The sequence below is a fragment of the Ammospiza nelsoni genome, chromosome 3 (assembly GCF_027579445.1).
Source record: "Ammospiza nelsoni isolate bAmmNel1 chromosome 3, bAmmNel1.pri, whole genome shotgun sequence".
In the NCBI taxonomy this organism is placed as follows: Eukaryota; Metazoa; Chordata; class Aves; order Passeriformes; family Passerellidae; genus Ammospiza; species Ammospiza nelsoni.
In genome coordinates, this window is record NC_080635.1 from 60,276,100 (window position 1) to 60,420,278 (window position 144,179).

At 38.2% G+C, this 144,179-nt stretch overlaps 2 protein-coding genes across 14 annotated transcripts; one reads left to right on the forward strand and one right to left on the reverse strand.

Annotated features, from left to right (window-relative positions):
- The first annotated feature begins 1,140 nt into the window (after nt 1–1,140).
- Nucleotides 1,141–108,146, forward strand: EPB41L2 (erythrocyte membrane protein band 4.1 like 2). Of its 13 annotated transcripts, XM_059468741.1 has the most exons (25): nt 1,141–1,229; nt 4,851–4,932; nt 46,873–47,336; nt 48,348–48,560; nt 61,453–61,557; nt 66,018–66,060; nt 71,817–71,892; nt 73,352–73,570; nt 73,989–74,076; nt 75,320–75,472; nt 75,862–75,959; nt 80,393–80,565; nt 82,075–82,256; nt 83,784–84,431; nt 86,366–86,398; nt 89,435–89,581; nt 90,888–90,992; nt 93,627–93,770; nt 94,744–94,797; nt 95,006–95,563; nt 97,386–97,508; nt 97,995–98,093; nt 100,150–100,230; nt 102,802–102,940; nt 106,903–108,146. In XM_059468741.1, exons 3-24 carry the CDS (start codon nt 46,887–46,889, stop codon nt 102,907–102,909), a joined length of 3,900 nt encoding a protein of 1,299 aa, XP_059324724.1. In that variant the 5' UTR covers nt 1,141–1,229; nt 4,851–4,932; nt 46,873–46,886; the 3' UTR covers nt 102,910–102,940; nt 106,903–108,146. The 13 variants fall into 13 exon arrangements, 12 of the variants coding, with proteins under 12 accessions (XP_059324724.1, XP_059324712.1, XP_059324714.1 ...); XM_059468729.1 differs by lacking the exons at nt 83,784–84,431; nt 86,366–86,398 and adding an exon at nt 86,632–86,694; XM_059468731.1 differs by lacking the exons at nt 83,784–84,431; nt 86,366–86,398 and adding an exon at nt 86,632–86,694 and having other exon boundaries at nt 82,093–82,256.
- Nucleotides 108,147–111,956: 3,810 nt separating this feature from the next.
- Nucleotides 111,957–116,369, reverse strand: SMLR1 (small leucine rich protein 1). The gene is made up of 2 exons (XM_059469009.1): nt 116,161–116,369; nt 111,957–112,757 (listed from the first exon to the last, which is right to left on the reverse strand). Exons 1-2 carry the CDS (start codon nt 116,291–116,293, stop codon nt 112,603–112,605), a joined length of 288 nt encoding a protein of 95 aa, XP_059324992.1. The 5' UTR covers nt 116,294–116,369; the 3' UTR covers nt 111,957–112,602.
- Between the last annotated feature and the right edge of the window lie 27,810 nt (nt 116,370–144,179).

Sequence of the window (144,179 nt, forward strand, 5' to 3'; positions counted from 1 at the left end):
ACAGTCTGGTACACATGAAGGCTAGGCAAGAAATCTGTGCTTAACTTTAGGTTATAATGCACAAAAAGGATGAACTTGTACAGGCAACATATATTATGTGCTGGATGTTGCAAAATCAGTATGACTTCACACAATGTAAATAATTTTCTGTTTCCATAGCACTCCCAGGGCCTGCAGCCTGTGCAGCGGTTGCCATGAGTTTTTCATATCCAGGCCTTTTAGCACTCAGAATCCACACACACATCTAAGCACCTCAGGCAAGTGAAAGTCAACCCCCATTAGGAAATGCAGGTTGTAAGGAGGCCTCTCACTTAACCTCCAGCTCAACAGCAAGGCCAGCTGCGTGGTCAGTCCAGGTTGCTCAGGACTGCATCTGCTCGGGAGTGGAAATCCCTGAGGAAACCCACTCCCACGGCCCAGCTGTCCGCAGCATGAGTAACTTTTTCCTTACGCCCTGCCTGACGCTCTCCTTTCACCTCACTCCCGTTGACCCTCGGCAGGACACTGAAGCCCCTGGCTGCCTCTACTCGACCAGGTCCCCCCGAGTGCTGATCCCGTCCGCAGGCTGCGGCAGTCCCGACCCTCCAGCTCTCCGCACGGGAGGGTTGCGCCGGCTCCGGCCCCGCCAGCGCGGGGATCCCGCGGGCTCCCGGTGCCGGGTCCATTCCAGCCGCGCGCGGGGACCCGGGTGGAGGCGGCACCTGCCGAGGGCTGAGGGGAGCCGGGAGGGGTCACCGCCTCCCCTCCGCGCCCGCGGTGCCGCAGGAGCTCATTCCACTTGGAGACACCGCGGGACAGCGGCACCGCACCGCGCGCACGGCCGGCGCCCTGCCCGGACTCGCCCGGGGCTATGGCGCGCCAGCCATGCCGGACCGTATCTCTCCGGTGTGATGCCCACGCTGCGACAACGCTCGCGAAGCCCGTCCCGGCCCCGGGCTGGAACCGCACCCCCGACGGGCAGCGGCCGCTGAAAACGGGCCAGGAAGAGCGGGCGGGGGCGAAGCGCTGCCCGCGGAGATTGACAACTGCGCTAACCAATGGCGACGCGGAGAGTGCGGGGGCGCGGCCAGCGCCGCCGGGCCGGGAAGGGACGGGGGCGGGGCACGGGGGCGGGCGTGGCGCGGATTGGCCGGGAGGCGGGGCCGGCGGGGTTTTCTCCCGGGCTGGGCTGACGGCCGCGGCCGGGAACTTCGGGAGCGTGCCGGCGCCAGGGATCGTTCGAGCGGCAGGTACAGCGGGAGCGCTCCCGAGGGAGCGCCGCTTACGGCGGCAGGGGGGAGCGGGTGATGGCGGGGAGGAGGGGGTCGGGCAGCCGTAGCGCTGGGGGCCGCTTTGCCGCGTATCCGTCGCCGTTTCCACTGGTCCGCTCCGCTTGCCGCGGGATGCGGAGGCTGCGGGCGGGGCCGGCCGGGCTGATCGGGTAGAGCTGCCCCCTCCCTTCTTCCTTCCCTCCTTCTGTGCTGGCCCCGAGCGGCGGCGGGGCGGGCGGATGGGGGCTGTCAGCGCCGCGGCCGGCAGGGGGCGGCAGCGGCCCCGAGGACGCGCGTCCGGGGGCGGCGGGGGCGAGCGGCTCCGAGCCGCAGCCCCTCCGCCCCGGGCGGGCAGCGCAGCGGCCGGCGGGGCTGGCTCCTCCCTCCCTCCCTCCTTTTCCCGCAGCCTTGGGCGCTGCTCCCGGCGAGACGAGCCGTGCGGGGCCGCTCCTCGCCGCTCGGTTCCAAGCCTCGCTGGCGGGGCTGCCGGCGCGGGCAGTGCCGCTCCCGCCGCCTCCGGCCGCAGCTCGGGGCATCCCGGCCGGCGCTGCGCGGGCTCCCGCTGCCGTGCCCGCATCTACCGCGCTCTTGGTTCGCCCGCCTCTGCTCTGGGGCCAGAAGAAAAGGGGTGTTTGTCCCCGAAAAATCTGTCCCGCCGGCTCTTGGTGCTTTTCCCGCACCGGCGCGTGAATGCTGCGTGAAGCGAAGCGGTTGGTTTCCTAATTTCCTTCCTCCCGGAGCACCACTCCTCTCCTCATGATAACTTCATCTGTTTGCATCTCGGGCTGTTCCTTTCTTTCGTCTCTAAGTTAGCAACTGCAGAAAAATGAGCTAAATAGGCCCCCGCACTGAGGCTGCTTGCCAAGAATCAGATAGGGGGTGAAATCGAGGAACACTTCGCATCGCTTATTTCCCTTCTCTTCAGGATTAGGGCAAAAATAAGTGTAGGATCCTCTTATATGGTTTGTGTCTACTGTTTTAAAATAAGGCCCCCTTTCAAGATGTGGTGACCTAGCCTCTGAACATTATGCACTGAGATCTTAAAAAAAATTTGTTATTTATAAATTTAGGTCTAAAGTTCTTTTCCTATTATTGTTCTTTTGTAAGGCTTTGATTACAGTACTCTGAAGTCTGAGTACACTCAAAAGAGCTATTAACACTGTGGTAACATTTTTTTAGCGTGCAGCGTTCTTCCACAGGTAAAGATTCCACTGAGTTGAACTTAATCCCTTTTGATGTTAATAGTGTTGTCCACACATGTATGGGTAGAGGGATTGCTGATTGACATGAAGAGAGTTGTTTTGAGGGTTTGTCAGCTTAATGATTATGATTTCCACCTTCCAAAAAAAATCACTGCCAGAGAACAAGTAATAGCCAGCTAAAGTAAACTTAAGGTGCCTTGATACCAGTAATAACTGGCAAGCAGTTGATTTGGTGTGTGTTTTACTTCTTGTAAAGCTCTCCAAGGCCAGTTTTTAATTTAAATTATATACTCTATATTTGCTTTAAAGCACATGTATTCATTTTCTTAGCTTTATAGCCTTCTTTTCTGTCTGCTATCAGACAGAAAAGTGCTTTTGGAGTGTTAGTGAAATGCAACAAGCACAGTTCTACAGAACTTAGCCTTCAGCAAATTCTCATCAACTTGTGTGTATCCAGTCCTGCAGAGGGTGAAATGAGAAAAAGCTTCTTTGAGAGACTGTCTAAAAGAAAAGCTGTGTCCTTTAGCATCATGTTTTGAAGAGCAGAAAAAGGGAGTCCCTAAGCCAAGGAGCCAACCAGTTAGAGAACAGCAGCAGTTTGGTGGTGCCCTGGGTTATGCAGCAGAAGCACTCTGCTTCAGCTGCTGCTCTCCTCCCTTCCAAGTTTCCATTTCTGCTGGCCATGCTGCTTTCTGTCCGCTGTTGACCTCTTGGTGGGAAGTTGAGCTGCTTTCTTTTGCCTAAATTGCAACATTCTGCTGAGTTTCATTACCTTTGGGCTTAGAAAATGACCTTCCCTTCAGTGTTTTCCACAGTTATTGATCTCAAAAGTTTCTGTCAACAGTTTGTACCTGTGGCAGATGAGCTTGCATTGTAAAAATATAATTTAAATGGCCTAGACAAGACTTCCGAAAATATGTGTATTCTCTCTGCACACTTGTTGATAGTGGAGGGGGAGTTCAAACTTAACATCCAGGGCTGTGTGGAATAAACTTCAATCTTCATTCATGTGGAAATAGACCTGTTGTTCCACTTCTACTTGGATAATTTTCCAGTAACTGCAGTCAATTCACAATTTTTTTTTAGATTCAAGTAACATTCTGAAGTTAGTTTGGCTTTCTCATGTCTTACTGGGGATTCAGTGGCAGCACTGAAGAGCTCTCACTTAGAGAACGTAACCTGAAGAATAACTATATTACTTCTAGTAGCCAATATGATCTGAATCAGTTTGTGACTGTGGATATAGGCAGAACATTCATTTTTCATGGGATCCCATTTTTCAGCTCCAAAGTCATGCCTTTAAAGATGAAGGATATGGATCATAGGTAGAGAATGGAAAAGTGTTTTGGGAAGTACAGACATGTTAAGAAGGCATTGTGGGTTGTGATAAATAATTTGGATGCAAGTTTTCTTTAAGTTAATGTTCAAAAAATTCAAACTAGGTTTATAAGCAATGTTTAAAATATATGACAAAGTAAAAAAAAAATCTGTAGTTGGTGATTGTGGGGCTCCTTTTTGAACTGGCATTTCCTTTTGACATTAATCTGGGAAGCATGTTTTAGTACCAAAGATTGATCTATTTTAGAATTAAAAGGGGAGGGAACAAAATAACATGATGGTGGGCATACCTGTTACATGGAAGACAGCTATGAAAGTATTCAGTGGCAGAAAAAGAGTTTAAATGGTTTACATTTTTTAATAGTTGTGTCTGTAATGTGTAGCTCTATTCTAATTTTTGAAAGAGGAAGTTTTCTACGTTTTAGTTTACTGTGTGTAAGTTTCAGTGTGTTAAAAATCATTTTACTGAGGATTGTAGTGTGTAGCATATTTGCCACTAGATATTTCTAAAGCAAGGTTGAATGCTTTCCCGGGGAAGATGTACAAAGTCAAACTGTGGTTTCATTCTGGAATTGGTCTTAAGTAGGGGGGAGTGAGAAGAGGGAAGGTGGGCTGTGTTCCTCATTGCAAGCAAAATTAACCCAAGAAAAGCAGTGTTGGAAAACTGTTCATTGTGTACTCACACAGTGGGTGGACACAAGAAGGAGGATGGGAGCAAGAAAAGGGGATGTGGAAGTGTCTGATTGTTGTAGTCTGGACTATACAAGACGTCAAACTGCATTGTAAGGGGTTATTTCTGGCCTTCTGTTTTGAAAGCAGACTACTTAAGAGTGTTAGACTTTAAAGTAAACTGCCACACTTCTATGTTGTTAAGAGACAAAATCAAAATGCAAGTGAAATGATTGGGTGTGAGGTTTCTTTCTCTTCCTCTTTGTCAGGGTGTTCACGTTTTCAAAATGTTTATAATTTCAGCACTGTTCAATTTCACTTACCTGGGTCTCTAATTTATTTGTGGGGTTAATTTTTTGATGTAATGTGACTCTGAATTATTCCCTTACAGGCAAGCAAGATATTGTGCTGATATCCAGTTGTCATAGTTGATTTCACTCTACAAATCTTCAAGATTCCTACTGGAGTGAAAGGTAATTTGTGCTTTATTTTTTTAGCTCAGAAGATTCATTGTGTGAATTTACTAAATAGGCAATATTTTGTGTTCTGTTTCCACTTCTCATTTACTTTAGCTATTGATGTGATAAATTTACAAGGGTTGAGTTGTTGGTTTTGTGATATTATATAGAAAAGACCATCTAGATGATAGAGTAAATATTTTGACTTCTACTTAAGAGCTTTGTGGTGCACACTCTTCTGTGAAGGTAAATTTTACTGGTAACTTATTTCCTCCATAGACCTCACCTTGTCTTTGAGAACTTTGTAAAGATTTACACACTAGGTGAAGGCCATATCAGCAGAATATTGATTAATTGCTATTGGGTAATCCAAAAATATCTGTTGTTTAGCTAGTGAGATGAGGAAAGTATGTTCCATGTATAGTATGAGAGTATAGACTTGCGTGTACTGCAGGTGGGACAGCTCAGCAAGAATGCAGGTTTATTTATTTTAATAGACTTGGGGGGGAATAAAAGGTTTTTTTGCTGTAGTGTCTGATGTCTTAGAGGCACTACACAAACACTGCATTACAACTCTGTGAGTTGGTGTTGTAACATGTCAGATGCCAGCCCTTTGCTGTGCACATCACAGCTGCCTTTGATGGCATAATGTGTCATGACTGCACTAAGGTATGGGATGCTTTCAAGGCCTGACTTCAGTGAAGTTGGCCTCTTGTGTAAAAGCTGATTGTCTCTGTGAATTCTCAAAAGCAGGTAGTAGTATTTTGCTTATGTGTTTCTTTGGATTTTTTTCTGAAGGAGATAAGGTACTACTGCTGTTCATCTCTGTAGTGCTTTTATTAGTAACAGCATGGCTCATCAGAGAGCTCTTGTGAAGAATTGCAGGAAGAGCCTCTCTTTTAAAACTGGTGACTTGTCAGTGTCTAGGGGGTTAACTGGGTGTTTTAATTGATATTGTATCTACCATCAGGCTCATATTTGTCTGTATCTTGGTTTCTCCTCCCTGTATTCTTTCTGAAGGGTGTGATAAAGCCTGTCTTTTAGCTTACCTTGTTCTTACTGAGTCATGCAGCCTGTGTGCTCTGTAAGGTCATTGTTAGAAGATCTTGCCATTGAGTAGTAAAATAGGGTTAGCTAAGGACAGTTTAAAGAGAACTGTGGATTGCCATGGTCCTCTAGGCTTGACTCTTCCCTTTTACTTTTAACATTGTGTGTGGTTTTCTGTTTGCTGAGCAGTAGCTCTGGAAAACTGTTTCATTGGAAAAGATGCTCAGTAACCAGAAAATAAAAATAGACTCAAAAAACAGCCCCCACGGACTTTCTGAAAGATCAGTTTCATCTTAAATTGCTTGCACTGATGAGAAAGCAGAGTTTAACCAAATATTTATTGTTGAAATTACTCTCTAATTAGTAGTGTTGTACAGCTAAATGTAACACCAGATTTTACTGTAATTTGCTGCTATCCCCTTACTGTGGGTAGAGAAGTATAGACTATAACTGTGGTATTCTTTATAGTGGCCTGGATAAGAATTTGACTACAACATTTTAAGAACACAGAATGTTATTAAGAGTATGAAAAGCCTCAGTATGTATTTAAAATGCATGATGTGCTCTCTTACCGCAATGGAAAATTGCAACAGCTTTTTCTAATTTGAGATAGTCAGTTTTCCTGTATATGGGATTTGAAATATATATTCTTAATTCAAGTTTTTGAATTCATACTAGGCAGACCTTTGAATTCTACCTGATTCAGCGTGTATCCTCCTACTTTGGAAAATCTAAACAAAATTAAAATCTGGTGATAAAAATGTCCATGGGTTTCACATTTGTTGAAACACTTTTATTGCTTCCAGTTACTCACAAAAGCAGGGATTCATCAATTAAAATATATCAGAATATACCAAGTATATCCTGCAAACTTCTTTGAAGGTTTCAGTTTTGGATCTGAAACTTTCAATTTCCAAACACAGTGTTTTGTACTTTGTAGACATTATTTGTAAACAATCGATTTGCTGTTTGCTCAGTTGAAAGAAGCTGTTTTATCCCATTTGGTTTCTCCCTTTGAAGTTGCACTTAAAAGCTGTGTTTAAATAATACTGTAACTGCTGCTATTTCATCATCAAGCAATTAAAGAAATATGCCTATATATCATTGGTCTTCTCTTAGAGGACTGAATCCTTTTTTCTCGTATGGCTTTTTTGGTACTTTTCCTGGTAGGGCATTGCACTATTTGACCTCAAGTCTGAAATAAACCCAGTGTCTGGGGAGGATGGAGGTGGAGGGAGGGTGAACAGAGTGAGGAACACATAACCAGAACCAAAGAATGCTGTAGCATTAAATTAACTTTTAAGTCTGTTTTGTCTTATACCTGCCTTGTCTCCTCTGTAGACAACATTTGTCAAAGATTATCTTATACAATGGTTAGAGGCAGCTGTTTGAAACAAGGCTGGGATTGCTACATATCAGTGTTACTGCTCCTTCTTTACAAACCCCAATTGTAAGTGATTTTAGTATTAAACCTGTTTTGGACCTCTAATTATCTCATTAGTTAACTTAAGCTGTCGTATTCAGCCTCACTTTCCCAGTGTGCTTTCTTGACTCTGTGTGTGTGCTTAAGAATATATTACAGAGAGCAATTAATGCTTAATGAAATTTGTGCACTTAGTTTTTTTTTTTTGTTCCCCACTGCTCCCTGCTACCCTTGCATTTGCTTATACTGAGACCATTGTATTTCCAAGCATGTGGAATTATTTTTTCGTTCTGAAGGGTAAGACATGTTTCTGAAGGCTGAAATTTCATGTTCTCCAGATATTTTTACTATGTTGAATTGGCAAGGTGAAACATGTAGCAGATTAGAACTTCATAGGTTTTTGTCACTTCTGGATTCAGTCCCAGTGACATTTCAGAAAGTAAGGATGCTGTTGAAGTGCCATGGCATAGCTGCAGAATAATGACTTAGTGTTGAAGCTGAATAGTTGAGGGTTTTTTGGGGAAAAGTTTACACTGTCACCAGCACATTATTCTTGTACTGTAGAAGAATTAAACTATGTAAAAGTGAAGTTAGGAATACTACAGCCCTGTGTTGTAGGTGAGAAGATTCTTGGAGGAAGATGCCTTTTCCATAGAAATGCTATGTAAAATGAGCTCTGTTGTGAGATTTCTATGTTTAAAAACTTAATCCAAAGCAAAAATGAAATTATGCTACAGAACACAGTAAAAAATGACAGTGTTCTGACTTGGGGAGAGTGGCAGGGTCATGTGGTCAATCTAGTTTCAGAAAAACACAGATATAACATTGCTGCCCCTTTCATATTCCCTCATATGCCCACTGGTTTTAGCAAATTTAGTAAAAGGCAAATGACCCTACATTCTACTTTCGTCTCTAGACCATTACAAGGTCAGGAATCCAAACAGAATAGTCTTACCTAGAGACCAGGTATTACATGTTACCACTGAAGGAGGAATTTGTACCATTTTAGCCCTGATATGGAATTAAAGCAGCTTCTAGTCATCCTTCTTGTTTCTCATATATTCTGGATTTCTGTTCCTTTTGTTTCAAAAAGCATGATGAAGCTCTATAAAAACACCCACACATTAGCTGCAGTGTATTTTGCCTGAGCTGATTTGTTTGAAAAATCTCAGAAATCCGACTCTGTGTCTTGAGATATCATGAGATTTGATACACTGGACTAAGAATTAAGAGTTTTATTTACTGCTTGCAATTGGATTTTTAAAGGCTAGTGTGAGAGATGCAAAATATGTCCCCACAATGCTGGGAGCAAGTTTACTTCAACCTTTTTCTTTGCCTAGATAAAAGTGCAGCTTCTTTGCCTTTTTCAGACCTTCTGCTCAGTTTCCCTGATTTTTTATTTAGGGCAAAAAAAAAAAAAAAGAAAAACCACAACATTTTCTTCAGTTGTATTCCAGGGGAACAACTAGTATGAAACTGGTTGGCTTAGCATAAAATTACTCAGTGGTGGTACATCATGCCTTGGATAAAGGGCAAGACGTGTGCTGTACATAGCACATTAACACTTTGGAAGGGGACCAGATGAAAACAGTTTTTATTGGGTGAACTGTTTAGTCACTGTCATGAGCCCTGATTTTCTGTCTTGAAACATCTTGTCTCTATAAACTGTTGAATTATGTGGGAAGATTAATTTGCCTGGTGGAGTCACTTGCAAAAGAAGAGAGGCAAAAAGGCTGGTGTGTTGTGGTCCACATGTTAAGCCTATTGAAGTCAAAATCAACCTACTTCATTCTTTTACTCTGAATGACTTTTGCTTGCTCGTAAAGGATACTCATTTAGAAAAAAGTCTATGGATCTTTCCTGTTCAGAAGCTCACAGGGTCTTCTTGTTTTACTCATATTTAAAACAACTCAGATTTTCTTTAATGATTTTGGTTAAATTGAAGTAGTTATGCTACAGAGATTTTTCCGCAAGTGTTATTTTTACAATCCTCTGTGGGTTTTCATGTTGTGTTATTCCCAAGGTTAACAACAGTACATGACTCTTGCTAGAAGGCTCAGTATGTAAGCAGTTAAACTAACAGCTCAAGACACAAGAAGTGATTTTATGTTCTGTGACTATTTTTAGATCTTTGGTTATATCAAGAAGGTGAAAGCATAAGCGCTAATTTCAGGAAAAATGTGTTTTTTCTCTGCTAGTTCATTTGGGTGTTTGGTGATTTTTTGGTTTGTTTTTTTTTTTTTTACCTGCCTATGTAATGCTTTGTTTCAGGTAACTCAGGCAGTATGTTTGTATGTGAGCACTGGTAAACTGCTCATGAAGGTAGCAACTCAAATTCGAGGAAAATAAAGCTAATATTATCAGCAACCTTATTTAATATAACTTTATTAATTGGTTAATTAAAATGAAAGTTGTTTCTGTAGCTTGTCAAATTATGCTTGTTCTTTCATCATACTTCTGTTTCTCAGTATAAAATGGAATAAAGATGATCCCTCTGTTTTTGAGAAACAGTTGGTTTGTGTTTTTTTCTGGATGTGGAATTTTTGATTTCTTTCAGAGAAGAGCAGCTTCTGCTGACTGGCTTCAGGTTATGCCTCCCACCAGTTTGTTGTAACCAATCACTTATCTCCTGTTATCTCTATTTGCACTCCATGTGATTGTGGGCAGACTCTGGTATAGCAGTGAGGCATCCTAAAGAAAGTCTAGGAAGGCAATTCCCCAGTTTGGTGTTCCCATTACATGTTCCAAACTGCGTGCTGCTCACTTACTTCCCCCCCGACCCAGACCCTTTCCCCTTCAGTTGGATAAATAGGAGAATTGGAAGCACAAAAGGTAGAGATAGTGGGTTAAGAGCAATTTACTGGAAATAGCAATGAAATAAGAAAAGGAGCAGTAAGAGCAAGAATATTAATAACAGAGCATAGGAAGGAGGTGGAAGAGTCACATGAGTGCTCCCCACACAGGGCCTGGTGAATACCTGACTCCACTACCACACTGCATGATGTAGAAGGGACTCCTTCCCCTGTCCCCAGAAAATGATGTGAGGTGATGTAGAATAATCTTTGACTTCTGGCCAGGCCCCCTCTTGGCTACTGTAAAAGTTAACCCTGTCCTTGCTTAAGCCAGAACATTATCCTCCCCTTAGTCTATACCATCCATGTCATGCACAAATCCTACACCTACTAGCTATATATGTACATATATATATACACATAAGCATAAGTGTAATTTTAATAGTTAATGGCTGTCCCTCCAAGATGGCCATTGAGTTAATTTGGTCCATGACTTTGGGCTCTGTACATCCTAGATGTCTTCCAGGGCAGGAGTGCTGCCAGGTGGTTGTGATACATGAGGAGCCTCATGTATCTGGAGCAAACCGTATTCATTGCCCATGGTAGTTATGACATACAGTGGCAGTGCCATTCAGCAGCCAGTGTTATAAAAGCTAACATTACAGACTGTTCTCACCCAAAAATCAAATCCCTTTGAGGTATGCATTGTGTTTCCACATCCTGCTGCATTACTCAGCAACTACTTGAGCAAAAACAGTCACACAGGCAGGTTTGCCTTTGCTTTAGGCAGGACCAATCTAAAGTGATATTCCTCAAATGCACCACGGAGACTTAATCCCCTTCTATGGTAGGTGAAAATTTTGATTGGGCAGGACCAGCTTGATTTCTGGAGCCTCTGGAGTTAATTAAACCAGGCAGCCTTTGCTAAGTGTAGATTCTAGTGTTCGAAGACCCCATTATCTGCTGCTTTCAATGTGGTTTCTAACAGTCCATTGTCCTGCTCAGTTTCCCCAGAGGCTGGCATGTGATTGGGAGTAGGGTACACCACTCAGTCCTGTGCTCTCTGGCCAGGTGTCTGTGAGACTAATTCTGAAATGAGTCCTGTTGTCCAACTCTGTTCTCTCAGGGGTGCCATGTTGCCACAGGACAAGGCCCAAGATGGTGTTCTGGGCAGTAGGATCAGGCGCAGGGTCTGTATCCAGCCATCCAGGCTGGATGTTTCCACCATTGTAAGCATGTAGCACTTGCCTGGTGGGTTTTCTGCAGTGTCATCCAGTCGATATGCAGGGCCTCCCCATGTTTGTGTTTCAGCCACAGTCCAGCACACCAGAGAGGCCTGGTCTGCTTGATTGCAGCCCATGTTTCACAGTTATGGATAACTTGGGCCATAGTTTTGTTCTGGTTAAGTCCACCTCTCGGTCACAAGCCCATCTGTGTGTTGCATTGCTTCCCTGATGATGTGAGGCACGATGGGCCCACTGAGCCAGAAATTATTCACCTTCATGCTGCCCATCCATATCTGCCTGAGACACTTTAATCTTGGCAGCTTCATCTACCTGTCCATTGTTGCAGTGTTCTTTGGTAGCCCAGCTCTTGGGTACATGTGCATTTTTGTGATATACTTTTATGGCCAACTTCTTCACCTAGGCAGTGATGTCTTGCCACATTTCAGCAGCCCAGATGGGTTTCCCTCTGTGCTGGCAGTTTACCTTTTTCCATTATTTGCTGCCATCCGTGAGTCAGTGTAGAGGTTGAGCACTGGTTGTTTCTCTTTCAGCAATATCTAAAGCCTGCTGGATGGCTTTCAGCTCTGCTCTCTGGCTTGATCCACCTTGTCCCTCAATAGCTCGTACAGCTTGCTGTGTAGGATTTCATATGGCACCTTTCCATCTTCAGTGTGTGGCAGGAACTGTCAGTAAAGATTGTATTGCTTTTCATTTTCTGGTGGTTGATTACATAATAGGGCCTCTTCAACATGTGGTACCTTCTCCTTTGATTATAGTAGTCTGAAATTTTTACTTTCATGCCAGTTCTTGCTGACTTCCAAGATCCCTGGGTGATTGGGGTTTTTTATTTGAGCTTGCTGTGTGATCAACACAAGCTGCCTACTCCATGTGGTGTCAGTGATGTGATGTGATGTGATGTGATGTGATGTGTGGCTGGGACTTTCCCTTTGAACATCCAGCCCAGTATTGGCAGTTGGGGTTCCAGGATAAGCTGTGATTCAGTGCCAGTCACTTCTGAGACAGCTCAAGCTCCTTCATAGGCTGCTGGTATCTCAGTTGGGTGTAACAGGCCTGGGATCCCTTGCATCCCTGACTGCAGAAATCACAGGCTTATCTTTGAGTCTCCCTGGGTGCTTTTTGCCAAAGACTTCACGAAGGACCTTTCTTCCTGGCTGCAGTGTTAAGCACATTTTTCACATCTTGTCCTTTCCTGACTGACCCAAGGGCTACTGCATGAACAATCTCTTGTTTAATTTGTTCAAAAGTTTGTTGTTGTTCAGGACCCCACTTGAAATCATTCTTTTTCTGGGTCACTTAATTGAGAGGATTTACGATCTGACTGTAATCTGGAATATGCATCCTCCAAAAACCCACAGCTTGGGAAAGCTCATGTTTCCTTCTTACTGCTTGGTGGGGACATTGCTACTGTTTTGTTGACCACATCCACTGGAATCTGACAATGTCCATCTTGCTGTTTTACTCTTAAAAACTGCTTTCTCAGATGCTTCAAGTATAATATTATTTTAGGTAAAGTATTAGTTCAAGTACCTAACTGGTACTTGAAAAGCTGTGTGGAAATTTTCTTACTGAGGTTTTTCATATTGCAAAGGCTCTTTTTCATGACAGAGCAGTTAGCTTGGTTTTAATCCAGAAACAAAGCTGGAAAGTTTTGCAGTGTATATGTCTTTAATAAAACTACAGAGAAGCAAAATCATAGAATAGCAAATTTGTCATCTGTCAAAGCAAAGCTTCGTGAATTTTAAATATTCTTATTAGAATAGCAAGATTCTGCTATAATGGTAATTCCACCTGTACCATTTTCCTAGATGTTTGCTATTACTAGGGTATTAGCAATTTTTTATAAAAGACAATTCTGCCGTTAGATTTTTTGCAAGCCTAAAGTTACAGTTATTTCCATTTTTCAGTAACATAAAGTAAAATTACAGAATTTTTTCTTTAACATATGTTTGCAGAGCATTATTAACCTGAAATCATATGTAAATTATGATAGCATAGAGGGAAAATGTACCACTGTGTAGGAGTGAATTGGAATTGGGGATACTTGGGATGTTTCTGACTATGATTCATTATTTCTTTGTCTGGTTTGGAGAGCTTTGAGTGTGGCTTTTGTACCTTTGATCATGTCTATTTTATATGTGCAAACATTTGAACGGCAAATTCAGTCACTAACTAGATTGTAATTCTTTTTTCTTCAATACTAATTTTGAGCTTATTGAAGTAGTGATGTCAGTGGGCAGCTTTGTGTCCATGGATCATACTTTTGAACTATTTGCTCCTATTGTGGAAATTTTAAAAAGAAGAATGCACTTAGTAGGCTGAGTATCTCTAGTCTGTATGGAGGTTGTGTTACGCAGTAGAAGTTGGGTTTTCATTTTCAGCAGTAGATGTACTGTTGCATGGTTTTTCCCTCTCCTCCAGTTTATGCTCTAAATGTCTGGTTCACTTTTTTCTCCCCTTCATCCTTTCAGCTCCAAACAAGCCCTTTGCAACCTCTTCTCCCCACTTGATTTTCTTCTGTTCTTTTTTGTTTTCCCCTTGAATTAAAGTAAACACTGCTGTTGTTTACAAAGTTCTGTGCTGCTGAAGAATTGAAGATGGCTTTCGCTCTGCTAGTCATCACTAAAGAAACATTTGTAGTGAGTTGAGAGTGGTCTCATGCTTACATGCTGTGAAGTTATGCAAAACTTCTTGTCTCTGATGTGAGCAGTAAAATGTTACTTGATCCACAGCTGTTGTATTTTTAAAATGCAACACTATTTTAGTATGGAAGGCTTCTTGTTGCTTTATGTGAAACTGATCACATTCAGGGATTTAACTGGAATTGAAGCAGTTACCTCAGAATACTTTAATTAAAATAGGCAACATAACTGTTGCTACAATGAGATAATCTAATACAGGCCTTACATCAACACGATTGTAACATAAAGACTCTTATGTAGAATCAAGCTAAGTTTATTATGTTCCCATGTTCAGCTAGTGCTTCTGACCTTTTCTTCTGAAAACAGCTGTTGCTTCTTTCACCCTCCTAGACTAGAGGAGATGCCTGGTAGGCTATTAAGGTGTATCTTCCTTTGCATGAAAAACATTCAGTTTTCTGACCTGTCTTTTTACTTGAAAAGCACTGCCATAGGCTACACATACTTATCAATAGTATGAATCAATTCACATGACAGAACTGTCTTTGCTGATACCCTGAAGGCTGGTAATTCTGCAGAGGGCTTGAATAGTCTGCAAGAGTTTTACCAGTAATTCAGTGCTTTTCAGCCAAGAGAGTGTATTACTACTATATTTAGTTTTGAAGTTTTTTCCACTGATTTGTTTGTAGTTACTGTTTGGAATTATTTTTACGCTTTGTTGTATTGCTGCTCTTCTTCAAAACACACTTGCAAATTTTAGCATCAAAGTTTTGAAGAACTGAACAGAAAGATCAAATTCCTCAAACTCTTAGCTTGCTGTTATGCAGGGAGAAGTGGTAACAAGGGAAAAGTCACTGCATGTAGAGTAAATAGTTACAGGGATCCTGGGCTTTGACTTCTACTGACTTTCCATTTCTGATTGTTAAAGAGGGCTTAACTTTTGTGGTGAGGTCTACAAAAAAAGGAGGAATCTAAAGTAGCCTTTTTTTTCCTTTGGGTCACCTATGTTTTTTGTTCTGCAGCCTTTTGTACCCTGGTAGGATAAGCTGTACTATTTCGCCTAATGGGTTAATGCCTGTAGTCTTTTTCTCTCAGAGCTGGTGGGGCTTTGTGGCTGTTTTTCCCGCTTCCTAGAGCAGGTGGTGATACTTAAAGGTCTGACTCAGAGCTAGTTACCGAATAGCATAAAGTGGAGAAAGTGAGAAGTAATCAGACTTGCAGTCTGAAGTAAAGCATTGCTTCAGGTTTGTGCTTGCAAGACATTGAGGCAGCCTAGCAATGCGTGATCAGTAAAATACTGATTTGTTTCCTGTAAATGGTTTTTATTTCCTCTTAATATTGGGACATTTTGACTTAAGCATTTAACTTGGTCTATGAAGCTAAAGTATTTCTAAAACATCTTCACTGATTGTTGATGTTGACTTAATACTCCTGTTTTTCTTATATGGTATTTAATTAGAGGAATTAATCTCTTCTGATTATGATACTGTCATTGCCTCATACAGTAATACCATATTTTTTAACTGACCTCTCAGTTAAATAAGTTCTTGCATCAAAATGGTTAGTTACAGTGATTTTCTAGAATCATCACTAGCAGTTCACACAAGGGAGGGTGCTGAAATAAAGCAGTAGATAGACATCTGGAAAAAATCATAATTTTCCTCTCAAATGGGGGAATGTAATGTGATGAAAATTATGATTCCTTTATCCTCAAAATGTAGAGATGGATGCACTAAGAGTTTTCTGAATGTTTATAATTATTTTCTTTTCGGTGGTCTTGTGACTGTATTGTCTATGTTTGCTCTGTAGCTTACATAAGCTCAGGAGACCAAAGTGTTGTTAAGTGAGGTATCTCCTGACCTTTCAGAAGAGTTTGAGATGCCATTGAGTTCTAAATCAGATCTGGCTAATTCTTGTAATAAGATGTCACAGACCCTTGACTTTTTTCTCTTCCCCATAGAGTCTGAAAAATATTGTACCTTGATTTTTATTTTTATTTTCTACCAAGTTAAGAAAATTAAGTGGTTTAAGTGCTACAAAGCCAGCAAGTGAACTTGTCTGATGTATTTTGTGTTAGATACTTCTAACATAGCCTACTGAACTTGGTATGTTCTTCAAAAGAGTATATGGAATTTGGCATAGTCAGTTCTCTGGGTGACACCATAGTGTTTTATATACTGTTTACATCTGAAGGTATTTCTGTCTAAGCCATCATTGCATTTTGAAACTGTCCTTTAGTGTGCAGATTTGAAGTAGATGGACTACCCAGCTGTGAGTAAAGGTTATCTTTTGATTTAGGACATGATACTTCTGTTCCCATGCACAACTGATGTGTTCTTTGCTTCCAGGCTTAAGAGGTGACTATGCCCAGTAAACTGCCACAAATTCTCTGTCTTTGTGATGGGACTGCAGAAATGATGTCAGGAGTTATTTGTAATCTGAGGAATTGTTGCAGCCCAAAATTCAGGGTGACTCTCAAGTTTTGTGTTAGAGTACATTTCATAACCAGTGTAAGCAGAATCAGTTTGAATACTTGCAGAACCAGCATGAATATTTGACCAAAATTGTCAAACTAGCAATTCAGGAGAGAGATGTGGGTTTTTTCAATCTACATCATCCTCTTTGCATTATTAGTTCATACACCTGCAGCAGGCACAGCTTTGCAGCTCTGTCTGCTTTTATGGTCAGCTAACTATTGACATGTTTGAGTTGCAGATTCTTTGGGTTAAAAGCACAAATTAGTTTACTTTCTGAACATGTAATGGTGGTGGATGGGGAGGAGATGGAAGAAACCCAGAATGCAAACTCATAAGTCCTGCAAGATGAATAAACTGGATTTGGAGATCCCATCTATCTAATATCCACTGAAATTGTCTTACATTGCTGGATTTTCTTCTCCTAGCTTATTTCAAAAGATTTTTAATAATGATAATAATGTTGTAAAAGCAAGAGACGAGCAGTAGAATTTTGAGATAATAATTTTTTTTCGTGTATTTGAGATATTGTTCCACTCATGTACTTTCTCATTTTTCCTCTTTGCATGTTCCTCTGCTTCACTATACAATATTCAGTAGTAGTTAGAAGTAGTAATATGGGAATAATGGCTTTAAAGAGGATAGCCATAGCTTAGATGTTAGGAGGAAGTTTTTACTGTGAGAGTATGATGAGGCGCTGGAACTGGTGGCTGTTGCCCAAGGACGTTATGCATGTCCCATCCCTAAAAGTGTTCAGGGCCAGGTTGGATGGGGCCCTGAGTGACCTGGTCTAGTGGGAGGTGTCCCTGCCCATGGAAGGGGTTTGAAGCTACCTTTTAGGTCCCTTCCAACCCAAGTAATTCTGTGAATACTGGAATATTAGCCTCTCAAAGCTAGTGAGCAACAAATATGTTGCTGACCTTCTTGTAATCCTCCTCAGCATTCATTTCAGGTTTTCCTTGAAAGCATCAGATCTTTCAGTATTTGAAACTGAGTCGCAGTGGAAGAACTTATGAGGCACAATCTTCCATGACTTTTTCATGCTCTCCTTTAAAACAAAATATCAGCTTATTCCCCCTGCCACTTATAAATGTTTGTTCTGTCAGTATCTCTTTGTTTTGTTGTATTATTCCCTGAGTACACTTGATGCTGAACCATCCAAATGAACATTAGATATGTATTTGTTTTGCGTGGCTGGTATGTTCTGACAGTAAAACTAGTCAGGCAAATAAAGTAGGTTTACTTATGGGTTTATACTAGACTCTCTTCACTAACTGGGATTTCTTTCCTACCAAACTGGCTTTACATGTCCTGTATAAATTATTATTGAGACCTCTGGACCATTGCTAAATTTAGTTCAAATTGACCATTGAACTTAAACATACCAAGAAGAATAACAAACAGATGAACAGGCAGTATGATTGCATAGATCTTATTCCTGTAGGAAACCAGGCCAACAACTGTAATGTTTCAAACAGCATTCTTGTTGGAGGTCAATATAATCTTTTCCAACCTCCTCCTAACATGTGGTGATGGTTGATATTTCTTGTTCTCGGGTTGATTAGGTTAATAGCTGGTTTTCTGAAATCTTTAGCCATTTTGCCTGCTTTCTTACTTTTAAGAATGCTTAATACTTCTGGTAAAAATGAGTGTTTGTAGACTGCCCTTTGCTGTCAGGCAAAGTTTTGCTGCTATATAAGCTCTGTTGTTCATTGGATCATATAATTATTCGGGTTGGAAAAGACCTTTCAGATTATTAAATCCAACTGTTAGGTTAACACTGCCAAATCCACCACCAAACCATGTCCCAAGCACCACATCTCCAAGTCTTTTAAATATTTCCAGAGATGGTGACAACCACGTCCCTGGGCAGCCTGTTTCAGTGCCTGGCCATCCTTTCAGCAAAGAGATTATCCTTTCTATCCAATCTAAACCTCCCCTGGTGCAACCTATTTTATTTGTTGTTACTCAGGAGGCAGACACTCATCTTGCTTGCAACCTCTGTTCCGAAACCCACGTCAACTGCTTTCCTATCCTCGCTAAGTTATGTTCAGGCTGCTGAATGTAATTTAGGAACTGAAGTATCTGACAGCTTGTTATGAGTGAAAGGTCTTATTTCCTCCTTTTTTTGCAAATAGGAAAAGATGTTAACTAGCAGAGGGATGTTACAAGTTAGGGAAAATACAGTTGTTATTGTTACCTTAGTAACACTTAAGTTATTTGCTGGGTATCTTTCAGTACTTGGAAACTCAACTCTGTTAGACCTAAATGACCACTGTTTCTTCTTTGAAATGCTTATTATGAAAGCAAGAGTTTTCTTAAGGGCATTATGATTATTTTTGAAATAGTGTTTTAATGCTGTATCAGTATTATCTGTATCTCCTTCACATTGTTTTTGCAACAGATCTATTGAATGTATTGTTAGCTACCTCTAATTTTTCCTTAATGAGGAGTCTTTTGAAATTCTAGCCTTGGTTTGTGTAGTAGTTTACAAGTATCATTCATAGTAGTATACTAAATAAATTACTGAACATTTACCAATTACCATGCTGCAGTAATGATGTAAGCTTGAGAGTCTCAGCTCTGTACTGTTGTCTTTTATTTGATTCCCTGACACACAAATTTGCTTTTCTATTACTTTTGCCTTTTTAAGCAACAGAAGCTATCCCTCAATTTATATATATCTGGGTTTCTAATTAAACTTTCTGACTGAAAAGTTTGTAGCAAATTTCCCTACTCCTCATGTTAACCAAAGGTATGCCATGATTCAAGGGTAAAACCCCTAATCCTTCTCAGGTGTTCCCTTGTTGTTTCCACCCAGGAGAGAATGGGACCATGTCCACCAACAAATCCAGCCCTCCCACATGCTTTGAAGTGTTTCATGGGTAACAGGAGGCAGAGACTCTCTTAGATTCTAAAACTTGTCCGGTGATTGTTATCTGAGTTACTAAGAAAATACAGAATATGCTCAATCAAATGAACCTGAGTATTCCAGTCAGAGAATTAACTGAGCTTCTTTTAAATGTGAAAGGTGTGCTGTTTCTTTTTCTCTGGCCTTAAGCATGTGGGAAAGAAGATCATTTCTAAGCAAAGGGAAAAGGAAATTGTCTCATATTTATTAAATCCTTTTCCTATCAGGAAGCATGCATCAGGATTATATGCTTGGCAAGCAAGAGTACATATTTTGGCACGTTTTTCTCTTTGTAACTTGAATGGCCTGCCAGCATTGCAGGCAGCACTAGCAGCAGTCTGTGTCCCAGACAGTTTTGATTATAAATCCCAGTCTCTGCAGTGCGGCAGAAAGCTCTATGAGGATGGGCACTGTTTGGTCTCCTTGGCTCCTTTTCCTTCCCAAGTGCACTGGGGAAAGAGAGGGTGGGGGATAGATGGAGAAGGCAGGATGATGGTCATGCTTCTGGTAACTCCCTCTGCATCCTAGTTAAGTATCCTGTGAATAAATATCCTGTGTAAATTTGAAGAGAGTCCAGGCTTGTTGTGATGGAACTGATGGTCTGCAATCTAATTGTATCTGAAAGATCTCCAATAAACCATTGTTTGAATCCACCAACCCCCAGAATTACAAATGGCATTGCCCACACAGGCATTCCAGAAATTGTGGACACAGTCTTTTCTTGGTTATTAAATTAAAAGTTAAAGGGTAAATATCTTTTAAAGTTCTATTGGGACCAAACATAATGTTGTGAACTTTAATCCTCCGTCAGTGCTCAGACCTGTATTGCTAATTTTGCCATTTGAGGTGGCAGTGGCTTCCCCATTTACACAAGAATAAGGAAAAAATAGCTGAGCATCGTTGTGTTTGCTGTGAAGATTTTCTGGGAGAGTGATGGCCGTGCTGCTGAAATAACTTGCATTTTTTTAAATAAATAAAACTGAATTGTGAAGGGAGGCAAATGAGGTAGAGTAGATGTCCTTGTATGGGAAAGATTGAGGAAAAGGCTGGATATCCAGCTATCCTTTGGTTTTTCAAGAGGAATTCCACACCTTTAGTGCTTGTTTATTTCAGATACTCAAAGTGATTACATAAGCATGCTTAATAAGGTAGCTAAAGTGTTACGTTAATACAGTTTGAGTGTTATGTTAACTTCTTGTTCTCCCAAGTCATTTGACTAGAATACAGTTCTGAAATTTTATGGGAACCTTCCATCTACAAATCCATTTTATCATCATTCTGTGGAATGAATACAGAGACTAGCAAATCATGGAATTTTATATGTCTTTCTAACTTATGCCTTCAAGCAACTTTTATTGCATTTAAAACTTGTTTTAAAGTGAGTAAAGCTTACATATTAAAATCTAGGATATTCCTTTCAATATTGAAGTTAATGTTTTTAGTGGATGGGAGAGAAATATATAAGGAATATTTTGAGTCATTTTTGGATTGTAAACTGGTTTTATGAAGCAATTAAGTTACACATTTGGATTTTGGTTAAGATGGGATTTTTTTTGGAGATATTTTTTTAAAGCCAGCCAGTTTCTTCTAACACTAAGGAGATTTAAAGTTAATATCTTAACAGAAAATGGAAGCTAATCTACTGACATTCTTTTTAACCTCATGTAAGCTATATATTGGGGTCAGTTTTTATGGCACGTAGATTTCCTGTCTACCTGTTTGGTTGTGTGAAATGCCTGACACAAATTGTTGGTGCTCTTAGCTTAGTTTTATTATATCTGTTGGTCTGTGGTTTGATCCCAGATGTATCTTTTTAAGTCTGGAACAAGGAAAGCTGAAGTTACAAAGAGTGAAAACTTTGGTTTCCATGCATATAGAAGCTACTATTTGTAATGCAAAGGAATTGGTTTAACAAAACAAGTTATTTCTTTTTCCTCAAGGGCAAACTCAAGTGCTGCCAATAAAAGGACTCTTGAAATAACTGCAGTCTTCCACAGTTTCCTTCTATCTGCCCCATGTGAAGTATTTTGTACCTTTTTAGAATCAAAGTATTGAAGGAGACTTTGTCATGAAGATAAAGGAGGGTTGTTTTTTTTTTTAATCTAGCATGGAATCTGTAATTGAGTTCATAACCTTGCAAACATGTCAAAGTTGTTTCCTGAAGATATTTTACAAGACTAGATTTCTCTGTACAGAGATTCAAGAAGTGGATTCCCAAAGGCAGTACCACAACTTGTTGAGATTGGTCTTTAGGTATCTATCTTGAATCATGGATCCTGAATCTCGTTTCTGAGGACTTCGTATTTCACAAGGGAGTATAACCATAGGCAAGGAAAGAAAATTACTTAAATTGTTACTATTTGTCTTACTTGTATCATATAGATCATTCAATGAGTTGGTGTTAATTAGCAGAAAAGTGTTATTGTGATTTCCCAGACTAAGTCTCTACTGTGTGTACAGCATGAAAACAAACAGAAAGATTTGACTGATTGCTTTTTATAATTCCTTTGGCAGCAGTTCTTTGTTTAGGAAGCTTCTGCCACTGTACCCAGTTCTGTATTCTGTCTTTTCCTTACCACATTTACAGACTGCTGCTTCAACTTTCTTCACACATCCTACAGAAATATTGTCTCTTGTTTATTTCCATTTGCTGTTTAGGTGGCTTCTCCTTAAAAAACATACCTGAAATAGTTCATTCTAGATATCAGCTGGGGAGTCACATATTAAACCAAAATTGTGATCAGCAGTTGTAGCCTTACTAGGTGGTACCTAGTAGGAGAAGAGGGAACATCCTTCTTCCAGGAATTGCTGTTCATTCAGTCAGTTAAAAATTAGCTTGGTTAGGAATGGGCACACTTGATGTGCATTGCAATGAAAAATTTAATGAAAGAGCATGGTAGATGATTTTTTTTGGGGGGGGGCCACCAAATGGGGCTAGATTTAACTGGATGGATACCATAATTTAAAAAATGGTTCTGTCCTTTCTACCTATTCAATCATTAACTTGTTAAGTGTTCCTGAATGAAAGCAACAAGACTTACTGCTATAATAATGCACAGAAATAACTCTTTGAAATTATTACTGAAAATACTTATGCCTATGACATAATTCTGGCTAAGCTGCAAAGCTCTTAATGACTGACAGATTGTGGAGAGTAGTGGAGTACAATTTTTAAACACTTAAAGAATGAGCCTATGGCTGAGAAGTGCTGGCAAGTTGTAGATACTGCAGATATCAAGAAGAGTGTTGAAGGGAAATGCAGATGTTATGGCAATAGTTTTTATAATATTTATGTATGCCCTGAGTCTCTGTAAAATGCAGGTAGCTGATGGCAGCAGTTCAGTTAAGTATAGCTGTAAGCAAAGGGACAGCTGTAAAGAGATGAAAAATTTATAGTATAGCTTTGTAGAGTAATTGCAAGCTTAATGCAGAAGAATGTCTCCTGAGGCGCTTCAGGAGGCTCAAGTGAAATAATTCGCAGTGAATTTAGCAGTAGCTGGAAACAAACTAACTTCTTGTTTTGTTTCAGTAGTAGTAGCAGCCTGCTTTCCTTCTATACCCACCCTCATCCCCCCCAAATAATGAAGTTTAACTGAAATACTTTAAACCCCTGTAAGGGCTCATAGGAATGATTATACAAAAGTTTGCCAAACAGCTGGGGTTTTATAACCAAAAGTTAATGTGGAGGGCAAAGTCATAGTTTTAATGTTTTTGGAAGGAGGAGGTATAAACAAAATTTGCCTTTGTTATATGCTTTGCTTAACAGCTCTTGTCACTGAATTATCTGTTGGTGGGGCTGATAAGGGCAGCAAAACCTCAGCCTAAAACTAAAGGATAAGATTCTCTGGGTGGAGGCTCTGTTTTGTCTGCTTTGGCACAAAGGCTGCACGGATGGCTGAGGGTGCTAATGCTGAGTGTGGTCTGCAGCTCTCTGTGCCTCTGCATCCTGCCCTGTCCTGCCCCTGCATTCGTCATTTGTGATGGTGAGGGAGGGTGAGACAACTACGTGTTGTTGCAATAGCTCTCTGTTGCGAAAAGCAGAGGCAAGCTAGAGCAAAGCTTAATTCCTGCTGTATCCTTAGCTCTGTTTCTTTTCTGGTTGAAGGTGGTCAGGTTCCTGGGAAGCTGTCAAAGGTTGGTAATTTGGATAGAGAGAAGTCAGGAGCACAACAACAGTAGTGTGGGTGGGGTTGTCACTAAACTGTGGAAGAAAGGATGGAAGTTGGAGCTGGTACTGGTGCTGCAGCAAAAATGAATTTAACTGGAAAAACCTAGTTTTCTTATTACTCTTGGGAAGCTTTTAATTTGGGCTGCCTTGTCCCCAAACTTTGAAAGGAATGGTGTTACTCAGTCATGTGACTGGTGCCTCTTAACAGAATAGACAAAAACTAAATATCAGCTATGCTTAAAGGTATCTTTGTGATTTGCTTTTGAAAATGCATTCATAATAAGTGGTATCATGCATCTTTCTGATAGCTTTTCTTAAAATAAGCTTCCTTTTTATTCTTTGGCTTATCAGGATGTTAGGATAAAGGGTTGAAGGAACCTTGAAAAGCTTTAGTGTTTCAATAATGTGTACAAAACTTAAAGCTAAGGTAATTTGAGAAATGTGGTGCTTGACCTATGATACTGCTCTAGTTTGCTGTTAGAATTGGAGGAACTAGCCAAACCAGTAAATCCACTGTGTAGAAAACAGTATTCTGGAAAAAACCTTCAACAAATCCTTTATAAATGAAATAAATATGTTACCAACCGTGAAAGTCTTCTGTTTCTCAAAAAAAGGATCAGTGCAGAGTAATGAGTCTTACACTGGAGTAAAATGGTTGTGTCATGGCAATAGAAAACTTTTTACTACTAAAGATGTCACTTCTCAAATTTGCTTCTTTCTAATATTTCTGGAGGTATGAAATGTTCACCTTTAAGACTGTTTTCTACTTACAGTACAACCGTTTAAAAGTCATTAATATTTATTGTACCTGCCAGTCCTGGAATTGCCCTGACAATGAGTTCTGAGATGATCAAATGTATCTCCTATAACTTCTAATGCATGTAGTGCCATAGAAGGATATTTCTCAGTTTCTGCAATACAATATGCTTCAAACTGGAACTGATTCTATATTTATATTGTATTCCAAAGACAGCCGTGAGTTAGAGATATTGACAAGCCAGTCATTGCAAAGTAATGTGCTGTGTGTCCCCAGATGAAATAAGTTTTTCTTGAAAATTTTATTTCTGTGGAACAACTCTCATTGTTGTGTTGCATAGTCAGATGCAAACCATTGTATTATGTCAGTCTATGCAAATTTAGGAAAGGAAATTGGAAGAATCTCTCTTGGGTATGGATTTAGTCACTTCATTTTTTCCTTATAGCAAGTATTCTTTCTATTATATTGAAATTTTCAGAAATAGCCATCATGTTAAGTGGACCTTGAAAGTTTGTGGTTTAACAGTCAGTAGAAAACAAAATTGTTCATAGTTGTTTAGTGCCATCCTAAAGCAGCACTGCTGTTGAAGTGTCAGTAAACTTCATTGCTCCATGATTTCACACCAAGATTTTTGTTTGCTGAGAATTCAGGAGTTGCAGACTTCCTAGAGAGGGAAGCATCAGCAGTAATCCATGAGTGGGACTGCTGAGTGCAGTGTGTCCACACGGATTCACTGTTCCCTCAGGATGGTCCTGTAATGTCCCTATGGCTAGTGGTGATTTAGGTGACCCTGTCTGCCATTGTGATAGCCTAATATTGATAATTTGGAAGGAGACTCTCTTCTAGGCTGTCAGAAGATACCTTTACTGTAGTTGTGGACTGTCTGGGACCACGCTCTTGCTCAAGGGTAAAAGGTAGTTAGCTTCTGTAAGTCTAATTTATATAAATACATTTTTCTTATGCTTAAGTCCATAGAGAATATTTGAAAAACACATTACTGTTCAGACTTAATTCTGAGACAGAAGATTTCTATGAAAGTGACAACTGGCAGTTTCTGGAAGTTTATAGATAGCCTGTATTAAATATCTGTATAAGGGTATACATAGTGAGGGACATTGCAGTCAGTGCTTTCTGATAGGAACCAGCTTGTAGCTGGGGAGGTAGCAGGGGCACAAAGTTAAACAGTTAACAAAACACCTTTTTTTTGAGAAACCTGATAGCCTAATTTTGTGTATGAGATTGCTGGAGTGGACTTTTGTCTTGCTTTGTTTTGTTTAGAATTTACATCTATTAATTGAAAAGTGGCAGAATTACATTTTCAGTGTGTGAGTCCCAAATGTGAACATTGCTGAGTTAGAGGTTTTAACTGTGGCAGGCTTGGTGTATTTGCTTATTGAGGCACTGGTGTGTCTGACCTAATTGGGTCATAAATTCCAGCTTTTGTTCTCAGCCTTTTTTTGAGGGCTCATCAGACTTTAATACTAATCACTGCATGAAAAATTGCTTCTCACCGAATACTCTGGAAAAGTCAACAATGGTAACCTTTGGAGCTTGAAAAGATCTTGGAAGGTATTGGCTTGAGTTAGTTACTTCATTTTTTTTTTGGTAGTTGCAGTGCTGTTTTATTTCTTTACTGTTTTGACACCTACAAGTTGAATCGTATAGTGATTTGTAGCTTAGTGGGAAAGTAACCAGAAGTTTTGCAATACTAATATTTTTGTGCTTATAAAGAAATAGCTCAAAATTTGTAATTTTCATTTAACTGGAAAAAGTCATATTTAATTATACAAAATATATCTAGAGGCTGAGTTAAATTTCTGTAAATGGGAGAATAGGCATGATGCTCTTCACACCAGTTTTAATGTGTATACATACTTTCTTAGACAACTCTGATGTACTGTGGGTTTCTTATGGTAGTCACTTATTAATTTCAGTTGTAAAAGCAGTTGCATTCAAAGCACATTTGCTTCTGGAAGCCAAAAATTCACTTAAAGACAAGGAATACTTTAGTAACCGCCTAATACATTGGCTCTGTTAATTAGCCGGAGTGCCTTGTATTACATGATTGAGTGTCCGTGTGGAGAATTAAATATACTCTGACAAATCTTGCTGTAATGAAAAATAAATTATCTATGATTTGTCTGGAAATCTTTTCCATCAGAGTTAAAGAAATACCTAATCTCTGTATGTTGTGAGAATTGCAATGCTGGCTTGGTCAGGTGAATTGCAAAACACAACGTAATGCAAATCAGAGCATTCCAAATTGTCAGCATATGCAGTACTTCCACAATTTTTCTACAGATAAATGTGTGAGGCTTTGGCAGACTGTACAGTGATGTCTGCCATGTCTCCCACATAGGTTGCCCTGTAGCATCCTACTGCTGCCAAAAGGATGGGTGGGTGAGGCTGCTGTGCCTTGCCAAGAAACTTAATGGCTGATTGCTTGAAGCAAAGCTTCTTTAGTTGGGTCTCTTTTTAAACTTAGTTGTAGATCTTTGCTAGGTTTATCTGCATGTCCTGACTGAAAATGTTAACACTGGAAATCTGGGCTTTTTTAACCACAATATTTTAAATTATATCCTGCTTTTAAAGTTAAAGAGATGAGAGAACTGTAAGAATGGTTATTGTGCAAGTGTTCTGCACATGGCACAGAAAAAGGTAGGATTCAATGAGTTTCTCTGCTTAAAAAAAATTACATATTTGGTTTCAGCAATTACCAATCAATATTTCTTAGAAGGCTTTAACATTTATGATAATCTGAATGATTTTCTGACCAATATTTATTATAACAGAAATTACATGATGTCACATGTAGGAGGGTATTTCCTGAGGAATCCTTAGCTGGATGGCATATTAGACTATAGTATACAGAATTAAAAAATGGCTGGGGTTGAAAGGGACCCCTGGTGATCACACAGTCCTACCCCCCTGCTAAAGCAGGTTCACCTACAGCAGGTTGTACAGGATCATGGACAGACAGGTTTTGAATATCTCCAGATCAGGAGACTTCACAGCCTTTCTGGGTAGCCTGTTCAGTGCTCTGTCAGCCCCACAGTAAGGAAGTTTTTCCTCACACTTGGATGGAACTTCCTGTGTTTGAGTTTGTGTCCCTGGTTATATCACTGGGAACCACTGAAGAGTCTGGTGTCACTTCAGTTGTCTGTAGGCCAAACAGCCACAGCTCTGAGAGAGATGCTTCTGTCCCCTGATCACCTTCATAGTCCTCACTTTAACTCTCTCCAGTAGTTCCTTGTCTCTTTTGGACTGGGAAGCTCAGAACTGGATGCAGAACTCCAGGTGCAGCCTCATTAAGGATGAGTAGAGGGGCTGGATCACGTCCCTCCACCTGCTGGGAATGTTCTTTCCAATGCATCCCAGGGTAGCATTGGCCTTGTTGGCCACAAGGGCACACTGCTGGTTCATGGACAGCTTGCTGTCCACCAGGATCCCCAGGTCCTTTTCTGCAGACCTGCTGCAGGTCAACTCCTAACTTTTACTGGTGCACAGGGTTATTCCTTGCTGGCCGTTGTTGAGCTTCATTGGGCTCTCCCCTGCCCAACTCTCAAGCCTGTCCAGGTCTTGCTGAGTGGCACATAAACATTTGTGTGCAAGCATTAAAAAAAGTGTGTACTCATGCCCAACTCCTCCACCTTGTTGTAACTGCTAATGCATAGTGACAATTCTTGGATTAGCAATGTCTGGATCTCCTAGAGCTCATAGATGTGTGATGCCTGCATGACTTTATTAACCTGGCACTGTGAGCAGGGCTTGTTAAATGCGTGCAGGTGTATTGGTCTGACTCCTATTTGGCAACTCCTGATTGTCCTACAGACTGGTAGCTCCCAAGCCCTTCCTTCTACAGCTCTTGCACATTCCATGGCAGTTGCGCTTTTGGTCTCTCAGCGCAAAGAGCTGCTTCTTTCAGATATCCTGTGAGGTGCTATGATGGGATCAAAATGATATTTTCTTCCATAAGCACCTGATTTGGATGATATACTATCAGTGTAATTTAATATTAAAATTTAAATTTTTAATTAGCCTGCATGTTTTGAGGTAAATACCAGTACTACTGCTTGAAGACTTTCTGTTGTTTCTCCTGTGAGACTAGGATGATGAAAGACTGTGAGACTTCTAGACTTAGCCTATCGATAATCAGAGGAAAGCAATTTGTTTGTTCACAAACTTTCCAGCAGCTCTGTCATGGATCTCTCGTGGCTGATGCATGTGACTATGTTGCTCATAAATTGACCATGCTTGAGTGCACTGATGATAAAATAAATGAGTGGATTATTTTTCTCAATAGGCTGTTATGACTGACAGTGATTAAATTATGAGAGAGTGCAGAACACATTCCTTGAGTGGCAAAAAAGAGAATTGTCTCTTCAAAACAGCAGAGAAAGGACATTGGATTTCTGTGTTCCTATTCTGAAAAACTAAAGTGGTGCATAAAGGAGATGCTGAGTGCTATGATAGCAATGTAAATTGACAGAGTCGTACTTTCAGTTTTGGTAGGTGTTAGGAGGTTTGAATTGTTAGATACTAAAGGCTCAGAATAGGTCTCCTGCATCATCAAGAATTGAAAATAAATAACACCTATTTCAAGACTTTGCAAGTGCCACTTGGCTTGTTAATCCTGTTGACTTTTAGGGAAACTGGTCCCAAAATCTCATTTGTTTGTTTTATGAAAAAATCCCAAACCACTTAACTTGTATTTAATATAATTAGTCCAGAAATTTATAACCACTCATTTTTAGATCAGATTTTCTCAATTAAATTGTTTACAATTTCTTTCCACTGTACCGTTACTATATAGTTCAGATTTCCTCATGCAGTGGTAAGGAAACTCTGAAAGCTGTTGTAGCTTTTGCATTACAGCAAACAAATGAGCATAATATGTGTGTGCTCACAACATGCTTTCCTTACTCTTATATAATATCAGTTTTATTCATAAGCAATGTGATACAGCATATTCGGTAAGTCAAGCATATTTAGAGACATCATTAAGAATTGCTACTAACCACCTTAAAATTTTTCAGCTCTTTTGATCTGTGCTGCCCAGCATCTTGCCTTTCTTATGTTCCTGAGAAGTGGGGCTTGTGTGGCACTCCAGCCAAGTGCTTGTAGCAGAGAGGCTGCCAGTCTTGTGTAGGGCTGTGTTGGTATCAGTATTGTGCAGTACTGAGGTATCATGAGTGGAGGAAGGCATTACAGTAGGGAGAGGAACACTCACCTAGCTCTTTTTGTCTAAAATGTTTAATGTTATTGATAGATCTGATGGTTTAAAAATCTAGTTTAGATATTAATGTTGGGGAAAATTCAAATTGTATTGCACATTGCCAGTTAGGGTGGATTAATCTGGGTGGTCCCTCTGCACTGTGCAGAGCACTAAGCCAGCTAGATTGTTGATTCATTTAGCTGTAGCTATTTCATCTGCAAAAAAACACCAAAAAATCTTAACGGGTAGTGAGAAGTCAAGAAAATACAAGCTTAAAATAAAGGGTTGCTAGTGTTTGGTCTTAAATTTGAGTAGTTATACAGCTCCAATTTAAAGGGAGTAAATTGTTTGAAGCGTTTTGGCAAGGTGGACCTACCGCACATGGTTGTGGACCAAGTTGTTCAGTTTGGTTTTATGCCATTCAGCAGCAGAGTTTGTATGAAAAGTTTCCTTGGAGAGCTCCTGATCCTGAAGTAGCAAAATACATTGGATATTCATGTGGCACTTGCATGAGGGGCCCTAACTGAGAAATCAGTTTATGGTTCTTTTGAAACTCAACCCTGCTTATTGAGATACTTTAAGAATAGAAAATTTGGTTCTATAATAGTTTAGTAATTATTTTTTCCTTAATGTTTCATTCACCAAGAGTGCATACATGATTTCAAGCATGAGAAGAAATCCATGTGTTTAGGGAAAAAATTATGGCGCTGTTCAATTCATTAAACTTACGTAAGATATGAATAAAATAATGAATATTAGAGCCTTGTTCTGTTAAATTTTGGGTTAGAACAATATGGAGATTTGGTAATATGTCCTCTGGGGATCAGAACTTGCTGTATCTTTTTTGGCACTGGTGATATCTAGGTTAAAGCTAGGGAGGGTGTGTTATTTATGTAGTAGACATGCTTCTTAGTCATACTGGAAATAAATCTTAGTTGACTCACTAAGACCACCTTTGAGTCAAGATTTCAGTCAAAATACTCTTACTTCTGCCCAGAATTAGTTTCTTTGCTTGCTTGCTGATTACATTTTTTTAGTTTCACAAAGGTAAGGAATGAAGTTCAATAAGGGAAATGAAATTTGACAGACTTTGTTTCCAATGGCTTTGTTTGCACTGTTTTTTTATGTGTTTTCAGAGTGTGTTTATCCTATGGTCAGAAATGGGACTGCAGCTACTCTTAATGTAGTTAAGGATGAGGTACCAAAAATGCTGCAGCTTGGGGTGCCAGCCCCAAAATATAACGGGTATGTGCCAAACCAATACACTGAGTATTGCAGTTACTCCTTTTGAGCTGCTCTGAGTTGCTGAAGTAGTTTGGGTGGATACAGACGCATACTTACTGCTTTGAGACACTGGAGAAAAGCAGCTATAAGAACACGTATTTTCTAGAGATTTGTGATTTTGAAAAGGGAAATGTTGGATAAGAAGTCCGTGCTTTTCAGCAGTACCATATTTTGTGATACGGTTAGATGAGCAGAAGTATGTCAAGAACTGATGTTCTTTAGTAGTTACCAATCTAACAACAAGTTTATGTGCTGATGGATGTGACAGGAATTGCACTGTGAATTGAGAGAGATCATCTTCTGCCTTAGCCTGTATGTAGTTTTGTTTGGGAATTAAATTCTGCCTGTTAAGAATTGATGTAAATATAGATATTTGGACACCACAATTAAATTCAAAAGAGGGATGGCTCACATTTGTATTATTAAAGTAATCCATTGCAAGCTTCTACCACGCCTGGAAAAAATTATGATACGTCTTCTTACGCTTCAAAATATAGTGACAGACTAAGTGCCATGGCAGAGCTGTAAAGGATCACTGGAATTTTCTGATAGATGTACAAGAGATTAGGAGGTAGGATTGGGGAAAAGACCTTGCTGCTTTGTGTACTGTAAGTGACATTATGGGTTGACCATGTGTGTAATTGAGTATCATAACAGCAATGCCAAATGTATGATTACATTACTGCTGAAAAAAAAATACATTTTAACAACTATTGAACAAAAAGAAATAGTTTTTTTGAGAAAAATCCTGAAAATACCTATGTGCAGGCATATGCTCATAGTTTGACAGAACAGTAAGTACTGCCAACCAATTGAAATCAGAGGATGATTCTTCAAGATAGTTTTGTCATCCAATCAGTACAATCTCTGTGTTTGGAAATCCTCAGAAATAATACCTTTCTGCAGACTGTGCTGACCTTTTGACATAAAAGGTTTTTCACCCCCTTATTGATGGACTTGATCAATGAATACAGGCAACTGATATAAGAGTAGGATATGTAGCACAGTGGGTTACCTGTTCTAGTTGTTTAAGGAATGCAACTTCTTTATTTCAGTATGTGGTCAGTTCTAGCTCGATTTAGAATGTACCTAAAAGTTAGCATCTAACCTTGGGGGCTTTTGTTGCTTTGCCATATACAGAACTTAGGATTCCTTGTTATTCTTTTTAGAAAAAAAACTCTATGAAAGATTAAACTGAATACTTTAGAAGGGCTTCACTGATGTTTCAAATAAAAACTTGAAACTCTTTAGAGTGGCTTTATGGAGTATTGCAGTCACTTCATTAATGGACTTGAAGATTTTAACATTTTCAAACTAGTTGTCAGATCTGTTTGACCATCTGTAATTAAAGCAGCCTAAAAGAATTTTTAAAACATAGGAATACAAATTTCTATACAAAACAGCCTATTTTTTTTCCTCTAAAAGTCTGTTATAAATGTTAGCTTTTTTTAATGAACTTAGTTTCTAAATGTTAACTTCTCTTGGATCATTCTCAAAGTGCTCAGAGCTAGAAGGAGAAAAACTTGCTGTAACAGAGCTTGTTAAAATTTGTTTGCATTCCTTTTATTCTTGCTGTGTTTCCTGAAGGGATTAAACACTAAGTAGAAGAAATATTGCACAGCTTCCAAGAAACTTCAGTATTCTCTCTTTTTCGGCAGGACCGTAATGCTAGGAATTAATGAAAAGACAAATGGCATCTCTCCCTCTTACAGTTTTTCTTTTGATAATTGATTGTTGTTCCTGCTGGGTTTATTTTCATTTACTCAAGGATGTATTTATTTTCATATACCAAAGGATTACTACGGATTAGTTAGAGCCAATTCTCAAAGTAGTGTCATGGTCAAAATTGAGAGAGGAAAAAGACTGTGATGTTTCTACCACCTCTGCAGGAGGTCTGCAAGCAGTAAAACCCGCTCCAAGTTGAGTAATGAAGAATACGTCTTTTTGCTAAAACTTTATATTTATTCTTTGAACTGGAGAATCTACTCTTCAAATAAACCCAGTCCTCCTTTAGAGCGAAGATGAGGGCTATTCTTTGTCTGCTGGGCAGATTGCAGCTCTCCGTGTATCTTAACGTGTACTGAGATTAACATAGGCTGTGCAGCACAGCATGCGCTTAAACCCTGGCTCAGATTGAGCAGTCACAAAATGGATTGGTGACTTAGGCTATTCATCCCAGCCAGGACAGTTTAAAGGAGGTCGCTGACAACGTCAACAGAGCGTGCAATCCTTTTCTTCTACACAGGCTTTGCCTTGTGGTTTTTGTCAGGCAGAATCAGAGCTATTTAGGTCTGCCACTTTCATCTCCGTTACTCAGGGGCTGTTCTGGAAGAGATTCCATATGAAAGGAAGTTTGGTGCTCATTTTTGATACCTGTAATCCCTTCAGTTAGGGAACACGAAGGTCTTCATAGGTTTGGATCAAGAACATAATCAATCCATGCTTTTCAAAACAAGATACTTTGGGAGCTGAAAAATCTGGTGATTTATAACATTCTCAGATGCTAGTATCACTTTGTTTAAAGAGTATTTCTGTCACTTCCCCAATTATTTGGGATGGTAAAAACGCTCACTGGAATGTATGTTGTGTTGCTCAGAAGAAGAAAAACCGAATCTCTTCAGCTTCCCAGAGTATCTCTGTGATATGTTGGCTGAACTGGTTTTCAGTTGCTTCAGGAAGAAAGAAAATCCCAATATTAGATTGTAGTATAGTTCTCATTAAAAAATTAGCTGCAGAAAGCATTCTTTATTTCTAAAGCTGCTTCATTCATATTATGTATTTGCCTGTGGCTTAATTTGTCATTACTTGAGTGGCTTTTAAGTACTATATTTGAATTTTTTTTTTGTTTTGATCAGTTGGCAAATAAGGAGATTGACATAACTTTTGAACAGATTATTTTGCTTGTCCTTCTGTGGATAACATTTGAAAGAAAAATTCAGCTTGCATATTAAATTGTTTGTATTATTTTTGTTCAGGTGAGGTCCTAAACTGTCTGGATGTAAGCCAGGCTCTTGACACAGTTTGGCACTCTGGCTTTCTAGCAATGGTGATGGAATTAAAAGTGGAAGACATAGTACTTAATTGATAATCAGGAATATTCTAAAAAAAGCGAGTAGGATTAAGTGAAGGTACTAGAGGGGAGGGAGAAGAAAAGAGGATGAAAGAGATGCTTATACACGAAACTAATGTGAAGTAAGAAGGGTTTCAGCATGTTACTAATGGTGAAACCCACACATATCTGAAAACAGCCTTGTTTCTATGTCTTGGGAATTTTAAGGAATCAGTTTCCCATTACAGGATTATGGAAATGTGTGCTCCAACATGGTTCTTACTTTGCTGTTTTTTATCTAAATATCTCTGGATCATATGACTATAAATATATTTAAAAGGCCTAAATATTCATTTTAGTCTTGAGTAACATAAGCTGGTAATAATTTTTCAGAATAAGAATTATATAAATAACTTGAAACCTTTTTGTATAGTTTAGCATATTTTCCATTTTATGTGATGTATTGTACTTCACATAATATTTTGTATATTTCACATAATCTTTGTTGGACAAAAAATATTTTTTTCTTTAAAAATTTAAAACTTTTACTTGCAAGTCACACCAAATATGGCGTATTACTTATCTGCATATATTAAAAGAAATGCCTTCAGTTTAATTCTGTTTCCCTTTTCCAGTAAGTTTAATATTTTAAATTTTTATCTCAAGTGTTGCAGTATATTCTGTAGACATGTGCAGTGTAAAATTCATTCTCCTTTGTTAAAGAAGACAATGAAACATTGTTTTAATTGGCATGAGAAATGCTGCAGCTACTCTGTGCGGAAAGAAGACTGCATGTTCATTTTGCTTCCAGTATTGAATTGTTTCTGTGCAAATGTGGTCATGGTGATTAATGAAGTTGCCGGGAATGATGTGATGACAGCCGTACTCCTCATAGGAGGAATCAGCCAACACAGAATTCTTCACCTGATGAGCATTTGGTTCATTTTGTACATAAATATGGTGAAATTTAATTCTGTTGAATTAGAATGTGTAGTTAATATTGTCTGTTTTCTCGACTTGAACTGGACTTCAGATTTTCATTGCTGTCCTACAGCATGAATTAGCTTGGAATATTCAACATGAAAATGTATTTCTTGATGTGCACAAACTTTAAGCTTGTCTGACTGATAGTTTTCAGTAGAAATTAAGCTGGCAATACTTCTATTCTTGTTTACAAGTAATAAAGCTCATTTCATAACTTGTAGCTTTCATAACTCCCACGTAAACCATTCTGACACTCTGTACATGTAATGCAATTTTTGAGCACATTTAGATGACCTCATGATGTGTAAACAGATCAAAAAGACTTGTCTCCACTTTTTCTCTTCTATGTGAAGTTAGGAAGATTGCCTTTGTCTAAAGAAAACTAAGCTTCCCCTGTGGACTATCATCCTCATATTTTAGGAGAGACGTGACCTATGAGTTTCAGCTGAAAATAAGTGAAAGGCTATCTTTTGTCTCCTTAAATGGAACAATTAGAAGTACTTGATGTCAGTGTTTGAGAACAGAGGCCTTGGGAACTATTTTTGTTTTGGTTTTACTACTGTCCTAGTGAGCATGCTTCAAGTATCACTTTCTCCTCGTAGAGCTCAAGTTTGTCTAGCTCTAAAATTTTTTTGCTAAAATCAGAAATATTTCTTTAGATAGGTCAGTTTTATAAGTGCTACAAAGCACTTAGCTCATGTTCAGATTGATATTTTACACAGATGTTTGGTCTTGGAGCTCTTCAACAGAAAGTAAATGAGATATAATTCATGATCTGTTTTAAACCAGAACAAAGCTTACTCTGTAGGAGCTGGTGACCTAAAGTGTAGTTGAATTGTTGAGATAGTGTGCTTCTAATCTTGATGTTAAATGGAACAAGGATGCGTAGATAAGCCAGAAAAACAGAAGTGAACTGATCAGAATTCTGTCATTTGATGGATTTGGAGATACAGTAACACAGTTTTTCCAGGAAGTACGATTTTTCACTTAGTTCATTAGGCAAAAGCAAGCATTTCCTGCTTAAAAATAAATACATTAAATAATTAAAAGTGCAAAGGAAGGAGTATTCTTGTTTAAAGCTTCCAACAGAGGAGCAAGTCTTGAGACTTGTCACAAAATTGCTGTAAAAAAGTGAAGAAGCTCCTCTGGAAGAGCCTTAAAAGTGAGGTGTATATAGATGCTGGATCTCCTACGACCTAGCACTTGAAGGACCAACACTTGGAGATCTTGTGGGCTGACCATTAGCATCTGTGGTATAACATAGCCTGTACCGAATTCTGGTGTCTTCCCACCCTGCCCCCTCTCCGGCCTCACTGCAGCTTTTCGGCTATTAGACGTATCCTGACCTTCTTTCCTGTTTTGTCTTCAGCGTCTGTTTCCTGTTTTTTCCTTCCCTCCCTCACCCCATTTTTTTTTTTACTCCTGACTTCGTCCAGTGGGGTCTACTTTGTTTCATTGCTAGCTAGATTTTTCCAAGTTCTGTCTTTATAAAAGAAAGAGAGCAAGAAAAAGTTGAAAGCTGTAACTTCAGTCCTTCCCTTTTAGTCAGTTTTTGTACACTTTTTAGTGAATTTATTAAATATTAATTTGCATGGCATTCATACTCTCTCCCAAAACTCAAGTCTGTCACGTGGATGTATTTCTCCCAGCCAGACAGACACATTTTCTAAGTCCTAGAAGCTTTCACACAGTTTTGTTGAGGTTCTTATGTTTTGGCAGAATTCTGAAAGTAGCATGCCTCAGACTTCATCCAGACCAGAGCTCCAGTTCTTCTTCTCTGACATCTCACTTTGAGAAATAATCAGGTACTCCTGATTTGTGAAAGAACATGATGTCATTTTAAAGGGTCATGGGACTGTGACTCTTGTACTTTCTGTTGACACATGCTGTCTATTCCTTCCACACACAGGAGTATGGTCTTGCAAAAAACTCCAGTTGTTAACCAGTATACCACGATCAAAAACAAATTTGAATTAAATTTTGTCTGTACCCTTCACCAATTTCCATTTTCTTATTGCTTCCTATTTCAAAGTACTTCAGATTTTAAAAATTTAGATAGGATAAGGGAAATCAATGACTGTGAGCTCAAACATGATTTTGGATTTAACATTAAATGCGTAAGAATCATACCCATAGAGAACAGCTGGGTAAATATGCTTTCAAGCATTTTTTCAGTCAGCATGTAAAATGATGAGCCCAAAAGGAAACAAGAAACCCCTGAGCCAATACAGACTGAGAGTGTCACTCAAAGACTTTTCAGTGCAGAGTTCATAGTATCGTGCTGTGTGTATTTGTGATAATAAAATTGTAAGATGATAAATTACTGTCATCTTGGAGCTGTGTTTGCTTAGGACTCTTTCAAAGCTTTGAGACTTTTCAGCATGTACAGAATGAGAACTGGAAGTGCAGCCCAAGAAGGCAGAATAAAGCCTCTGCTTGGCCTGGAAGCTTACTGTGACAACACACCACCCCCATTTGTATGTGGTCACTAAAAGGCTTTTCTGCAATGGGTGAGGCTGCTTTGGTAAACTGCAGTTTGTGATGCATATTCTTATATTTATATGTGAATGTAATTAAATTTGTGGTTTGGCAGGACAGCATTCTTTTTTCCTTGTCTACAGGACAGTTCTAAATACTCCTCCCCACCTTGTTCTTGGGGTTCACAAATGAATTATTCTTTTAAAGCTTTCTTATCTATTGTCATTCCCTAACTCTCCAAAGAAAAGTTTGTTTAAATAGTTACTCCCTTGGGACTTTCATGCATATCCTGTTATCTGTTTTATATTACAATCTTTCATGCTGTGAATGTCCTTCCAAAAAGCACAAAACAGCTAAAGCACTTAGATGACGAATAAACATGTTAAGTGCTGAAGTCTAGGCACAAACCCAGCATTATTAGCTTTGGGTTTTGCCTTTTTTTTTCCATTAGACTTGTTTCTGACCTCTAGATTCAGACATGAACTAGGCTCCTTTCACTTTGTCTCACCCAGAGATGTTGCAGTGTTGTTAGTTGTGAAGCCACTGCCATGAAAAGTAGGAAACTTTCAGAAAGTGGCTCATGTTTTCACTCTTCTAATCAAATACCAGCATTCAGAAGAGCCCATGGGAGTGATGAAGTTTTGGCTGCCAGTTTTATTTGCTCAGCTAAGAGGCATCTCTACTGCTTTTTGTTGCTTGGGATTGGCAGAGCTAACTCCCACAGGAGCAATAGATGCATACTTTCTAGAAGAGCAGTGTTATCTCTAGTTTCAGTACTTCTTATATATTCAGTACATAAGTATGTAGGAAATAGTTTGCAGTGTTGTGCTTTACATATATTATTTGATGTGCATTATAATTATTTTGAGTAGGTGGGAAACACTCAGCAAATTGGTTCTGCTTTTTCAAGGGACTACTTCTGTTCCTGCAGACCATGAAAGACTCAGTTGGCTTTTGCTAGCTGCAAACATAAAAACTAAAATACCAAAACATGACCTCTCAGGTGGTTAACCTCTGAGGTTGGGGAATGTGGGAGAACAGTCAGGGAATATTGGATAACTTTTATTCATTGAAGCAGGAAGTGAGAATTATCCTGGTTTTAACTATTGTGTTTTTAATTTGTGGTAGTTGTTTTTGGTTTGGTTTGGGATTTTTTTTCGTAAATTCTGTTATACATTTAATAACCTGGTGCTTACTTGCATTTGCATTAAGCTCTCCACAGGTTCTTCAACAGATGAGTCACATACTGGTAACAACCTACCCAGCAAAGACACAGCTGCAACTTTCCAAAAATATTTAACCACATACCTTGAGACATTGCACTTACTTGGAATTTGGACTAAGCCAGGGATGTTGTTTAATCAAGTATTTGAAACTGAATTTATTATTGGTGGAAAGTGTGGCAGTATCAATTTCTGTATTATTACTTGAATCCTGATTCAGGAAAACAGACACTAAAAAAAGAATTGTGGCAGGAGATGATTCTCCTGACATCTGCATAAAAGGCTTTACAATTTTATTGTCACTTTTTCCAACTCTGTTTCCCTCAGTAAGGACAAACATCTACCAGTATTGTTCAAGTGGCTTGCCTAAGAGAACTGTGCCCTCTGTGGTGCTTATATTTGGCAATAGCAAAAATGAAATGCCCTTTAAAGTGGAAATATAGAACTGATGTGGCTGCCAAAGAAGTCACTTTTGTGGTTATGTTTAGACCCTAAAGCTTTGTAAACATTTGTCGATTGAACTCTGGTCTTGCACATGCCAGAGCACACTGTCTTAATGCATTTGTCAGTTGTGTTTTGGCTATGGTTCCTGAGTTGGATGAGCTGAAATAAAAAGCTAGAAGGCATTTTGAATGTGATCTCAGTAGCATCCACATCTGTATGACATTCAGCCTCAGTGTGCTTGTGAAAAAAATTTAATGGTTACATCTGCTTATGAAAATGACTTTTAAATGCGTGTGTGCTGGTCTCTGTCTCTACTGAAAGCACAGACTAGTTGCTTCTCTTTTTTCCCTGACATCGAATCCTGGTATTGCAGAGATTTCTCTTTTTGCATACTGTTGTGCACTTCCTGAACATGTGAGAGGGTAATAATTCTCTATATGACTTCCACTGAAGAGGAAATGGATACTTGTCAAAACAATGATGTGAATCTGAAATTCCACCATTCAGGAACTTTATTACACTGGGGCCTTCCAGTTTGCAGTACAAAAAATTCTCAGGTACTAGTACATTATTTTTCACCAAGTTGGCAAGTGTTTAGATTAACTATGTAATTGTAAATGCCTTGTAAGCATAATGCATGCAAGGGTGAACATAATGTTGTCAGTATAAAAAGAAGCTGGTTTTAATCTTGCCAATAAATTATAAATAGAAAGAATGATAGTTGGAAATGGAATTTTTTATTGTGGCATCTAAAAATCAATCACCTCCAAATCAGAATAATGCAAATAATTTACAGAACTCAAATGGGGTGTTCATTGTCCACCCCCACAGCTTCTTCATTAAGAATACGAAAAATATTAATGTTTGCCTGTGCTTCAGTGAAATTGTATGACTGTCATACAGCCAGCCATTTGCCAAGGTGGGATAGAGTGGAAGGATAGGAATGGAGATTGGAGGGAGAGCATTGCTTGGAACAAACAAATACTCACTGCTGGTTTTAATCTCTAAAATTGTGGTTATCGTGAGGGTTTAATGTGAACAGCCAAAACCCACTGTGAACTTGCAGAGTTGATTTTAAAAACAAGGCAGAGATTTTTCTCAAAATCTGTGTTGATCTTAGTTTGTTGGACAGATAACAGGAAAACAGAGCTGTCTCTTGACCTATGCTCATTTTCTGTCTGCTGGAATGAATTTGGAACTAAATCCCGTTTTTCCACTTGAGCTTGTCCTTCTCTAGCAGCGTCAGGGCCTGGGTGGGGTCACTTGTTCAATACAGCTTTTCAAAATGACTGTTGGATTCTCATCAGATTGCAGCACATTTTTCAGTGCTGGGGAAGAGACGAATTTCTTGGTTTAAATTAATTTGCTGTTTGAGACTTATTCTTTGCCTTAATATAGCAGTGTGTTTGTGGATTGAAAATACAGAAGGAACAGATTTCTGTTATCTCTGGGTATGGCAGAGATGGCACAAAGAGAACTGCAGGATGTGTATTTGCTTAAATGTGATCTCAATTTCCAGTGTGGGCATTGCAACTTGGCTACATGTAGTGTTTATGTTCTGATTTTCTTGAAGGCCTTGGGGTTGAGTTTTACATGTTCCATTGGTGCTGTTACAAACATGATGCAGTTTTCACTGAATTTCATTTGGTTTGGAAAACAGCACTTTGCAACATTATTTTCTTAGTTTTTTTACACATTTTTAGACTGCTGCACAGTGTCAGGAGATAAATTTTAACAAAAATAGCTTTTAAAGAATTCTTATGAGTTTTCATGTCTTGTAGTATTATGTCTCCTTTCTGGAGTTTTCCTTCAACTGACTTAACCATTAAAACTGAACCTTAAAATTGAATATGGATTTCAGTAACCAAGTTATTCACCAGGCAAAATGGAGATGGCCTGTGGCAGGTGTTCTATGGAAAGTTGAGGCACTTGGGTGATAAGTATGTGTTGTGCTGCTTTAACAGGAAAAAGGATTTTGAGAAATAGTAATGTTCCAGGATGCAATTTGAGTATACAGAGAGTAGAGGTGACTTCTCCAGAGCTGCTTTACAGAAATTTGTCAGCATCATAGTTTTATTGTGAAAATATTCTATCTAAACTGCAGATACTCGCTTCGCAATTTTAGACAGAAGTAGTTTTTTCTGTCACATTCAATTTGCTGTATATATCCTTGATGTTTTCTTTGCCTTTGCAGCAATCTTCAGAATTATGCTACTATTTGTCTTACAGTGTTGTTTCAGAGCTACCTTAATTCTCACCTTCCTATGTAGGAACTTGCCAGTGTTTTATGATGTGTTTTCTGTGTTCTGTGCATTGCAAGGAACGGTTACACAGCTACAATAATTTTATCATAGTATAAAAATGAGTTCTAGGAACTTCAATATTTAAATAAGGACAAGAATGTTTAGGAGGGAAATATTACATGTTTGCAAGTCATCAAGTGTATGATGGCATGGATACAAACATGAAAGCTCATAAAAAACCTATTATTTTCAGTAGTGATGTCATTATCTAGATAGAGGGATGCTTATATGTATAGCTTCTATTAGTTTAGGGGCTGCTAGCCACTATGACATGCCTGTAATTCCCTGGAAAACTAGATTTGCTAGGCATAGGGTTCTTTGGAAGAACATCACTGTGTGCCATTTCTACTCTTGGAGATAAGCATAGACATTATGTGAATATGTGAAAGTATTTAGACTCACACGTGTTCATGTACACATGTAACTAATTTATATTGTCATGGAGTCATGATTCACTGTCTGGCTCTGAAGTTATATCTATTAAAATATGTTATGCTAATACTTCTGTGAAAACATTCCATCACTTTGTCTTAATCTGGGAATTACATCTGAAATTGAAGTATTGTTGACATTTTAAGTTTGGCCTTTGAAATGTGCTGCTGACTTTCAGAGCTATTATGGCACCATCTGCTGACCAATACACAGAGTGGCAATGTCAGTTTGCTCACCTGGTTACCTCCTGGAGAATGAGCTCCCAGTTTAGGAGGAAGCTGAAGCAGAATCAAGAGGAGAACGGGCAATTTTTTATGGGTTTACTTTTGGGAAAAACTTTTACTAGGAGATATTATTACAAAGGCAAAGTCAGAATCAATACAGATTTCATTGTCTACTCACCTGAATTATTGCTTAAGCTTCCTCCATGAACTGTGAAGCTTTAAAAGAAGGAATTTGGGGGGTTTTTTTGGCTATATATGGCACAGGATTGTTCTTGGTAGTTGGTTTTTCAATGTGTTGCCTTCTGAGCCAGCATTGAAGAGCCATGACAACAACAGGAGATCTGTCCAGGGCCCAGCTCTGGTGGTCTTGTCACAGCCTGGGAAGCCAATGGACTGTGACAGGCTTCTGCCCTGTGGCTACTGCAGGGACTCGCAAAAAAGCCGAGTCTGCAGTCTGTCTCTTCAGCCTCTGCAGTAAACCTTGATTTTTGTGCACTGTGATCATCAGGGAAGGAGCAGACTGGAGCAGTGCTTGATGTTCAGTGTGTGTAAATGCCTGGGTTTGGGTAAAATTGCTAGATACCGTCATTGATTAATCATTTAAAAATAGGTGATTGGATTTTAGGTGCATAAAGATAATGGATTTTATATATATATATTTTATATAGTCTTTGACTTTTGTATGATCTATTTTGTTTGAGGAATGTGCTTAAAAATGAATGTAATCCAAATTATTAGATTCAGCTTTCAAAGTGTGTTTGTAGGTATAAACACTTCTGTGTATTTATACATACAGAGAAGGATGCAAGTTCCTGTGGGAGAACTGAGTTGATGTTGGGTTGATATTTGACAATATTTAATTGGGAACTCTGTGAATGTTGCAAATTGATCTAAGCCAATTTTAGAGATGTTTTTGCTTTCTTAAGGGTCTCAAAATTGAAAACTTCATTATTTAGTAGAATTTATTCCTTGATGTTCAGAACACTCCATGTCTTTTCAATTGTAGTTAATCATTTAAATAATGACTAAAAGAAGAAATTTTATTTACTTTTTACTTTGTCTGCTTTTAGAATGTGTGCAGGTTATATTGGCACCTTCAGCAAAATGCTACACAGAATCATGATATACCATGAGTTATGTTGTTTATATTCCAGTGATAAAATACGAGTCTTAAAATTAGCAGAAATCTAAAATAAAATTATTTAGTTACCACTTTCAGTGAAATTTAAAATATAAATTATTGTACTCTACAGAAAAGAACTGATTTTTGTTTTTGAAAAAATATAGTTGTAGTACCAAGTTCCTCAGATATTGCATACTGTTTAAACCAGATTCTTCTACACTCTCAAATACGAATAACAGTTCCAGCTAGAATTTTACTTCTTTATAGCTTTTATATCAACAAATCTTACATGTTGAAAGCAGCAAGCATGAATGATGTTTCCTAACCAACTGTGAAATGCAGATCAGGCTTCTGCTGAGCTTCAGATCAATAATATGACAAGAAATAAACAACTTTATTTGGGAGCATTTTTGCTTTGTTTTAGGCAGTTGAAATACACATGACCTTGTTTCAGGTTTTTGTGTATATTTGTTCAGATAATAGAAATTTTCTTTGATATATTTTTGGAATTTTTTGTGTGTAGCCCATATGAGATGAATATTTGGAATATTTATGAAGGTAGTGATTTTAAAAATAAATTATTAATACTATGGTGATCCAGAAAATTACCTGACTTGCACAGACACACATTGGCTTTTAGTGCACTGAGCTGTAATTTATTTCTGTAGAAGTAGGTTGATGTTTTTTTCCTTTTGTTTCTATGACATGATGGTTTCTCTGTGAATCCTAGTAGACTGATGGAGATAAAACTATCAAAGCGATTTTTATTTCTTGAGTTTGCTATGAATTTCAGTGACAAACTGAAAAAGGAAGAAACAGGTTTAGGCTGCTTTTGCTACTTTTATGTAGTCAGAAAATAAGTAAAATGAGATCCAGAAATGTATGGAACAAGGATCTGCATTTGTTCATCTGTGCTGATAAATAGGAAATACTGTAACAGAAGCAGTGAATTAAAGCATCATCAAAGAAAACTTCATTTTATTGCAGTTGTTTTTAATATTGTCTGTGATCTTTGAGCTACACTACTTTTTTCTTTCCCTCTCTTCTTTCCCTTTTATTTTTCTTAAACTTCATGTTATATTTGACATGTCTTGTATTTCTAGTTTATCTATGGTGCCAGGAATCCTTTTGGTCAGAAAACTGCATTTCAGGAATTTATGCTAGAAGCTGGAAGAATAGTATCAACCAGGTGACTAATCTATACACCTGAGAGGAAGGAGTGTAAGGAAAAAATGTAGCATCCTTTTCTGCTTTCAGCTGTGAACTTGGGCCAGCGCTAAGTTTCTTCTCAGTGCAATAAAAAGAGAGAGGAAGGGATGAATGGAGAGGAGTGAGAATATCTGTTGTCTTCAGTTGCTTCCTGGGGAAGTTGGTAGAGTTAGAAATGGGGCAGATAATTTGCTTCCTGTAAAAGTGGGATCAGTTTTAACAAACTCACTTTCTCTTCAGAAAGTGCAAAGTGTTTTGCAGTACTTTTTGCCATCCCACCCCAACCTTCATCCTTGCAGTTTAGGTAGTCATTCAGTTGGCATGAGCCAAGTTTTCAGGAGGATTACAAAAGATACAGCTGTTATCACTTGTGGTATAATGTTTATAGGTTTAATGTCAATTGCAAAATCTACCAAGATTGTTCTTTTCCCTGTTCAGACATTGGTAATCCTTTATTTGAGCATCGCCCTAAGGCTCCTTCTCTTTAGTCTACTCTTGCTGCAAGATTGTTATTCTCCTTTCTCAACTCCAAATGAAACACAGGATTAATGTTACCTTGCAATACAAAAAAGGTGAGATAAGGAGAACCCTATCCTGCTGCAGTTGTTATAGAGCTTACAAAGGATTATAGGGGCAAAAATATTTAGTGTGCTCACACTACGTAGTAAGAATAAATGAGAGTTTACTTGAAGACAGGAAAGCAAGGAAACATGCAGTTGAAGTTGAGAATTTCAAATTTGCCATCTGATTTGATCTATTTCTTCCCTGTATCACTTCTGAGACAAATGCTGTCTGCTGCTTGTTTCCATTTCCTTTCTGGTGCACTGTTGGTTGTTACACCAGAGAGCTGTGTGAGATCCTGTGAGGTCTTCCCTATGGGCAGCAGGGAATCAGGAAAAAGCCACTTTCAGAAAACCTGGTTTCTTGATTGCTTGACTGTAGTGAAGGGTAACATCAGAGGCTTTACAAACTGCAGTAATACAGAACTCCAGTGTTTTGTCCCTCCCTATTCCTGTTTTTTTCTGTGAACTACAAAACTGGAGGATCTGACAGAGCATTGAGATAGGGAATGTGAGACCCAATTTTGTGTTTCTCAAGGGATAGCTAATTCTTGTACTAACATGCAACCCTGGAAAAAAGAAATGTATCAAGCTAATGTGGTAGAGAAGGTAGGTGTTTTGGGAAGACTGTAACTTACACTCTTGGTCAGTGCCCTTGTGTAGTTAACTCTTCCACCTCTTCACAGTTAATTCAGAGACTACTGGGGCTATAAAGAAGTATACAGGCTCAGCGGAGAGGTGTGCTTCCTTTTGCCAGGTTCTTCTGTCTATTCCTCCTCTCTTCCTCTCCCCTCCCTGCCCCAAAAAGCACTAAACTTACAAGCTTATAGGAAATTGAGCACACGAAAGAAATCCCTCCTGCTGTGGGCATCAAATAAAGGCATTAAGTGAACAGGGACAGACCTCTTCAGACCGGGGCTGTAACCAGTTTCCCTTGCTTCTGCAGTATAAAGCTACGTTCTCTGTATAACTTTGATTATGAAAACCTGGACCATTGAAGATGCAAAACCTTTCTTATTTTCCATCGAGCAAGTTTGTACCACCCACTGCTGTTCTGTCTAAATTTAATCAGTTAAGATGTGTGACTTGATATTCTCAGTTTCTTTTATTGTTAGAACAATATCATAGGGATGTGTTTCTAGGGTGACTGATTTTGCTTAGTTCTAAGGAATTTTCTGGAGATGTCTCCTTTTTGGCCGTATAATCAAATTGTGATATTAATTTTGAGAGTGGCATATAATGATTTTTTATTACTTTGTTGATATATTTCATTAGTTTGTTCATATATTTCAAACAAAAAAGACCAGGAAATATAGTGGCTTCCCTGTAACTTCTTTGAAGATTTGTATATCACGTATTATAAAATTGTTTTAGCTACTTTTTGAGAAAAAGTAGGTTCTTTCAGAGATGTATGAAGAAAAAAAATAAATCACCACCATCTCTGTTACTTATGAAGCCTCCCTTATGAATTCATTAAGCAGTGTGGATTGTTATTTTCTGATCAGCAGAAGTTTAAATTTTTCTCAGGAAAGTTGAGTTTGGTTTTCTAGATATAGTTCATTTTTCATTTTGATGATAAAGTTTTACATTATTATGTTAATAAGATACCTACCATTTGGAAAGAACAGGAGCATTTCTGTATGAGACAAAAAGGTGATAGCAAAATGTAATTTGATTAGTAGCAGCTTGAGAACTAGCATACTAATATATGGCTTTAAATAGCAAATTCTTTAATCTCAACAGTCAAATGGAGACCTGCCTTTCAGAGGCAGGTTACCTCTGAGATAAATGGTACTTACATAATGTGTAATGCTCTGTCACTAACTTTAATAGTAGTAAAGACATAGAAGTATGTCTTTAACCCTACTAAATTTAATAATCTACAAGAGTTTATGAACTACTACAAATAACTGCAAATAATTAAAAGTAGTGATGCTGCATATCAAACTATTTTTATTGTTGCTTCTTTTAGTGTCAGTTGTGATAATGACAACTGAAGTTGGTTCAGAGACCGAAGTAAAGAAGGATTCTGAGCAGCTGGGACCAGACAAAGCCAAGGACAAGCCTGAAGAAACATCAGAGACTCCAGGAGATCAGAAGTCCAGGGAAACATCCTCCGGAGAAGCTCAAGATTCTTCTGTCCCAGCACCAACCAGCCAAAGTAGTTCAAGCAGCCAGAAGAAGGAAAAATCTTCACCTGAAAGCAAGGGTATTTCTCGTTTCCTTCCCCCTTGGCTTAAGAAACAAAAGTCCTACACCTTGGCAGAGCCCAGAGATGAGCCCAAGAAGAAGGCCACAGGGGAAGAGCAAGTAGTTGAAGAAAGTGAAAGCCAGGCACTAGAGGGGGTGGCTCAGCCGAGAAGGAGCTTGGAAGAAGCAACTGAAAACCGGCAGAATGACAAAGAAAAACACTCCATTAGCAGTGCTGAAATACAGGTACGTGTGGGAAGGCTCAGAGGTACTTTGGAGTAATTTTAATGGAACCTGATTAATGAATTATGTAATTCTTGTAAAGCTTTGTTAGGATCATATTGGGGAAAAAATGACAGCTATTCCAGTTGCTAGGTTCCAGTCCTGCTTTCTGTGAAGTTGCATTTCAGCTCTTAACATTGATATTCTAGGGTGGCAAAGGCACAGAGACAATGTTTTGTATGAGGAGGGGCTGGGACAGTTGACAGTGGTCAGCCTGAGGAAGAGAAGGAGGAAGGGGAATCTTATCAGTATGTATTAATACCTGAATGGAAGGAATGCTGAGTAGACAGACCTTTCTCAGTGGTATGCAGTGGTATGACCAAAGGCAAGGGACCCAAATTAAACCCATGAAATTACATCTCAAATCACAAGAAATCTTTTTTACTCTGATGGTGACAGGACCTTTCCTTGGCAAGGGACGTGGCCAGGTGGTGGTGGTGCAGATGATAGGCCTCACAGGGTGGTAAAGGGGTGAGTCAGACATTGAAACAGATCAGCCAGAGATATTGTGGAGTCTTCCCCTATGAAAATATCCAAACCCAACTGGATATGGTCCTGGGCAAATTGCCCTCTGTGACCTTTGGGGCATTGGACTAGATCTCAAGAGATCCCTTCAAACCTCAACCATTCTGTGATTCTGTATCACTTGGCAATCATAAGCACTGGGGTTTAGTTTAGTATAACTCCTGGAGCTTCTTAATAAGATTGTTTCTCTTTGGAAGAAAGCCAATAACTCATATTAAAAAATGCAAATCTTATTTCAAGGAAAGGGGAAAAAAGGCACCTCCTCTTGTTTGACAGCAAGAATATCTGGTCCCTAAAAGAAGACCTTAGTGCTTATGCTGGTTGTTGTGTTTCCAGTATGTGCATACCTTTAATGAATGGTTACTGACTTAGTTATTAGTAGCTTATAAAAGGAAGGGACAAGTGTAAAATATTCTCCTTCCTGAGTTTGTTTAACTGTATTTTATATAGCCTTCCAAAGAAGATGGTAAAGAAACAGAAGTAGAGGAAGTTGCAGAGAAAAAGGAAGAAACACAAGAAGAAAAAGAAAAAAGGGAGACAAAAGAAGTGCAGACAGCTGAAATTAAAATAGATAACATTCCTAAGAAGTCTCCAAAGAAGATCAAAACTGTGCAGTGTAAAGTGATGCTTCTGGATGGCACGGAGTACAGCTGTGACCTAGAGGTAAGGCATCAAATCATTATATAAAAAGCATTCTCTGTAGGGAAAAGAAAACTTGCTTTCATTGTACCTAGTGTTTAACGCTATCGCTAGGACTAATTTAACATTTCAGTTTAAGATACTATCTTTAAAACCGTATCAGTTCATTCTTAAAAATGCCCTCTGCAGTACACCTGCTGATTATTTGACAGCTCAAACTTGATTATTTTTCTAAAACATTAAGGTTTTCCTGAAAGTAGTGGAACATGTGCTGATAAAGTTTTCTTGAGTTCATTAATTTTTTTTTTTCAAGTTATCTCAGCTGGAGATAGTTTCTTTTAACGTTTAAAAAGTTTAATTTTTTCTTCAGAAAGAAAAATTCCATTACAGCTATAAAACACATATTCAACATTCTGTTCTAGTTCCTCATTTTCACGAAAATTGACTGCAGGGTAGTAACCCTGGAGTAGTTTGTTGTTTGGGATTTTTTTTTTTCCACATAAATCAGGATATTTAAATCTGAATGGCATCTCTGTTTTAATTAAAGGCTATGTGAGTTTGATCATCCTGGGCTTTTTCCCCAAGCTAAAATGAGACTTAAGTGAAGTGGTGGCTTACCACAGATCTAAGAATATACCATTTTGTATTTATAACTCAGTATTTTAAGTCTGTCATGATCCAGTTAAGTCATTTGCCAAGAACTAAGTTTTCTCATTATTTGCGGTAAGAGTTTCCTGTAAGAACAATAGTAAAAGTGATTTAAGAGGGGAAAAAGTTGTGAAGAAACAATTTGTTTTATATGTTAATTTGAATTATTTATAGGACATGAGCAGTGCTGACTGCAATTTTATGGATGAATTAGTGTTCTTAAATACATGTAGAGTTTTTTACGCTCTACTACCATATCAAAATACTTAAAGTCTCAGAAAGCCATATCAACTGATAACTGAAATTTCCGTTTGTGCTTTCTGCAAAAGATCCTCGTATATTTCTGATACTCTGTTTTAGTCTTCCTTCAATATTTAGTGTTTGGATAAATGCTGGTTTATTTCTGCTTTTTCAAAGTTACTGAAATGATTTAAGAATTAAAAAACAAAGAAACAAAATTTTTGCAGTCAAAGTCCAGTTTACTTTGGTTGACTTCCTAGTACATCAGGTTTAATTTGGGGCAATTGTCATGATTTTCACATTCCTGATGCCTCTTCCAGTATACTGTGAACTGTAAACCAGCTTCTTTATATTTAAAATATATATTCTTGCTAATGGCAAAGTAAAACTGAAAAATATCTTGTTTTCATTGCTGTTATATAACAGCTTTTGGTAGAATCCTGTCTTTTTCTAATACTCATTCTAAACCTTCATGATAATCAGTAATAAATTCTGAGCTAATACACTATTGGGGATTTTTCTGTTTGGCTTGCAATCCTATTCCTTTTTCCTTTTAGAACTGCATCAATTTGTATTCACATAAACTAAAAGGAGTGTGAAAGAAAACAAAATATGAAGACAAAACCTCATTAATTTAGTCTGACAAATTTTGCCAGCTGTTCATTCCTACTGTATGTGTTTTTGTATAAAGCAATAGCTGGGTGCAAGCATAAAAGGAACCAAAGCCATGATGCAGTAGCTTCAGTTTCAGCACACAGATCAAGGCTGATCAGGATTCTCACCAGTAACTAAATACTGAGCATTTTGTGCCCAATTAGTAGATATAATATTATACAAATAATTAGTAACAGTCGTGAATCATGATACGAGGACTTAATACTTGAGTTCAGCTATTGTATACCTTAGATTCACTAAAACTGAAATAGAAAATCTTGAATTAATAGTAATGCTTTGTTTCTTAAAAAATAAATGTTGATGCATTATTCTTAGAACACAAGCTGTTTCAGTCAGAAAAACTTTACTCTTCCAGCTTGAGTATGTTCTAATCAGTAAATGGTTAATGGCAAAAGTTTGGAGATGTGATTTGGAAACTTGCAGAAAAAGGGAGGGTTATGGTTACGTGTGAGAACATTTGAGCTGGAGAGACAAATCCCATGGGACCTTAGAGAATACACCCATCAGTACTCAGTGAGCTGGCTGATGTTCCTTCAAGGCCAAACTTGACCATACTGGAAATGTCCCAGCAGTCAGGGGAACTTCCCGAGATTTTTTTTTTCTTTGGGGTAGGGGTAGCAAATGTCATTCCTATTTTCAGGAAACTTTTTTTTAATGCCATCTTAGGTTCTTAAAATTCATAGTTTTGTGTATGGCCCCTTTAGCAATATAGTTAGATCTCAGTTATTTATGCTAGGAAAAAGCAGTTGCATAAAATCTCACCTGTTTGTCATGGTTGTCCAAGTACCTGCTTTTCTCTAGGGTTTTGGTATTATTTTTTTTTCTTTTAAGTAAGATAAATCCCTAAGTAATTGAGAACTCTTAGGCTTGTTCTGCACTTGTACAATTACCAGCCTGCACTTTAAGACTTCATACTGTCTGGAAGGCCAGATGAGTTCAGGTATAATATCCCTAGCATTTCCTATTAACAGCTTCTAAAATAGCAGCTCTTTTGTTACTGCTCATTGAATTCCATTATATATGCCAATCTGACACCTCTCTCTTTATTTCTTTCTATTTTCCCTTCTTTTAAAAAGCACTCTTTGTGTGGATTGAGATGCTAGATGAAGAGTTCTGACACGTTTTTATATTTCCATTCTGTTTTCTGTCCATCCTGTTCATAATTTTCGTGAGAGAACAGAATATCCACTGACAATAGTCTGTGTGCTTAGGAAGAAATGCCATTTCAGTAGACCAGAAACTGCTCTCTAAACTCCTGTCCACGTGATAGTTAGATTTCTATCCTGCTTATATTCCCTTTTGCTTTGTGAGCTTAATTTAGTTTTAGACGTTTGTGGTTATGTTTCTTCAGCTCCAGTGATTTAAAACATTTCAACATACTTAAATTTTTATAACATGATTTTGAATTTTGAATAGGGAAAGAAGGAAACATTGTTTTATATAATGTTTTGTACAAAACCCAATTTTTACACATATCCAACCACTCCCTCCCCCACTTTCCATTCCCCTCCAACACTGAAGCTGATTTTATTTCTTATTTTGCAAAGTAACTTTTGGTACATCATAAATTAGAATGATTTCTCGAAGATAACTGGAATAGATTTTTTTTCAAGCTTAAAAAATTGATATTTCGATTCAGGAAAATATTGGTGAGCTTTTACAAAATATGTGTAACAGTTGTATTAGAAAGGAGGCTACAGTTTTTGCTTAAGGTTGGTGTTTAATGACCGTTCATCTGGAATTAGTTTTTTTTAAATTGTATCATCTCTGAGATTTAGACTAGGCAGCAAAAGCTTTATAGAGGTTGTTCTGAACCAGGCTCTCCATGCTTCACTAGACATTTCTAGAAATTTAATATTTACCAAGTGACAAGTGGATATCCTAACTTGCTGTAAGTTGAGTTCAGCTATATTCTTAAACATTTAAGATATGTAGTATGAAGCTGAGATAGGCAGAGGGATTAATTTAAGTGAATTGGTGAAGTCCTGTGATTATAATGTGGCTGAAACAAATATTTGTCTGTTGACATACTTGTTTTCTGTCCTGGCCACCACAGATTGGTTTGTGTAATAATAATCTTTATAGTCTCAAGGATCTTTTTGTCTTAATATGGCAAGATCCCCTGTAAGCAAGAGGTTAATGCTGCACTATTGTCAGCTGAAAAGGACACAGGTGGAAGTAGGTTTTGGATAAAAAAATCTTATATCATGTCACTTTTTTTTTTTTGTACTCTGGAATTTTCAGATGGGAGTTTTTGGAGCAAATACATGTAAGAAATGGAATATATATGTACTATTTAAGAAAAAAATCCAGTTAAAAACTTAATTATCGCACTAAAATTTTGCATGTATGTGCATTTTTTTCTAACTGGAACTAGATTCATTTATTTTGGATGGATTTGGTACATCTGCAAAATCAGAGTGTTAATAAAAAAGGAATTTATTACCATTTAAAGTCTGGTTAATATGAAATTAATGTAACTTCTGCCTAATGTGGCATTTTCTTGGAATCTGTATTGAGTTAAAGCACCTTTTGGAAAAAAGAAATATATGTGACATACAAGTTGCATTGAAAAATATGTCAGAGTGAACAAAAACTGGTTTCTGTGACAAAATATTCTGAAATTGAATTCCTGTGGTGAGTGGTACAGAATAGAAATGGGTGGGAGGAGGTGCTCACCTGGAAAGAATATAGCTTTAAGATGTTGAGATAGTATACTTATATACGAAATTTTGGGGAATAAAGAAAAGTTCACTCCTGGTGAATTAGGATGTTTTTAATCGGATATTAAGACATCTTTGCAAAGGACTGTAATTTGATGCTATTCTTCCACAGTTCAGAATTTGTCCTTAAATATTGCTGTAGGAGTACAGGTACATTTGAACCTTTCTTGTTTCTTTGCCACTTGAGTTTTATGTATTGGTAATTACTTTAAGTTCTTTTTTGCAGCCACCTAGTGTTATTTGACAGTGGAGTTATTTCTTCTGGCTTGTTTTTGCATGTGTTTCACATTGCCCCAGGCATGCCTGACATGGCTGATCTTTAGATTTCAGTATAAAGCAAATCTCAGATATTTGTCTTTTTGATGTTACTTTGTAAATTAATATATCACTTCTGAGAGTCATCTACTCTTTTCCTGAGAACTCTTTATTTTGCCTAAGTAGATCTTTGAGTGATGTGAACTTGACAGTTTGAACTTAAAGTCAGTAATCCTTTATCTATGGAACTGTTTGAACAGGTATTTCAGTTTCTTTTGTGATTATTTCTTTTTGCTTCTCACCTGTCTTTGTACTTTCATTACTTTTGAAGATGCAAATTTGAAGGACCTGGTTTGTAATCTTTCTGGAGTATACCTTCTCCAAATATCCTTGTCTGAATGCCAGTGTAGATACAACACCCAAGGTACTCCACTGTTGCCTGGAGAAGTCCATGACGTGAGAGCTAAACCTTGTGCTAGGTGAAACCTGTTCTTCAGTTCTTTGTAATTTGAAATTCTCACTGTAGTGTTTTGTGGTTTTTGATCTTTCCCAGAAATGACCTGCATTAAGTTCACCAGTGCAGAGATGCTGATTGTAATCTTGCGTGGTTGATAAAATGTGGTCTGCATCTTGGCTGCTTGCTCTGGGGAATTAAAATTTGAGTGGGAATCGTGTTGCAAACATTTATATAAGCCACTCTTCAAACTTGCTTTATATTGTTATTTTGGAACCTGTAAAGTTTTATAAGGCAGCAAAAATATCCTCCATTACAATGTTATATTAAAATTCCTTTACCTTTAGTATTTTAGTTCCTGAAGTCCATAGGTTCCATATTAATAAAATAGATTGATTTTCTGTGTTCTGTTGCTTTAAAGGAATCTTCTGAAATAAATCACAAAATAATATTGCATGCAAGTACTTTAATAAAAAACAGGAGTTACATGTACACAATACGTTCATTCATAGAGCATAAGCAATTAATTTTATTATTTTGAGCTTAAAACTATTCTAACTCTAAAAGACAACACCTACTTGGCCTCAGAATCTTCAGAGTAACATGTGAATAACTGGAGAAATGGAAAGAGGAAGAAGCTATTGTTGAATAGTTCTGGGGGAGCATGACTTTAAACAAGTTTCACAGGCTGTGAATTGTTAAAAAAAATTCAGTTACCTTTCATTACTTTAAAGAGAGTTAAAGGAATAACAGCCTGTTAGTTTATCACAGGCAGTTCTCAAGGTACTGAGGATGAAAGCTAATGAGTGGTATTTGCCAAAGACTGTGACTGAACATTTGTGCTTGCTTGAAATGACAGAACCATATTAAAGGATAAAATAACCTTGGTTCATGATTCAGTAGTGTCATATTTGAGATGTGACGGCCAGTTGAGTTTTAATAGCTTGAATGTGCAGACTGTTGGAATATTTAAGACTTAATTTTTAGGAGCAAGTTTAATTTTTTTAGCACAGTGCAAATGATGTAATTTTGACCTACTCCTTTCCTGATAATTGATCTCTGTGGGAGGTATAAATTACTGATGTGTTACTGTGAACTACATGTATCTCCTGCTTTTGTGGAGGAAATAAACTTGCTTTTTTCCTCTCATTGTGTGGTTTTGTAGAGAGTTGTGAAGAAATTCTGTCACTGAATTTGGGATCTGCGGTAAAGACTGGTTTAGATTTTCTGTTTGAAATATAAACTGTGTTTCAGTAGAGAAGAACACAGTTCAAAGAAACAAAAAGAAGTGCTAAGTGCATAATGATTGCTAGTTAGAAGCAAATGAAGATCCTATTGGGTTTGTTTACTGCATTCAGTCAGTGGTCTAATTAAATATTTATGACAAAAGGCATTTAAAGGATGCCAGCACTGACCGTATTTTATGCACGTATGAACAAGTGAAATATATCAGAGTTGACACAGACTCTATGGTTACTTACAGTTTGCTAATACAAAGTAAAAATATGTTTGCTCAATGTACATTTGAGATCGGTCTTTAACCCTGAATTAAGAAAACTCTGAATGAAGCTGATATGGAACAGATGCTTAATTGTAGCAGAGTTTTGATTTGCAAATCTTTTTCTGACTGCTCAGATGTCTAGTCTAGGTTTATTCAAGCACTAAGTGGTCTGTTTAAAGTATGACATCTTTTATTTAGAAAAAGGAAAATAGGGATGATGTTAAATTTGGCACATTCTTAAAATATTTGTCTAGATTCAATAGACACCACCAAAAGTAATGTTTATGAGTGAAATCATCTCAGTCCCTGGGGATTTTTTGCCTTCCTCTGCACCATTGAGCACGGCTCCTTGCCAAGGGCTCCTTTGGGCCATTCTGCCTGTGTTCTCTCCTGCTGCTTTGGTGCCTCCAAGGCACCACTCATGCCCTTCCTCTCTGCCTTTCTTTGCTACTCCAAGTTTGTAGCAGGAGTGAACTCCTGTATTCCCTTGGTTTGGTTTTCCCCAGGGTTCTTGTTTGTACAAGGCACTGGTTTGCTGCAGCATCAGAAGCTGGCACTTTTCAGCTCTGCCTGCATGAAATACAAGTGCAGGCCAGGCATGAGAGCACTTTTCATGCATCACTGGCCAAGAAGCACAGCAAAGCAATTTTTTGCAGCCAAAAAAAAATATACTTGTCATTGATATGCGTCATACTATTGAAAACAACCCAGGCTGTTGCACATCTCCTCCTCTCTTCCATTTGACCAATCCTTATTCTTCAGGTCTCAGGAAACAGTGACTGTGTGGTTCATATTCCAGCTTCTCCTTTCTGTGGCCTGGCCTTTGCTGCAAAGGATCTTTTGATTTTTTTTAAACAAAACTGGGGAATGCTTTAGCCTGGGCCTGGCTACAGAATTGCGTTGTGTTAATGCCTGTGAGCACTGGCTCTTAAACCAATTCAGAAAATAAAATGAAATTCAATCTTTTTTCATCCTGTAAATACATGTCTTTGAAAATGTTTTTGGAGCTGAAAAACTCCTGGCATTTCAGGCAAATACCAGTCTCATAGTTAGTCAGCTTCTGGATACTGCTTCTGCGCTGGCCTGTAGACACTTGTGGTTAGTCACTTTGGAGATGGACCCTTGCTCTCATGGGGTGCTGTTGTTCTCAAATGTAATAAAATGTTTTATTACATTTCCCCAAGGGAAATGGCTCAATCATTTCTAAAAATGAGGACAAGAAGAAAAAAAATCTCTGGGGAAATAATAGGTATTGAACACTTCAAAAATTTTGTCACTCGGTTTGGAAGCATGTCCTGCATTTGGCTAAGGGTTTGATCTCTGAAGAGATATATGGAATTGTGCCATTCTGTGGAAACACAGATTAACTGAATGAACACAGGAAACTTAAAAACTGTACTTGTTTTTGATGGCTTTTTCCCCCCAGATTTCTTCAAATGGTTACATAAGTTTGAGATAATCTACATCTCTCAGACCCATCAGATGGTACATGCCTCCTCCCCACACAGAGAAATTCAGTGCCTAGGCTGGGACATGATTCCCCATTCGATCCTTTCTGCTAGTGCAGGGCTGGGAAGAAATGTTGAGATTTCCCTCTGCCTGCACTGCTACAGAAAGGAGAAGGAAGGAAAAAGAATAGGATAGATTGTTTCAAGTGGAAAGGGCCTCCAATGATCATCGAGTTCTGCTGCCTGATGGCCAACCCTTTAAGGGTAAGGAAGCACCCAGGCCACAAGGGCTGACCTAAAGGTCATGTCCAAATGACTTTCAAACACTGACATGCTTGGGGCATCAGTCACCTCCTAGGAAGCTATTATACTGATTGGTCACCCCTGTGGTAAGGAAATGCTTCCTAATGTCACATCTAAACCTTCCATGGTGCAGCTTTGAACTGCTTTGACACGTTCCCATGTGTCCTGTCACTGATCCCATGGAGAAGAGCTCAGTACCTGCTTCTTCACCTTCTTCAGGAAGCTGTAGGGAGCAGTGAGGCCACCCCTCAGCCTCCTTTTCTCTAACATAGACAAGCCCAAAGTCCTAAGCCAGTCCTCATAGGACGTTCTTTCCAGCCCTTTCCCCAGCTTTGTTGTTGCCTTCTGGACATATTCAGGGACCGTCACATCCCTCTTAATTTGTGGGCCCCAGAACTGTTTACAGTACTCAAGATGTGGCTGTACCAAGGCTGAGTGCAGCAGGATAATCCCCTCTTTTGTCTGGATGGTTGAACACAGGGTTTGATGCATCCCAGGATGGGATTTGCCCTCCTGGCTGCCCGGGCTCTCCCTGCTGGCTCACACTGAGCTGCTGCTGACCAGCACTCCCAGATCCATCTCTGCAGGGCTGGTCTGCAGCCCCTCCTCTCCCAGTTTGTACCTGTGCCCAGCATTACTCTGTCCCAGGTACAGAATCTGGCATTTGCTAAATGTCCTGCCACTGACTGCCCAATGCACTGATCTATCCACATTGCTCTGTAGGGTTTCTCATCCCTTAAGGGAGTGAGTAGCACCTCCCACTTGAGTATCACCAGCAAACTTGCTAATGGTGCATTCAACTCCTGCATCCCTATCATAGATAAATGTATTGAACAGAACTGGTAGCTGTGAATGTTTATATTGCATCAGTAGTTAGCAGCTCGTATATAGCCAAACAGATCCATGATATCCTAATTCCCAGTTGCATAGAAATTTCCGTTGTGGATGTCAGCTGCAATTGCTTTGCTCTGGTTTGCTCTTTTTTTGAAAAGGATATAAAGGACAGAAAAATGGTACCTCTGGTTTTACGAGGTGGTTGCATTATGAGGTGGCATCTGCAGAGTCTAAATATAGGCTTGAAATTGGTACTAGAATAACCTTGGTTGCATGTGTTCTTTTTATGTTCTCACTTAAAAGAAAGCATAACTTGGCAGCAATACAGAATACTGCTGATCTGAGTACTTTTGTGTTTTAAACTGCTTGGCTCTGTGAACATCTCCTCACTTCTCACTCTCTTGATACAGCTAGGTTGAATGTGCTCCCCTTTTTGTGGAAGCAAGGATGGATTTACATTTTTACTGATATTTCTGCATTGTAATTTTGGAACAGGAAAATTTGTTGTGCTATAAACCCATGTATGTATATACGAATGCATAAATATATATGTATGCATAGGTATACTAAGAATAGTGGTTATAATTTACACATTGGTTGTTACTATCAGTTGACATCTCAAACACATGGTAGAAAATTAAATGGAATCCATTTTATAAAGTAACAAACTGTGCAAACCATGATGCTGCCTTCTTAAGAGTGTCCTGCTCTATTAAAATATTTCTAGCTTCTGAACTGACTGGATCACAACAGTTATCTTCAGTTCAAGTTAGAGACATTCTACTAGGAACATGAGTTTTCCCAGAAAAGTTATGTTATCCTCTCATTGAAACTGTGTAGTAATGCCTGTCCCCAGATGGCTTACAGAGAAATTGCACTTGAAAAGTTTGATTTTGCAAATTAAATATTCTTTTCGATTTTTAAAACTTTATCACTATATCACTCTATATATACACACACACATATATATATGAAATAACTCGGAGTCTTTCAATTCTGCAAGTAGGATCTTCTAATGAAAACCATTGCTAGTAGTGAGAGGCTTCTTAGGCTTTTGAATCCATAACAGAGCTCTATAAATACTAGTTGCTGATGGTATAATGTCTTTTCATTTTGCTGCTGTCTAGAATGTAGGCTCATACACTTGGGCTTTGTGACATGGTAGTATTTTTCCTAATGTGGAAGAACCATGAACTGACAAAAAGATGTTTAAAGATACAATGGACACTGCTTAGTGTTTCCAAGTTCTTTGTTTATTATGACTTCCTAATAAGAAGCTGTGCAATATTTTACAGTTATACTTGCAGTATATTTCCTGTGCATTTGCCTGCCTTATGTTTCTAGATGTCAAAGACTTGATATTAACTTGATATTAAAAAAACATCTGATTCTAGATGTGGTCTTGATATGATAGCGTACATTATTTTGCACTAATCTATAGATTTCCTTTACTGAAATTTGTATAACTGAAACTTGCATTTGCAAGGTATGATCACTGACCTGCTCATCGACTTTGGAAAAAAAGTGGTATCTATTACATGCATCTAAGATTCTTTGAACTCTCTCTTGCTTATATTTTTTCTGCTTTCAATTTACCACTTTTCTATATTGGTGATTTTTCTTACTAAACTGAAGGTGAAGCTGTCAAGAAAATTAAGTGGTTACTTCAGATGCCTAGAGGAAGTAGTCATCTTTCCTGAGTAAGATTTCTTGAAAGTACCAAACAGACTTAAAATTCCTTGCTCCCCATTTCAGAAGTCACTCTTGACTTCTACTTTCTTGATTTAGCCTTGCTACTTGGGCTACTAAATGTGGTTGTTTTATAATTTTGCTTCTGTGAAACCTTTCTGATCTTCCCGAGTAGGGTAGCTGCTGGACAATGCGATTTTGAATAAAGCTCTGGATTCTTGGGGAAAAAAAAAATCAACAATGCCTTCACTCTTTGCTCAGTGCATACCTTCTTTTCTCCTCTCCCTCCGCTCTTGGCCTTTGCCGAGCTGCGGGAGTGCCGGAATGGGCTCCTGGAGTGCCCCGCCACTGTCTGCGGGGACAATGGCCACAGTGTCACCCAGGCCTACACAGGGGCTGCCCGTGGCGTTTCTGTGGAATGGCAGTCGTGTGTGGCATCTACTGAAATCTGTAGGATAAGCAAATGCAAAAATTCCTATAAGCTGGCAGACCTTTGAAAAGGCCATGTTGTGGCCTCTATGATAAATGCCACAAACAGCAGAGCTGTCATGAAGGAGTTGGTTCAAACTGGAGGCTGCATGCCAGTCATGGTCAGATTTTAACTGTGGAAAGAACTTCTCATCTCCTCACCCCTGAGCATGTGATGTGAGCCATCTGCTCTAAATCTTTGTCTCCTGTCAGCAGGAGACAAAGATTTTCCTTAAACCTGGCTCACAGAAGTAGAGCCTGGACCTGTTTTCATTACTGGCACTACAGACTTATGGAATGTTTACATTCCCAGTTTCAGGTACAAGAATCACAGAATGATAGAATGGTTTGGGTTGGGAGGTACCTTAAAGAACTTCCAGTTTTTAAGCCCCCTGCTTAGCCCAGGACACCTTCCACCTGAGCAGGCTGCTCAGAGCCCCATTCAACCTGGCCTTGAACATTTCCAGGGATGGGACATTCACAGCTTTAGTGGGCAACCTGTTCCAGTGCCTCACCACCCTCACAGTAAAGGATTTCTTCCTAATACCTAATCTGCACCTACTCTCCTTAAAGCCATTACCCCTTGTTCTGTCACTACGTGCCCTTTCCTTCCCTTCTCTCTTAAGCCCCCTTTAGATGACTGGAAGGCTGCTGGAAAGGTCGCAAGAAGAAAAGATCAAACTTCAGGAGTGACTGCCATTTGCTTAAGCTCTAGTAATACTGAGCTCACCAAGTGAGCTTGAAAGTGGCCATTTTAAAATGCTTTTTAAGAAAATGGTAAAATGATGATCAGTCTTCAGTTACTGTATTTATAAAGCAACAGACTATAATATGTAAGCTAACCTCAAATAAAACCTTCAAGTTTTTTTCCTTTGTTACTGATTTCCTTTTGTTACTGATTTTAGGAAAAATAAACTTCTTGAAGATTTCTTATTATTTATCTAATTAATTTTTTGGGTACTGAAATTCCAGAAATACATGGATAGAAAGCAGCCATCTTATTTTCTGCCCCTTGAAACAAACCACTGCCGCATATAGACAACTAGACATGTTGAATTATGTTCAGCTTCTGCTTGCATGCTGCATCTGCTGGTCTGAGCATCACCTCTTAGTGGTCTGCTTTTTCTTTTTGTCTTTTGAAAATAACACACTTTATTTTTCAGTGCATTCATATAATGGGATTCATAAGTCACTGAGATGTATACCAAAATGATAAAAAAATGCTAAAGTTAACATTGTAGAAACTATATTAATTGTTAGAGGATAATACAGAAAAAGTTGGCTCAGATAAAGAAGCCTTTTGCTATTTAAAAAATGAAGATCCAGAAAAACCAAGATTATTTAGTGACACTTAATAGTGCAAAATATTTAAATTTTTCAGGTATTGAATTTTCCTTGTGTACTTACATTGTTGTTGTTTCAGGTTTTTAAAAAAACATTAAAATTTCTCAGTTTTTTTGTCAAGGATATGTATAGCTTTGAAGTATGGTGAACAGTCTTTGTAAGAAAGCTTATCGTTTTATAATCCACTTTATGTATATTTTAAATTGTCCTGAATAGTGTCATCGAATAACAGTACCTGTAATTAAGGACCTTACTGATTTACTTATCTTAATTTTCTTTTTTGTTCTTATTTTTCCTTTATTTTTCCTTCTTTTCCTACCCTCCCACCTCTCAGAAAAGAGCAAAAGGACAAGTGCTGTTTGATAAAGTATGTGAACACCTCAATTTACTGGAAAAGGACTATTTTGGGCTGTTGTTTTATGAGAATTCAGAGCAGAAGGTAAGCCTGTATGAGGGTTTTGTTTGTTATTCATCACTGCCACTTACTTCAATACTTCAGTGAGGTATATTCTTTTAAATGTTTACCATTTCAAACACTTGAGTAAATTTTGCTGCCTTTTCTCATAGATGTGTAAGAATGCTTTGTTTGTGAACATGAAAGGAATCTAGCCCATAAATCTGTTATGACTAGACCTTTGAGTTCCTTTATTGTTAATTTTAAGTTTTAAAGAAAATTTTTGGCCTTTGTAAAGAGGCTGAAGGTGGTCCATTACTGGTATTGGATGCTAATTTTACAAATGAATGGCATTTGAGATGACTGCATTTGGAAGGATTTCTTACATACCATTTGGTAACTTCCATCTTCTTTTGCACTTGCTTTTTTGTTGGATGGTTGAGCATATCTAGATTGCTCAGCTGAGGAAAATCTCAAATCAGTCAGTGGTGATTGCTCCATTAATTACCAAAATCCAAGTTATGTTTTTAACATCTTAACATTACAGGTTTGGGCTGGGCTGCCTGTTGCTTCCTCCATGAACTAAAGATTTATGTGTTGTCATCTTTTTCTTCAGAAAAAATCGGATGAATAATTACAACATGTGGCTGGAAAAATTGTATTTCTTATTAATCTGTATTTACAGTAAAAGCATCATTACATCATACTGCATCTAAAAGTTATTGCTTTTTTTCTGTCATCTTCGTCTTAACAGTATTTTAAAAAAAATTAAGTGTAATTTCCTGATCTGAATAGATCTGAATTTCTAGCAGCTTCCATTCTGATAAAGTTTTTTTCTAGATTTAGTTGCTTTGGTGCAAATTTTTCTGTGCAGTATTGAGCAAAATACTCAATTCCTCTATATTAAAAATCCCATATACAAAATGAGCTTGTTATTGTATTACTTAGATATTTAATTTTTGTTCTTGATTTCTAAACCATTTCCAGATGTAAGAACTTCTTTGGTGTAATGATGAAGAACATGTCTGTTGATCTTCTAACTAATATCACAATCTTACCTGTTATTTTCACTTGTTGCTTTATTTGTGCTTCTCACTATTGAAAAACTGTACTGTATATACACAACAAAATAACGTAAAACAGCAGTTTGATCTCTGGCAAGAGAGAAAAGGTCTAATACTAGACCTGGATCCTTGACGTGTACCAGAAAATAGCCCACTGAGTAGATCCCAGGAGATAAAATACAGAGTTTCAGGTTTTTTGAAAGTTGAGCAAAAAAGTCTGAATTGGTGTAGGTCTTTTTTTTTTTCCTCTTCTTTTTTTTTTTTCTTTCTTCTAGTTAGACTAAGGCTTTCTTGATATTCTTCAGTCATTGGAATAGGGAAACTGAGGTCCACACTTAGAAAGACCCCATCTGTTTTTTCATGTGTCTTTTTCCTTGGAGATGCTAAAAACTTGACTGGATATTAACCTGGGCAACCTGACCTAATTCAAAACTGGCTCTTGAATCACGCTTGAACCAGTTATGTCCAGAGGTCTCTTTCAGTGTGAATGAGTCCTTGAATTCCTTATCCATTGACTGAAGGTGGTACTGTAGCAACACTCATAAGTATTTACATAAATTAAGAGGTATTTATATAAATTGAGAAATATCTGATAATGGGGTCCTTATTCAGAAGCAGAATAGATTACTTCTCACCGAGTTATGGACAGCAGGAGGCTTCTATTTAAAAACTTCTGGAGAAATCTGGTTCTTTTTGTTACGAAAACTAACAACCTGAGTTGCTGGATTTTGGCTTCTTCATACAAATATATTCCTAGTGTTATTTGGAGAAACTTAAAAAAACCTCTTTCCTAGCAAATTTATGTTTCATATCTCCTACTTTCTCAGAACTTTTGCTGGATTTAGGGCGCTCTTTTTTGTTCATCTCTGTATTAAGTTACTTTTTAATTTGGTACCAGATCTTTTTATTTTTCTGTTATGACTGTTGCCTTTTTAGATTAAAATGCCACAAATCCCTGACCTCCAGGCCAGTCAGTACTAAATGCTGAATGATGTGTTTTTCCCATTCTTGTGCACTTATCACAGCCACCCATTGATGAGCCAGCTGTTGAATGCAGCGGCAGCTGTGGCGTGTGGCAGCTCAATGCCAGGCACTCTGTTGAATTAGAGCTGCTCCCCAATGCACCATCAGGGTACCATTGGAGGAGCAGTCCCATTAACTCTTCTCCATGGGTGTTCTGTGCAGCTGGGAGAGAGGTTATGGCTTCCAATCAGAATAAATTTTGTTAGCTTTAATACACGTTTCAAAACTGTTTAGGCCAAATTAGTAATTAATGATTTCTTTCATTTTTTGCAAATGTTAAATTTATTGGGCTGAAGTTTGTTTAGAGATTTCATTGCATTGCACCCTCAGAAGTTCATGAATGCTCCATTCACACTGTAGTTGCTCTGCAGAAGTGTTAGAAAGCTTCTGCTCTTATGTTTTGGGTGCCAGCTGGAAATGCTGCTTTTCTGGATTTGTACAAAATACTTTTGTACTGGTAGAGAACATTTTGTTCTTTGACAATGCATTACTTTGTCTCATCTATAACCTTACCATTCACAAATTAAACAAATAGATTTCTGCCTACTGGAGCAAAGTAGTGTGTATACACTTTGTCTTTTGTTTTGAAAGACAGACCTGTCTATTCTTCATTAAGAGCTCTAATTTAGGGTAGATTCTTTTGTGGTGTTTGTTTTTATCCATGACAAAAGGCACAGATGCAAAAAACCCCCACCCCTGTAATTGTGCCTGTAAATGGAATATAAGCGTCTGATTTTATTTGACAGAGCAGTAATGAAAGTTGCTGGCTACGTGTGCTTCCAATAAGCTTATGTCAGACTTGGAAAAATCAGAAAATGAACTTTATAACTTGTGTAAAGAAGAAATTATTCTTATCATCTTACAGCATAGTCTGTATTGTATGTTCTTTTCTCCTGCTTTGTAGTGATAAAAGATGAAGCACTGAAAGTATTATGTACTCAGAAATCCTTTTTTTCTGTTGTAGTTATTCTATGCTATATTCTCTATTTATTTAGTTGATGCTGTGTCTAAAATGTAAGGATTTAGGATACTTCTAGTTATTATAGTTGCAAGAATATGGCTGTGGGTAATTTCAGAATGGATTCCTTGCCAAAACTGAAAACCTAGGATGATAGCTGTAGCTGAAGTGCATCTCAGTTTATAAATTATTTGACTTACGTTGTCTTCCAAGGCCTTTCCATGTCAATGTTCTTATAACGAGAAGACTGACTTAAGCATTATAAATGGTATCCATTATTTTGTATAAGTGCTTTCTAACTCCACTTTTGTAGAAGGGCTTTCTAACTCTTCCTTTGTAAAAATGTTGTGGACTTTGCCTTCTCTGGAAAAATTATCATATCTTTGGAAAAGTAGAGATCCCAGACAAAGCAATAAAAGTGAAATTACTGTCTTTTTTAAAACATTACAATTGTAATAAATTATAAAAATGGGGGTTTGATTTTCATTTGTAAATAATATTCATCTAATATACACATGGTGCGCTGGTGATGAAATCTACCTGGACCAAGCTAATTTTCAACAGACAACTTGGTGTGCTGGTCCATATTCATAGGAGGCACATTCTCTGTCAGCAGAGGTAATCTATGTTAAAGATTTGCACTACTGCAGAAACAGAGTTCCACATCCTCCTAATTCACACAGATCTGCAAAACTAAACTAGCATTTTTATGTCCCCTTGAGAGAAGATGGACTTTGGGTGCAAAAGTCCCTAATAGAGACTGGAGGATATGGTATTGGGAAAGAGTGTTGCATCTGGAATTTATTTCCTACCATAGACTGAAAAAGGTGGGTCACATAATACCCAGGATGCTCTGCTTTGCTGAGTTAGGTGAGAAACATTGATAGAAATAAGCCTTTGGCAACATTTGTGCTGGCACTGAGGTATTCCCTCAGACTTTAAAACTGCAAGTACCCACAGTGGCCCATGACAAAGCAGGTATTTTCCTTGGCCTCACAAGGCAGTATCTAACTCTTCCCTGCATTTCATGCCTGTCTTTGAAACATTGCAAGACCTGCTGTCAGGCTGGCTTTATGCATGTTTCTTCCTTGAATGTGCTTGTGTGTGTGTGTGTGTGGCCATGGGAAGTAAAGGTTCAAACTCAGTGAAGGGAAGTCTCAGTAATTGTAGTGAAAAGGTTTATGTTCCTAGTCTCTTAACCTGTTTTATTAACATGTATGGGTAAAAACAGTAAACAGGATTGTCTGAGTTACCAATGAATATATGTTATGGATTCCTTAGTCTCACTTCCAAAAGTTAATTTTTGGATTATTTTGGACTGTTGCAAAACAGTCTCTTTGCACACATCAGTAGTAACTGAAATGTAAAAGCTAATGAATGTGTTTGATTATATCAAAATATTTTTGGTATTGAGGATTTTAAATGCTGGCTGTGGTTTGCTTGTTCATTTTTTTTTTCAGAACTGGCTAGATTCTTCGAAGGAAATTAAGAGACAAATTCGAAGTAAGTACTTCTGTATTCAGATGTTATGCTCCCTTTTTTTCCTCACAGAAATCTTCTTCATAAATTTAGTAGCCTGGCTGTTGATTGCTTACAGCTTTAAAATAATTTCTATCTGATAGTGATGTATTCATCTTAAACCAGGAAACAAATCTTCTATTTCCATCCCATGTCCTAGTAGAGGAGAGGGAGCTGCTCAGAATTATGCTGTAGAAGTTAATGATTATACTATATTTTAGTTATTATTGTATCTCTATATTTATTATTGCCCCAAAATTTTCTTTTGTTGTGTGAGTAATAGTTGATATTTTTACATCCTGAAACCATAGATGTTTTTCAACTTTGTGCTGATAGCTGGTTATTGGATGGAGAATGCGATCATGCAAAGATGGTCATGATTGTTGTCATAGAACTTCCTTACTTTAAAGAATCACCAGAAGAATACGAATCTACAAAAAAGAGAATTAATATGTTTTATAGAAAATGAATATTCTTCAATACTGATCAGTCCACCATTGACTTTTTTGACAATGTCCATCATTTTCAGAATGGAGATGGCATAGAGAGCATAATCTTGGAATGTCTCACTAAAACCCTTTTCAGACTGAATCTGCTTGAAATGCCTTTCTAGTTCCTATACTCAGTACCTGATGAGTAATTTATTTTACTATGTTTGCATAAAGCTCTGTCAAAGCTCTTCACTAGCTGGGGAGAAAATATGGAGTAAGTATGGAGAGTAAATCTAGGTGATACTCTGCCTAAGCATACATATCACAAAATTAGAGGCACTAAAATATGCTAGATAGCCCCTGCCCTTACTGAATGTATTGTCATTGCCTTACTCATTTGTGACCAAACTAAGGTTTTTGTTGTCTCGTTTTTAATGGAAACCTTTTGGTAATACCTGATAGGAAAGTGGGGAGAAGAGGATTATGATAATGCTTACAAGCCTAGACTTAAACACAAGAATTTAAGCTAAGAAACTGACTGTACTTGTAATTAAGAACAGCTATGTGTTATTTATAATGACAAACAGATAGTTTCTTTACTGCTATTAACTCCACATAGGAGTGGAGTTTTAAGGCAATACTTTTTTTCCAGAAGTCATAGTGATATTAATTCCTTTTTCTTCACATCTTTGCTGATTGATGAAATCCCTTAATAGGAAGGTGTGGTTTATATTCTCATTATAGAAATAAAAGTTATAGGAGCATCCTTGGAAACTGTTCTTTTTATCCAACAGGCTCTTATGTAAGCAAACTAGACCTATTAAAATTGTGAATGTACTAATATGCAAGTAGCAGCCAAACCTTTAATCCACACCTTTAAAGGAAAAGTTACTGGTATTTGAACTTCTGCAGGTCTTCAGTGAAAATCTATTAGTTGTCCAAATATGCAGGCTAAAGACTGTTTGGTTTGGTTTTAATAAACAACAAGAGATGGAGGATGTTGCTACTTTTTGTATCAACTTTGCTGATACAAATGTTGATATCTTTTTGTATTCTGTAGCACTTTGCATGCCATCTAGTCTACAAGTTTGAAGTGTAAGAACTGACCTGAAAATTTTTTGGATGCACTAGACAAAGGTCTTTTTAATACTGTATAGTATGCACTATAGAAATATATGTTAAGGGGGTTTGATTTTCCATACAGCATGAAGACCTATATTTTATACTGGAGAGGAAGTCTATTGAATGTTATTGAATGAGGAATCATGATGGGATGGTTTTTTTCCTCTGATCTGTAGTATTTCAGAGTTGATAGGCATAATAAAAAAAAAGTGAAGTAAGAACATAATTGTAAGGATTTTAAAATGATACTTGCTTACACCTATGTGCAAGTAATTAGTATAGTGTTAGTTGTGTTCCTCAGCATTAGTCTATTAAAATTTCCAGATATTGGAATCTTACTGCAGGCACATTTAATCCTCCAGCTACAAAAGCATCAAGTAATGGGACTTTTTTCAGGCTTAATTCTAAATATATTTGTCTTTAATCAAGAATGGAAATCCTGTGTACAAAAATACTCATTAAATTTAAGATACCTGTAAAACCTATTAGTGTATTTGAAATTTGGAAATTACAAAACTCTTGAACCTGATACTAGCTCAGATGGATAGAGCCTGGTGTTAAAAAACAAGCCAAGGTTGTGGGTTCAGCCCCTTCTATGTTCACTTAAGAGCTGGGCTTGCTGATCCTTGTGGGTCCCTTCCAACTCTGAATATTTGGTGATTTCTTTTTCTATTGTATGGCAGAAACTCAAGCACTAGCATGCTAAATAAGTGTATTTGGATAAATACATTGATCTGAACACATAAAGGTGACACTTTCAGAAATATAGTTCAACACATTAGTTTGCAACATAATATTTACAACAATCTCTGTCTCTCTTAAATGTGAGCAACACCAAAACTCTGCACATTGGGGATGTATGTACCACCTGTGACTGGGAAAGATGAAATAAGAATCCTGTAGTCTTCCCCAAGTCATGATCTGCAGGCTGTCTCTTCCTGTGTCACAGTCCTCAGCCCCTCTGTGAGATCTCTTACTTGTACAGGTTGGCCTTTGGCTGGGCAATTATGTTGGATCTCAGCAATTACTGATGTTACTTCAGCTAATGAACATGATCCACAAATTACTGTCTCTGTTCTCAGGGCTACAAAGGTGACAAAAATCTTGTTTGCTTTCAGCCAGCTTGATCTCTTCAGGAAAATGAATTCTTGACTTTTTTTAACTCATGTACTTGGCTATCCACTGGCATGTGTTAAAACCTCTAATTACTTCTTTCAGGGACAGGTAGGTAATTACATTTCTGTCACTATCTTTTTGGAAATTGGTACATCTCAAGTGGATTCAGGCTTTTGCAAAACTGAGAATCACAGCGAGAATACTGTGATGGTACAAGCAATAGCAAATGACCTTGAAATGGTCAAATCATAGATTACAGAGGGTAAGTTGGGTCACCCTTATACAAAATTCAATTTGAGAATTTATCTGTTTAACCCAGAGGTAAAATTATGTCAGTTAAATGTTTTTCAAGACTGCAGTATGGTTAGTACTTTTATTGCAAAAAATACTTCCACATCACATATTCTGTGTTCTATATCTTGTAAGAAATGGAGAGAGTTCAGATGTTCTGAGAACAGAATAGGCTGGGGAATTAAGAGAAGTTTTAATTAATTAGGAAAGAGCATTTGCATTTTAGGTGCACAACACTGGCTGTTTGATTTTAATGCTAAAACAATGTATGGGTATGCTCAGGCATCAAAACATGGTGGTCACTTTATGCAGGTTCACTTTATTTTGTATCAGTCTATTTTATAGGTATTTAGCTATGTATCTGTTAGATTTGTAGCTAATTTTCATCTAAGCTGACTACACTAGAGTGTAGATTGTTATTGTTCAAGAGAACTAAGTACCTATGCCAAGGGAAGGGTTTTCTTGCAAAAGCTGACATACAAGAGATCACGAGTCAAAGCCAGAAAAAGCCTTTGCTGGGAAAAAAAACCCTCACTGATTTTTCCCAGTTGAAATAGGATGAATCATGGTAATTGTATGCTGCTAGCTGGTTGGTTATATTGCATTCTTTACTCTAAGAATGGGCCTAAAGTTGCCACAGAAGCATTTTTTGATGTAACAAGCTGGCTAGAAAAATTTTTGACATTTCTGTAGCCCATACTACTGAAAATCAAAACAGAGAGCCTTATGAGGGACAGAATGCTAAATACAATTTTAAATCAGCTTTGGGGTTGTTTTTTTTTGTCTTGGCTTCCAACACTATGAAGAGCCAGCAATAATGTGCATTATTATATGAGGACAACTATGATTATATGCCTCGTTAGTGCAGCTATAAAAAGTATGCTTTAGTGTGAAGTAGAAATATAGACTGTGCACATTGTAATAAACTTGCTACTCTTTATTTAGGGGATATATGTGCTTTCAGCAATCAGGTAAAATACATGCTCACCAGCTGTCTAGAATATAGTACAAAATCAACTTCAATATTTCTTCAATAAATTAGCAATTTAATCAGTGTAAGTACAGATAAGATTTTTTTTATAAAGCCCACACACTCAGAGGATTTATGCACTTTTTTATAAAGAATATAGTTTTTTCAGGTTTTTTTTTTTCTTCAAACCACACCTAAGTCTCCTGTCTGCAGTGCTTGCTGAAAGTTAGCTGTAGAAATGCTGACCAGAAAGAGCAATAGTTAAACAGGAATTCATATGAGGCTAGTGTAACTGCAGTTTTAGACCAGGAAAAACTTGAAGGTTTAGACACATCCTTCACCCATTTCTCCACAGCTCTGTTAACATGACAGCTCTCCTTGGATGCTTTTTGTATAGACATTTTGGCCCTATTGCTCATACTCATCACTTTGGTTTACCCAGTATCAGCATCTTTCCATTAAATTATGCTGATTCCCTGTGAGACGATGGAAGTAGGTTAATACGTTCCATCTTTAACTATGTTTGTTATGCTGGATGTATTCATTATTGTTAGAAATTTTTTTTGCAAGGTATTTTTGTCTTAATTCTGTTTTGCACTGCATTGCAGTAGGCAATGCAATAATAAATGAGACCTCATTTAAGGGTCCTGCCTTACTTTGTACACAAAATTGTACAAAATCTTGATGACTGGGAATGTTAAGATACGCTAAAACCCAGAGCTCTCAAAGAGAAATAGTGGCTTAGCAGCCAGGTGTAGAATGAGGTTCACACTTAAACAAAAATTGAAGTGCTTCAGTGAATAGCCACGTATGAAAAACCAAAATAATTTTTTAAATGTTGGAAGACATTAGAAATTCTGACACCTTTGATATAGATGGAATTTCAAAACAGTTTTGTTTTTTTTAAGAAAGTAGCCTTAAATAACATCAGCACTTTTATCTAGCATTGTGTTTATAGTGGCATTTTGGTATTTTTTTGTTGCTGTAGAAAGACACATTTTTCCAAGCATGATTTATCTATGTAATACAGATTTCTAAAATAATTTATTATCCAAAGTACTAACATTCTGAAAATGTATTTTATTTATTGATGTGTGACTTAGCTTTCAAATCTTAAAAATTTATTTAAAAACAGAGCTATGACTAAGGGCAACATTTTATGCTTTTTCAAATTATTAATCTAGCTTTAGGCATGCTTTTGCTTAAAAAAAGGCATATGTTATTGACAATTCTAACATATGGAAATTTAAATATCGCTGTTATTGTAGTTGTTTAATGTGGTGTTTACCAGAAACAAATTTTAAAGTAGGATTGGCTAATATTTCTGTCTTCCACACATTCTCAATGAATAATTTATTATCTTTTGTTATATACAACAACACAGAGCTCATTTTGATATCATGTTCACAGTTACTGTACAGTCTCTCAAACTGAGTTTAAACAGAAAGAGACTGTTAGCCTTGGAGGAGTTGGAAATAAACACAAATTCAATGCAAGTGCCTTTGAACACATAATATCTTAGAATTGTTAATATATTATGGTCTTTTTCAAATTAAAAATGTCTTCTGATATTTGTGTAACTTACTGTAAAACATTTTAAAATAATTTTTAACATGCTAATCTGTGGATCTCTCCCTGCCAATGAAAATAATCTATGCTTCTTAATAATGTACAGTAAAAAACAGAAAAAAATTTCCTTCATGATTTCAGCAATTAGGATTTATTCGACTTTCTAACATTTTTAAATAAAGTTTTTTCTTTGCTTACTTGAACTTGATTGAGATTAACCATCAGATATTTCCCATCTTTAGGTCTACCTTGGATATTCACCTTTAATGTGAAGTTTTATCCCCCTGATCCGTCACAGTTGACTGAAGACATCACTAGGTATGCACAGGTCCTAATTTTAAACTTTAAATTACTCTTAGTCTAATTTAAAAGCTGCAGAGAATTTCTTCTTCAGTTTCTGGCTACTGTACACTATAGATATTCTTACATACATCAACTGCTTTTTGGAACAAGGTTGAAAAGGTGAAATGAAAACTTCTGGAAAAAACCTGAGCAAGAGGAATTGTTAAGTAGGGATATGATTTGGGCAGCAGGTGAGATGTGAGTGATAGTATGTGAAGGAAGCCAGTGGTTTGTTGTCAGACTGCTGCTTTGTTATTAAACAAATGAGAGCATGGGGGTCTTGAGCAAAGCTTAAGGGATCCAAGATACTTCAGTAATAACCTAGACTAGGTGGATGAAAATGTGGATTTACCCGTGTGCTTTAAATAAAGCCATAAAACATAACAAAAGCTGAAAATAATTATCTTCCGAAGTTTTTAGATAGAAAATACTTGGAATATGGTGGATACTAAGCACCTAAAAGTAGCATTGCAAGGCTATGATACTGGCCGTTGATAACTGGGGATAGAGTGCAGGGAACTGATTCATTTTTCTCATGAGTTACAGGAAACCTAAATACTTTTTTTTGGAGTAGCTGACTCTGCTGTGGCAGGATATGTGTTACATGTTGCATTGGATCACCCTTCTGCACAAAATAAGATAGCTATGCAAGAGTGCAGCTAAAATGTTGCTGCAGATAGGGATTTGTAGCATCATAAAAGATGTTGAGTACAGAGTGTATTTACTAGAATTTGTGTGTGTTTCATTTGAAAATTTTCAATGAGTTGGTTGGTTTTTCTATTGCGTGTTCAACTCATAAAAACATTTTTTGGTTATATATTCAATCTAAGTTTCACTAGTAAGACTTTTTTTAAACATACATTAAAAAAAATCTCTGCTAAGGTGGGCATGTCTGCTGGTGTTTAACTTGTTAAATTTGGTGGAATGCTGTATACAGTACCTGAAATATTGAATTGTAATACTACTTGGTTTAAGAAAGGTAATTATGGTTTCAGTACTAAACTAGATTTCTTTTCTGTATTACATGACATGATTAGCTTGTGAACTGCAAGGGATATAGAAGTTGGAGGGAAATGCCAAAGAAATGCCTAGCTTATATTTTTAAACCATAGATACCTACAGGCTACAATGTGAACTAAACAAGTTCCTAAGTCAACTTTTGTTTAAAACTAGGTAGCTTTTTATTAATTTATATTGGAAATCAGATTTTTTCCTGCTTTTCATATTTTTTATGAAAGTAATGTTGACCCTTAAAAATCAAGTGAAATTTTCTGTGTGGTAATACACTGCTCAAATAATATAAGGTCATCATTAATGCATTCGCCTACTTTAAAACACACTTACCTTACATGATCTTGATCATCTCATTATCTGCCATGGGTAACCCTTTCTTTGTGCTTCTTTCTCTTGGGTTTTTTTCTCCTTTGTCTTGCAGGTATTTCTTGTGCCTACAGCTTCGCCAGGATATTGTATCTGGCCGACTGCCATGTTCTTTTGTGACTCACGCCCTCCTTGGTTCATATACCCTGCAGGCTGAGCTGGGTGATCATGACCCAGGGGAGCACAGCAGTGATTATATCAGTGAATTCCAGTTTGCACCCAACCAGACTCAAGAAATGGAAGAGAAAGTGGCTGAGCTACACAAAACACACAGGTATGTCAGGTACAGTGGGTTTAAAAGAAGTCATCATCTCCTAAGAGTATGCGTAAATCTGCTGAGGTGAACTTATTGTTACTTTGGAAATAGTTTCTTATGTAACTAAAAACCCTTTGGTGTATTTAGAAAGTTGAGTTTGAAAATAGTAGTTGCACTAAGGTCTTGGTAAAGAACTTTTGTAAAGTATTTTTATATTAATTTGTTTAAGCAGTATACATCTGTTTGAATGAGTGAAGGTGGAAATCTGTACTCAAGTAAAATAATATGCTATGAAAGAACACTTTTCCTGTAGAGCAAAAATACTCTTGATGCCTTATAAACTGAGGTTTTTCTATCAGTCTGAATTCCAGGATTCCACTCAGTTTTGACACTCAGTTTTTTGCCAATAAACTCAAAGCTTGTTCAATGGTTTTAGGGGCTTGACTCCAGCACAGGCGGATTCCCAGTTCCTAGAAAATGCTAAGAGACTTTCCATGTATGGAGTGGATTTACATCATGCCAAGGTATCAGGGATTTGGTTTGTTTGGTTTTGTTTTAGGATAGACATGCTAAGTATTAAAGAACATACTATATATATAGCTTATTTTCTTTAAAGTCATATGCTTAATTATTGGCTGTAGGCCTTTATCTCTTGGTTATAATAATTACTTAATTTACAACTCTAACATCAGTAGAATGTATATATAAGTTTATTTAGTGCATAAATATATGCAGCTTGGAAATAACATTTTACTCCTAAGAGCAAATAAAGACATTTAAGATGTCATATTTTCTATGCCAAGGACATGTAGTAAAGCCTAAAAGAACATGTAATTATTTTCATAGTACCTTGAGAGTTAAAAAAAAATAGGGCGGGAGGTCATGGGGGGGGTGGATTTTGGTGCTTTTTCCCCTTCCAGGGGTAGGTCACATCACATTTTCATTTCAAGTGGGAATTTTTTTTTTTTTTTGTAAAACCTCAGAAGACAAACGAATCACTTCCTCCCACTCCATCTCATAAATCCAGAATCTCAAATCATTAGGAAATTTAAGATATTGTAAGCATATCAGTCTTGCATTTAAAAAAGAAAACCAAGACTTTTAAGTACTGGAGAAACATGGTTAAATTTTGTTTTGTTAGTTCTGCCAGTGAAGCAACTCTCTAATGACTGTGTTGGCATTTGATGTAGTTGATCAGTTGTTGGAGAGGACATGAGATTCTGCTGTATGGTGTAGTGTATCAGTAAGTGATTAGTTTTGTGGCCTGTAAAACTTGCATCAAATGCTGTTAGTGAAAGAGAATGCTCAGAAACCTGTTCATTACCTCCTCTATCTTTGCTGGAATAATATGTTACTGTAAAAGATCGTCTTGATCACCAACTTGTTCAGACTTCCACTGACTGCTTTAAGTGGGACAGGGCTGGTTTTCAGTTTTCTTCTTTTAATATTTATTGAAATTATTGCTATCACACACACTGGCTATACCTTTTCTGCTTTTAAGTTGTTAACTTAGTCCCTATTACCATAATATTGAAGAATTTCCCAGAACTGTAGCATATGAATGCCAAAACCATTACTTAGAGTCCAAATTCTTACCTATAAAATTTATGTACTTGGCTATTTCTGATTTTAGAATCTCATTGTCAGAGTCAGGTTTGGATATGAAACATGTCCCAGTTACAATATTCCCTCAAGGTATGTCAGCAATGATTACTTGTTTGGAATGTTACTGAAGTGATTGTTATGAAATTGTCTCATACCTGGTAGGATTCTGAAGGTGTGGATATCATGCTGGGTGTTTGTGCTAATGGCCTGCTGATTTACAAAGACAGACTCCGGATCAACCGCTTCGCTTGGCCAAAAATTCTGAAGATTTCCTACAAGCGAAGTAATTTCTACATCAAAGTCAGGCCAGCAGAAGTAAGTAGCACCTTTCAGTCTTGTTTCTTTTATGAGTTCATTTCTGTCCAGCAACAAGAAAATATCCTCATTTTTTTCCACAGCTGTCCTTATAATCTTATGATATATTTAAACAGAACTTGTGAGTGTTTTTTCCTCTTCAGATTCTAATGATTGTATTAAACACCTGTCTTGATTAGTAAAGGCAAACCTTTATATATTTTATTTAAGTATAATTCTTTTAAAAAGCTGGAAATTCTGATATTTAAAAAAAAAAAATTTAAAAATCTTATGAAGTCTTATGGCAGGAGTATTACAACTTGATAGAGTAATGGAACTACCTGAACTCTACCTCTTAATTAATAGCCACCTTAAGGAAATGGATTAATTTATTTGTGGATTCTTTCCAGCTGGAACAGTTTGAGAGCACTATTGGGTTCAAACTGCCAAACCATCGGGCTGCTAAAAGGTTATGGAAGGTTTGTGTGGAGCACCATACTTTCTTCAGGTAAATGATAATTCTCTCCTTCCCCCACTTTGCAAGGTATACTCATATCTTTCTTTTAAAGGATGGAGAAAAGTAAAGATTTCCCCCTTCTTTGCCCCTTAGATAGAAGATACCCTTACAATAATTACCCCAAATTACCAATTAGTAGAGTCTCAAGTACAATTAACTGCTTTATCAAAACTTTCAGAGTGCTAAGAGGATGGAACTAAACAAGCAGTCATGGAGCACTGGAGGTATGCAAGAACTGTCTGGCCTCAATCCTGTGCCATGTGCTCTGGAATCACCCTGCTTGAGCAGGGAGGTTGGACCAGATGACCCACAGTGGTCCCTTCCAATCTGATGCATTCTGTGATTTGTGTTAAGATTTCCTGAGAGACTGACTTCTCAGAATTAACATCTAAAAAGCCCTTATACATAATCACAGAAGCTCTTAGGGCTTGACAGTAATCTTCATTCAATTAATTTCAACATTGTGCTGAGTGTAAACGCTTCTAGCTGAACTTTTCCTTATTTATGAACTAGGTTGAGTTCACAGTCATTCTTCAAAAAACAAAATCACATTAAACAGACTATTTGTTTATGTAATAATCCATAATATCCTATGCATTTTTTTCTCCAGCAACTGAGGAACACAGAATTCTGAATTGGTCATTGAAACTATGATCTATTTGTAAATGAGCACCTTATCAAGAGGCCAGGAGTTGTACCTCTGTCTACTTCCTTCACTGAAAAGGATTTTGACATTGTTTGAGTTTTATAACACACATTCCATGAGTGTGCACATATGTCCCCTGCAGCCTGGGAGTCACAGATTTAGGCTGAATCTCCTATGAATTGGATAGGCATTGAATCTGAGTTTTTTCTTCAAAGCACATTACCTAGGGTGTGTAATGGTAAGCTTTCTTCTTCAGCAACCTGTTTGTTTTTTAAAAAAAACTGGTTGTGTTTTAAAGTAGATGCAATCCTGTTGCTGACTATAATTGCTAGGCAGAACTTCAGAGAACTTGGGGACCAGGAAGCCTAAGCAGATGATTATTGGAGCTGTCTCATTGGATGGTTTTCAGTATTCAGATTTTCATTGATTGTAGCATGTTCGTGAATGCAAAGGTAGAACTTATGCTGAGATTGCCAAATCTCAGCATAAATCAGTCCAAATGCTTAATTTAGAAGCACTTTTTTTTTAAAATCTTGATCAGAGATTTTTTTTTATCAACAGAGATCTATGTTGATAGAATTCATTTATTAACACAGTCCAGCATTCAATTATTATTGAAAATTTGAAGTCTGCTATGGCTGGTGGTGTCTATTACCACAAATAGCATGCAGTTCTGTCCACAGTGAAAAGTTTATTAATACTCTTCAAATAACTCATGCAGTGATTTGCTTTGATTTCCTAGTTTTATAGTAATAAAATAGATCTGAATAAGGAAAAAGCAAATCTTACGAAAGTAAAAAATCCTAAACTGGCAACTACCATTTGCAAGTCTGAAAGCTTTCAGAAGCATAAATAGCTATGAAATAACCTTACTACAGAAATACTGACATAATAAAAATAATTGGATTTTATTCCAATCAGAAGTGGCTTTTCCTAACCAGGAATGACATTATAACAAGAATTATGTAACAAATACTTGAACTGTTCTGTAAATCTATATACTCCACTGATGTCATCAGGGAGAAAATCCTCAGAACCTCTCATCCTGATTTAAAAACAGTAAAATAAAGCCAGCTCTATCTCCCTTCAAAGATAAAAAGCAGAAAACATTTGCTGCAATCCAAGAGACTGTAGCTCATCCAGAGCATGTGTAAAGCTTGTGTATGATGCCACAGTAAATTGTATACAGTTTAGATGTATATTTATAGCTTCCAAATCTCTTAGCATGCCCTATATAACATGGTAAGATTCCTTGTGCTGTCTTATGTAATGTTTCAGTTTATCTCAAATAATCACATTGAGATCTGTTTTCTTATAATTTATAGGAAATTCACTAGTGTATGAAGTTATTTTTAAAAATTGTAATGAACTATATTGAAAATGACTACCAAAGGGCATTGTATTCACTTGTTATCAGCTCAGACTTAGAGGATTCCAGTAGCATTTTCAAAGAGCAGTAATCTCTGTAAAAAATGCAGTCAAACCATATATCTACATAAAAATTTTGAGGTAAGCTTAGTTGGCAGCTCTGGATCTTAACCAGTGTCTGCAGAAATGTGCTTACATTTCTGCTTTATGATATTTTGACATTTTCATTATTTTTTCAGCATTTCCTCAGAATGTCTTAAAGTGGTAAAAGCACAGTTTTCAGTTATTTATGTAATTAAACCTGTTATACAAAAATCCATTCAAATGCCCTTAATCAGGAAGTAATTAGTTCTCTTGTTTTTTCCACATTAAGAGATTAAAAGTTTATCTCAGCAGGGTGCAAGATAAAAACGGCCGTTAATGCTGCAACCTTGCCAAGAGTGGAAAATCAAGAACTGAAGGAACCTTGGAAAAACCCTTTTAGCCTTCTTCCTCTTAGTACATAATGCACTCCCTCTTGGAAATAATGGGGAAAAGAACTAGACTTGAATTGTTTTCTTTATAAATGTTGGAACAAATTAAGATTTTGGTGCGTGCATATGCATCTTAGACATGGGGAATTGTATGCTTCTGGCTAGTGCCCTGTAAGCATCCCCTCTTAGGGAGAAGGGGGAGAGGTGTTTTTAGGATTTAGGTTTACTTCTCATTTCCTACTCTGATTTGGTTGATAAGAAATTAATTTATTCCCAAGTCTAGTCTGTTTTGCTCATGAGGGCAATTGGTGAATGATGTCTCCCTGTCCTTATCTCACCCATAAGCTGCTTGTTACATTTATCTCTCTCTTTTGTCCTGCTGAGAAAGAGGAGTGTCATTGGTGGGGCCCTGTTACCAGCCGGGGTCATCTCACTGTCCTGTTTGCTAGGTATCTGAAAGTTCTTCAGTTTTGCTGAAACACATTTAGAATGATTTGTAGTCTTCAGAACCCAGTACTGGATACTGCCTTAACATATATTGGATGAGATTCCACTGGCACAGATATTTCTATGCAAATGCTTAGAAGAGGAGAACAAAGTCAGCAAGTTTGAATTCTTGCTTGCCCATCTGTGCCACTCTCAGTACAAATGGCATGTGAATTGCTGGTTCTGCTTGAAAGAAGTTGACGTTCAGTGAGCTGTTCATTCTTTGCAAATTCTCAGATCAAGAAGCTTTGTCTGCAATAATCTGCAATTGTTTTATACAGAGAGAGAGTAGGCCATGGTGGGTGAGCATGTATTTGTAGTATTACATTGATCCAGGAAAGAACTTCAAAGGCCTTTCCAGAGAAGCAGGGACTGGGAAGAGTTCTTGTAGTGATGACTGTCTTCTCAGCAAGGATGGCAGTGGACCCTCAGTGTTGCAGTTGATGGTCAGATTTCAAAAACAAAGTACAGGCAATAGGATTAGATGGGGATAAACTTGAAGTCCTCATACTGAAGGAAATTCAGGATGTAGAAAGGACCTGTCTTCAAACTCACATGATGGTGGTACAGAATCACAGAATCAACCAGGTTGGAAAAGACCTTGGAGGTCATCAAGTCCAACCTATGACCTAACATAATTTTATCAACTAAACCAGGGCACTCAGTGCCACATCCCATCTTTTTTAAATACCTCCAGGGACAGTGACTCCACTAGCTCCCTGGGTAGCCCATTCTGAGCTTTCTGACAAGGACTCCAACACTTATGGTACAAACACACATACCCAGCATTAACAGTACATGTAACCCTCTTGCTCACCATTTTCACAATATGCTTATTTGCCCCACTCCTTAGATCCAGTGAACATCAACCTATATAATTTTACCAATGACATTGTAAAGAAACTAGAGTCTGAATGTAAACTGTTAAACTTGTTGCTTTTGGGTAACAACTCTCCAGTCTTCTCAATCTTTTTTCACTCGATAGTCCCTTTTATACAGCTTTGAGATACCATTCCCTAACTTTGAGGAAGAGCAGCTGTTGTACTGGTACCTCAGAATATAGGAAAGGCAGTAGAAGTGGAATGTATAGCTTTTACCATAAGTAGCATTCTAAGGAGAGATCTGAGAGGTATTCTACATGACCTATAGTGGCTTCAGCTTTCTACAAAAAAATTAAATTTAACCAAGATAACACCAAAAGATAGGAGTCCCAGATGCTTAGTCATATTGTGGAAAAATGTGATGGTTATCAGCATCACTCCAAGTGCAAACAATAAATAACATGCATTGTTTGAAAGGTCTTTGAAGAGCTCACAGTAGAATCCTTTCTTGGAGAGCACAAATTATACACTGTGAACTGAAGCTGAAGTACAATAAGTAGCTTCAAATTGCCTCATTAAATACTTAAAATTAAGCCTTTTAAACTGACTTTCCTCATATTTCCCTTTCAGACTTCTATCACCAGAGCAGCCTCCGAAAGCGAAGTTTCTGACCTTGGGTTCCAAGTTCCGCTACAGCGGCCGTACGCAGGCGCAGACCCGGCAGGCCAGCAACCTCATAGACAGACCCGCTCCGTACTTCGAACGCACTTCCAGCAAGCGTGTTTCCAGGAGCCTTGATGGAGGTATGGAACTTGAGTCATGTTTTCAGTGTTGTGATTGCATTATGTGTTGTCACTCTGAGCAGACCAACGCTTGGAAATGTTAGTGTTACGGATGGCCAGAAGGTCATTTCACAGATTTATGAATTTCAAATTCTAAAGCCACTTTAGGTAGTTGTCAGTGTTGGGTGACCTAAACATCAAGTTCATTCACTGTCTAAATGGTATGGCACTGTTGTGGGTATATGGCGTTCACTATATTGGGTATGTAGCACCTGTATACCTGTATACTCATACCTTTTTGAAGGCATAGACGCACACTACAAGGTCTTAATAAAATTGTTTGGTCTGTGGCATCTTTTGAGATCTGAGTTGGCCTGAGCATCTCTAAACAGAAAAGGCTGAATGAGTTTGACCTTCTCAGAGCAGGGGTTTGGACTAGCTGACCTCTGGATGTTCCTTCTGACCTAAGTTCCACTTAGCAAAACTTACTTGTGGAACCTGAGTGATGTATGCCCAAGAAATGCTCTATTTGCCACCCATGAAGGGATCGGAGGATTAAGTTGCAGAACTTATAGAGGCTCCCCAAAAGCCTTACATCCCAAATGCCACATTTCCCATTAGCTGGGCTTGGCTTAGCATCTTAAGGGCGTCTCTGGTGTGAAGCTTAGACTTTTCAAAAGAGGATATCCCTCAAAGGTACTCCAAGAAGCACCTCTCCCTCTCAACTTTCTGCACCCAGGCTTTGTAAAGCCAAGGCATATGGAGGTATTACAGAACATTACTAAATTAATTAAGTTTTTATCCAAGTTGTGTTTATTTAAACTCCTTCATTTAATGAATTCTCTTCTTTTTCATTACTACTATTTTGATTAAGCCAGTCATCATGATTTAAAAAGAGAGCCATCCATGCTATGCTGAGCCAAATAAGAGGAGGATAATTTAGGGCCTTTCACTGTCTTGTGCTTTGACTACATTCAAATATACATGCTCAGTACTTCCCCCTTCTAATTCTGCAAGCATATAGGGAGGAAAGTTCTTACTTTCACTGAGCTATTGGTGCAGTTTTGCTAAGGTTCCAATGAAGAATACTGTGACAATTATATGCATAGTTATTTCTAGATTGCATTAAAGCAGTCCTCTCAAATAGTGAATTTCCACAAAATACTCTTTTCATATTTCTCTCTCTTTTTTAATGGTGATTCATACACCCAAAAGAGCAATACCTTCAATTTACCTTCCAAGACTAATCAAGAAGTTGATAAATACTTGCCTGATTCCGTGAGGGTCTTTTCCATACATAATAAGTGCAAGTTTTATGACAGGCTGCATGGCTGTTCATATCAGTGCAATGGGAACCACAGATTTTTATGAAGGCAAGGAGCTGAAAAATACTGTATCATTCACAATGTATTGATACTAGCCTGTATTGATCACTGATGATACAATCATAAAGTGCTTTTCCTAAGAAGATTTAAAACAAAAATGTTTCAGCTTATTCAAATTAGCCAAAATTATTTTGTTCTATAATAGCTCCCATGGGTATTTCAGACCAAAGTCTTCTAAGAGACTTCTCTGCTACTGGAGGGCAGGCTGCTGGAGATAAAATCATTGATCTTGAAGCTGCTGGTCAGGCCAAGTTAAAAGATGGTGGCAGAGAAGAAGATGAAAGTCCACTCAAAACTCCACAATTAGAATTGACTCAGGATGGAAAGGTATGTCTGACTTTCACACAAAAATTATTTATTCATGTGAATGTGTGCATCCATGTGAGGTTATTTAGTGTCTTATCAGTTCTGAGTATCATACAGAACACTATATTAAAATATTAAAGGAAAATTGTCAAGTGCTTTCTGTGTGTTTAACTTAATGTAAGCGTATGTAAGCAAAAGAGAATACCAACTTCTAAATGGTACTGACTAGAGTATCTTTTATTGCTGTAAATCTAATTTAAATGTTCAATAAGCTTGCATGAGTTCTCAAAAAAATGTTTCAAAGGCTAAATCATGTTTTATTCACTCCCTTAGTTTGTTTAGACTTGAATAAAAATGTTAATATACCATGGTTGTGTACACTCTACAAAGTTTGGTATATTATGATTGAATTTAATTACCATAGGTAAGAATTTTGTTTTAGTAGCCATTGCTGAATTATTTAATCCTTTTAAAACTTTTATGCTGAGGTGTAGATTTCTGTGAAAAGTTGAGTACTGTGATCTGTTCCTGTTGCAAATGTTTGCTTATCTTATTTGTTTGAGCTACTGGGGGAATAGGTCAAAAAATCTATATTTTGTATGATTTGATGTAAAAGTTTCCTCCCAAAGGGCCAGGTAAAATCTGCTGCTCTTTCTGTCTTGGAGATCATTTCTTTTTCAGCAACTCTCCAGAACTTAGTTTAATATTTAAAGAGTAATTTTGTCCTCAAACATTTTTGCAAGTTAGCTACCCATTTTATTCTTGGTGAGACTGCTGAGTTTCTCTGTGCAGGTCATATGTTCCCACTGCATTCGAGTGTAGGAAGAGAACTAATACCACAGCTGCATTTTTTTTTGTTTGCTGGCAAGTTGAAATAATTTTGAAATAGATGAGAAAAAAGGCATACGCAGTTTCTTTATGGGAGAAAAATGGTAAAATGAATTACTATGTTTTGCCTTTGGGCTTGTTAAAATGGTGATTCCCCCTTGTTTTCATAACGGTGTATTTTTCAGTATTTTAACCAGAATAGTGGTGGAGGGGAAGGCAGTGTTTCAGGATGTTGTTCCAGGAAGCTGTTCAGTACAGTTTTGTTACACATGCTTATTCTGTGAACAGCTTTTCCTCTTCCCCTAGTGCAGATGCTTCTTTTCCTTTCTGGTTCTCTTTAAATCTTAGAGAAAACAGTTATAAACCCAAGTGCCAGCTTGTCTTTTGTGTACTGCACTGTCCTCTGACCTTTCTGCCAAAGCTCTGAATGTCTGTCTGCTTCCATCTGTTTTAAGTGACTATTACAGTTCAAAAGTGCACAGTTCTTTACAGCCTCAGAACAAAACACTTGTAATGGGTTCCTTTCATAATCCACAGAAGTAAACAAGTTGGATGCTTGTAAAACACAGTGGGATTTTTATTTTTATTTCTATTGCATTAGTAAAGCTATCCCTTCTTCTATGTAAAAGTTTTCACTAACTAATAATTTCTCTTTTTTCCCCTCTTCGTGTGCCTTCAAACTTGCATTTTTGTTGTGCTTTCATTTTCCACTGTGCACAGAATTTTTTTCTTCAGCTCACTCACATACACCCATCACCACTGCCCATCCATTCTGTGTCATCCCATCTCACAAACTTGTCACCTGTCCCTGAGATCGACATGCTTTCAGATATTTCAGAGGAAGATCCCTTTGAAGAGCCCCTCCTTACCATTCCAGACATTTCAGAGTGCAATTCCATGGAACAAACATCAGATCATAACAAAACCAGAACAGCTTCACCAATTAATACCTTTGAACCTGTGAGACCCCTAGCTAGTCGAGGCTCCCCAGCTGTTGAGGGAAGAATCCATGGCAGTGACTACAAAAGCACTGAGCTGTGCGTCTCATTCAGCTTCTTCAGATGCCTTTCTTTTAGTGTCCGTTCGCTGCTTGATGAGGATGGCTATATTACTTTACCTAGCCTTCCTGATGTTTGCATTTCTTTCCTCCCACCTGGCCTTCAGCACTATATTCCTATTACCTCTCCTTCCTTCATCCCTTCTTTTCTCCTTGTCTTTGTCCTGCTTCTGTCTGCTTTCCAGTCTATTCCTTTTTCACTCACATTTTCCCTTCCTCTCGCTCTGTCCCTCTGCTACCTGGAGCCTAAGGTGACTTCCTTTAGTAGCTCTAATGGCAATGACCTGAATGACAAAGCAGAGGAAGAGGAGGTGTGTAATTTTGCTGCTTAAATGTTGACACTTGCACATTGCATTTATGCTTGTTCTCAAGAGACTTGCTCAGTTTTGCACACTTCCTAGTTAAGAGGTGTGTCTGTGTACATGCCTGTACATACATATATAAATACACAAATGCTCTTGTGTATATCTGTATCTTTTTAGCATTTCTCTTTTGTGAAAAATTGCCATTGTAGGATTTTTACTCAATAGATAGCTCATGGTTTTTCTGCCTAATTTCCTACAGCATGCATAATGTCATTGAATTTCACAGATACTGAGCTGCAGCTGGACTTGCATTGTAGTTCAAAATGTTAATGAGCACATAAAAGTGAATACTGAAAGTGCTCGGTGTAACAAGAGAGATGTTATTTGATACTATTTGCAAGTTCTGTTTGCACTGTCAATTGGTTTTAAAATGCCTGTCTCCTGCATGCATTGACTGGAATGCACGTCTCTGAAGTTCTGTTTAGATCTGAAAAATGAAATTCCTAAAAGCTGAATTCAAAAACTGTGAATACTGTGAATACTTTAAAATCAGTGTTTTGATTTCAGATGTTTCAGCTCTACAAGGGTGTGTGCAAAGCTGAGTCTGTCCAAGGCACTTTTTCTTTTTTTACATGCTTTGGTTAATCTCTAGCAGCAGTTGAGACTGATTTCGTTCATTAGCTGGGATTGCAGGTTATGTTAGCTGTGTCACTGAAATCTGAGCATTCTTTGGAATACACTGCTAAAGTCTACAGAAGTCTCAGTCACACCAGTATGTTGCTCTGATCATCTGGAGTGGCTGACAAACTGCCTCCTTTCCTTATGTCTGCTGCACATGTTACAGCAATGCCACTGGAAAAAGGTCTTCTATTTTGATCCTCAAAGAAGATATTAAACCAATTATTATAGAATCAAAATGGAGGCAGAGCTGTGTAATGTTGAATGTAACGAAGTTTGCTAAATCAATGTACATATTTAAGACTTGCTAAATATGACACAATTCCATTATAATACCAGTCTAAGTATAAAATAGTGAAAAACATGACTTAGGATTCTCTCCATTTTTCCATAGCCTAATCCAATCAATAATTTTTATTTTAGTTACAGAAAACAGAACCCCAGATGAGTCAGAAATTAATAAAAATGTTATACGTACCATATCATTCACACAGAATCCAAAATGCAACAATATGAGCAGTAAATCCATCTTCAAATATATGGATTTGCACAGTGTTGACTTGTAAATGCATCTTTTCCTAAGATTACCAGTTGATATTTGTACTTGTGGAAAGATAACTGGCAAGTGGTTCACCTTTTAAAGAATGCTGTTCCTTAAGGCATTCAGAATACTTGGAGATAAGATATGAAGATTAGCTACAGAAAATTGCCCACAGAATGAATTGCAGTTTAAGAATAAATATATTCACTTAACGAGGGGTGTATGTGTGTGTGTGTAAATAATTCATTCCAAGACAATAGCATTCCTAAAATTTAGGACAGTTCGTAAATACAGTGTTTAAGTGTTTGACTTGAACCCTAAACTCTTTTCCCAAAATAACTCCTGGATTAGATTCCATTTTCCCATCAGTTTGTTAGAGAATTTAAGTCACTTATCATAGAAATTATGCATATCATTTTTGTTTGTTACTCATTCCTAAATTTTCACCTGGTAAACAATAAAAAGTGCAGCAAGAAAGGGACACAGTGTGAAACTTCCATTTTTCATGCCACTTATGCCAAAAATTACTTCAGCCATTCTACAACAATGTAGGTGCAAGAAGACCCAAGTCGCTTAATTTCAACATCTGGGGCCGAAAAAGTAAAGGTCTGTAAAATCCAACATGCTTTGCAGCATTTACAAAGAGATGCAACCTCTGTGGTAGTGTGTAAGCCAGTGTTAACACTTCCTTTTCTTGATAATTTGTCATGCGCTCGCACAGGTGGAACATGAAGAGGAAGAAGCACAGCAGAAGGTGCTTGGTTGTTCTTGTACAATTGAACCTGGCTGTGGCTGCCTGCCTTGTTAGCACCCTGAATTTGCTGTGGGTTTTGTGTGAACAGTGCCTTTTCACCTCACCATTTTATTTCCTTTATTTAACTGTCTGATAGTAAGGGTCCTATTTTATTTATTTGCTGGTCCATTTTATGTTCTTTATGTTTTGTTTTGTTTTTGTTTTCTTTTTGTTCCTGTGGCTCAATTTCACAGATCAGTTCCTTGAGAGTAGACGGGGAAAATATTTATGTCAGACATAGCAATTTAATGTTGGAGGTTTGTATGTAATACAAAAAGTTCTCTCCATTCTCACGGGCTGCCAGGCTGCATGGGATGGGAGGTCACCTGCAGGCTGTTACGGTCACACTGCATGAAGTGCATGGGGAAAACTGGCTTGGAAATGTTGCATGTTGCCATTCTAGTTTCTGAGTTTAAACAAAACCCAAACAAATGCAAAATAGCCACAACCAACTCTCAGCTAGAACACTGAATGTAAATTTGTGTGTTTTTGCTAAATGTTTTCAAGGTGGCAACTGGGAATAATAGCCCTATTTAGATACAGCAGACACACAAGTGCAATGCATAATTCCAAATGGATTTCTGTACATTGTACCTCAATGTTTGCATATTCAGATGAGTAGAGTTTCCAGCTTTTGCCAGTTTAATCAACCTTCCTCAAATACATTAGCTGAATAGAGTTAGTAAGGGGCAAGCAGTAGAATTATAGGAAGCTAATTCTGGTTCTGACACTGGTTTTAGGAACATTGAAAAATGATGCAAGGATCGGATATTCAAAGGGAATGGTTGGATATCTTTGGAAATATTTGCTGGGCTTTTTTCCTTTTCAAATGGAAGTAAATTTTGCTTCCTGAAGGTTGGTTTTCATTGCAGATGAGCAACAGCAAAGTGCTTTGAACAGTATATTCATGTGTAGTGCGTTGTCACTGAAGTAGAGATTTTTTTATTATAAGAACTTTCGTATAGATTGCTGATCTCAATTATTTTATCCATCACTGTAGTTATTATTAGTATCATTTAACTTGTGGTTAATAACTTAAGCTAATAACTGAAGATATTCTTAAAAATCCTACTGCTGTCTTTATTTCATTCATCCAGATGGGGCTATAAATAATTCCCTTTGTCACAAAAACAGTTTTTAAAATATCATTTGTTTTGTTCAATAATAATATGCGTGGATCGCAGTAACCCAACTAATGTTTATGGCTTTTTGCAGCTTTTTGATCACTATTGAAACTTTGCTTGTGTATAACTTACTGAAGCACTGAAAGTGTGCATTGCATAACTGTGCTTTGATCAAGTCCAAGAAATGTGCCTTGTGTCAAGCCAAGACAGGTCTCAAAATAATGATGGGATTGTTACAAGCTTCATTTGTATAATAGAATGCCTTTGGCATAAGATTTTACTTCACTCAGAAAATACAAACTTTAGGGGGACATATTTTAAAGTCTCATTTGTTAGTCCAGGATGAAAAGTGGTCCTGTGACAATACAAACCTACAGAGCTGCCAGAAGGGGAGAGGTTCAAATGTTCAAAATGCATGTAGGTTTATCCACAAGGTTAGGAAATGGATGTACAGCAGCACCAAACCCTTACTGGGGCTGAACATGCAAGTGAAAAGAAATGAGAAACTAAGGAGTTTGGGGTGTGGGTTTTGCATGATTTAATGTGAAGCATCTTTGCAATCACTGACAATAAAAATCCTAAACCTAAATGGTAGATTTTAGAACATCCTGCTAATAAGTATTTAAAATCCTTGTAAAAAATCCAGATTCTTTGCCTACATAATTATTTCTGCTTACATTCTTTTGACAAAACTTCCTTAATAATTATGTCTGCATTGATAATATTTCGTGTCAATCTTCAGTCTTTCAGTTTTTTACTAAAAAGGGATCTGAGGCTTAAACTTGAATATTACTATAGAAAACTACTGAAAAAAATATTCTTGTGTTAGAGTGAGCATAAGCAACATGGGCTTTTCTTGAGACCTGGAATGCTGGAAGGAGGACAAATGTGAAAGCAGGGTGAAATCTGCTTCTCTCACAAAATCCAAGCCATTGTGTTTAGAAGACAATGAATTCATAAGAAAGTTAAGCATATATATTTTTGTCTGGTTACTAGAGCAGTTACATTTTGGCATAGCTCTTGAACTTTACTTCTGCCCTGTAGCTGAAAAACTGAAAGAATACCTTGTAGTTATTTGATCCAAGGTGCTGCAGTTTGGCCTCAATGGTCATGAGAAAATCCAGTTCCCACTGTGGTGTCCCCTTTGGCACTGGTCTATGGAGGTGCAATTTAGATTGTTTTCCTGGTACTGGCATGCACAAAAACTATTCGTACTTGTCTGTCTGCTGTCAGGTTCTTAAAAGTAGAATTGGCAGGTAACAGGTTTTAAGTCTTTAAATCTGATTCTTCCAGTAAGTTTAAGCCTGCATGAGGGGCACGATGACGTTGTCTCTCTGAAGCTAAGCACATGTTAGCTGCTTAGGTATTTGGCCTTGTAGTATTGTGTTCACAGATGTAAGTATTTTTCATGGAGCTCGTAATATCAAAAAAGATGCATTTTTGTTCTCTTTGGGTCAAACTATTCTTTCTTACACCTGTGCAGTACCCTGAAATGCTTGTGTCTGGTCTTACAAATTTTAGGTGGAAACAAACAGCTCCTGGAAATTATTGTTTCAAAGGACTAGTAGTGTCATGTTTTGGATGAAAGTAGATCTTTGCTAAAACCATGTACAGCATTATTTTCCTTTGCTTTAAAATATGGAAGACACAGTACATGAGTAAGACCTTCACTACAAAAACAAAACCAGAAAATCTTGATCCCTTATAGTCTTAAACATTTTTATTTTGAGGCACTACAAAGGAGATCACCATTTCAGACACAAGGCACCTTTCTTGGTTTGGCTGCTTCTATTTCTTTTTTTTTTTTTTTCCAGTTAAGTTTGCTTTTGTTGTCGTGTTTTGTCCTACTTTGTTTTATGTTGCGGGTTGCTAGGACCTGGATAAGACCCAGGACGACTTACTGAAACACCAGGCTAGCATTAGTGAGCTCAAGCGCAATTTCATGGAATCCACTCCCGAACCACGCCCCAATGAGTGGGAAAAGCGGCGTATCACACCTCTGTCCCTACAGACACAAGGGGTATGTCACTGCCCACACCTGTCTGCATGCCTTCCCATACAACCCTCCGTGTCATACAGCAAATGCAGTTTGTCCTTCAGGTTAACACTTTATTTGTCTGATGTAATATTTGTTTATACTAAGTATACATTAACATTTGTACCATTATTATTAGACCTGACTTTAAAGAGTGGGTGGAATTTTATTCTTCTACATAAACAACTGAATTAGAAGAAAACAGTAGTTTTCTACTGTTGGCAGCATTTCCCTGTATGTTAAAGATATTTTAAAATTCACGCTGATTTACAGAGATTGATAGAAATAATTTTTCAGTGACAGTAGAACTTTTCCTTCATTTTCTGTATCTTTATCTCTTCATAGACAGCTTGTGCATAAATACACACTCAGTCTGTTTTTTGTTTCAGAAGGACTTGATGTGGTCAGTTAATTTACAGTGTTGACTTCAGGACACATTTAATGTAGTTGTTAAAATTTACCTATCTTAGTCTTTAAAAGTCTGTAAAATGAATTTATCTACTTCTCTCTACCTCTCCTTTCTGACTGAACTTTGAAACAGCAGTGTGGAATAGAGTTTTCTACAAATATTGCCCTCAATGCCTGTAGCAAGAAACCTAGCCAAAATTCTTATGCTGTTGTCAAACTTATAGTTCTGTTGGGTTATTGACTGTTTCTTTCATACAGTAGATGAGTACATCGGTCTTTCAAAGAAATCAGTTTGTTGTGCTGTTGTCGTTGTCTATCACCATGGTTCCCACCTTTCCTTCCTTAAATGTATTGTTGTCCTATCCCCTTAAATTCTTCAGCTTTCTTTTAGTCCACAGAAAGGTGAGCTTTCAATTAAGCAGGCCTGATGCTACAAAATTATTTTTGATAATATGACATTATTTCAGTAAGATCTATAAGCTATCTGAACTGTGAGTATGTGCATACAGAGAACAACAACAACTAACTATGCATCACTTCTTTAGTTTGTTAATTTGTGGTTACTGAGTAGTACCTTAATATTTCTACCTATAGTGGTATATGCACAGGTACAAATGTTGGTCATAGATTGAAACAGGCATTCATATAAAAGTGTTTAAGTTAATTTTTATTATATGGTTGTGTGTATTTTCTGTGTTGATTTCTTTCTCTTGAAGTTGAGGCCCCTGCAAGTTACTTTATATCTGGTGGTTTGGTTGGTTTTTTTTGCTCATCTAGTATGTTCTGTCACTTCCAGATGATTTGATTTTACGTTTATGTATAGTGTATGTCTGTCTCGTTTCTTGTTGATTTACACTGGCTTTATAAAATGAAAATCAAATAGAAAAAAGGAGACCACATTTTCCAAGTGAAAACACTGCCTGGGAAGGAAAAACAATGGATTACAATGCCATGGACTGCTGGAGCAAAACCTGAGGAAACTGATAAGGTGGCTGCCCTGAAACCTGCTGCTTTTTTTGCTGTATCTGCTGTGGGCTAGCTTGGTGGCTTGGGCACTTCTTTCTTTTTCTTTTTCTTTTTTTTTTTCCCTTGAAGGAAATAATTTTTTCAAGCCAGTACTGAAAGGAGAATGTTGAGTTGTAAACCAGGATCTCTCTGTATATGTGCATAGATACACATATACATGAATGCCAGCAATGTTTTACTTAAACATCAGACTAACCATGAAGTTCTGAATGGCCACTGAAAAAGAAACCTAGTGTTTCATTACTGTTCAGTACTGGAAAATTGCTGTATTTGATGTGTCTAGGATGACAGCAAAACATGTATTTTCTTTCTATACGGAAATAATTGCTTGCAGTTATTTGACACTTCACACAAGAACTTTTGCTTTGTATGTTCACTATGTAATGATTATTCAAATCAGTAATTCTGTACCTCTCTTTTCATTAAGGAAAAGAGGAAGGCTTTGTCCCTGATAACATCTATGCAATGAAAAGCTCTCTAACCAGTGGGACTAGTAGTGGTGTGATAGTGATGATGAGCAATTGTGATGTTACTTTTTTACATCACTTTTGGTCTATTAGGTTAATGTGAAGCTGGCACATATTTCACTAACATGTATAAATATGACATTTGGGGAACTGTGTTTCCATCCTGAGTTATTTGTTGATGGATGCCTGTTAATCCTTGCCTGTCCTTTAGGATAGCTGAATAATAGATTAGAATTATGCAGGGATACCACTGCTAATGTTCTTTTTCTTCTTTTGCTTCAGGGAAAATGCTTACAAGTAATTGTCTGTGTCCTAGAAATGTTATTTTGGGTACACTTCATTTGTGTGACTATACTTCTAGATCCACCATACTCCTGCAAGTGCACAGCATCTGTGACTTAATTAAACAAAAACTGACACATTGATATGTATTGCAAATAGAAGAAATATTTCTATTTTCTGGATATCCAGAATATTTTTTTTAATCCATCCCCCACAGCTTGTAAACAGTATTTGATGTTAGACTGTATGACTGTTTACAAGAAGAATTTGCCAGGAATTTAAACATAGGCTGATACAAAACTGATGAATTCTATCTATAAATTTAATCCTTTTTATTAAACGCTCCAGGTAACAGGGGTTACATTATCAAACAAATTGTGTGACTGGGATTTTCATTTTGAAAGATTGGAAGACCCAAAATATTGAAGGTGGGAAAATGCTAAAAGATGGATGGTGATATGTGCCTGTCTTTAATTTTATATATTTACATATATATAAGGGGGAGCAGGGATAGAGAGAGATGCACACAGACCACCTACCACACAAAGATTTTGTTTTTTCCCTGCGGGTTTTTTGGGTTTTTGGGTTCTTTTTACTTTTTTGAGCAATCAGAAAACAAGGTACCAGAGTGCAATGAAAAGAGGATCATGAACATTTTTGCTTTTTGATGTAATCTGTTAATAGATGAATGTTTCTTGGGAAAGAAATCTAGGGAAAGAAAGTAGGAATAAGGAATACATCCTCCTATTGAATATTCAATATTGCATGAAGGCAGATTTAAAAACTTGCATTCCTGTTAACTCTTCTTAGCCACCATTGAAATAAACTTTGTAGGAAAATTAAAAACCGAGTTAGGGGTTCTTTTTCTTTTCCCTTCTCTGTTCTTCTGCATGCCATCTGCGTTGTGGTGTCGGTAGAGTAGCACGGTGTAACCTCTGTCAGTTCACACTGCCCATCACTGCTGGCACGGGCAGTGCCCAGGCTGTGTGCATGGCACCTTTCCTCTGGCACCTGCTTCTGGCATGGTTCTCCGCAGCGCCCTTCAGGAAGGCTGAAATGTATCTCATGAAATGTTGTCAACATGTCTGTTATGTCCATGTTATGCATTTGTACGTTGTTGGTTTTTTATTTTAACCACTTCTAACTTCTTACCAGAGCTTTTGGAATGAAATCTGGAATGAAGAATTGTAGCTTTTTTAGAGTCATGTACCCACGTGAACTTTCAAAGTCTGCTTAACCATACAGATTTCTAGCCCTACAGAAAATAGACCAGATTATGAACATATGCTTTAAAGCAATGTGTCACCTATGTATGTTTGAAAAATACAAGTTTTCCCACGGAAATGGGAATGGCTTTTTCAAAACAGATTTTTAATCAACATGAATTCGCTTAGCATATTTAAGTATTTTTTTTAAAAAAATTATATATAATTTGTTATAAATAAGTAAGAAATATTTTAACATTTCAGCGCTGTGGGTATGCATTCTAATGAATTATGTCTGACAGCCCTGGAGCTCTGATCTAGTTGGGCTTTAGAAGGTGTCAGAAATGGATTTTAAAAAAGAAAAAAAAAAAAAATCCCAGTAGTAAATACGGAGTTAGCAGCTAAGTAAACTGCGCTGTGTGGGGAGTCCGTGTAAGTGTCGGCGTGTAAGTGTCGATGTGTTCCGTTCGCACGGTGTGTTGTGCGCGCTGGAGGCGCAGCCCCAGCTGTGCTGTGTCCCCGCTGTCCTTGCCCCTGCTCCTGCTGTCACATCTCTCTCTTGCAAAACCTCTCCTCTGTAGGTGGCTGCCGCTCCGTCCGCCGCTGTCTAATTCTGTCCTTTCCCTTCTCTGACCCGTCTAGAGCCTGGAAGAGGAGATAACCTCCATTTTGTTTAGTAAGGAGCGCTTCGGCGCCGGCACCAGCGGGCCCTTCGCCGCCGCCAGCCCGGGGCCAGCAGAGGGCGCTGCGGGGGAGCAGACGGGCGCCGCCGCGCCGGGGCCCCAGGTGCTGCTCGGGCGCGGGCCGGGGCCCGCCGGGGACGGGACGGATCCCGCCGGGACAGGGACAGGCACAGGGACAGACACAGCTCCGGGCTGCTCCCGTCCGTCCCGGCTGCCTTAGAGCGGCGTGCCTGCCTCAGAGCGTAACTCTGCACCTGCAGCGCGCCAGAAGCAGGGAGGAATCAGTGCTGGGCTAAGCTTACGCTCCGTAGGTGCTGCGCTGGGTAAACAGCCGTAAAAGCTAGGATTAAGTCACAGATGGTGTGTTGGTTTTTGTATTCCTTTCATTTGGGCTCTTAATTTTGCTGCAGACTGTTCGCTAAATGTATGTTCGATTAAAAAAACCTGACACCCTAATACATCATTTACTGCGGGCTTTCAGATAGCTGTCATTATTTTGTTATGGAACAAATACTAGTAAAGCTGCTTTAATATCGTCCTTTTGGCTCCAAACTGAATTCTTATAGGACCTTCTTTTGTAATCATGTCTTGCTATTCTGACAGCATACTACCCTAAGCAGTCTTCCTCTCATTATCTATTAAGTTGCATAAAGTAATAGACCAAAGATAACTAATAAAACCTTGCAATAGTGCCCTTTTACTGTTTTTTAAAGTATGGCAAACTGGTAGTAGAGCATTATTTTTTCTGTTTACTTTTGTTTAATATTATTTATTCTTAATTCCTGATTTAACTGAGAGAAATAACTGCCTCAGTAGCATCACTGGCTACTACATTCATGCTTTTTATTTTCAGGCTTTCATATTCAATTCTTACACCAATAATAATTTCCATAGTTCTTACCTACTTTTGATTGAATATTTAGATGAAGTGTAAGGCAACTAGCATCTCGCGGTGAATATGTAGCATCTCTCTAGTATCATGTGTACGCATTCTTAAAAGCTTGCTTGGAGGTTGTTGCACTGTTGAAAAGGGTTATGCATTGATTTTTGTCCTCTGATTGCTTTTTGTTTCACAGAGACATGCTTCCAGAGCAGAAGGGCCTTGTACTGGAGTCAGCGATGCTGATAAGGTTCTGCAGATTTTTTCCATGACTAAATTTGGCTCTAACTCTTCCAATCCATCTTCATTCTTTCCTTCTTTCTTTTTTCAGTTAACCATCACAATCATCTTTTGTCTTCCATATGACATGAACCAGCTATTGGCTAATTTTATTTTCATCATTTTAATTTATTCATATACTCTTCTTTTGTTTATCCTCATCCATGTTTTTTGTGCAGAGTTCACATGAGACTCTGGACATAGTGGAGGAGAAGAAGCAGGCAGAGTTTGGGATAGAAGAAACACTAGTCGTAGACGAAACCAACAAAGGGAAAATGCAAGTTGCCACTGATGCTGGGGAGACAAGTAAGGTGGAGCACGTGTCAAAAAAGGACTCTTCGTCATTGCCATCAGATAGTAGCAGCAGCAGTAGTAGTGAGAGTGAGGATGAAGAGGTGGGAGAATACCATCCACATCATAGGGCAATTGAGGAAGTCATCAGGGAAGAACAGGAAGAAGAGGAAGACATGAAAAGGAAAGAACACGAAGAAAATATGCAGCATGTGGAAGCCATACCAGAAGGCAGTAAAGTAAATGTACCAGTTGAGCACACACAAGTTACAGCTGAAGATTTGGTCCAGGACAATACAGTTACTGTAGCTACAGAAGCGAAGAATTTGTCAGAGCAAATTAAGCAAGATGTAGGTGAAGAAAAAGAGGAGGAACAGCTGAAACTCAATGGAGATGTGTCTCATGTTGACATTGATGTTGCACCACAATTAATTTGTTGTTCTGAGGTAAATGGTAGAACAGTATAACAACTAGATTAAGCAGAGATATTTCTTGGGGTGAAAATATGCCTGCCTTTCTTCTTCTCCTATTCCTCCACGTCTTCTGGCATCCAACAAGATTCAGATCATTTGGAAGGGGAAACCATTGATGAGCAGTGAAATTCTGTCTCCCTCAGTTATGGTTTCTGACTTTTTGCTAGAACTGAGTGAAAATCACCAGTAAATGCAAACCTTCCGAAGACTGAGATCTCTTTTTTTATCTCCTCCATATTTTATATGCACATATGTAATGTGTATTTATTATTTACGTGTTTCCAGTGTTTTAAGTCTTGTCTTGTCTATTTGTCAACTGTTTTTGACAAGTCCATGACATATAATTGTGATTGGAAAACTATTGCAAATTGAAATTAGAAGGCACCTGTCAGAAATTTTTGTTCCTTTTTTCCGCGTACTCACTGACTACTTTTCCTGCCTTTTTTTCCCTCCTTCAACAAAACAGTATGAATTTGTAGGTTAGAAAATGTATGGCTAGAAATTGCAGACGGTGAGAGCACTGCACTGTTAAGTGGTGAGGCTCGTATCACAATGTTTCTCTGAAGTCTTCTAGTGCAGTAGATATTTAGGAAGCATGCTTGAGTTCCTGTCACAACCAGTTGTTTTAAGCCAAACAAGGTTGAAGAGTTCCTTACTGGGCAACTGATAAAGAAGCAGAAAGGGAAAAAATGAAAGTCAGGCATGTATGTCTTTATAAATTTATCATGATCTTCTGCTGAGTTTTTCACCAGTTCGGTGAGTTTTTTTGCAGTTCTCTACCTGCTTGTTCTTGTAATGGTGGCAAATTTTTTTTCTTCACTTTTTTAATTGAAACAACTCACATTCTTTCTTTTGTTTTTTGCATACATAGCTGTTCTGATTAATGATGTGAAAGAATTAGTTTATCAGACTTTTAAAATTTACAAGTTCCACACTTCCTAAAAGCAAAGATAGTTTGGAGAAAGGGGAAGAAGGGCTGCTGTGTGTGCAAGCACAAAAGGGTGTTTGGGTTTTTTCCTGGGATTTTGCCCTATGTGTATTCAAAATCAATATAAGACAGAAGCTGATGCATCTGAAAAATATCAAAAGGCTTTAGTTCTTAAATCTAATGAAAATCTGCTCCAATAAGATAAGTAATGAGTTCACTAGCTTACAGACCCCAGGTTAATTGCTTTGTTTGTGATATTGCAGAGAACACCACTAGTTCAAATTGCTGAAGTAGCTTTTTAGAATCTTTGTCAAAAGAAGTCATTGACTTAGAGAAAAATTTAGACTGCTTAAAATCCAGTTTGCAAAAGCTTTTCTTTTCCAGTAGTACATATTAAAAAGTTAAACTTTTATGGAATTTCTAGTCCTGATTTGCAGACTGAGGAGTGATAGGTATTTTCCCAGATTAGTTCTAATACAAAGCTTATCTGTATGATGTAGCTGTCAATTTCTTTATGCAAACTAAGATTTTTATTTTTTCCTTAGTGATGCTTTTACACATTTTTAGTACGCATGTTGCAGCTTTGTTTTAGCAGTTGTTCTTTGGTATTTACTGTTGGCTGAAACACTGAACTTTGACAAGGTTATTAGAAGATTAGATTTTCCTAGAATGTTATGGATATCCTAGAAGGCTGATGTATTAATCTTCATTTCATTTTGCTTATTTATTGCATGCTTTTGTATGGGAAGTCAGTCAAATATTTATCTTACTGTTATGCTTTTCTTGAGCTTTTGGTTGTGTTTTCTTGGTCCACTTTACAAATCTTCTTCTGTCTTTTGAATTGATTGTTTATTTCTTGCATCACAGCCTCCAGTAGTGAAAACAGAGATGGTAACCATTTCAGATGCCACACAGAGAACTGAAATCTCCACTAAAGAAATTCCAATTGTTCAAACAGAAACTAAAACTATCACATATGAATCTTCACAGGTATGGTGATGGGTTCGTTTGCAGTCTTCTTTTTATTACAGTTATGTAGATCAACATAGATAATGTCCAAAAATGCTTTTCAAAAGCATATAGTTTTTTCCTAGCAGATAAGATTATACTTTGGCTATGAATTAGATAAGTGCAGTGTTACAAAATCATATTACTTAAGAAGTTTTAATTTTCTTTTGCTATATAAAGACTTAGTTGCTGACTACAAAAATATAACTCACTTTAATCCAGTTTTGGAAACTTATTAAAATATCTTATTTCTCTTAAGGAAAGGAACACATAACTGTGAACATGAATTCTCCAAAGGAATGGGCCATAATAATGGCCTTACCTGACTCTGCAAACTTGGCTGGGTTCTGTTTAGATTTCAGTTCTAGCTGAATTAAAGAATGTGTTTAGTGGGAAAACTGGCCTTTTTTCCTGTGAAAACAAAGTTTTTTAAATGCCAATATACAAAGATACATTTTTTTTTGATAGCTTGATGGAAATGCTGCTGGTGATGCTGGTGTGCTGGTGAGTGCACAGACAATTACATCAGAGTCCATTTCTACTACCACAACTACACACATCACAAAGGTAAATTATATTTCATGTCTTAATTAAAAAAAAGACACCGGACCCTCAAAATACAATTTTGCATGAAGTTTCTTATATATCTGCTAATTAATGGAGGAGAACTAACTTGAAATGGAAGAGATTCATTCCAGGCATGTGTGAGAATTAAATCTTTCTGTACAGGTTTTGAAGACAGAAGTCCTAATCAATAAGCAGGAATAGCTGGGAATAGGACATGTAGAGGGGGGAAAAATATGATTAGTGGTTTTTCAGTAGTTTATATAGGCCTTATTTCTGTATTGGACAAATGAGTATGTAACAAAATTTTTACAGGTTCAGCCCTGTCCTCACCCGCTGATATCCTGCAGAATCTTCGCTAGTGTAACTCACTTGTCTCAGGTTCACAGGAGACCTGTTAATGACACCATGATGAACTGAAACAATGTTTCCCAGAGTCCGTGTTCATCATCCTTGTGCTTCTAGGTTTTAGGGTATTCTTAAAAACAGATTGTTCTGTCAGATAACTTTGCAAGCCTGTTTGGATGCTGAATTATTTCCTCTGCATTCCATGCTTGAAAAGGAAAGGAAAACTCAGTCTTAACAGGACATCCCATCTCTTTCATGAAAACATGAAACCTGGAATGTTTCGTGCCAGAGTGTTAGAACTACCAAAGCATGATGATGATTGTTGTTATTACTAATTTTTGTAAATATTTGTCAAATTTTAGGCATGCCTAAATAACACAGTTTTCAACTCCTATTTGAACTCTTAGCATATTTACTAAGAAAATTATAGAAAGCATTATTTAGGGTAAAGAAAAATGGAAGAGGGAAACAAAGTGTGAATTCAGGATTCTCTCCCCGCTCCAAGATACAGAAGTTTTACAACATGACAGAATTGAATAATAATTCACTGCTCACTGGATATATTTTCTAAAGATTTAAATATTCTGAAGATTGAAAGTCATATGCACAAAATGATAGTGGAAGAGTAATGTTGGAAAGTGAATCACATGAAATAAAGTAAGCTCAGAATTAAAAAGACATATGTTAAAAATACATTTGTTATAAAGACTAGTCAAAAGATCCTTTTCAGACTCCTGCTCCTTTTGGGAATCATTAAGGCATTACCATTTTAGGAAAAAAATCTTTCTTCAGTGAATTGAATCACAGTTTTGACTGGAAGTGTACATTTTCTTGTCAAGTTCAGATGTCAAATAGTCTTGCTTCTTTGAAGGAGCAATTAAAGAAAATGGTTTCAGTCTTGTCTTCTACTGAAATGTTACTGGAATTACCATGATACAGCAGATCCTTACGTTTTTTGAATTGATGATAAACGGTCAGTAACAAGATTGTTTGAATTTTCTAAGCTGACTTTTTATTTTATATTGCAAACTGTTCATTACTGATAAAGGGACCTTCCAAAATAGTTTTACTATTCTAATGGTGTTCCTAACAGAGTCATCTTGGCTCTTCCCTGGTCAGTGTAGTGTATTCTTTTCTCATAGTCAGGCTGACTTAAAAGGCAAATAATGTTATTTCTGTGAGAATGTTTTTATAAGCTGAGGTGTTTGAATCATATAATCACTTCTTCAGAATAAGAAGTGAAGAATAAAACTCAGCAGTGTGAAATATGTTGAAAATATCTGATGAAGGTCCTTGAATGACAGAACTGAAAACCAAATCATCTTTGTATTTAATGGTATAGGATTATGACTATGGAAAGGCTCATGATAGATGGGTTGAAATAAAAGACTCTTGGAATTTCCATGTTGCCAGATTTATATGGCAGAAGAAGCTGGAATTACAATTTGCCACACATGGGCTCTAGTAACAGGAGTAATTCTCTATTGCTTGATTTTTATCAGGTTTACAATTACTAGAAGGTAACCAACTGCATAGCTGAAAAAGGAGAGGATGATTTAGCACTGAACACATTTACTACTAATTGCTACTCGGACACAGAAATCTCTTTGCTTCCATGGAACAAAAGGCTGTGCTTTGTGAAAATACAGAATAATTACAGGGGTGTTTTTCTGTTTGTTTGTTTGTTTTTATATTTTTCCAACATCTGTAGATGGTAAAAGGTGGCGTATCAGAAACAAGAATTGAGAAGCGCATTGTCATTACTGGAGATGCAGATATTGACCATGATGAGGTGAGTATGCAAACTTAACACTTCAAATGTGGGTTTTACAGTCTGGTGAGATCTAGATGATGTTTCAGAAATCTCAAGTAAGAGAAAGGTAGAAAAATTGAACAGAACTACAGAGAAAGACCCTGAGACTGTTAATTGTGGCATAATTATTAAATAGTTTGTTTTGCTATTAAGAAACCTTTTAAATATATGTGAAAGAAAAACAGCATTTGTAAATTTGCATCATAGATCATGTGAATGGGTTTTTGCTATTTTTAGAGGGATTACTTTTTTTGGAAAAGACCCAGTTTATTTAGTGCAGCTTTTGTACTGGGAGAAAAAACATTACTGAAATAATCTTATTTTGATACACTGATCTGGATAGAGGGGAGTAGTTAATGCATTGCTTCAGCAACATCTGAATGCAGCACTCATTTTGATTGAAAGCTTTGAAATACATTAGAACATTAACTGCTTGAATTTAAATATTAGGTTTTCGCCAATATTTGTAGAATTATGTGTAACAAAAGTAATTGTTGATCTGCTGTAATTGTCTGTACCTTTTATCTCCATCAGTACTAAAGCAGTATTTTACAATATATTAGTAACTAAGGTTAAGATCACCTTCTACATGCCAAATTAATAAGGCTGAATTTGAGCACTACACAGGAAAATAATTGAGAAAAGTCAATTATCTAGTCTTTGTAGTGATGATTACACAGGGTTTTTTAATCTAAGAAACTATAGTAACAAAGGCAATCAACAGTCATTGGTTAATGCAAATGGAAAAGCCTACCTTGCAGTGAAAATATTTCTAACTTCGTGAAGGCTTCTCAAATCAGCATAACAGTTTAACTTTTGAATTATAATATAGTGAGAATTTTCAAGGAATTTATTTTCATATTTTTATTTGTGTCCAGGAAGTGTATTTTGGCATGTTGAATCTCTTCTTGAAACTCATAATTAAATTACAGGGCTGCTTAGCATCAAGCGTGAATGGATCTCATTTGCCTTGACACCCATTCAGTGCACTTCAAATGTCTGGAAAGGTTACAAAACGGCTGTAATATACCAGACAATTCTCAAAGCCCTTCTTTAATTTGTGATAAGTGAATAATGAAGTAAAGAATGAAATTATAAAAAAAGGAAGTACAAAATTCACTTTTAATCACTGAAGTTTAAAACAGCAGTGAGCAGCTTTTAAGAGATTTAAGAAATAGCTACCACTTTTCTTAAGTGAATATGAAGCTTCTTAAATGCCCAAACAAAGTGCTGGATGTTTTTTATTTTGTCTATTAGCTCCCTATATTACTATAATAGTTTTCAACAGGAAAACAATATTTCAGTGTCAAGTTTTAGAATATGAATGTTTTTATTGTTATTTACCAGATAGAGTCTTAGGATTTTTTAATTTTTTATGGTTTGATTGCTAATGAACAGCAAACATCAGTATTGTACCAACACACATTATGTCTTCTGTACATATTCCCTTAGTAGGATTTCAAATTCAGTGTCACATAATACTTAGGGTGCCTAATGCTCGTGTTTTCAGTCTCTCTTCAGAGTTAGTTATATCTTCTCTCACTTAATACATGTAGCTAGCTCAGGAAATAATAGTCACTTTTCTAAATTATGATAAACCTTTTTGTTGCATTATATTTTTCTTGCTCCTTCTAGTATTTTGGGGGGGGGTTTAGTTGCATTTGGTACTAAGGTGAACAGGTAAACTGTTGCTTCTGAGTACCTTCCCGTGTCTTCTGGTTTTTTTTCTTGGGTTAGGTTCCATCAGTAATAGAGATCACTGAAGTAAGATGTGGGCAAGAAAGAGAAAGTCCCAGGTGCTGTTTCACCTGTGATGATTCAGAGTGTGCTCTTAGGTGGTTGAATATGATGTAGAATGAAATATTACATTTCTGTTGGAAGGGACTTATGATGGTCATCTGATCCAACTGGGTATATTGGTACATCTCTTAAGTGATAAAATTTATTAAAGTGGGGAGGGATTATAAGCAACTGAAGGATATTTGCATTTACACTTCCCTGAATTAGGCTAGAGAAATTTCTTTTAAACTAGTACAAGGAGAAAAGTGGGATTCTTGTGCTGAGAAATTTGTTATGATCTTATTCCAGAGTTTCAGTACCATGCTTAGTGTACACTCCAAAGTATCTTTCTGTTTTGTTCAGGAAACTGAAGGGCACTCTTGTTTTTCTGTACTATCTTAAACTCTTGTTAAGGGGTATTTTTTAAATCCTTTGCAGAAATTCAAAAAGTTCTGGATTATAGAAATACTCTCTTTTTACCTAAGATGAGCTAGAAAATTACCTTAAAACTTTATGGTTATTTGGTTACTTGTTACTTCCTGGAAATCTTGGTAAATTTTTAATATGATGGGGTGTTTTTTTCTTTATTTTGGATTTTCTGTTTTGGGAATTGGTTTGGTTTGGGGGTTGGTTTCTTTAACTTTGATCTCAAGTTCAGGGATTTACAGTTCTGAAAAATTACAACCAAATTTTTCGAGGTACTCTCCCATTCTCTGGCCCCACGTGCATGTCCTCTTGGTGTTAAGTTCCATGTTTCAAATACCTCTGCAGGCCCTGGCACAGGCAATCAAAGAAGCCAAAGAACAGCACCCTGACATGTCTGTGACGAGAGTGGTGGTGCACAAAGAAACTGAACTTGCTGAGGAAGATGAAGACTAAAATCAAAAATGCTCTTGAGCAAATACTTCAGGTAAGCTTATGTAGATAATTAACACAGGAAAATGTGGCATCAGTTTGCTGTTGCAGTCATGTCTTTGCAGCTGAAAAATATGGGGCATCTTTAAGATAGGGATTCCCAGAAGGGTGAGTTGAAACAGGTGCTAATAGAAGACTATTAGTATAAGAATTTTTATCTTAGGTCCAATATGACATTAATTTCAGTTGCAAATGTTCCTAAAGACATCTCCCAGTTTTGTCACAGTACTCCCACAGCATTTTCTGCAATGTCTGGTCAGGTTGTTATAGTTTGTATTGACGTGGGTTTGAGCTATTTCTGCAAAATATGAAGGATGTGTCACACTTTTCTGTTTACCTGCACAATTATAGTTCTTGCCTAACATCTTGCTTGTTTAGTGGGAAGACAGTGTAGTTTTCAGTAGTGAAAGGACACACTTGGACATTTCAGTTTAGTCAGCTAATCCTTAATCCTAAACACACTGAAATTTTTGGCCTTTTATCATTTTCCCAGGCAAGAAGGTAAATGTATTGGAAGCTCAAGTTTTAAAGCCTTTTATCAGTTGAAAAAGCTGTTGGAAGTCATGTTAGTTTGTTAGGCTCTCCTTTCTAGGTTGGGAGAAAAAAAAGGAAAAAACCACTCAATATGGTTCTCCTTCATGTATTCAATAGAAAGAACAGAATGAACACTGAATAAATCTGCTCTTGCGCTCATTATAGACTAAAGTCTTAAAGCTCTGTAACCGTTTGAGGGTGTAAAGCTTCAGGTTTCCTGTGCTTGTGACGCTGTTGGTATGAAACTCGAGCTTGAGATTTTTTCAAAATTGATGGTTTTGTTAATGGTAAATTCAGATTCAAGAAAAAGGTTTTGTTAATTGATAAATGGGTATATCAGTGGGAGAGATTTATAAAGAAATATAAAAACCAGTGGTTTAAACCTTCATTAGGAGACCTCTGATTTTTTACTGACCAGCCTCTGTATCTGGCTAGAAGAGCAGCAGTGTTATTGGAACATCTTAAGGAAAATTGTCTTAGTACATCTTTGAGCTTTTAATATGCACTTTGATCAATGTTGATGTAGGGGCAGACAAGGTAGAAGAAATACATTTTATATGTTATAAAGAAATGAGAGTAGTCATGATTCTTATCCCCTCAGTTTAGTATTTTATACAATGGTGGTTGTGGCCCATGGGCAAGAGACTTCTATGTCCTGTGCAGGCAGACGTTCCCTTAATATTGAACAAAATTCTTTACCCAAGGAGAGTAGCCATTATAAATTTCAACATGCAGCTGTAGCAGACTTGAGCACAGCCATGAAGTGCCAGGAATATATGAAAAATGAGACGCTGACTTGATTCCAAATTTGGTGTAAGCTACTAGAGGGGAGAGTGTTTTTCACATAATCCTGATAATCTGTCGTGTTAAAAAGATCAAATTTATTGCTGTTCCTGAATTGGCTAAAAGCTGAAGATATAACTGTTGAGTATCACTTCTGGGATCCAGAAGAGAAAAGATTGAAGTATCAGTTGAGAGGATATGAAGTGCATCTATTGAATGCTGTTCCATGGAGCATGACTGTTGTCAAGGAATTGGACTCTTCCTGAGCTGTCTGATCACAGATATGTATTTTCAGCTGAAAGACATAGACTAAAGCTTTAGTTTATTTAATGTACCTACAAATGTTTCTTTTCTTAACAAGTGGGTAGTAGTGAGCGTGCCTGTGTGTGGCTGAGGAAGGGGAGAGCTAATACCCATTGCCAGATGTTGACAGGGAGATATGGTCAGTTAAGAGACTGCCCATGGTGGGGGAGTGTTGGGGCAAGAGCTTTTCACATCTGCTTGCAGAACTCTTGGGTCTCATCACTGTACACATAACCCTCCTGAGAGTTTGTCCTGAGCTCCTGCTGTGTGCAGTAGAGAGCAGCAATGCTGAGTGCCATGGAGAATATGGGGATGAGAGTAGGATTGCCTGCCCTCTGCCTGCAGACAGGAATTTTATCCAGCTTCTCTGTCAAAATGGTTCAAATTCCCTTCCTGACCTCGTACAGATTGTTCTAGAACTGCAATGTTTGTTTTGGTCATGTGTGTTCAGACACTATTTTCTGGCTAGTTTTTCCTCTATGCTTGTCAGCATGTGAATTTACATAACTTTTCAGGATGTAAAACGTAGTAGAACTGAGTTTGGGCTGCCTCCAGAAAATTTCTTCACATTTGGTCAGATTATTCTGTGTTTGAAAAAGAAATTAATATTTTTTTTCATAAATGTACAAACCAGGAGAAAACATGGGTCACGTTCTGAAGTGCTAGATGAGCACACACCTGGATATTCATGTGGTAGCATTAATACTTTTTAAAATTGTTTTCACATTAGATAATGCTAGAAACGAAAAATAACACTGGAGGTGGGGTTGCTTGTGAGGGAGAGCTGGGGAAAAGCACCAAAAATAAGAAATACTGCACAAATGTCTGTTTTTTCATTGTACCTTTATTTCAGCATTCAGTTGGGTTTGTTTCATGCCTTTGTTGCTTAGTGACACTGAAAATGGGTATAACATATATGCACCAGTTTGGGTTTAAAAGCACAGGGGAGGACAGGGAACTGTACTGAACTGTGAGATAGGGGGGGTTGATGAGTCCCCACATCACATAAATGTTCTAGAAGACTTGGAAAAATGCTCATCAGTTTTGTGAGAGCTGTTTGCAGTAAGGAGAATGCCTGTGCTTTGGGTGATTTCACTGGTCCCTTGGTACACAGCAACATTAAACATGCACACTCAAACCACCCCTTGCATATTTTCAGCACTTCCATCACAGGATATAAGGTAGAAAGATACACTGAGACAGCAGAACAGATGGTTTGGATTTGCAGGGTTTTACTAGTCTGTGTGCTACCATCACATTTTGCATTCATTATTAATCAGTGTGAATTTAAAGGTCTTGCAAGCAGGGATTGCCTCTTCTCTTACATGTGTGTAGAATGTGCCAGGTTCTTCATGCTACCTTAATCTTCAATCAGTGTTCAACACAATATATCCCATAGAAGTCATTACATCTTTTGAGAGGGGACTGGATCATGGGAGGAGAAAATTATTTTGGCAGGTTTGCACCACGTTTCTACATTAGTGACCAGCTGCAAAGTTGATTCTGTTCCTTCATCAAATATTTAACTACTTTGTAAAAATTTTATTCGGGGGAAAAAAGCATTCAAAGAATTCCTTCAATTGTCTGAAGGGCTTTTTTTTTCCATTTTTGAAAAACATAGACCTTTTGGAATGGTTGTTTGCAAAGGACTGGAGTGTGTCAGTTGTTCTTGTCTGAGTTTGTCAATTGCTTTACAGGTTCCTGGTCTTCAATGCTTGTGAGAGAATAAAAGAGGACATTTCTCCATGCTACTTTTGTGTCAGACCTGGAGACTTGTTTGACTGATGCCTTTCAGTTAAACTTTAAGGGGAAAATTTAGTCATCTAAACAAAAGAAAGTCCCCTGAAGTGCCTTGACTATCTGTCAAGAGCCTTTTGCTTTCCTGTGCTAAGGCAATGGAGTCATGCAATGAATTTTGCATAGTTGTTTCTGAGGCAGCGAAAGCTCTGATGACTACAGCAGAATTCTTGGTGTAGACTTGTTTTCTCTAATAGAAGTAAAATATACTGCATTCTCATTCTGAAGAATTACTGCATTGAACAAGTACCTTCCTTTTTTATGTTCTAGGTTGTGGATTAAAATTTTCAGTAAACTGTCAAGGGGTTGCAATTAAAATGACATGAGAATTTTGAAGATGAAAAAGTGTAGTACTGTATGCCTAATGACTGAAGGGGATTTTGGTCAATGCAACATTTTTTTAAATTAAATAACGTTCCCTCTTGTAAAAAAAACCAAAGAACCCTGCATTGAGAAAGTTACTTTCTGATTCTGATGTGACACTGACATACTATCTGTTAGAACTGCTTATGTAACCTTCCATATCATTTTTTCTTCCAGAAATATAAATGTCACTGACCATGAAGAACTGTAGTCATTCCAAGTCATCATGACTCCACTGAATCCACCAGGCCTAGCAACAATGACCAGATGTTCACGACTTAAATGCCAATACCAAACTCCTTTTAACATCTTTGGTCTATATTCCCTTACAGTCTTTCTTGTTTATTTTTATAACCACTTCTTAACAATCTTAGAGTTTTGGTTTTTTTAAATGAAGTTCTAGAGGATATGATCTTCTTTTGCACAAATACTTGTATTTTTGAAACTGGTTCTTAATTATATGAAAGTGAACAAAAGAAGTCTGGAAATCATTGTTCACTGGAGTAGGTGATAATTGTGCAGGAAGGAGGATCTTTACTAATTTAGATATAGTTTTTTCAGATATTTCAAGTGAAATCTCTTACTGGAGTAATTTACAGATTTTTTTTCAGATTATTCAGGTAAATATATGATATCACATAATGAAGTTTTTTATAAAAATAAAACATTTGCTAAAATTTGAAAAAATATATTTCTTTGGATAAATTTTATACTGGTATCTCTGTAACTCTTTCTTTTCCAAGGTTCTCCTCTCTGTGGAGCAGAGATGGTGTGGCAGTCTGTAGAGGAGAAGGAGTTGCAGACAGATTTCTTCTGACTGAGCACTGTGTTCTTTTTGCACTTTGGTGCCAATGCTCAACTTTTTGCAGACTTTTTGCTGTCTGCAGCATTCCAGATAAGGAAAGAAGGAAGAACAAAATATCTTTCTCTTTTTCCAACAAGAGATGATCTAGGCAGCTTAAAACCGTAGTGCTTTTTTTTTCTTACCGTGTCCCAATTTCAGTACTTCCATTGTTTGGATACATGTGTAGAATGCTCGCTTGCTATTAAACCTCACTGTGTCTCCATGTTAGAACTGACATTTCTGTTACAGAGAAGGTTTATGTTTCACATGCTTTCCTCTAATGGTTAATGCAGGTTTTTAGGCTACGGAATAAAAGATGTAAGATGAACTCCACTCATGAAGTAGTACGAGAGTACCATCAGTTGAGACTGCCATGGCAAAAACCTGTTAATTATATTGGGTTTATTTTTAATTTGTTCTTGCTGGGGGGTTGTTTGTTTGGGTTTTTTTTTTTTTTTGCTGTTGACTCTGTGTATAGTTAAAATGCCAAATTAGATTTATAGTAGCTTAAAGTTGTATTAAGTGATATTTTGCTTTCTGTAATTCTGTTATAAAATAAAGTTGTTTATTCTCTGTATGGCTTTTGGCGCTCAGACATAAGCTTGGAGGATATTTGAAGTGAGCAGATTACTTCTGAGAACTGCAATTTTAGAAGTTACAGAGCCTTAAAAACATGGATTAGTGCAAGTGGTCTGCAGGGCTGCCAGAAGGGTGGCACAATTGCCTGGTTCTTAAGTACCAGTGTTTTTTAAACATTTTCCAATAAACTCCTGATTTCTGTAGTTAAAAGAAGAATCTTCAGCTGCCTTAACAGAGGAGATTTGAACATCACACTGGAAGTTGAAATGCCCCCCAGTCCACAAGTGGTTCTACTGAGTTTATTGGGATAGGATCTACTGTGGTTTTCAGATAACAAAACAAATCATAAAATTTCTGACTACATTCTCCTTCACTCCTGAGCAGTGTATTTTTGGTGCTATTCTCAGTTTAGACAGCTGCCATCTGTCAGCACGCTTGTGTGACAGAAGTTCTCGTTGGCTTTGGCTCTGCGTCGTTTGGGTAACGTATGACAACAGCAACAGAGATGGTAATTTCTGTTCATGTATAGTCATTCTCAACTGCATCCACATTACCTGGGGAATTAGCAGGTAGCAGTCTTGCCTGCTTTCCTTCAAAACCAGAGATATTCTGCTTTTCAAAAAGGGGAAGAGAGCCCCATCCAGCTTGGTAACACAGACACAATGCTGCGTGAGTAGGGAGGTTGTCAAAGAAGTGGCAAGTTTGGGATATGTAAATGTAGGTCAAAATGGATACACATGCATTTAGAAGGATGTCTCAGTGGATTTTTCCTACAAAAGTTTAAGAAAAAGCTATATAAAAATCTTTAAGGTATTTTTGATATGGTGTAGTATTAGTTGCAGATCTCATTTGGTGGGTGGACAGCACGTTGCTTGAATTCATTGATTTTGGATTGGTCTGATTAGTTAGATCAATATTGGTTTAATTGCACTTGTATTTAATCCTTAAAGCTGCAAATATAATATTCTTGAAACAATATTGTTTTCACTGAGATATGTCTTTCTTCAAATACTAAATGAACCTTTTGTCAGTGAAAAATTAATAGTATTTTCAGGTCAGCATAGCTTGTGCATAGCTATCACTTGCATTGATTAAATATGTACTAATTAAACAGCCATTGTCATACAGGAAAACCTAAGCCCTAAGTGTGATCAGTCATAAAAATAGTCAAGGTTTACAGATTCAGGTTTTATGTAATAATTCAAATTATCTGGAATATTGTGCAATTCTCAAGTCTCATGGTTACCTTTTTACATATAACATATCTACAGCAAAAACTACAGCATGCAAAAAAAGAAATTGTTCTCAAGGCACTTCACAAACCAGCTTTATAATACATGAGCAATTTCAAATACAATTACAGCAATTAATTCTGCTTAAATAATTTGAAAAGTGAGTCATGTGGGTCTTACAAAAAAGACTTAATACATCTTCATTTTTAAAAATGATAACCTCAGGGTTCATAATAAATGTTGGACTCATTCTACAGATTATTTCTCAGATAAAGCTTTTGTAAATGGCAGGTATGCAACTCCAGTGAAAAACTTTAAACAAAAGGTTTATTGCTCAAAGCAATAAGGAACTATAGTACGAAGTGTTTCTTGAAGTATTCTTCTGTTTGACAGTCCAGCTGAATAGCAACTTTTAATTGGGCCACAGAAGACATCAAACAGATGGAATAAAATATTGACTACACCTGTGGAAAATTTGAAACTTTTGATTTTCAGGCTGCTCAGTTGTTTGGGGCTTTCATACCTCACTTGAAAAAATATAGAGCAGTAATATTAATACAAATTAAAAGCATTGGAAATACTGTGATAATTCCTGTAGTGTTAAAATATTCTGTTTGGTTTGAGGCAAATCCTACCAGAGTTTTTGAAGGTAAGTCTATAGGAATGTCTCTGCTGGGCCAGGCTAAGTGACTAGCTCTCCCAGATCTCTGAGGCTACTGGTATTTGCCTTGGGGTGTGTGTAACTATGATTGCTATATTAGAAAGTAGCTCTTTCCCAAATATTCTTCCAGCCTCGAGCGATTTTCGAATACTTGCTGATGTATCAGTCTTTATCAGTATTTCTCTGCCTCTGGATTTTTAGCTAATTGCTTTTAAAAAATTTCCTCTGGCAAGCATTTTAACCCTTCTGTGTGTCTTGAGGAAAAAAAGAACCAAAAGCACTTTTTGTGTCTTTTTAACCTGCCCCTGCTCTAGCATCCTTGGGCAGCATCACTGCAGACTTTGGAACAGACACCTATCAATCACTTTCTTCAGTCATTCCCCAGCCAAAAGTGCTTTCTCATTCTTTGTACTTTATCTTTATTTTTGTACTTTTTATCTTTACTTTTGTACTTTATCTTTATTCTTTGTACTTTATCTGTACTTTCCAGCTTAAATGTTGACACCTGAAATTCTGTTCTGGGAAGTGAAAGGGGAGCAGTCACAGGCAGGAAGGTTTTAAACATGCTTACTGGTTGTAGGTGGAGTAGAGTCTAACTTCACATTATTGCTAGAGACAGGAAGAGAGAGGACTCTTCAGTGACAGCAGTAATTGAAGATATGTTATTTCCTTGCAATTACTCTCCATATATGTTTAGAGAATGCTTGTACAGTTTATCTAGACAAAGATGTTGTTCTGTGGTGTTACTTAAATATGTATTTTCCCTTTTTGAAGGAGTTGTATGGTGTGTTTTATGCTGGTAGCATGAAAACATATTTCTTGACACTTTTCAGTAAGGGAACTGAAAACAACAAGGCCTGAGAATTTTCAGTGCATGTTGCTAAGTCGTGAATGTCAGATCCTCCTACATGTTAGCAGTTACAGCTCAATAAGCAGTTCTGTCAAAGGCACAGAGTCTATGTACAGTATTGTCTTTGGTATCCATACCACTATTTTACAATGAAGTGCTGTTCAAGAGTGTTACCTCTTCTTGACATTTCAAATCTCCCCATTCTCAGGCACACTGTGGAATTAACAAAATCAATTTTTATTCTGTATTTTTTACACGTGGTCCTGGCCAATCTTTTCTTGGGCAGTGAGAGAGGGAGTGTTTGGTATTCTGTCTGTTAGAATTCCTTTAGCATCTGATCAATATCCCAGATCACTGCTTTAAGAAGGCAGTGTTCTTCTTAAATGTAGAAAGTAAATTCTTTGCAGCAGCTGTCTCAACTTCCTTGCAAAAGATTGTTTCCATTTCTAAATAATTGCCTCTTCACCTGTGCAATGTGTGCTGTGTTATTTGCACAGATATAAACCAGTGTGATGAATTATCTTTTTTAATTTGGGTAGTATTAAAATGGGGGAGAGTGTGTAAGGGTGCTTGCTGTTTAAATTCCTTTTTTCCCCACAGACTGATAAATTACAGTGTTTTTTTAAACCTGTGGTCATGGTCCTATTAAGTATTTCTGTAAAATTATTCCAAGAAGTTCTTAAAAGTCTATGAGAACTGAAACTGTGCAAACCACACATAATCTCAGAAAAGGCATTATCCACTCTCACAGGATGAGTAATGATAAATAGCTTTTTTGAAAGGTAATTGCAGACAGCAATCATTAGAAGACAGAGACAGTAAACACTGAGGACAGTAATGACAGTCACTTCTCATTCCTTGCCAGTTTGGGTTTAAACTTGAGAGTCGGAATCAGAGAAGCTAACAGCCAGTAGTACTTGCAAACTGTTTGAGTTGCTTTGTTGTGGGCCATCAGCCACAGGCAATCTGAGATGCCCTTAAAACTGTGCATCTACAGCTACAGGGCAGCAGGAAGGAAGAATTTTTTTTTAAAAATGCATGTGAATTTACACACAAAAAACATAATTCCATGCTTCTGCAGTTTATTTGCAAAAGTCATCCATTTGATTTGTCCTTAAAGGAGAGTAATAGCTGTTTTACAGAATACTAACTAAATCTTTCCATGGTTTCAAAATTCAGCATTTTTGATCAGCAGAGAGAAATCCTTTTGTTTCCCGCTACTGTTACATTTTGCTTCCAAATTCTGTGGAAAGAACACTTTACAAAACCCACAGTCTTTCCTGAAGCGTACAAGCTAATAAATGTCACTTCCCCTTCAAAACCCTTTTCAATTTCCCAGATGTCGGTGCTTGATATCAGCTTGTTACTTATGCATCTCGATTTCATAAGGCTGCCTGCCTTGGATGTGCCAGCTCAGCTCTCTCAGGAGCTCGTTATGTCCTTTCTCCTTGGTAGGCCAGGGAGGGGCTGGTGAGCAGGGGTCTGTCCCTGCCCCCAAATCCTGGGTCACACAAGGGAACCAAGGCAGTTCATTGCAGGAGGCCTCTGGCCTCTGCTGGGCTGCTCAAAGAGCCGCTTGCAAGAACTCTGGATGGCAGCAGCTGTTTCATTAGGGTGGCACAGCACTGGCTTCTCCTCTCCAGTTTTGTTTTCATGTGTGGTATTTATTTACAGCTGGTTATTGTTAAGCCTGCAGGGCTGAGTACTGGGTTTAAGCTTGCTTCCTGAGACGTGAAGCTCCCTTAAATGTCCTTGAGTTCTTGTATCTGTTCTCTTTTTCTCTGGATCTCCTGGGTTTCTTCCACTGGCCATGGTGATTCATGAAGGCATTCCTAGAATCTTGTGCCATGGCAATTTCCTCCTCAACTGAAAAATAATCCAAACAACACAAAAATTGCATAAGAATATGCTGATTTCTTATGGTGAGTTTTTATAAAGAAAAAAAGCTGGCCTATATTAATAAGAACTAATCTTGCTAAGGTGAAGGTGTCTAAATTGTACAGTTATTAGTTGGTCCATGATCCTAGAGGAAAATCTTCTGAGTGTGTCTGGGGCTGTTACTATGCCCAGTGAAGCACTAGCAGGAACTATTGACATCAGCAGAAATGCTCTGTTTTCATTTGCCTCCACAGCTTTCAATCAGAATAAAACCCTTAAACAACAGCAAAGAGCATAGTTAGTTTATACTAGGAATTCATGTTCTCCTTTACACAACTGTGCTGTGAGAACCTTGATCTGGCCTGATGCTCCTGATGCTGCCTGTGGTACAGACAGAGCAGAAAAATGCTTGCTGCCCACATAACTGGACATCTTCAGAACATGACCATGCTGTTGGAGGTTTGGAGATTATTTGAAGAAGGATGGAGAAACAAAAAAAAAATAAAATTAAAACCCCGTAAAATACTTGTCATTGCTAATTTTGCAGAAGAAATGTGGGCTGTTTTTGTTAGATGATTTGGTTTTATTTATAAGGTATTTATATACTGATATATTTATGCAGAGCTTCTCTCTCGCTGCACAGAGAAAAATTAAATGCTTATTTAACAATGAAGCAAGGCAGCCTTGATTTTAGTAATAAAAATTTCTCTCCTTTTTTCTTTTTTTTCTTTTTATTTTTTTTTCAATAGAAGAGATCTAGGAAAATGGACAGCTGAAACCTGCAGAATTTCTGTTGTTTTGTAGGATAGATAGCATTTGAAGGAGTCTGTTCTCAGGCTTATCTATTTCTCTCACCTGATGGTCTTAAGCTAAAGCTGGCTCCACTTGCTTGTACAGGGAGAGCTGCTCAGGATGTTTTGTGTAAGTTGGCTGGAGGCCAAAACAGTAGGTTGGTTCTGACAGCTCAAGAAAAAGAAGATCTTGGAGACAGAGCTGGGAATGCAATGCCTGAAGTATTACACAGACAGGAATTCATCTCACATCCTTTTGAGAATCCCAGCCAGAACACCTGTGATCTGCAAACTAAAGTGTCTCCTTTCCTGAGGCATTGAAAAGCCTGATGATTCCCTTCAAGCATCCTTCTTGGTTTTGAAAGAGAGAAGCACAGCAGCAATATTCCTTTGGCAAATTATTCTGCCAACTACCTCATTCACCTCTCTCTTACACCCTTGATTACTAATCTCAGAAAATTTACAAAACCATTGCTTGCTTAAACTCATTACAAATCCAAGGCTAAATTTTCTGTGCTGTAAGAGAAGCAGAATTTAACATCTGGTGCTGTAGATTATTTACAGACCTGTAAATAATCTACAGAAAGTGTATCTAAGGAGGATATGAGTGCTGTGAAAAAAGGCAGGACAGTCTGTTTCAGCAGTTGATCATGCATCACGAATGCAAATGTCTGTGGGTTTTTTTCAGATGGGTTCATCTGGCTTAATGAAAGTATTGTCTGAGCCCCAGCAAAATACCTGAAGTGATGGGATCAGTAGCCCACCTGCTTTTCCTGGCTTGCTTCATCCTAGCTGGAATAGAAAAGTGAGAGCATCACCAGGTAACAGGGAGTTCAGTAGCCGCTCAACATTATTTCATAATAACTAATGTCTGACTTTATATGAGCACAGAGCTCATATAATTTACTGGAAGGGAAAATATTTTATCTGCTTTTATCTGAAGTCAAATGTAATAATGTCACTACCTTTCATTTCAACCACTTTCAAGTAAGAAAACTAATCTCCTGTTACTTAGCCTTTCTGTTTCCTCACAGATACTGAATTGCACAATGTTTTGGCATTGCACTGTTTATTGTTGTTGTTTTATTAGCGTGTGAAAAACCACCAGCACCTTGCTCTAAGAATAATCTATAACCCAAGGCAGGGCTGGGTTAGGCATGTAGAGCAGGCTTCCCTTGCAGATTAATTCAGCATCTGAAAGCACATCTTGAACAGGAAATGTTCAAGTTTTAGCAGGAAATGTTCAAGTTTTAGCAGCCTGAAGGTAGCTTGAGGTCTGTGCTCGTGTGCAAACACCTTTCCTCTGTTAAAGCCTGCCTGGAGACTTGCACAAAACAGGAAGTTTGTTTATTTTTACATTTCTGGCTGTACATGACCTTTCTTATATTAAGGGGCCAAATTTTCATGATAGAGTAAAATCTGAGTGCACAAATAACAGTGTTTGTCTTGTGAGATTTCTAAGCGCGATTTCTGTCCTTGCACTGGTGGGTAAATCCTTCTCCTGCTGGGCTGGTGCACGCCAGGCCAGCCCGGTGAGAGGCCTCAGGAGATCTGCAGAGCCTGTGGACAGGACTGGCCTGTCTGCCCCAGCCTGCTCTGCCAGAGCTGAAGCCTGCAGTGGGAGAAGCATTGTGAAACATTGTCCCCGGCAGGGTTCTCACCAAGCTGCATCAAGAAGCATCTGCAGTTTACAGAGAAAATCTGGGCTGTCCTCTTAGCTCTCCTGACACTCCGTATGGATAAAACAATCAACAGACAGAGAATCTGAGGAACAAGATTAGGCCAGTGTCAGCAAGAGTGCTTTCAAAGAGCTGCAGGAAAGAATGGTTGAAGCCTTGGGTTTGAATGTGCCCCAAGGCTGGCTTTGGCAGCTGGAACCCTAAACCAAGAGCATGTGTGGATCTGCTGCTGCAGCTGGGACCCGAATCTGGAGGGCATGAAGATCATCCTATCGAGACTGGATGGTCTGAGGTGCAGGATGCTCCTGTCTAAAAGAAACTCCCTACACTTGGGCCCAGTGAGCGGCCTTAATTCTCAGTACATAGATGTGTTACAATCACTGCACATTTGCATGGGGATCGGGGCTTGGTTTTGTTTTACTCAGAAAATGGATTTTTGAAGTGAGTTTAAGCTCATTTAAAAATAGAAAAGGCAACATGGCAAATGTCCTCTTAGGTACAAAGTAAGAGCAAATACATACTTTTGAAAGAACACAGACACATACTGAAAGCCCAATTACTTATAGGGTGTAACTGCTGCTACCTGTCTCACTGAAGACTTGCACAGTGTAAGCACAGAAGAAAATGATCTGTACTTTAACTGCCTTTTTTGTTGTTCTGGTTGCACCTTCTATAGTGTAAAACAGTAAAATATCCTATAGTATAGTATATAAAACTGGCATTTTAAATGAGGGTCAATTCAAGTTGTAAATAAATACTTTGTGTTTTTCAAACACAAAATGGTCTAAAATACAGTACAACTTTATAAAATTGTTTCTGATCATAGTCGTCTTCAGTTTAGTTAATGGTACAAGCCTAAGTTGCCTGTTGAATGAGAAGGTTTGTCTCCCTCCCAGTCTTTGTCCCCAAGTCCTGACTCACCTTCTCTTAGTTTGATCCTGAAGTAGACAATTAGCAGCAGCAGGAGCAAAGTCACGGGCATAAAGATCCCAGCAAAGAGAACAGGACCAGGCAGCTCCCTCACAAACACTGACAGTATGTAACCCACACTCATTTTCCTCTCTGGAAACCGTGCCAAGCCAGATCCTTAAGGTCTCCAAGTCTAGACCTTATTTATTCTGCTTTCTTCCTTTTTCCCCTGATGGACATTCTGCCCTTTGCTCAGGCCACTATCTCTTTTTGGACTTTGGTTTGTTTGTCTAGGTCTGTGATCCCACAAGTACTGGAGTTCACTCACAAAGTTACTCAACAACAAAGTTTCAAAGTGTGTGCTGAAGTAATGCAGGGCTTTGAAACCTTTGGATGTTGGGCTGGGCAGGGCTCAATATGTGGGGCTGCTCCTGCCTTTGGAGCAGTGTGGGTTCTGTCATCTGCTAACACTGTACAGGCCATTCTGAATAATAAGCACCTTCTTCCTAGATATATTATTAATTTTACAGTAGATCTCAAATTCTCACTCAGGGTGAGGACCCTGTTGTACATTCCACACAGGCACATGTGGTCTCAGCTCTGAAGAGTTTTCGGACCAAACCACTGAGGCAAGAAGCTGTGGTGATGTGGTGCCAACAGCATTCTTTCCGAAGAGCAGCTGTGGAAGTGAAGTTGAAAATGTATGTGAAGTTGAAAATGTATGATTTTGGGGGCAGAGATGTGCCAGAGAATTCAAGCAAATGGAGAGCATCTTGTTTCTTGCTTATCCTTGTTCAGCTTCAGCTTTGTTGTATCTTATTCTGCCTTTTTCTACAAGATGTTTGACCTCATTCGTAAAGTGCTTTATGAACTACTGAAGAAAAGCATGGTTTAAAAGCTAGATGGTGAAGATATTAATATTGTTATAGGCCCATCTGTTGCCAGATAATTCCTTTCTTGAATAGATACCTGTCAGCTGTGATCAATAAATTCCTTAGACTTTTTTCCTTTGTGCATGAAAAGTTAATTCCCTTTTTTTTAGACGATTGTGATTGTTGTTGTTCAGGTTTGCAAAACAGTTGCAGTATTTGATGAACACTCTTCTGGCACATTTTTTTAAATTCCTTCCTAACTGTGTTTTTATTATATAAAAATATGAAGAGTAGTTAGAAAGCTTGGTCTTTGAGAGTGAAGTCTGTGACTGAATTCTGAGCGCTGTGATATTACAAAATGAGCCCAGGGATACTTCTCTTTGATATGCCTGGTATGGACCATAATGACATTTATGGGCACTAAATACTTGCATACAAGGGCAAAATACTTGAATTTTTTAAATTGGGTTACTCTGTGTGCCTGTGATACAATTTCTTTCTGTCAAATGTGAGTCAGGTGGGGTGAAATAAGTAGCTTGACTTGCTTGTCACACCTGCCTCAAACCAGGTGGTTTCAGGCACCTGATGGATTCAAAGTGGTTAATTTTTGCTGAGGAAGAATAAGAAAATTCTCCACTCTCCACATTTGTACAACCTCCTTGTGAAATGGCTGCTGCCAGCTCTGGTCTCAGCAGTGAGGAGCAAAACTTGGCTCGTGGCTGCTCAGAGTGGCCGACATGTAATGCAAATTTCCATATTGAAGCAGGATAAATGCAGTGGAAATGAGGTCAAACACATTTTTGCCATGAAGGCAGTTCAATTCCCACCTGGGCTGGCTGGGATGGTTTGTGTGAAGCCAAGGGGAGCTCTGCTGCTGGGCAGGCAGGGTTGTTTGCAGCAGCAATGCCTTGCGTGTCGTCTGCCACAGCCAGAGGAAAACTGGGAAATATGGGCCAGGCGTGGATTACTGACAAGGAACATATGGTTTCCTGGCTGATCTGTGGGGCTTGGGTGTGTTTGGGAAATAGGTGGATTCACAGGCTTTGTGAACTTGTCACTGACTGTTCACCCAATGGAAAACAGAACTGATCGCTTGTTACCCCATAGGTGCTGCAGGGTGGGCCTGCCCAAAGTTTGCTTTATGGTTAACAGGGATTTCAGCCATTTCAAAGTTTTCATTTTGGCTTGAATCAGAAACCTAATTTCCTGTGAGAAGGAATTTCAGGAACATTAATTTTACAGCCAATAAAATTCCTATTTCAGCTGCGTCATTTTGATTATTTGCAAGAAATGTGAACATGAATGAATCAATTCAAACTTCAAATGACTTTCTATTTTCCAAACTTGCCAACTAATACCAGAAATTATGAACATCACACCTACCTTGTTGGAAGGAATTACTTATACTGCTGATCTCTGTGTGTGTGTGCATGTATTAAGGACACGTTTTCACACACATTCTTGTTGAATATTTTGTTTCAATCACAGTTTCCAAAGGAAAATATTCTCTAAAATTTCTAGATGGCTTTAGTAGGGAATATAAAAAGGCAAAGAAGTACCTATTGGTGCTAAGGGGAAAGAGGAAGATGTGCCTGTGAAGACTGAACTACAATAAATAAAGAAAACCTGGTTATTGCAGGTGCTCAAGAGCCGTGGCAGAAGCCAAGGTGCTCAAGTTTTGTACGGGCAAATTGCCAACGTGCGCAGCAGATGATCTGACAGAGCTGAGGTTGCTCTTTCTTAGAGAAGACTCTGAAAAATTTGCTGTAAAATTGAAACTTTTTGTCAATCAATGTTTCTGTTATTATGGTGGAAAGAGGAAGCAGGAGTTCGGTCCTGGCTCAGTAAGGACAGAGCCTTCCAGCACACACCAGCGGGTCAGAACTCTTATTCCTCCCTGAGCCAGGGTTGGAACTGGCCCCAGACGACTGGATATTCCCAGAAGTGTCCCTAGCCCAGGATGAGTGTTGGTAAGCTGGATAAGGCTATTGGTAAATTAGTAAGTTTACACTGCTCAGAAAACACATTTTGGATGAAAAAGGGCTTTAGTTCCTGGGGCTATCAAGGCACAAGGTTTCCTGAAATGTATATTAAGGTTATTAAATTTAAATGCTAAATGAGCATTTAGACCTATCTTTATCCTGGGTGTTCTGCTAGAACATCAAAACTGTCTGTCTCCTTTCCAACATAAATTCAATAAAGGTTATTAGATCGGGTAGTTTGATATCCTTATTGTTACAGGCAATTTCATTTCCTTCCATGTCCTTTACAGAATCCAATAAATTGATTGAGGCTTGTTTTCCCAAAAAGCACTTGGCCTTTGTTTGAAAACATCAGGAGACAGAGAATCATCTGTCCCTTTCCATGCCTTGTTCATGATGTAAAAACACCCACTTCTTGTCTGGTTTAGAGCTTGATGTGATTCTGCTTTCAGCCACTTGTTCTGCATGCACCTTCCTCAGGGCATCAGGGAGGTTTGGGAGATCTGTTATTTTTCCCCTGTGAAAGTACTTATGCCTGGAAGTGCCATGTCTCAGTATCTTTGTGTTAAGCTACCGTTCTGGTCTCTTAATTCCTCCAGGAATATGGGGGTTTTGCCCATCCTTGACACTTCCTTGCAGGTTTTGTGTGCTTTGTCTAATTTTTAAAGGTATCTTTTGAAATGTGGGCATCCTGACAATTGCAATCCCATAACAGTGTCACCCGAGACACTCCTAGAGGTATATTCATGTCTCTATTCCCACTTGCTAATCAGTTTTTCACTCATTGGGTGGGCTTGTGAGGCCCTGATTGGTAGAGCGTTTGGAGGCACTTGAATTACACACCTGCTTGCTGTCTCAGTCCTCTTCAGGGTTGTTGTTGCCCAGGGCATGGCAAGTTTTAGAGATGACCTTTTAAGCTTGTTTCTTGATGGAAAATTTTTGTTTGGAAATGTTTTAATGGCTTGTGTCATGATAAACCCAACAAAGGATCCAGATCACACAGCCTCACTGCTTGTCACTTCTTACTGCTCAGCATCAAGCCTTTGATGATCTGCACTTTTTAGAAGTGCTGATTCTATACAAATTTCTACCTGAGGGGTTTTTTCCCCTCTCTTACTTTGCTGATTTTCTACTTTGTTGCTTTTCTAATACAAGTATTTGTGTCTGAATGGTGTGAACTGCTTCAAGTTATTCATGCAGCAGAAAAGCTGCATAAGCTGTTTCTGGGCTTTGAGGGAAGGTGTTAATGAGATTATTGTGAAATTGGATCCATTTTCTGGTTGAGTTTGGAGATGGCTTTGCTGCCAGATGTGTAACCACTGCCTCACCAGGAGCACTGCAGTAGCTACCCTGTGGATATGACTTTTAAGATCCCTACAGCAATTCCTAATTCATTACTTGTGTGCTCTATTCATATAGAAAAGTGATTACTTTTTAATGAGCACTTCTTGTGCTATTGATTCAAGCGCCTTAGGACTTCTAGGTGTATTGAAGCTGTGGTTGACTTTATCAAAGAGACTTGTAATCTCATTAACAAAGTACCATCTATTTTGCATAAACTATGCTAAGTAGCGTATTTATATTCTGATTTTCTATCTCTTTGAACAATCTTTGCATTCTTCATGGGTTGCATTTAGTTTTTTTTACCTATAACTAGGCCAGATCATTTGAGTGTTGGCACAAAAATAATGGGTTTCTAGGCTTCTCAATATTATGATTAAGATTTATGGAAAATTAGCTGAAGTGGAAAAAATGCCAAAACCTTCTTGGCCAGCTTCCAGGGCTCTTTCAGGCTTCTTGATTTTCAAAGTTCAGTACAGGTTATTTAAATTTCAGCTTTGTAGTTAATCACCTGTACAGGTGAATAGTAATCTACCTGTGCCCAAACATCTGGCAGTGGTACAAATGGATGAGCCTTTTCTTTGAGCACAAACCAAAATATTCATTGAAAGTAACATATTCTATACATTATTGCTTAAACCACCCTGATATGAGCTGCTGTCAACATCTCTCTTGCTTCCTGCACAATTTTGAAAGAATAAAAAATTTCATTGTTCCCAATCCTCTGACCACAGCATTTTCCATAGAGTCCATGTTTTATATTCATGGCTTGTCATGCTTGTCCTTGACTTGAAATATGGCTCAACAGAGAGACAGTAAGTTTTTATTTTGGAATTATTATTTGTATTTCTGTTAAATACAAATTTTAAAGTGCGTCACATATTGTAAGTTAATAAATATTTACTCTCTCCATTGAACAATTTTGCTAAAAATTTTGGAAATGGGTTGATTTCTATTACCCACTTTAGAGAGTGTTTGTGTGTGTGTACGGTTTCTTGTTCGAGCTGCCCACTGTTCACCTGTATCTAATGAGCCTGGTTCCCAATGACTCTGGATTTCAGCTGTACCTGGCATAGCCTAGTCCTGCAGCATCCCTCCTGACAGCTGAATCCCTTTCTGTTGGAAGACCATGGATCTTTAGGAGCCAAATGATGAATGCTCTCTGCGTGAGACTTCAAGCAGTGTATTTAATTGAGGGGTATCTTTTTCTTTTTAATTAAACACTGCAAAACAAACTGAATCTCTTTCTGTCTCATCTCTCAGACAGCTCATGGCTGCCTGTCAGTGTACTTTTCTCCCTGATTAGTAAAGATAAAATCAATGTAACCTTTAGGCAGTGTAGATGAGTGAGTGAGTGAGTGAGTGAGTGAGTGAGTGAGTGAGTGAGTGAGTGAGTGAGTGAGTGATGAAAAATGTTGCTGCTCTGATATACTGGAAAAGCAGAGGCAGGTTGACCTGGGAATGGTTGTACAGTGGTAACACAGGGCTGACTTTGTCTCACCCATATCCCATGGCCCCAGCTGTGATGGCAATTTGATGTATCACTGTTTGCTCAGTGCCAGCTTGCTTTTCACACAGCAACCAACAAAGCACAAAGATGTGCTTCTAGAAACTAGAAGAGGCTCAATTTTCATTTGGTGTCCTGATGCGTAACTGATCCTGAAACTACTATGTAAAGGTCTAGAGAAGTGATCACAGCAATTGTAAAATCTGAGCTGACTTTTTTTTAGCTGGTTTGATTTCCAATGTGATGTGCTGTTTGTTATGTTTCAATTGAATTATGCCATTTGTTGCCTCTTGGTTACCTAATACCTCGTGATATTACTTTACAACATGTCTGCTGCCCTAGTGTTGCTACCCTACCATACCTCAGGGAGTTTTAAGTCACCATGTAGCCGTGGAGTAATGCATTGTTTCTTTTCCCACTTCCCCATAGGAAAAGATGATGGATTGGACACTACAGTGGCAAGATTTACAGCTGTGCCCAGCCAGCTCAAGAGACTGAACTGGAAATGCTCCAGATTCTGCTTCTTGGGCAACCTGACCTCAGCCCCAGCTGATTTTTGGGGTTGTCTTGTGCAGGGCTAGGAGCTCAGGATATTCTATGGTTGCACAATCCAGCACGGGGCTGGGGCAGCTGCGGTGTGGATAGTGAGGGATGCTGCTCAGCACCACAGATGGGTTTTGAACCCTGTGAGCAAGCTGTGGGGTGGGCCTAATGCAGAAGCATTTTATTTGGTGACTAAAACATGCACAGATGTGTAGCTGTACTGAATTTGAAGCACGGCTCTGCAAAGTATAAAAGTGGTGTCTTCCAGATCAGAGTGATTTCTAGGGCATGTAGGCTTGTTTGTGCCAACTTGTGTGCCCTTAGTCACTTGAGCCACAGCACTTCAGCTACTTTGCAGGATTTTGCATTATCTCTGTGTAACCTTATTCGACATACATAAGAAACAGCCCAAGTTTCATAGAGTAGATAGAGATCCACGCTGAAAGTGTCTGTGCCACTAAGCCAAGTTGTTCCAAGTTGCTCATTACAGGTTTGGCAGACATTTTATGTGGGTTTTCCCTGCGAGATTCCCTCATAGGAAACTGATCTGGAGCTGCCTCCTGTGGTACAGGCTCCTTCTCTGGAGAAAAAGGGTTCCTCCATGGAAGGATCCGAGCTGCTGGTTGGATAGGGGCAATCAAAAACTTACTGGGCTCAGGCCTGATGTAACCTGGGTGAAAATACCTGATAGTGAAATGAGCAGAGCAGCGAGCCTGTCAGCAGCACTGAGGCAGTGAGTGTGTGTGCAAAGCTGCCTCCTCTGTCACAGCATCTGGGAGGAAATGAAATCTCTGTGTGAGACAAATTTTCAGCTGCTGCCAGCGAAAGCCATGGTTAGTTTAACACATTTTGTCAGCTATCTAGTACTCAATTAATGTGACATGAAATGAAATGGCATGAGCACATATCATTCTCTGTTATGTATTTCTGGTGAGTGCTAATTGTCATTCCACTTTCCACACTCTACATTTACACAGTAATGAGTTGTAGCCATCTGCTGGCATGAAATGATCTTTTTTTTTCTCCTCTTCCCAGAAAGGAGATAGACAGACCACCTTTCATGTTTTTCCTTATACTCTAACATATCCAGAAAACCTTATGCTTAATACTGACATTGGCATCAACAAATGCTAATTTACACATGGAAGCATGTAAAACCAAGGAAAGAGCTTTTAATCCTGCCTTGTTTGATGATTTAAAATAATTATTGTGGATGTTCTGTCTTGGGGAATTTTATGTAGTGTTTTAAGAGAGCAGCAACTGTGTTTTTTTCCCTGAATGAGGAATGCATTCTAAGGTCTTTTACTGATGAAAATGATAAGGCAAAGATAATCCATCCTCATCAGAAAACTGCTCCATAGGCAGCAGCTTCTCTGTCATGGATGTTAAACCATGCAGAGCCCTGGAAGCAGAAAAAAGGAGCTTCAAACTGTTGAAATAGAAAGAAGGGGAGAGACAATAATTCCTGTTTGAAACAGGTACGGCTGCTCTGAGCATCTGCTGCCCCAACCTGCTGACTTTTCGCATTGTATTGACAATGCTGATAGACCATGTAAGACTTCACTGATATGATGGCCAGTATGTCTGTAAGAGGGGGCAAGACTCTTAAGCTGATTTTGTACAGGTACTTCAATACATTGATTCCATAGTTGACCCTGAAGTGAGAGAATGAAATATCTTTTGCTTAAAATAGCGATTTTACTAATTTGCCTTTTGTACTGGGGTTCCCCATGTCTCTTATGAAACTCATTGTGGTTTTTATGTCCTCAAACCCTGAGACAGCAAGACAGTTTTAAACAGTTATCCACTACTGTTGGATAACTCATCTACTTCATCCTTGATTTCTCTTAGAAGTCCTCAGGGAATAATAGGGATACATTATTGTGCATTTTCACAGTTAGTTCAGTAACTTTGTCTACAGCCACTTCAAATTTCAGCTATTTGCTCTCCCTTATTCTCCACCCAGAAATTCCAGCATGGGAGTCTCCCCAGTTTATTCCAAAGTGAATATTTACTAAAGGAATTCATTAAGCTTCCCTGCAATGGCTTTGCCAGGGATTGCCCTTGTACAGATGTCTGATCCTTATTCAAAAAATACATTTAGTACTTTGATTCCTTGAAAAAATAGAAGTCACAAATGTCAAGCGAATCAAATAAAACAGATGGGCAGGAAGAGCTGCAGATACGTTTAATGTATCAAACACACTGAGAACTCTACCTCACAGTGTGCTATCAAGAAAACTTTAGTTTGTATGGACTGAAAAGTGTATGAACACAGAGTAGCACTTTGACTACTCAGTGGGTATGTGCCCCCAAGCAGATTTTTACCTGTCCTGCCAACATGTGGTGGCTAATCACTCCTCTGGTGAGCTTGTGCCTGCCTGGGCAGTAATCAGGGAGTAGCTGTGAACTCATAGCCTACACTGCCTGGTGACATATTTTTGTGTTGTGTTGTGTGCATGCCTGGATCTGAAGGCTATGATTTATCAGTCTTGAATATCTGGGCAGTTTTATTGTTTACAAAAACAGAAACAACATGGCATCTGTAGAGCTGCAATCATCTGTAATTATTTTTGCAGCATGCTTCTTCTTTGGTAGGTTGAAAGGTCGGAGAGAAACTAATGAAAATACACTTTTTGAAAAGATTTTTGATTAATTTTCTTTTCCAATCACCCACACACTGTTTCTTCCATTCATGCTGTTTTTATCTTGGTGGCATTATCTGTTTTCACTTACAGTCAGTTGTGTGACAGCAACCTGCTGATTTTTCAATGGCTTCCAACAGCACTTATTATCTAGCACTCTTCTTCAATCAGTGGATTGCAGAAGTACAGTGCACTCAGGGATACTCAGATAATGGGTTACAATCAAATAATGTTAGAGAGCTGCGATCTCCTGTCTTTCTGTAGTGCTTATTGGCACATTGGGCAGAGCCATGGTACTGACATTTGAAGTTCTAATAGGGCTTTCTATCTAAGGGTCCCCAGGCATTGTGCAAAGCACTGATGGATTCACTCCCTTAAATGTGCTGGGACTTCAGCACCTCCTGGGGTTGTTGGAACTCACAATTCTAATTTTACAGCAACAGAAGTTAAGATTTTTACCCTATCTTCACAAATTTTTAGGAAGAAAGCAACTGCTTTATCTTCTAAGCATTTCCTGAGGTCACCTTGATGGAGGATGCACAGGGCAGCTGTAGTTGGCAGATTTCCCTGAGCTGGATGGAGGCAGAGAATCATCTCATTTAATCAGTAGGAGAGTAATCTAGTGTATCTTTGGTCATACCTGAAGAAACATCTTCCATATCACAAATCAGTGGGAAAAGGTGGGATGGCACATGACAGCAAAGAGCTGGGACTTTCTCTGGGCTCTGAACACAAGGGAAGGTAATGGCTGCAGGTTACTGGGGTCGATGATTTTAAATAATTATTGTGAATGTTCTGTCTTGGGCAGTTTTGTTCTTCCGCTGCCTGAGAGAGGAAGAACAAAAGCAAAAGGCAGTAGGCAAACTAGGCAGATGAATTAGAAGAAATTTTAGTGTCTTAAGCCTGAGAGAAACTGTGTTAATGGCACTGTTGGCTACCAAGAATTCGGAAAAACAGAGCCCACTTATCTTTTGATTACTAAAAAGGCTCGTGTTTCTCAAAATAAATAAACAAACATTTCTATCCCTACTTCACTTCTCTAAATAATAATGTAGCTTGGAAGTGTTGACTACCAGCTGAAGTGTAAAGAGACAATGTCTCCTATAACCTATTTGGTAAAAGAAGATAAGGAGCTCATATGCTGCTCCTGTTAACTCTGCTTGATGGGAGTAAGAAAACAGAGTTTAAACCCCAATAGCCAAAATTTCGAGGGAAAAAAGCAGGAAAAGTGAAAGCAAATAACTTAGCTAACTGCTCTAGCCATTATTTGGAGTTACTGGGAGAAGTAATACCAAAAATGTGGAGGGATTACTCTGTTCCAGATATTAGCAATATTCCAGTATAACTTAGGGAAATTCACCTAAATGCCAAGTCTTCTGTGACTGTTGATTGTGTTTAACAAAACTAAGTTAGCATCGTCAGGCTAAAAAAGACTGAATTGAAGTAATTTTCTGTACCATTAGAAAAGTTCATGGAGTATTGAAAGACTTTCAGGCTACAAGAGTATCTTAGAGAAAAAAAATACTCAGAAACGTTAGGCTTATTTTGAAAACACTCTTAAAAGGTGGTATTGTTACCTTCTCACTGGCTCAGAGAATATGAAATATTCTTCTCTTGTTATAAATTTACTGATGGTGCTGAAATAAAGATCAAAGACTCTTCCCCTGATTGCATTAACAATTTTATGGAGGTAGCTGCTGAAGGGAGGCTGAGATGGACATTCAGTTTCTCTAGTAACCATTTGGAAATCTGCTCCTTTTACTTGCTGAATTATTTTGTGCTGCCTAAGAATATTTCTTCTTTTAACTCCTTCACAAACACCCCAGATGGTCTTTGTCATTCACTGTCCCTCTGCTATGATCACACAGATAACAATCTCTGGACAGCTATAATTCTCACTGTAGGTATTTTCGAGCGTTTGAAAGTAACACAAGAAATCAAAGAAATATCATGGGAAAAGTTTTCAGGAAGCTGTCTAGCCAATACCCCTCCTCTGAGGCAGGGTCAGGAGCAGCTGTGTCTCTTGAACATGTCAAAATAACCTATCCTTAAATCCTTAAAACCCCTTGAGGCTGAGGTTCCAGTAACCTCCTGAGGTGCTGCTTCCCTGGGGCACCATGTAATGAGTGCTGTGCTGAGACTTCTGGGCTGCTGTCTAGCCTGAGTGGCCCTTGCTGCAAATTAAGTGATTTATTGTTCTATCTTTCAACAGCAGTCTGCTCCTATCCCCTTTTTTGACACCTTCTGTAACTTTGTCCTCCGGTTTATGTGTTCTTTCATTCCATTTATGGGAAAAGCCATTCTCCCTGTCCCCTCCACCTGCCATTTTTTGTTGTTATTTCCCTACCTTATTTTTGAAAGATTTATAGTTGTGTCTGTTGTTCTCTGAATTATGCCCAACCTATTGAGAAAAACTCACTCAAACTCCAGCTGGAGATCTCAAGTATCCTCCAGACTTTAATGCTTTTTTTCTGTCTGGCAACATTTTTTTCTCATATAGGTCTTACCCAGGACAGAATTGTTCATTTTTTTCCAACTATGTCTCTTTACTTTCAAGTTTTGAGCCACAAAAGCCACCAAGACTGGAACGTATCTTGGCTATTTTCCATGGTATATGTGTATCATTCAGTTTTACTTTGCATGGTTCTTTGTACTTTGAATTTTATAATTTTCAGACTATCGCTCCAATTGCTCATATTCATTTTAAGTTCTAATCTTTTCATCTTAGCACGACCTACATGCCAACTCATCACCCAAGTCGCTGATAAAGGTATGAAATAGATTTGTCTTGGGACAGACTGTGTGACCTGACTTGAATGACCCTCTCATTTAAAGCAGATAGTCTAACATATAAATGTGCATTTACCTTTTAGGCTTTATTTCAAGCTCTTTTCTGAGAACAGAAATGGGACTGCATCAAAGGCATGCTAACATCAAGACATACTGCATCAATAGTCTCTTGCCCTACATGAGACCATGTTCTCTTTTTTCAGAGAAAAAGATGAAAAGGTTTCTTACAGCTTGCTCCTGACAAATGCAGTGCTGTTGAGGAGGGACCTGCTTTTGGGGTTGGAAACTCTGCAGTGACATCAGTCACAATTGTAAAGCATCAGCTCCCTTGATAAAAAGATAGTGGATTTTTTTCTTCACTCCTATCTTTAGACAGATGCAGTTTTGACATGCTCTTTCTATTTAATTTCTTGTCAAACACATATACTAGCTGAACTACAACCATTTTGTGAATAAGTTAGCTAGCCCGCTGACATTAACGGGGGATTTTCTGTTGCCATAATTGGCCAGAGGCCTAGCTGGCTACAGCTGAAAGCAGTCTCCATGCCAGCACAAACAATAATTGCACTCAGCAAATATTACATCCTGGCAGCTGCAGCTGACCCCTGTAGCTCAACTCTATTTTAGCCTATATGGGTCCAGTTAATAGTTATTTTATCTTGTGGTAATTAAGGTGGTTTTAAAGCTATTTGGCCTCGATATTAAACCACATAAATAATACAAAAGAGCTGAAAATACACATTTTTATATTAGAGCTATTCTAGCAATAAAAGCAAGTAAGCAAAGAATTAAAGTAACTTTACATGCTTTTCCTGTTCTCCATTTGCCCATGTGATAGCATTGGCTGTCCAGTTTGCATGGCAGGATGCAGCATCAAAGCTCAGGCAGTTTTTAAATATAAGAAACTTTCTCATATATTTTCCATTCACCTTTTTATTGTTGTTGTTTAGGGGTTGCTTTGTTTTCTTTTCTCTTCCCTTCTGCTGTCTTCTCATCCTCTTGTTTTTCAGTTAAGTGCATTGGCTGTGGTGTGTTCCTGGTCTGGCACAGTGGCAGGAAAGGAAGTACCAGGAGCTGGAGGAATGGCTCAGCTGGCAGTAAGGTTGCAGGGTTTGTCCTACAGCCAGTGGAGGGTGGAAGAGCCCAAAAGCTCTAGTGCACGTTGGGGTTTGGACTGCTCTCAAAAGCTGGGGATTTCATGGTGCAACTTCTTCTGGCCCCTCTGGTGCAGGAGCTGGCTTTTGGCTTCTCAGGGGCTTTTGGGGCTTTCTCATCACTCATGGGTGTAGGTACCATCTGGTCACCATCTGTGTTTCCAGGGGGTGGGAATGGACTGGAATTATATGGTATAGGTCATTGGCGCCGAAAGTTAATTGCACATCCATTCAACCTCACTTTGAGGTGAAATATAAAGTCTGCAGTGTGTTTGTGTGCTTTGGAAGGCAACAATGTCTATTTTCAAGATAGGCCTAAGGGGTGAAGCTCAGGTAGCTTGTGAACTTTCCTAGGCAAGGCTGAGTTGCAAAGCAAGCCTACATTGCTGCCAAAGAGCACGCTGCTGGCTGGAGTGCCTCTTGTTTCTCCTTTCCCTGTGGGTTGTGTTACTGTTATTCCGTCCTGCGTAATATTCACCCTTTGTCTGCAATCACAGTTGTTAGGAGGGACATTAGCCTGCCAACAACACATTTCACAGCATAGGATGCTATAAATCACTTAAATTAAGTGTTAGTATTTGCAAGAACATAGAGTGTACTCTAGTTTCTAGGCCTCCAGCTATCCCCATTGTCTCCCTTTATTCATCCCTTCATCGGAACACTGGAAGGTTTTTAGTAATACACTAGGAATAATTAAAAAAAGAACCTGAAAGTATAATAATAGAAATATGTGGTGTAGCTTATAAAGTTCAGTGAATTTCAAACTTGGAATGGAAATGTCCCCTGCAAATAAAAAAAAAAATTGATTAGGTATTTCCATATAGGCAGATGGTCACCTTCTCTTAAAAGCCAAGTATGAGACAATTGTGAGCTGAAACATTGCCATGATATCCAACATCTGGTAAAATAGTGAGCAGTAATGCAGAAATATTTTATTGCTTAATTTTCTTTATTGGGTTGTTTTCTATGCATGGACTGATTCCCTTCTCAGTTCTTAGTTTCATAGTGATCCCCTTCTCAATTCTTATTTTCATCTCTTCTTGAAATATGTGCTGTGGGAAATGGAGTGTTTTAGTTTTGCTCTCCAATATTGTAAAGAAAACTGTTCTTACCCAGAAATAGCAAAGCTTTACTTTTTAAAATCTTCATAGGTTGATCACATTGCCTTTTTACACCAACACCAATAACATAGCTCACAATGTTGGTCAAAAACCTTCTACTGCATTGCATTAATTTACTGCCCATCATAGGCCATATGTACATAGCTGTGGAAGCTTAAAATAGAGCTAAATACAAAAGCAGCCTTGGGTACTGCATAACCCAGGTACACAGCAAAAGGAAAAAAACCCGAGTAGACCATAAAAGTTAACATAATAATCAACAAATTTAGTTCAGAGACCATGGCTTGTGGTAGTTGTCATAGCAAGGAAAGTTTTGAGAAGTAATCTGAACTCAGTCATTGAGGCCGTTTTTACTTGCTACTTTCTGGTTACTTCCAGACGTAAAAGTGCAGTAATTTGAAACTCAGTGGGTATGTGATACAAACTGGCAGCGTGAGCCTCTCAGTCTCTTGGTGTTGTTCAGAAAAATAGGCCAGTCGGGTGGGTCAGAATATGGGAAGTCCTGGAAGAGAAAAGAAGTAGTCAAGATTGGATGCTCTATAGCATACAGAAGCAGCAGCATGGATAGACTGAAAGATGAGGTTCCAAACTGATGGCCTAGAAAAGCAGATTTTGCAGGTGTGGACACAAGCAGATGGAGAAGAGGGCAAGGCTGTGCCTCTCTGAGCCAGGGAGGAGGAAGCTGCAGAAACAGAGGCATGGAAATGAAAACATCTCCCTCCAGTCCTGAACACACGCTTACAAATGCCTAGTTAGATTTTCATGGCTTAAGGTGCAGACTTCAGCTGTGTCAGTAATCTTTCATGGATTAAACCACAGTCACCAGGGAGGCAATTAATGCCAAGACAAGCTCACAATGTTGGATTCACACTTTACTGTCAAATCATAAACAAGTTGAGATTTCATAGTGGGATATTTTGGACTTTACCCTTAAGAGATTCACAAAGAAAATATCTCTTGAAAAACGTAAATAATGCACAATATCTACATTCTTCTGCGAAGCAAATTGCAAAGTTTATGCTAGCTTTGTGTGTTATAGACTTTGTTTTCCCCAGAAGATACAAATTTCTCTGAACGAAGTACTAATAACAAAGTGGATTTGGGGGCTCCCCTAGAATGAGAGCAGCTAATTTCACATTGCACTTTCCCCTAAAAGTTCACCAACTGCTGTGCTGAAAGGCAGCATGTACGGTAGGAAGGAAAAGAGCCCTCCCTCTGTCTGCTCTTTGAAGCTGCACAATCTGTGGAAAAAAAAAAAAAAAAGCTTTGGGAATAAAAACCCCAAGAATTAAAGAAAATTTGCTATTAAGTACAATTTCTGATTAAATTCCTGTTTTCATGCTTTTATTTGGGCAATTTTGTCAGCTCCCACATGATGTGCATATTGCTTTCAACCACCAGCAGAGCTTTTCATCGCCATGCAAAGAACTTGGCAGTAATTTACAGAACTCTGACAATGTGCTTTTTTATCTTTATCCCAGTGGCACCAACCTACTTTACTACCTCAAAAATCAAAAATGCACCACAGTTAATAGAGAATTTCATATTCATACATACAACTGGTAAAAAAAAAGCTGCTTTTGCAGCTTTTATGCTCTTCTAAACTCTTAGCTTTGAAACAAACACCTGTCTGAAAATCTGCATTGACCTAATATTTCCAGTGATGCATTTTGGAATGGATACATGTCCTGTCTCAGATTATTGGCCTGGATAAAGTATTAAACAGGTGTGAGAAGCTGAAAGTTAAGACTTTACTTCATGGTATCCCTATGCCAAAATCTTGAATATATGTATTGGAACAGCAACTACTCCCATCGTTGTCCCATCAGTCAGTCTTAAAGGACATAATATCTATCTGTCTTCCTATGACTATCAGAAAATGTGTCAAATCAAGAGGCAGTATGGGAGCTTGATGTTAAGCTCAGTTTAGCTTCAACCACTAGTTACTTTGCATGGGCTTTCAAAGCACTTAAAATGTTTGGAACAGGAACAAAAAAAAAAAAACAAAACCAAAAAAAACCCAGTAAAACTTGGTAGGAATTCAATGAGAGGGAAATTCAGCACACGTCTCTTCTAATTGATGCTCTCACAAGTCAGGCATTCAAACATATCTTTGGACTTTTCTAAATTTCTGGAAACCACCACTTTGAGACATGAGCTTGCACATATGAAATGATCAGATGACATGAAAAAATACCACACAATTTAGTACCACTTTTCTGAGCATGTTTGATGTTTTCCTTTGAAAAAATCAGTGCCCAAAACTCTCAAGAATATATATAGAGTTAAATATATAATTCTAAAGTCTCTGCTGAATGGCCTTATTAAGCAAGGTTTGTCACTTGAAAAAAAAAAAGGCATTTTGTAAACAAACTTGTGAAGGAAATTATGGAACTCCTCAAGGAAGGGAATGGTTTTGCAATTTTCCATGCTGTTAATTAACTGTGGTTTTAATATTACAACAATGTCTTGGGGAGGGTCCAACAGAGTTGGGGAATTCTCCATATTAAGTAGTAAACAGCTGTCCCATTCCCGCTGCATGGAGGACAGAGAGCAGACACCAATATCTGAAGGAAAAGGAAGCACTGCTATCTCCTTTTAAGTGCAATGGGCAGGGGGAGGGAGGCTACAGGGCTGGCCAAAGGTCAGATGGGTGGACCTTAGTGAGAGCCAGAAATAGCAGCACAATGGCTAGACCATCAAGTCTCAAGGCCATCTGTACTCCCTTATAACCCTGATTGCAGCTAAGGTGCTTGTTTGTTACATAAGAAACCTCAGCAAGGTTGGTTCAGATAAGAATTCATTCCTCTGAGAGCTTATCTCAGCCTAACTCAAACTCTCTGACTCCTTTGAGCCTGCAAAGGGAGTGTCTTGCAAGAACTTTTTTAAAAATATGTTTCTGTATTTTAAAATCCAGTTGGAAGCAAACGGGAGAGCAAGCTAGCAGGGATGAAAATTAAAGATAATGTGAAGTGGATAAACTAAATTTCAAATGCCAATATGATTTGATCTGTCAGATTTTGGTGAAAGTCATTGTGGTTTCACTTTTTTTATTTACCCCCCTTGCACTGGAAAGAAATTGAGCTGTTCCCCTGCCCCTCTTTGGTGAGCTGTTGCCCTCCTTGGCTTGTAAAGTACTGTCCAAGATGTCTTGGTGGGATGTGGGAGGAAAGGTTCTTTCACCCAGTAAAGGCCAGCATGCACTAGGGATCAGATCCTACTGCAGGATGCAGCCACCAAAAACTGTGATGTGCCGAGCCTGTTCTGCGCTGTTCCAGCACACAGCAAAAGCTCACATCCTGCTCATTGGTGGGTTTGAACTTAACTTTCCTACCTTGTCTCAAAACACCCCCACCCTTCTTGTTAGGCATCAGAAATGCCATAACAAGGTCTGGAACACAGTTCTAAGGCAGACTGCTAGGGAGGGACAAGACAAAAGAACACTTATGAGAGAGATGCAGAGATGAGTTGGTGTGTTTGAGTGCAGCGTCTGCTGAAAGAGGCTGTCCAACAAGAGCCATTCATTTCCCATTGCTGCTGTTCATTTTCAGCTGAACTGCTCCTGGCAGGACTTCCTTCTCTCCCAGTCAAACAACAGGAAGAACTGGGAATCTCTCTCTGATTTCTGGGTAACATTAGCTCAGTCCACTTGCCCAGTTCTTATAGACCTCTTCCTCCTCACCCGCTCGTTACCATTTGCCTCATATTTAGTGATAGCTACTGGAAGGCTGTGAGTTTTCTTGGGTAGGGATGGGACTCTGAGGGATTTTTTTGTCTGCAAATCTCTCTTAGGGAAAATGTCTTGGTCAGGTATGGTTTCTATATGTGGAGAACAAGAATCTTCCTCCGCAACGCCTTGGGGATATTGAACTGAGATGTGCTCTAATGATTGCTTTGTCTTTACTATCCTTGCTGAGCACTGGCCTTAAAAATAACCTTAAAATGCTTTCTTGCCTTTTCTGTCCTTTGAATGTCAAGATCTTCTTTGATTATCTCTGAAATATCTTATTTACTTGACAGTTGTATTTCTGGGTACAGACTTTACAGGATGTTAAATGCTCCTTCTCTGTGGTCAAGGCCCCATGGTTTGTTGTAACACAAGTACATTTAAATGAATAAAACCATAAATTCATGCCATGACACTGTATAAATACTGTTTACAGGTTGTGAGAGACTGTACTGGTAATTGGGTAAAGGCTCAAATCAATCACCTATTTCTGAAGGCTTCAGGGTGCTTTGCTGAGGCCAGGTTTGCATTTATGTAAGACAGAGGGGGCTCTGCAATGGGGCTTTGAGGCTGATAAGAGGCAGATCCTGCAAGGTGGGATCTCCTTTTCTTTTCTTTTCTTTTCTTTTCTTTTCTTTTCTTTTCTTTTCTTTTCTTTTCTTTTCTTTTCTTTTCTTTTCTTTTCTTTTCTTTTCTTTTCTTTTCTTTTCTTTTCTTTTCTTTTCTTTTCTCTTATACATTTTCCTAAGGGACATTTTTATGCTTCCATATTGCAATATTGCTATACATAATAATAACCAAAATGGTTACATGCTTGCTTTCCATTGCAACCAAATTGTTCTAAAATAAGCTTTACATATATATATTATTTTAAATTTTTTTTAAAAACTCACAAATCATTAAGAGTTCTTTCAATCCAATCTGCCCCAAGGGCTCTATTAACAAGAGCCTGAGTTACCCTCACCTTCTGGTGAATGTTTTAAGGGAAATACAATACTCTTTGGCAATGACATAACAGCTGCAGAACCTTTCTTCCCTCTATCACCTTTCCATCTTTTACATTTAAAAAAATCCATAGCATTTCTCTGTTTAAATAATATTCTTTGCTTCAGACAGGTGTTAGCAATTAGCATATCTCATTCTTCTGATGTATCTCCTGAGGAGCAAGCAAGGTTATTCACAGACAATTAAGCAGTCTAGGACTAAAGTTTGACTTAAAAAAGAGATTTATTTTGCTTAATAAGTTGCTGTTAGACAGGTGCTTTCTGAATCAGTAAATAATGCCTTTGATTTTTTTCATGACTGCAGTGAAAGCTGAAGCTCATCATCCCTTAATAAATTGTAGACCCACAGAGATCTGCTCTACTAAAAAGTCTGCAACTCTAGTGTGAGCTTCCTAAGGGGAGCTCTGCCCACAGCTATGTGTTATCCTAATCCAAGAGAGAAGCTCCTCCCTCTGGCCTCTGATCTAAGAGCTGTCAGATGACACAGAAAGTTGGTCTTTGAAATCATGCCTTGGCACAAACTATGAATCACATGTCCTGTATGAACTATGAAACTATTTTTATTGCTGTTGAGGAGTTTATTCTGTCTTTATCAGCAACAATGATTGCTTATTAAATGTTGCTCCAGCTTCTAGTTATTTTTGGGGGGATTTACATCAGTAACAGAAAGGTAGGCTAACAAGAAGGCAGCATAATTATGTGAAATTCCAACTTAACAAAACGTTGAAATACTATCATGGAGGTTCCTTAACAAGCTACAACCTGGGAATGCAGCACAAAATCTCATATTTAGATCACAGTAGCAAAGTATGTTTATGTTGTCTCTGAATGTGTTTTGGGTATCTATCAAAACTCAAAGTGGTCTTGAGTGTTCTTACTTATCCTCCTATATGTACTGAGAAATACAGCACTGAAGCAAGGAGGGGGTTTTGTGCAGGAAATATGACTACCAGCTGTTAATTCCATCTTACTAACTATTGCCCAAGACCTTTCTTGCTTTGTGTACCCCTCTTTGTGCCCATGCCCATGTCAGCATCTTAATGTGACAGTGTACAGGGAAAATGTGCTATAGGCTCTGGAAAATCAGCCCTTGAGAGCAGAGCAAGTACTTTCAGCCTGAGAAGGAGGTGCCTGGAAGCTGGATGCAAAGAGAGCTCTGATCCTCCACTGCCCATGCTTGACCCTGCTCTGAGTCCCTGACTGTTATGGCAAAATTTTCCTTTCACTTTGCCCTGACTTCATACTTGTTCATCTCACAGGGAGATCCCTGAGACGATGCTTTCCTGGGCTGTTTCCAGGCTCAAGCTGAAAACTGAAAGCAAAAGTCAACATATCCAACACAGCTCCATGCAAACGAACCCTTGCCACTTCAGTGGCAGCAGCAGTCCTGGGCATTCTCTCAAGTCCCCTTCTTTGCCTCTCTTCTTCTTGGTATCTCAATTGCCTGGGGGAAAAGCTGCTCTTAATTTACCCATTTGTTTCACTTTAGCTCACCCAGCAGCTCCCAGCTGTGCTCTGTGTGTGGGGACAGGAGATCTTGATGTGTTTACTGCCCCAAAAATGGGATAGCTCATCTCTGCAGTCTCTGTGGTCTGTTGGTGAACCAGAGATGCTGCATGGCACAAGGTGTATGTGGGGCAATGCAGGAGCAGTAACTCTGTTCTCTTTCAAAAACTCCTGCTCAGAAGATCAGGCCCCAAGAGGAGTCCAAGTGACCTCACAAATCCATCAGGATTAGTGAGGAGATGAGTGTCACACTGTGGTCTGAAAACTGAGGAAGGGGAATTTATTCTGCTGCTGTCACTGCTAAGTGCCAAAAATAGCAATGGATGCATGAGCTGGTGAGAATAACTTTTTCTCCAGAGAATGTAGGGCTCTGTCTGTCCCTGAAAAGACTGCTGTGTATTTCCAGTGTGTTTCTGCTCTGACCTGCCAAGTTCTGCCATGTGTAAGAGTGCCTGGTATGTCTTCCAGGCATGCTGTAGGGCATGGTGACTTCAAGGGAATATGTGATTTGTCATTGTTAAATAGTATAGAAAATACTAAGGGGATTAAATGCTGTTATAATTTCCTTGCAAGGATCACATTGCGAATTTTCTTTTAGTAGTTCTGGGCAAACAGGTCGCAGTGTCTAAATAAATTTAGAAAGCTGTAATAGTTGCTCTTATGCTTTAAATAAATTCTCAGAGCAACATTAGTACATTGACATCTTTGTTTTGAGTTGATTTGGGAAATTTACCATGTGATACATAATCAAATGAAGTCCTGGAGTGATGCAAAACCTGTTCTTGGATCCAGGGAGTGATAGTGCCAATATCTGTAAGAGAGCTTTTCCACAGAGGGCCTCTCTGGCTGTATTCTTTATTACAAAAACTACTGTGAAGCAGACATGTGTCTGTAGTCTCGTGTGTTGATCCAACAAGGAGGATGAAATGTGTGCTTGAATGTGCAATCCCTAATGATGGTCCCTAAATTTGACTCAAAGCTCAATCCCAGTGGGGGGAAAATCTCCTGTTGCCATTAAGGGATCTAAGAGATCTGCCCAGCCCCCTTACTTTATCCTTAGTGGAACAACACCAGGTAGAGTCACAGCACAACTCTGTCTTCAACCATTTTTCTTCTTTTCAAGACTTGTTTTCAAGATATCAAAGTGCAACCACAGCAACTCGGCAAACCTAAGATGTCAACCTCCTAAACATGTTTTGAAAAATAAATTATTAAATTAGCATAAATCTCAGAGCTAAAAAAAAGCTGCTCTGGGATTAAATACACACAGCTGCTTAGTCTGTTTGTAATCCAGTTTTCTCTGTGGTATCTGGCAGTCAGAGCATAAAAGGCATTCTTGAAATTAATTTTTTTCCTAGGACTCGTATAAACAAAAGCATCTGGATACTTGGAACTTTAAAAAAAGGGAAAACAAACATAACTCAGACATTGCAGTCCTTATTAAAAGATAAATGCTTTCCAGAGATGTATTTCTGGTTAATATAATCTTGAAAAGTCTTCAGAAGACAATAGGTGCAGAAAACGAAGACAACTGATGTGGCACAACATCTCCTTGTAGTCCGCCCTTGCTTAAAGCAATAGTTTGTTACTGCTTCCAACTAGTTTTCTTGGAAGACAGAGTTCAATTTACATTTATGACTGCCTGAGGCTATTTTGAGGAATCCAAATAAAAGTATAGCTATCCTTCAAAGCTGTCTCAGAAATGACACAGAAAATGTTAAGCATACTTGTGCCTTGCACTTGTGTAGTTTGTTATTATCAAACTTACATTGCCCCTGATTTTAAAGTCTCAGGGGAACATTTTCTCTGCAAAGTGTGCCTGAAAATGTAAATGTATTTTCTGAGATGTATTTTGTTATTGTTTCTGAAATACTTTTGATATTTTTTTTATTTCTCCTTTGCAAAACCAAAAAATCTACAGAAAACAAACACATTCATTGCCCTTACAGTGACAGTTGAGGAAAGATAGAAACCAGCCAGCCAAGAAACCTTTTTATGACTTTGGAGTTGAAGAAGTTGTCATAGCAGCTTTCGAGAAATGGCAAATTTTGGAGGCCTTCAAGAGAGATGGATGGGTTTGAAATATGCTGTAAAACCACGTCAGAAATAGGGCCAGCTGACAGGGACTGGGTGTGTGGGCCAGCTCAGCACACCAGCACTGCACCTCCTTTTCAGGAGCACACTGGATCTCCAAAGCCAGTGGCCCCTGCCTCGTCTTTGCCATGCTACCATGGCACCATCCTGTGAAGTGCCTGGAAATCCAGCCAGGGAGACAGGAGACTGAGAGAGTCTGGACTGGGAGCTTTGCCTTGATGAAGTACTGAAGTGAAAATTCCGGCTGAGGGCTAAGAAGGCAGCAATACATATTGCTGATGTAATTGTCTTGAAGGCAATGGATTCTGAGGAGGCCTAGGAAGGGTTGGGCAGTGCTTTGCATTGTGATTGCCAGGGCCTCCCGGTGCTGTGAAAGTTCCAAAAAGACCAAAAAATGTTCAAACTTTAACAAGAGATTGTGACAGCCATGTCCTGGAACGGCTATGAACATGTGCCCTCATGTATTCTCATTTCCAGTCAGGAATAAAACAGATAGAGAGAACATTAGTGTCTGACCTTCCCCACTTCTCCAGCAGTTTCAGTGTATATTTGATTTAGTTGTAAGTACCCATTAACTCAGAGAAGTTACAGGGGACGAACTTTGGATTTTCCTTATTTCTTTAAGGTACAAAGATAAGAAAAATCCTAATTAGCAACATCTCTTGTTTGAGATTTTTTTAGCCTGGAAAGATGCTCTTGTATGAATCAAGAAAGGCATTGAATTCTCTGTAATCTCATGAGATATTAGTTTGCAATTTATAGGCTATTGTACAGCCCTCTGTATATCATAGAAGCACAGTTAAGAAATCTGTGTTCTAATCATTTATTCAGAGCTTCCTCACTTGGGCTGAATCAACTCTCTATGAGACTGAACTGGAAAGTGAATTGCTGAGATCATCTGAGTTTAAAAAAAAACGCACAAAACAAACAAATCGACAAATAAGTCAAAGCAAGTTTTATTTTGTTTTTCTGTATGGTGGAGATGGAACAACTAGTGTTTAGCTTTGACAGCAAGGACCAGAGAGAAGGCAGGAAGTTTCACAGGCAAAGGAAAAGTACATAAAACTACCTGAATTTGCACCTTCCCTTGGCCCTTAAGGAGAGACACTGGGGTGGAGGGGCAGAGAGGCACACAACACAGCATAGTGCCACAGTGCTGACTCTCCCCATTTAAACTATCTAAGCTCAACACCTTGTCCACAAGGGCTATCAAGCTCAGAAGTTTCAAAAATACTTTTATCACTAAATATGTTTAGTTATACCTCTCCATAGTATTTCCAAGGGACTGGGCTAGGAGAGCATTTGTTTTCCATGTTAATTTATCAAAGATACTTGAAAGTTTACAGGAGCTTTTGGAAAAACAGAAGTCAAAGGAATAAACTTTTCCAGCTGCATCAGTTATAAGCTGCTGAAATGTAAGATAGTGAACATTTCAGGGCAGCTTATTATCAGTGTAGAAATTCTGATAGACTAAGTGAGGGGAACCAGCAATTTGAAAGCCATCTCATACTTTCTTTTGAATGACAACAACCCCTCTGAAACTGAGATGTGTGGATATTCTTTCCTTCCACCCCTGCCTCCCTCTCCATCAGCCTCCCTAAGCCACTACGAAGTATTAAAAGTGATCCCCTTGTCATGCTGACAAAATAAATGAACATGACTCGCTATTTTCCATAAAAACTATTTGACATTAAAGCAGTTGGTAATTAAAGTAATCCTCACTCCCTGGTGACATATGCAATGTGACAAAACAGAGGTAACATGGCAGCAGCAGAACCTGTCTCCTTTATTTACTTGCTGCTTCAGTGCCTTGTCCTATCAAATGACTGATCATCTTTTGAATTACCAAAGAGCAACTGAGTTACATTAAAATGAATATCTGTGGTGAAAATGTTAACTTGAAAGCATCTGCTGTGATAGCCCATAAAATAAAATCAATATGCTTTCAGATTCATCACGTCCCTCCTGGGTCTGTGGTTGATTTTGCTGTGGTTTTCCAGAAAACAAAGGCTGCAGCTCAGCCACTGGGCTGAGACTGGGAAACTCTGACCTGGACAGCTCAGAGATCCAATATGTTGCATGGCACTGGCACAGAGTGGGTTGATTTGAAACCTCCTCCTCTCAGTGTTACCTCAACAGCTTTGGACTAGGTACTTTTAAGCAGAGAAGGCAGTTGAGAGTGGAACAAAATGGGTGGGTAGGTCTTAGCAGTGCCTTCTTTAGGATAATCTACTGGAGAAACAGAGTGCCACAGCTCTCTGGAGGGAGGAAGATCTCCCTCCTCTTGGACCAGGCCTGCTTGATGTGTGCCAGATTGTGGAGCCTGTCTGCACTCCTTCCAGGCCTTGGAAAACCAACATCTATCCATCTGTCTTTTTGCATTCATTTTCCAAAGCAAGAATGACATCTGTATCCTTTATGCCTTTTTACTATTTCAGTTAAGAAATGCAATATGAAATGCTCTACATCCTGAATAAATGCTGCATGAATCAGGACAAAAGAATAGTTTGAGACAAAAGATAAGAAAGATGCTTTGTTGATGAGTATAATCTTAGGCCAAAGTAGCTGCTTGAAAAAGACTTTGGAAGATGGGAATTGATCACACACAGCATGGACAGCACTGTCCTTCCTGCAGAGGGCAAAGAAATGAGTCCAAGAAAATACAAAATCAAAGGACTCAGAAACCAGCTGTGGTGCTAAGAGCAGTGAGGACAGAATTACATTGATTCTTTACAGTGGATACAAGGAAAGGTTTGACCTTCAGAAAAAATACCCAAGTAGGCGTCAAATGAAGGAAGAGGAAACAAAACAAATTTTAACTTTACCATAGTTTGGGTGGGAGATTAAACTGAGCAGGAACAATCATTTGCATCTCATTGTTGCTCCACAAGATGGTGTGCCAGACAGGGCAAAAGCCTCTGAATGTAAACCTTCATCTCAGTGTCTGCTCTGCCAGAGCACTTTGGTATGATTCTGGAAAGATTCTCATTCTCTACTGATTTCTGCCTTCTCCCTGTTTCCTGTGGCAAAGGTAATAAATTCTTAAGAGTAGGAAAGGAAGATGTGGATACAAGCTTCAAAGCTTCTGAAGAACTCAGACACAGTAATGTATTCTCTGCTGCAAAAATTCCTGTACTTATTTCTAAATGAGCTAATTGGAGTTAAGGCATCACTCATGCAAGCTGAGTGGGAAACAGTTGCTCACTCTAGAAGTGCAGCTCCATAAAGACAAGAAGATTAATTTCAAAGGCTAAGCTATGACCAGCTGATAATTATACCTGGGGAAAGAACAGCTACTATTGTTAAAGATTCTGTTCTGTTGCTATGGAAACCTCTATGACATGGAGTGCCTTATATGTGAATGGTATACATGAAGAAATGCAGGAAAGCATTTTGTTATACAAGATCAAGAATGCATGGTCTTTCTTTTTGTGCTTCTGGAAAACAGGAAATACATTTTCAGTGAAGCATGAAGTTATTTTAAATATTTTGTTACTGGAACATTTGGTCTCAAGTGCTGCCTCTTCTGAGTTTTTAGAAAAGATAATGCCATCTCCACTTGACTGCAAGCAGTATCCCTTAATTCTCTCTCAGGGACCTTTGACAGACCTTTAAAATACAAAATATTCACTCCCTCTGCTCAGCATTTCTAAATTATTTAAATGACCTGAGGAAAAGTGCAATTTAAGCCACCCCTGTGCTGGCAGGTGTCAGGACAGGAGCTCAGCCAGAGAAAAAGACATACAAGAAAATTTGTATTTTCCAAGCTATTTTTAGAACTGCCTAAAATGGCCCCGGGGCAACCTCAAGTTGTGGGTCCATATGCTGATGAACATGGTGCTCATGGTGGGAAGGCAGCTAAGCAAGCACAGCCACCCAAAAAAGTTTTAACTCCTCCAACTATTACCCTGCTTAAACCTTGTATGGCAGGTGAGGCAATGTGACATGAGTCCCCAATTTCAGCCCTGATCCACACATAAAGCCAACTCCAGGTTGTAAATGCTCAGACCAAACCCTCCTAAGCTCAGATTCTCAAGGAGATATTTATGGTAGTTAAAATGTCCAGGCTGTGATTCAACTAGAAATCATGCAGCTTCCCAAGAAGACAACCTGACTACTTTCCTTTCCAGAGATTTGCATTATGCTTTGAATTAGATCTGCAGTGATTTGTGGCCTTCTGCCCCCAGGGGACCTGCAGCACAGCTCAGACTGTGCTTAGGTCCATCTTTGCAGATGTCACTGTGCCTGAGCCATTGCAGGAGACAAGAGCTTTCTCAGAGTCATTAACATCTGAGTTAAAATTGCCTCCACGATATCAGCTGAGCTGTAGTATCAAACTGTGTATGCTTCAGCCATGAAATGGGTCAGCTGAAATCACCTAAGGCAGTGGCTTTTCTGTCAAGAGGTGAATCACACCCACAGTGCGTCAGTTTTGAATAAGCCTTAAGTTTTAAAGCAAATGTTGCACAAACCAAGAGATGCTCAACAGTTTCATTCCAAGAAAAGAATCCAAATTTTTAATGTATTTATTCTATTTTAAAACCATGCCTCCCTTGATGCACTTCAGACCATGTTTACCTAGAGAGCAAAGAAAAATGTTGAGATGACAATCTAGCAAATTTTCTTGGATTTTAGCATGATTTCTCCTTTAAGAAGTCCAATACAGTTGGTCTGTACTAAACTTCTGAACAAAACCAGATTAGTGGATACCAAGATGTCAAGAGATGGTAGTTGTGGTTGTTGGTGTGGTGTTTAACTTTGTTTTTTTCAGGAAGCTTTCAAAGTTGTCAGGTTTATCTCTGAAATTCAGAGGCATCTCAGAGTGAAGAGAGGCACCAGATGATGAAAGTTTGATAAAGCAGGGAGGCATGCTTAGCTCTAGCTATCCATCTTCTGGCCTGGTTGTTGCAGGGACCACTGCTGTTCCTATAGGGAGTGCTGTTTCAGGCACCACCAATGCTCAAAGTGTGCTTGAGACCTTTTAAGACACAATCCTGGTGATAATCAGATTATCTGCATGCTTAGCAGTGAGATCAAACAAACGTTCTTGGCTGAATTCCCATTTTTGCTGACATCAGGGCAAATTACTCAAAACATGACTCGCAGGCATGAATGCAGTTCTCCCTTCTCTGCTCTCAAACATCCAAACAGTTATTTCTCACATATCTTTTTCTTCTTCAGTGTGGTGGAAATTCTTCCAAACCACAAGTTAGTGTATTTCAAGCCATGGTAGCTTGTAAGCCTTTCTGTGTCCTTGGTTTTCCAGACTTTTTTGCTTGCTCCAATAAATTTTATTCTGGCTTTGCCATTTTCAAGATGTTTTATATTATTATTGTGGACAAACAGAAGAGGATTTGTTTGTGTTATTGTGGCAGTCAACAGTCCACAGACGATATCCTTATACATGGAGAAATAGATTTTGATGTAATTAGCTAAGTAAGCATATGGCAAAAAGCATAGCTGATATGAACGTTTGTAAAAGCAGGTCAATGCTTGATTTAAATCAGAACACACATTATTTGCTCTGAAACTATTAAAATTACTTTTTTGGACACTCCCAACTAACTGACTTTGGCTCCTATATTTATAAGTCTCATAATGTCTCTTACATGTGTCTTCAATTTTTTCCAGGCTTTGGTCTGTTGTAAGATGGAAAGAAAGTTAGAGGCTTTTCCTTGCTTGTGTAAAGCAAATATTTTCCTGTCTTGTTCAGGTATGGTGAAGCATGGAAGGACATGGCCAGCT

What these genes read in the sequence shown, in the direction of transcription:
- EPB41L2 (XM_059468741.1), top strand. Translation starts at nt 46,887, where the DNA reads ATGACAACTGAAGTTGGTTCAGAGACCGAAGTAAAGAAGGATTCTGAG. An exon ending in AGTACAGCTGTGACCTAGAG is followed by an intron (nt 48,561 to 61,452) that starts GTAAGGCATCAA and finishes CCCACCTCTCAG; the next exon opens with AAAAGAGCAAAAGGACAAGT. An exon ending in TGGATTTACATCATGCCAAG is followed by an intron (nt 74,077 to 75,319) that starts GTATCAGGGATT and finishes CATACCTGGTAG; the next exon opens with GATTCTGAAGGTGTGGATAT.
- SMLR1 (XM_059469009.1), bottom strand. Translation starts at nt 116,293, where the DNA reads ATGAGTGTGGGTTACATACTGTCAGTGTTTGTGAGGGAGCTGCCTGGT. An exon ending in CAGGATCAAACTAAGAGAAG is followed by an intron (nt 112,758 to 116,160) that starts GTGAGTCAGGAC and finishes ATTATTTTTCAG; the next exon opens with TTGAGGAGGAAATTGCCATG.